This window comes from Aythya ferina, assembly GCF_964211825.1.
Source record: "Aythya ferina genome assembly, chromosome: 6".
NCBI lineage: Eukaryota > Metazoa > Chordata > Aves > Anseriformes > Anatidae > Aythya > Aythya ferina.
Genome location: NC_140303.1, coordinates 20924081 through 21051689, shown reverse-complemented (window position 1 = coordinate 21051689; position 127609 = coordinate 20924081). Strand labels below are relative to the sequence as shown.

General features: G+C 36.0%; 3 protein-coding genes and 1 long non-coding RNA gene across 15 annotated transcripts; 2 read left to right on the top strand and 2 right to left on the bottom strand.

Moving 5' to 3' along the window:
• Positions 1-7484: 7484 nt before the first annotated feature.
• Positions 7485-19612, bottom strand: LOC311439137. Its single transcript, XR_014694552.1, has 4 exons — positions 19566-19612; positions 12975-13032; positions 8077-8157; positions 7485-7768 (listed from the first exon to the last, which is right to left on the bottom strand). It is a non-coding gene; the product is annotated as an uncharacterized lncRNA (long non-coding RNA).
• Positions 19613-22012: 2400 nt separating this feature from the next.
• On the top strand, positions 22013-49886 carry DYNC1I2 (dynein cytoplasmic 1 intermediate chain 2). 8 transcript variants are annotated; one of them, XM_084524464.1, is made up of 17 exons: positions 22013-22301; positions 23737-23854; positions 25329-25443; positions 28820-28910; positions 33258-33317; positions 34574-34689; positions 41598-41687; positions 41934-42096; positions 42188-42287; positions 42815-42940; positions 43906-44052; positions 44377-44490; positions 44823-44956; positions 45993-46137; positions 46774-46914; positions 47911-48036; positions 49127-49886. In XM_084524464.1, the coding sequence occupies exons 2-17, from the start codon at positions 23747-23749 to the stop codon at positions 49238-49240; spliced, it is 1890 nt and encodes a 629-aa protein (XP_084380590.1). In that variant the 5' UTR covers positions 22013-22301; positions 23737-23746; the 3' UTR covers positions 49241-49886. The 8 variants fall into 8 exon arrangements, with proteins under 8 accessions (XP_084380590.1, XP_084380587.1, XP_084380588.1 ...); XM_084524461.1 differs by having other exon boundaries at positions 22014-22169; XM_084524465.1 differs by having other exon boundaries at positions 22017-22318.
• Positions 49887-53047: 3161 nt separating this feature from the next.
• SLC25A12 (solute carrier family 25 member 12) lies at positions 53048-103617 on the bottom strand. 4 transcript variants are annotated; one of them, XM_084524471.1, is made up of 19 exons: positions 103402-103616; positions 102928-102981; positions 97151-97293; positions 93096-94305; positions 92387-92502; positions 82830-82969; positions 80376-80522; positions 79008-79146; positions 77520-77613; positions 76773-76857; positions 71142-71226; positions 70505-70663; positions 67237-67289; positions 66964-67044; positions 59009-59149; positions 56854-56992; positions 54431-54589; positions 54145-54235; positions 53048-53669 (listed from the first exon to the last, which is right to left on the bottom strand). In XM_084524471.1, the coding sequence occupies exons 4-19, from the start codon at positions 93122-93124 to the stop codon at positions 53477-53479; spliced, it is 1851 nt and encodes a 616-aa protein (XP_084380597.1). In that variant the 5' UTR covers positions 93125-94305; positions 97151-97293; positions 102928-102981; positions 103402-103616; the 3' UTR covers positions 53048-53476. The 4 variants fall into 4 exon arrangements, with proteins under 4 accessions (XP_084380597.1, XP_084380596.1, XP_084380595.1 ...); XM_084524470.1 differs by having other exon boundaries at positions 93096-93198; XM_084524469.1 differs by lacking the exon at positions 93096-94305 and having other exon boundaries at positions 103402-103617.
• A 103-nt stretch (positions 103618-103720) lies between these two features.
• HAT1 (histone acetyltransferase 1) lies at positions 103721-123627 on the top strand. 2 transcript variants are annotated; one of them, XM_084524483.1, is made up of 11 exons: positions 103721-103885; positions 106217-106288; positions 108220-108295; positions 109983-110103; positions 115488-115667; positions 115893-116014; positions 116515-116619; positions 116968-117074; positions 118717-118868; positions 120182-120298; positions 123217-123627. In XM_084524483.1, exons 1-11 carry the CDS (start codon positions 103879-103881, stop codon positions 123382-123384), a joined length of 1227 nt encoding a protein of 408 aa, XP_084380609.1. In that variant the 5' UTR covers positions 103721-103878; the 3' UTR covers positions 123385-123627. The 2 variants fall into 2 exon arrangements, with proteins under 2 accessions (XP_084380609.1, XP_084380610.1); XM_084524484.1 differs by lacking the exon at positions 103721-103885 and adding an exon at positions 105173-105248.
• The last annotated feature ends 3982 nt before the right edge of the window (positions 123628-127609 follow it).

The window sequence follows — 127609 nt, the reverse complement described above, 5'->3', positions numbered from 1 at the left end:
GAAACAACTAGTATAAATTTCAATTAGCTCAGGTTTGACACTTGTGGCCATTGCAAACCACCAACCAATACATATCAGCTTGAGGCTTGAGTTTACAGTTGCATCCATGGCCATGTGTACTGACTACTTGGCTCCCACCCTGCCTCTGAAATGTGCAAACTGGTTCTTCAGGCACAGAAATTCAGGCCATGGTCAATGACAAAGCAATGAAGTTCTAGGTGGATTTACTTTACACTATATACTCTACTGTTTTAATCTTAAGCATTATTTAAATCTCTTAATTATATGACTCCTCTTCAAAAAGTCTAAGGCTAAGTCCCAGTAAAATCATTCATTCACTATGGATCTAATTCAACCACCTGTGTATTTGCTGAATAGTAGCAATGCCAAACAACTGCATTAAATAAAAAGGTTAAACTTCATAACTAAGGTTTCTGTTATACAGATAAATGTGGAATCTCATCCTACAACTAATCTGAGGAGTTATATGTGCTGTAGACTTCACTGTTCTTTTCTGCTATTAAAAAAAAAATTAAAAAAATAAAAAATAACCACTATGTACTGATCAAATTTTAAATTTTGGTCATCATTTTCATTCTGTTTCACTTTCTTCTATTTTACCTTTATTCTGGTGTAATATTAGATGCACCTTCTCCTAAAATATACTCATGTTCAGGGGAGTTGAAAAAATGCTATATTCTACTCCACAAATGGGTGAAATTCCTTCTATTAAGACAGGCATTTTGTAGTAAGATATGGCATTGTAGAAGTAAATTTTACAAGTAAAAGGCATTGATGCCTTTTAAAAGCTACATTATGCAAACATATCATTTCTCATTTCAGTTTGTTCTTGATTGGAGGAGAATGTATCACGTCTATTTAAATCAAAGGCTATGGCATAACATCAAAAGATTTTAAAAATTGGGCATTAAGCTGAGGCTGTAGGTACTATACATGTCTTCTCCACTGTCTTTAAGTCAGCAAAATTACTGACTCTGGACTCTCAAGTCTTTTACTAGACCAACTGGTATGTTATTTAAAGTCTATGAACTACAACAAACACAAAGGAAGTCCATCTTTTGCCCATCACAAATTAGGTCAAGCAATAGGTATAAATACAGCTGTAAGAAAATGGATAAAAAATATTAAAATGTTTGCAATTTAAATTTCAATATTCAACGGTATTTCATTCAAAATACAATTCCATCCAGCTGTACAAAAAGTCTGCAGGATATTATTAAATATACAGATTTGCAAACACTCTCGTAGCAGATGGTTTTTCTCATTATACGTGTACACAAGCACTAATCCACTAGGTGGCAAGCACTACCACAATGGCTGTTGGCAGATGCTAGTCTATCCCTGCTTTAGATGATACAATGAGTCATCTGCTTTAAAATAAAATTTCAAGTTTAGTAGACGTAAAATACACAGTCATATCATAACGTATATATTTATTTTTATATTCACTTATATGGGACAATTGAAATATGATATTTCTTCATCCCTCTGATACTGGAAAATATATGGTGCTCTACAGACTTCTTAAACTGCTGTTTGTAACTCCTGTGCCAGTAGAAGCTTAATTAAAAGAAGCAATAAAAAGAATGAGAGCATGAAAGTTTAGGGAGAAGCTCATAAACAAGATACAAAAGTAGCAAGAATTAGGGGGAAAAAAATGAAACTCTAACTTTTCTGCCACTTGATTTTGTAGTCTTATATTAAATTTGGCCCAGAAAAAAAATGAACATTAATGCCAATTTGGATATCAAATCATCAAAAAGTAATGTTCTCCCCTCTGATCTATGCTAACAGTTTCTGTTCTTAATTTACTCTATTTGTGGATACTGGCTTTGTAAGCATGTTTCTGATATATTCTACTGAATATCTCAAACCACTGAAAGCTATTTGGGACATGTGGCACTGGTGCTACTTCCTGATCTAATTGCTTACTTCTCCTCTCAGCCTGTCCATGCTGCAAGATGTTTTGACTCTTACTGTTAGACCAGTGGGAGTGCTGACATAGGCAGGGCACTGTGGTTATCCACAAAGCTAAGTATTCATGTTTAGGTCAACTTAGTGGCAAAATTCAGTGTAATTCTGATTCTCCGTAACGTGACTTGTCATTATTGGTATGACTAGGGAATTTTCAATTGTCACTCAGGTGCCAACCCAGAAAGAATACAGGAACCCCCCTATCAAGGGATCTGACTGCACTTGCGCATGCTTTGAGCTCTTCTTCACAGCAATGCTCAGGCCTACTTCCTACATTAAAAGGTGATAAACAATCTTTATATCTGAGTATGCATTCTGTATTTTATAACCTTGGTAAATTGTTCTCTCACTTTGAGGAGGACAAATCAAGTTTAGTACAAGTAAGATAGTTCGTAATAGCTTAAAGAACTAATTCATGCTAAAGTAAGCTCTTGTGGAATGTAGTAACTGGATACAAAGATGTTTTGTACATCAGTCCAGTACGTTCAAATTCAATTACAAACCACACTTCTGGATTCATTACATTGTCATTATGCTTATATGGTAGTTATTTGTATTATACTTAGTTTCCTTTTCCATACCTCTAAACATTAAAAGTACCCATAATAAAATTGATAGTAATATTTTTGAATATGTTGAACTGTCATAATAAAGAATTCAAAATATTTTTTGTGGCTTTAAAGTTTGTCTTTAGGAAAAATATGCAAAATCCATCCCAACAGCTACACCCAACAATTTTTTTGTTACTTTAAATCAGTAATTTAAGGCTTGACCCATTTTGAGAGAAGACAGCTTGTATGGCTTGTATGCAGAACACTAGGAAAAGCAGAAACATCAATTTGTTCTCTTTACAGATTTGTTTATTCTGAAAAAGGCTTTGAAATAAAACGCTTTGGAAGGCTGGCAAGTCTGCTGAACAATGTTATTCTCTGAAGGCATATTATCTTAAAAATCACAAGAAAATCGGAGTGTTTTAATGAGTAGAACTCTTATTTTTGAGAGAAAATAAATGGAAGAGTTTGAGAGGATATTTTTGTTGTTGGTGGTGGGTTTTTTATTGTTGGGTTGTTAGTTTTTTTTCCTCCTGGGGCTGCCTGTTGCTCTTATGTGGAAGTTTCCTGCTGATTTGACTTTTTATTCTGCTGTGAGACTGATGCCAAGATTTACATGATAGCTGTGGAGAAAGACTGGATTTAGCATAAGGAAGATAACTGCTTTTCCCCTAGGGAGAGACAAAAAGGGAAAGACAGAATAGGGCACACGGACAGTATTATCTGGAGCTACATTCTTGGTCAATTATTTTATTCAGCTTCTATTTTAGATTATGCTGCACCTAATAAAAGACAGGAAAGCTACTGGCCTCAAGCCAGGAAGACAGATGAGCAAATAAACTATTTGTGTTTTAATGTAAATGTCCAACTATAATGGAAACAATATACTCTTTTTAGATAGAGTTGATCATGGTGCATCTTGTAACAGATGAGTAATTAAGGAAAACTGTCATTATAATTTGCCAGGTGGAGACTTGCCTTATATGCAGGGTTCTCTGGCAGAGAGAAAAGAGCGGTTGTAGAAATGTGCACTATTGCGGCTATTTTAGCAATGCATTGCCTTTTGCACATCCTTTGGTTTTAGATGACATGCTCTGAATGTTAAAACAATAGGTAAGATTTTTCCTTATACGGCAGACTTGCGCAAAATCAAATCATTTATGTTTTCAGACTGTTTTCTTTTGTTAATCATACAGTACCTATGGAAAATGCAATGTTTTAAGATACTGACATATGCCTGTATCACAACACATGGAAATTCATGAACAAAGCAAGACTCCGTAGTAAGAGTGCAGTAAATACCAAGGGCAGAAGGCAGTTTGAGGAAGTTTAGCACTGACAGGGTGTAGGTTTTGAAATGTAATTATTAACAGATGTTATTAGTCAAGTTATTACTCATTTTCCAAATTAAATACAGTGAATAAATAAAATTAAATCACACAATTAGACAGTAAGTAAAAAAAAAAAAAAAGAGAGAGAGAGAGAGAGAAAAAATATATTATCCATTTAGTCTCAAAATCTAAATATTTAAAAATCCAGCAATTAGGAGAAGTAGAAGACAGTATACCGCGGTAAATATTCTAGAGTTCCTGAATAAGGCATATATAATGGAAAAATTAAGAATAGGTAAGAATTCCTATTGTTCCCTTTTTCTTCATTTAATTGCATGGACAACAGTTTATCCTGATATCAAAGTCAAATTGTCTAACTAGAACGACAGATTTTATGTTTTTGCCCGTTGTTGATTGCCAAGTTATGATTCTTTCATGAAATTTAATTATTACAGATAACCGACCCTTTAATAATGTTGCACCTGTTGTAATACTGGTTTTGCTGCTAGATAATAGCAACATACTTGAGATACTCAATTATCACCTGCAGAATTTTCATCAGGTATATTTTGAAGTAAAACATCATCTTAGGGCCATTGACAATAATTGCTTGATATTTTGGTTATGCTAAAGATTATCTTTGCTCTGTGTTTCTTGAACAGAAATTTTAGTAAAGCCTTGCATTTGGACTATAGACTATGTGGACTTTAGACAACCTTCCAGGAGTTTAGATGTTTAGCTGAGCAGTTGGTACTGCCCAAAAATTTCATGAACCCTCTGTTCCATTGAGACTCCCCAGAACACACAACTGTTTTGAAGAAAACCCTAGTAACAGGATACAAGCCTACAAAATTACCACAAGGATTATGACAGACTCATTAGTGATTTACCTTCTGGAACTTTTTTTTTTTTTTTTTCTCTCCAGTAAATGGATATTAGTTTTGGGGTTTTATCCTCTCCCCCTTTTAGAAAATAGTTTTTCCGTTTCAAAATCATTTATTTACTTTACTACCTCCTACTATGTCATGTTTATGTTTTGTTTTGTTTTGTTTTTTTAATTTCTCTTTGGTGGGCAGAGAACTACGGGGAACAACAGGTGCCCTTATTTCTCCCCTCTCTGTTCTCTGTGGTTGGCTAATAAGATTTCTAATGACAAAATTCAGGGCAAGAACTCTCACCAGGAATTCAGAGACTAAAGACTAAAATCCAGCTCCTGTGAACTATTCTAACCTCCTAGAACTCAAAGGTTGGCCTTTGAATAGCAATTCCTGTGTCAATTCACAAAATGTGCCTCAGATATACAGCAAAACCCCTGCCAGTTGAATAATTTAGGTGATAGAACATTTCTCCTATATTCTAGGAGATACATTGATCCAAATCGTAATGAATATTTTTTGTAAATTTTATAATTTATAATTTAAATTTATCTACTTTCAACTTTTAATCATTGGATTTTACATTTTTTTCCTGGTAACTAAAGGATTCTCTACTAGTCAGCTGTTTTTCTTCTCTATAGTTATTTATAATTATGACCAAGTCAGCTTATCATATTTTCTATGAAGCTGAACGGGGAATTTGCATATCAAAAAGGCAGATCATAAGGGAAAAAATATTCATTCTTCTGTCCAAAATGAAAAAAAAACACCTTGCCAAACCGAATACACAGAAGAGTCACTTTACACCCCTACACAGGACTATAACCAAGCTTAACCTATTAGTAGCATGGGCTTGTCACCGCTAGCTCAAACTGTCTCCATAAGCCCAGCATGCTCAGTGCAGAGGCAAAACAAGTTGTCATTTTCCTTGCAAAGTACAATATAAAAGTATCCTATTTATGATAAAGGTGGCTGTAGGACTTGTTTTCATCTGAAAAAAATAAAACTTTTTTTTTCCTGTTTTGTAAAGATTTGGAATAAAACTGACTTTGTAACAGGATAACAGGTCACTTTCTTTCCAGTACTTCCTTTGGCCATTTTCATTCATTCATGTGTTTCAGTGCAGGACTAGTATGAACCTGCCAGCATTTCTTTTCTACACTTGCAGCAAAAGTCAGGGAGGTGATGAAGATGAAAGCCAATTCATCAGAACATTAGATCCTATTTCAACCCAACCCAGAAACCTGTAAAAATGAGATTTTTTTTTAATTTTTTTTTTTTTTTTAAAGTAACTATGCAAGCCATGATTACATTTAGCAATACAGCCAGGGGAGGGGAGGAGAGGGAAGGACAGTATATGTAACTATATATATAGCACATTGGTGGAAACTAGCTAGAAATATAATGCTTTCCTATAAAATATTTAAAAAAAAAAAATGCCAAAACCCTTAAATGTATGTGCAAACTGGATTTCAAGTGGAAAACCGTAAGCCTCACTGGCATCTTACCAGCATTCCAGACTGCTACTGATTTATTAACTGAGTAACTGAGTCCTATTGAGCTATATTTTGCAAAATGAAGAGGACATTGCTCCTATACTTCATAATAAAGAATAAATAAACAAACGTATACTGAAAGGATATCTTCATGAAATTATTGTGTGCTGTTTCATTCAGGGGAAAGATACCTTGGAGGTAAACATGAGTTTATAACAGTATATAATGCCTTCTTCCTCTATCATTATCATCGATATCAGTCATCTATACAACTGGAAATTTAAAGAGATTAAATGGTGCTGTATCAATTAATTATGTAAATATCACTGGTTAACCAGATCAATCTATATTAGTTTTAGAGCATTTGGTTTTGCTTTGTATGACCAAAGTATCTTATCTCTGGCAGGACATGCCTTCTTTTAACAGAGATTCGTTCTTCCAACAGCTCATCAAATGCCCTGGACTGTCAATCTCTGTCTCATTTTTCTCTTCCCCTGCCAACAGGGGAAACATTACACTTTATTTTCCTTTTACACATCTCAGTACCTATCTAGTTGTTTGCTGTACTGTCTTTTGTTCTTTCTGGTGGAATTTTTTTTACACAACTAGCTTTCACAGCCTTATATAGCAAAATATTTCCTTTGGCTCATATAATTTTTTTTGGCAGTCAAGTTTTTCCACCTTTTTGTTGATCTAAGGATGCTGCAATAATATAGTTATTTGAAATGGAAAATTGGACTGCTTTGAATTGAATACATTTTCATACCTGAAGGTTTTTTAACCAATTAAGTCTGAAAAATCATTTAAAAATAAAGATTTTCTGCTTTTCCCCTTTTTTATTAACATTTGAAAAGCAAAATGTGACTCCACATTATGCTTGCCCTTTTTCTCTCTTATTTTGTACAGACATTTTGATTACTTCCTTAGAACAGCCATGTTTAAACACATACAATTACAATTCCTATCTGTATCTATGTATAAAAGGAGTAGCTAAGTGAAGAGTAGCTATAGGAACTCTGCCTATCTACTTTGAGTTTAGACATCTCTTAGAACAAAAAAAATAACACACAGCTGTGCAGGTGTGTATGGCTGGCACTAGCTGATTTGTGGGAGATAGGCATGCATTCTGTAGACCATTTTTTTCTGATTTTGTGTAAATAAAAATATTGCAATAGTCTATGCATCATACACATGTATATAAAATTGGAGGTTCTATCCCTGCAATCATTCGAGCCATCAGTTTGTCATGATCCAAAATCTATGGATGAACACTTTTTAAGGTTTTAAAGTTATCAGCAAACATAGAATGCGCTAAATCTATTATTTTTGCCAAGTGTCAAATCACCTTTTATTTTGGACTATTACACACATAATAATGGCCTAATAAATCACCGCCTACTGTATAAACAACTGTAGAAACACACATGCAGCTGGCTTTCACAACAGAAGAGTTCTGTTCCTCCTTCTGGAAGCATGAAGATTTCTCTTTAATGCGTATCTTCCCGGTTGATAGATACTACCTAAATAGTTTAGAAATGGCATAATTGTGCAACATAAAGGTTTTTATAAAAAGGACATGCCTTGACTACTGAGTGTGTATGTGCGAGTGTATGCAGATAAAGACAAATGAATATGGGCTACATAAGCTGTAGAATTCATACTTTGCTATAGTTGTTCTTCCACTGACTTCAGTGGACACAGGATTTCAAGCAATGTTTTGGCCAACTGTCTTTTTAGACTTCGAGATGAAATGACTACAGAAGGGTCTTAGTTCAAAATACTATGCTCCATGAACACGTTTACAATCATAAAAACTCCAGAAACTGACCTGAAGATGCTACTGTTCACCCTCTTCCGCAGGTCACTGAGATCCATGTCCACCCCAACATCCCATGTACATCTGCAGTTCCTGCTGGCATTGTAAGTAATTTTACACACCTGCAGCACTGTGTAAGCAATGGACTACCAAAAGCTTGAGCATTTACATTCAAAGTCAAACTGCAGCCACAGAACATAAGTGTTAGAGCTTTCATGATGTGCTGGGTTACAAACCAATTAAGGACTTTTTGTCTGATGGTACATTTGGTTGTTTTTGTGTTTGTTTTTTTGTTTGTTTTTTTGTTTGTTTTTGTCAAACACATTGAGAGAAGGGATATATTAAGATCATTGGTTCAAAACCAAAATTATTATTGAAGCTTGTTTTTTTTTTTGCTTAGTGTCAAAATTATAAGACAAATGACATCACTTGGATTTCAGCATGCATTTTACTCTGAAATGTTTTTTTTTAATACATTATTGTGCAGCTGCATTCTTCCTCTGAAATAAGGACATAGAGGGGTTTTATAACTACTGTCCATATTTCAAGGACATAAACCCAGTACATCTACTGTTTACATAAGAAAGATTTTCTCTTAACCCTTCACCTCAAGATTGACTTTGAAAGTGAAAGTTTTTTTGTTTTGTTTTGTTTTGTTTCCTTTACGTACCACCTATAATAAAGGTTGGTAGAGGTAACTATCAAGGCAGCTTTAAGTGCAATCATTTGTTTGCACTGATGGAACTGACTGTTCTTCTAAATGGAAGACAGTAATTAATTTCTGTTGTTTTAAAACTATAAAATTCAGTTAAGGACTTCAGTTAATTCTTTTAAGGACGTATCTGCTTAATGAGATATGGTAGGAGTTAAATACACAACCGTTACTCTGCACAACTGCCCCTTATGTGTTTTTAGCATGCATTTAAGCATGGCTTAGCTTCTGCCAGTTTTTGAGTACTCATCCTTGTATTCTACTTGTAAAGAAGTTTTTAAAAAACTATACAAAAGATACAGTTATTTGCCATCATTATAGTGTTGCTTACTTATCATGACAAAGTAAGTAGTTGCCTACGCTGTTAGGATCCAATTTTTCAACCTCTCTGGAGCACTTCCATTAAAACTGTCCAGTTCCATGACACTTCCCCAAAAGTTTGCAATGCTTTCAATCACTGATATCATGAAATCACTATCTATCATACTAGCCAATACTCTTTTTCTTTTTCTGTACTAACCTGTATACACCTTAGTCCAACCAGTTTTTTACCTGAATTTTACAAACCTTCAGTTTCTTTCTGCATCTTTTCACTTTCTATTTGTATAATCCATTGTATAGGACAGCCCTTGTTCCTGACTAGGGTCCCTATTTATGTGTGCAATACATACAAAATAATAAGAATAAGGCTTTTTAACTGAGTATTGTAAATAAGTTACCAAATACTGACTTCAACTGTCAATATTGACTTCAACTATGACTGAAGGTCTGAAGGGATCACGCCTACATTTCTACAGTACAAGTGTCTGCACATCACTCCAAAGATGAAATCATGAATACATCTGATCTGCTTGAAATAAACATACTTTCCGGATGAGATTTTTCATTAACATTGCACAAACCAATGTTGTTTATTACAGTGTTATCACACACACACAGCCATTTGTTACAGAATAAACAAAATGAAAAATCCCTTATGTTTCATTGGGTCAAAAAGCACTGGAAAGATATGCTGCAATTCATTACTGCATTACTGAAAATGTAGCTGTCATAAATATGAAGCTTCCTTTCTGGATATATAGTCAAATCACATATCATCTGATGTCAGAGGACATACCAATTTCGTTTTCATCACCTTGAACATGTTTTTATGTTTCCTAGCTGTTACTGCAAGTTTTATAACAATGTTTTTTCATTAAAGGCTGGCAAAAATACTTAACCATACCTTAACTGGACCCTTCTAAACAGTTCTGGTTGCTGGGATATTCTGCTAAGAAGTCAGATTCTTCAAAAATGTTAGGACAGGTTTGTATATGACAAGCCCTAATCCACTAGTATTACACATCTGGACACAGCATTGAAAATAATGAAGTTATGAAGGCTTGCAAAATTAACAGAATAGTCCTAATGCTGTACATACATGTTCTCTCTAGGTCCATCCAGTGAAAACTTCGTGAAAGTGGATGAAATTAACATATCCTATCATGCAGTAAGAATAAGCTAAGAATAAGCACATGGACAGAAGAACTTCTGGGACCTCTCTGACTAAAATCTTCCTCATTCATCAAGCTAATATGATTGGATGCAGGGTTACATGGTAAACTGTACTAAAAGATTGATCCAGTGCTTCACGTGAGCATACAAACATGCAGTCCAATTAAAGAAGGGAATACAGCTGAGAATGGGTGTGCATAGTGAGAACTAGTTTAGCTAGGACACTAGCCAGACACATTCCTGGAAATTATAATATACAACAGTGCGCCCACCGCTAATACAAAGTCAACAAGAAAATCCAATAAAAATTGTAGAGTCCTTTGTAGCATCATTACTATATACCACATTACCTCTTAAGTCCAGAGACTTAGAATCTCATAATTAAAGAATCATAGAATGGTTTGGGTTGGAAGGGATCTTAAAGATCATCCAATTCCAAACCCCCTGCCATGGGCAGGAACACCTACCACTAAACCAGGTTGCTCAAATGCAATCCTTTTCCAAGCAAAAATGCTATCCAAGTACAACACGGTTGTGCTGTTTGACTGCAGTTTCCAAAGGGACTGTTGACTTTGCATGTCTTCATTTATATCCATTTGAGATGTGCTAGGACTCTTTTTTTTTTTTTTCTTTGCATGGCTGAATATACATAATTTACTGTTGAAGTTATCATAGTTCTTGGAGTTCATTTTAGCTACAAAATCAAACTCCAAAGTAATTTCCCTTGGTAACCCAAACTCAGTGTCAGTTTGAGAGAAATAATGATTTCATGATTTTATCCGCACTTACTTATCTCCTGTCTCTATGACAACAGTTAAAATACATATATTTTGAATTATTAGGCTCAGGTCTTCAAGTACAAAAGCTTTTATTTTTATGGCAGATATTATACATACATTATTAACATCGTTTCTGACTCGCACAGTCTTGTTAAAAGTATCCAATTTTTCAATACCTTGTTCAGCAGTTCTTTCTGGGTTTTATACCATATTAACAAAGGTATATGAAAATCTTTTCTCTTTTCAACTCATTATCCATGAATAGTTTATTTGCTCTGTAGTGGACTAGAGTAGTGTTCTGGAAATTGTTCGAGACATACGCAATATATTTAGGATATTACTGCATCAATATATTCTAGCACCATCATTTTGGCAGGTCCTTCAGTACAAAATCAATTTTGATGTATACCTAATGTCTTTATTCTGAGGTTCAAAATATCCCTCCTCCACACCTTGCCAGTCTTCTGACACTTAGTTTCACAGGTCTGGTTATTTGCTTTGGATAGCCTCTTTCCACTTCAAACAAAACATGAAACAAAATACTTTTCCTTCAGTGCTTATCCTTTCTCTTTTTCTGATGCTGTTACTATTGCAAGCTTGTACATTTTATAGCATTTTAGAAACTTCTATTTTCCTTTTAAGTCGTTTCAGAATATGACATTATTTTTGATCTTACAACATTCAGATAATCAGATCTTCTTTCTTGTGTTCAAACACTAAACAACAGGATAGAGAACTTAGCCTACACATTTGAAAACCCAGAACACAGAGCTCTGATTAGCATTCTAAGATGAGACCTTTGACTAAACAGGAAATCCGAGGGACATATACTTTTGTGCACTACAGTACAGCACAGAGATCTTTGGCCTACCAATGACAGAACCTGCAGATTCCCTCTTAGCACTCTAGGGAGTCCTACTAATTTCAGATGCAATAGTCCATGGTTCAATTTCCTGCTGGAATGGATTCTTCACAAGTGGGAATAATCCTTCATTTGATGTTTACTCACTTGGATACATTTCTGTATTCCATACTGGCCATATCAGTCTTTGCAATTCTTATTTATTCTTGCCAGAATGCACTTCTGCATTAGCTGATTTTATTACTATTATAAGGTTGAAATGGCACCTTTATTGTACGACCTTGTTTTCATTAGCTTAAAATAACTTTCCGAAACAATTATCTCAAGGCTAGTGTTTCATGCTTGTTCTCAGAATAAAGGTCCAATTTTACCACTTTCAGTTTGAAGAGAATGTATTCAGTAGTTTCCACAAACTGCATATATTTGGCTAATACATACTCACATAGTTGTTTTTATTAAATAGTTACCAATTACAAGTTCCTTATTTCCATTCACATTTATTATTCTTCTCCTCCTAATAATTAAGCAATATATGATAACTCCTGAAATACCACTTCAGAAAACTGTTTTGAAATTCTTCATGGAGCTTCTTTCTTCTTTGTTTGTATTAAAGTCATAAGGTATTTAAAGCATCTTTGGACTTGACTCACTATCTGAGTTTCTTAAAATGTAAAAGTAATAACCTCAGTATCTGTGTTATATTAATTATTAATAATTTATATATGTATTACATGCATGCATTGATATACTCCATACATTATAGGATTTTAATTTATATAATCATTAATATATCTCATTTATGTAAATGTATCTTAACCACATAAAATAGATGTTGATGTTGTAATTTTAAATCTATACAGGCATAAAACCAGCTAAGATTTCAAAATACTATGCTGTTCTCTATGTAAACATAGCACAGAGTAGCATAATATATAACACAGCATTATATGATCTCAAGGTCAATATAACACCTAACAGCAATGCAGTTTAAGGAAACAGATTATTGACCCTGGAATACAGTAGGCCAATAGGGAAGAAATAGAAAAATGAACTTTATGCAAACCTTATGCTGCAACATTTGCCAGCTTCTGTTGTGAAGTTTTTGGCCGTCGCTGAATCTCCTGGGAAAAATGGAAAAGTCAAGATAAATTCAAATCAGAATGAGCCACAGTTTTTACTTTTTGTTTAGTCTTCCTTAATGATAATATTTTATGTTATTCACTATTACTGAACAGACAAATTCAGTATTGGTTATAAAACTTCTAAAAGCACCTCCAACATTTTCTTAAAAGACGCACAGAATTTTCAATTGTTACTGTACCATATAAAACCTCTATTTTAAATGTGTTTCAGTCCAATGCCCAATATAGCAATTTCTCATCTCTCAGCTTCCTAGTACTAGCCCTATTCTTCACAGTGCTGAGACAATTCACATACACACAGACCCACATGAACATTCTGAGTCCTGCATGTTTCAGCAAATAAAACAAGGGGATTTGACAGCCCTGGATATGACTTAATATTTTAGATAAATAAAAAAGCTAGTAAATTAAAGATATTTCCTTTCGTTTTACACAATATTGTGGAATTTATTTAAATAAATTGAACTCTACTATTTGATTGATTTCCAACAGTTATTTAGAGAGATTTTCAAAGGCATGAAAGGCTATTAGGAACTCATCTAATTGATTTTCAGAAAGAGTTGAGGACTTCATCCTGCTTTCTCTTCAGTCGGCAATGAAACATCCATCGATTTAAATAGGAACAGGTTCATATCTGCAGAGACTAGCTGCTATTTATGCCTTTCACATTATCCTTTCCACAGCCAGAGATCTCTTCCCATATTTCTTAAGAAATATGACACATACTTGATATGAAATGAAAATGTTAAGCACATATTCTCATGTCAAAACAAAAGAGGGGGGAAAAAATCTATTTTTATACATGCATGCAATATAATAATGCAATATATTTACCTTACATTAGAAAAAATAACAAGCCACATTCACAAAGGGAGGTAATGAAAGTTTTAACACCAAATAACAGTTACCACACTGCAATTGCCATTCAGCTTCATGGCGCCTCTCAAATTATTCATAAGTAAAATAAGCAAAATGTTAAGTACACACTTTACAGTTAGTTTCTAGATATATAGAAGTAAGTTTATTCAAACAAGTTTGAATCATGTTTCATAGAATTATTGCTTTACTGTTGCAAAAGCATGGAAAACATTATCAAATGTTTCATTCTATCAAATGATCAAATATATTATCAATAAAACACTGTGATTTTACTCTTTTATTTACCAAAGAAATGCAACTGAATATTTAAAATATATTGCTATCTAGGGAATAACTGGCTTTTAAGTGAGCTGTCACACTGATATATCAAAAAAGTGACAGTAGTGTCAGCATTACAAATTCACCTAGATGAAACAATAAATAATTAGGTGTAAAAATTCAGTCTTATGTTCAACACAGTAAAGGATCAATTTCATCTAAAGGCAACTGGAGTGAATACTGTATCATCTGATCCAGAGTACTGACCTTCTTGATTCAAATGCAAAATGCCTATTCCTGCTGCAGATGGAATTTACTAGGACAAAACGTTCAACAAAAAGATTACATTTTCAGTGGGGCAGAAAGTATTTGTCAGTGTCTCATTACATCTTGGATTTCAATTAGCTTTGAGATATAACAGCAATAATCCAGAATTGAGACTACCACCAGATCTTTGTCTCTTGCACGATTATATCTGGATTTTTTTTTTCATTTGCAATAAGATATTTTAAGATTTCCAAAAGAAAAGAAATAGAAGAAAATAACATTTCAACCATTTTAGTGTCAGATACATGATGCACTTAGTGATGTCTGTCTGATAACTTTGCACTAGGAGGTAAGGGTGACATCATTTACATTTTTTCCAGCATAAATGAAAAGTGCTGAATTCCTTGAACCGTAAGTGTCCCATCAATTCTTCTACCCTCACTGTCCCACCTCCTATTATTAACATTGCATATCCACTCTGATGCTTTTGATCCTTTTCTATGAAAAGTAATTTGCCTTCTCAATGGAAATAGGAACAAAATTTGCTTTAGTACATTTCATGAGTTCAAACACTGATCCATACTTATTTCTACACCCTATAAGGTGGAAGGTCACCTTTAACCATAAAATATAAGGATTTTCAGTCATTTAAAATGTTTACTTTAATTTTTTATTTTTTTTTTATATATATTTAAGAAAACTAGTATGTTTTTCTGAGTTGATCATGGAACCAGGAGTCGAAAGTGCATTTTTTTACTTGAATATCTCCGCGACCCTGATTTGGTGTTAACGCCTGTAAAACTGTGGATAACACGTGTCATCCTTACCTCATACCTGTGTCATGAGGGTACCTCAGTCACCTTGTGAAAGGTGGGAGGAAGAAAAGCTCAGAAATCATACAGATATTATTCAGTTGTTGATTTCTTTGTTAGTCAAGAAGTTATGATCATGGAGATACGATTTTTATAATACTCAAAATTACACATCATGCCTGTCATTCAAAAAGCTACCTTTCAAATATCAATTCACATAGCTTTAGCTGTAAGAAACATTGTTACTGAAATAATTATAGTTAATTTTACACTACTATTAAGAAACTGAAACTAAGAGAAACTGAAGACATGTCTGTAACAGGAATCAGTGGCAAAAGCAACTGGCTACAACATACTTCTTCCTTGATTTCAAGGAGGAAAAAGACATAACTTAAGACACTTGACCCCAAGATTCTGTAGGAAGGACAAGAGACGGAAAAATATTATATTTTAAGATCAATTTTCCTACATAGTAGGAACAAGATGCTTTCTCTGAGGAAGAAACTATGCAAAATGATTGACTTATCAGCAAACATAAAATGGTAAGTAAAAGATAAAATGATAAAATCTAATGGATTTGCATTTTTATTTAATCTTGAACTATAAATGGCTGTAAATATATCATAATGGTTGGACAGTAACTGTCTGCAGACATACACAATGGAGAGAGTCAGCATCTATAAGGGATTTTTCTCCTTACTTCTGAATTGCAGCCACTTATCAAGTACTAAATAATTATATATTTCTTCCAGTTATGACTATATTTAAATTACACAAAAAAATAAGCCTCCTGACCAGAGCATTGCTTAAATATCACATACTTCCACTGATTATAAAAACATCAGTAAATAGGCTTTGATCCTACATAAGAATCTGTAAATATATGTTGGAGCTTGCTAGTATTAATATGCAATGCTAACAAAAATAATGTTTAATTTTTGTCACAGGGCCATAAACAATTAGATTTTAGAGGTTATACTGTGCTTTGGATACGTAATGCAGAATAAAAGCTGCACTATCACGTAGGAATTTTTAAATACGTGAACATACTCCATTTCCTGTAAACTTAATGGACTTCCCACAGCTATAAACATATATGTTTATTTTATTAAAATTAAATGAATTTAAAATCTGATAAAAATATTTTTTTCTGCAAGCATAATATAGGTGATGAATTATTTTTGTGTGTCTGTTTTTTTTTATTGTGATTATTTTTTGCAGAGAAGCAGGGGTTGATTATAAACCGCTACAGCTGCGTAAGATCCCAAATTGCTGTTTCATGGAAGGTGTTTCATTCAAAGAATTACAGCAGGGTTTTTTTCCTCCTCTACTCATAGTACCATAGGAACACAGACTTGTAAAGGACATTCAGAGATCATCTAGTACAACCTGTTTTAGCAGAATCAGTGTAATTCAACATACAACCTCCATCCAATTTCCTGTTAAAAATCCTGACAGATAAGATTGCATTACCAAATTAACCAAAACAACAACAACCTGCTTCTCTGGCACAAACAGGCTCATATCTTGCAAAACTTTTTTTTTTTTTTTTTTTTTTTTGTGGCAGTAAGGACAGATTTGACTCCACAGGAAACTGAAAACAGTGCCATTGAGACCTGCAGTGATGACGCCTGTTGTTAAAAGCGTTTATTGGATATAAATTTGCCAGCAGAAGAGTATCCACTTGCACGCATACACACTAGCAAAACACTTCTATTCTGACACTGCATGTGGTTTGATTTTAGAACTTTTTTTCTAAGATTTTTTTCATAGGAATGCACACTGATTTTGCAGATTCTCGGAGTCCAATGTCAGCATCTTTGAAATGCAACAAAAATCAGAATCAAATGCAAATGCAGTTTAACTCCAACATTCTTCATTGACAGCTCACTGTTAGCATGCTATCTCCGTGAACAAGGAGGCTGAAGTTCCATAATACTCTGGTAAATAGCCAGCTAGATAGGGGCTACTTTTCATTTGGACCAAGCCTTTGCAGAGTTGTTTGGGACACAGAACACATCCTTGTTATCTGGTCCCTTCTCATTGTACTTGCCCTGCTGTTTGTGTTATGTTCCAGCAGGGTCCTTACAAAAAACCTGCACTAAACGGCTGCACTAACCATTGTAGGAGATTTACTATGTCATCTCACAGAGTCATCTAGGTTGGAAGATTCCTCCAAGATCACCAAGTCCCTTTCTGCTCATGTTACTTTTAGAATTAAGGTAGGGTAGTTTGGGATCTGCTAGTAATAAATAGATTGCCAACTATCCATTGACTTGCAATTTTACTGAAAGTAAAGATTCATTTAAGTTAAAAAGTAGGTGGTATTCTGAGAAATATATTAGAAAATGCTGCTTGCATCTTTATTTACATTGTTGTTAGCAGTAAAATAACTCCAGGTTACCAGAACACAATTCTGTGATGCTGCAAGTGAATGATTCAATTAATTCCTAAAAGAATGATGAAACGGTGAAAAGTTAATTGTAAATCATCTTTTTTCAACACTAGCCACAGAAGAATAAATATTACTATGTAATAGAAGTAGAAGCCTGGAAGCTAGGAATCCTAAATTCTATTTCATAGGATCTTATTACATAGTATTTTTAACTCTCCTACTTCATTTGTAAATAATGATGGTGTAGTTCATATAGGTAATTATTAACATTTCTAGAATGGGATATTTTCACATTACTGGATGAAAAGTATATTAATTTTTAGTTAATTTTAATATTTACTGTGCCTTTATTTATCTTTATTCTAGCCTAAAATATATTTTAGAAGGTTATATAAGATACCCCTTCTGCCTACATGAAGAAAAATTCCTGAAGAAAAGTTTTTAAAAGTGAGCATTTTCTTTCTCCTTATTTATCCTGTTATCTTTTTGGTTAATAACACCAATAATAATGTATACAAAAGTGATTCTGTTATCACCTTAACAAATATTAAAACATGTTTCCCCTTTGATGAATACACAAAATTTCCGTAAAGGTTAACAGGAGTGAGGTATACAAACTGAGGGTAGAATATAGCCTGGCATAAAACACATCTGAAAATAGCTCCTTTTGGCTGATCTCTTGGCAGTTTTCATACTCCCTCTTAAAACCATTAGAAGTAGTGTGGATTTTGGTGCATTACAGGATCCCTTAAGAAGCTCTCATTATCTCCTCTCTTCTTAACCACATAATAGAAGAAAATGAGAGCGCCGCACACAGACCACACTGAAGAAGGAGAACTTGCCTTGAAATTTTTCAACTGGTAAACCTATTTTCTATAATGCTTAGTAGTGAATCACTCTTAAGTGCTGGACCATTCACTAGTGTATGTGTTTTGTGCCAAAGGTTATCAGATTGCAAAAGCGTTCTCATCTCAGAAAGAACCCATCATTCACCATCACCTTATTTTGACACAACAGGAAAAAAATGTGTCCCTCTAGAAGGAAGAGGAAAGGGAGGAGAAGGGCAGAGAGAAACCTATATTAACAATGCTGCAAATTTTCTAAGGGAAAAGCACAGACTATTATAATGATACTAGAAAAGTTACATTTTAATGTTATGGGATGAGATCTTCCTGATTATTTCAACTCCAGTAAGTCCACATGATAGACTTTTATTTTTGTTGAAATACAAGGAAAACAAACAAACAAACAAAAATTAAAATTGAGTCTGGCTTACTCAATGGAAAAAGGTAGGCCAGCTGCCTTCTCCCAGTCGCTCTCACTTGGAGAGGACGCAGCAGCTGTGGCAGTTGCTTGAGGAAGGAACTATCCTCTCCACCATAGCTCTGAAGCTCATGCCCCACAGCAGATCAGTGCTGTTCTCCAGCAGCCCAACAAGGTGACAAAGCAAGCCAAGGGCCCGCTTGCCTTTTCTCTCTACCCTTTTGCTAATGCAGGCAGCACAGAAGTCTAACGTTCTCAAGAAGATAAGAGTAGAGGCTCTTCTGAACTGACTGATGTCTACTCACATTTAGCCTGGATTCCTGCCTGTCTGCAGCAGGGACTGAATTTATCTTTCTTATTTCTTTACACGTATCAAAGTAGCTTCTCAGTAGCACACTAATTCAGTTTAGGTGGGTACACAGAAACTGTTAAAGCAAGCATTCAGGTCTTAATCATACTACATTCATCCTAAACCCAATGCATAAAACCCCTAAAAGCTACCATTTTCCTAGTCCTACAGACAGAAAGGTACCACCTTGTGCTGTAACTTCACATTCTTAGAGATCATTGCGCAACTGGGGATCACCATGCCAAATGATGTGGTCACCAACAAGCTGAGGCTAAAAGGAAACACTCACCAATAAGCATCTACCAACAGTACACTTTCTGAGCTCTGTCCTTCCACCACATACCTCATGAGACTCACAGATGAAGACAATTTTATCAGATTATTTAATTTTAAACTGCTGTCACTTGTGAGATCAATGACTGCTAATAAACAAACAAACAAATAAATAAATAATGTGCTTTTGCAGAGTTAGCATTCTGCCAATGCTCGTGTTGTTATAAGTTGCCCCCTTAATTAATTTTCAGAGAGCATTGCATTAATAATAGAAAGGAATTTATTGAGTAAGCAACAGCAAGCAAAACAGCGCTGGGCGGCCGGGGAGTCTCGGCTCCACCAACGGTGCGCACGTCACCCCCGCCAGGGTCCCTTTTTATATCTTGGTAATTCTGGGATTACGCAGCACATCCTGGTATATTCTGCGACTGCGCGCACTGTTGCTAGGGGGTCGTCCCTGTCCCTCTGGTGGTCGTGAAGATGAAGGCCGTAGTCTTCCTCCGCATTGTGGTTCAACTTCTTTTTTTTTATTTGGTCATGTTGGCCCAGCGTGAGACAGGAATGCAGGATGTTGATACACTAGTTTAGCAACTTATCAGGAGATGGTTACATGAACTTTGCAGCAGTGTCTTTGAACAAAAGAGGCAACTGAGCTGCAGAAGGAGAGAAGGGGAGGGGGTTCTCTTTTTTGTTACATTAAGCAAAAGAATTTTCATAGTGTCTAGCCAAGTATTATACATCTTACTTCAGCAGGGAGCTTTTGCAACTCCTGCTCCTCAAACGGAACTCCTTGTTTTATAATACAAAAGACAATGAACAAACATTTATTGTGTATTACAGTGTCACTGCTGTATTGACCCAAATAGAGCTGTTTGAAAACTAGAACTATCATTTACGAAGAAAAAAGGGGATGTCAGAGCTGCAAAAAGTAGCTGCTGTACTTATCGTATTTTCTAAAATGAAAGACTAACATAAAGAAATAATAACATGACATTCAGCAGGTATATGTAGGTTCAGGATAAATAAATATGCTGCAATATTGAAAATCAATTATCAGAAATCAATTGGCTAAATTCATCACAAATGTGAAACATCTGATTCCCATGTTCATAATGTTAAGCATAAATTTGAAAAATATTATTAGAAAACTTCAAATATAAAATTACTATTACATGGCCAAACAAACAAAAATCATATCTAAAACATTAAAAAAAAATCCTGTTCTAAGGTGCAAGCATTATTGTAAGTGATATTAGAAAACCCAGTAAAAAGATTCAAAAGATGACAGCTGCTTGTGGAAGTTTATTACTATCATATTTCCATCTCTGTAGAAAGATGGAACCCCTTTTCTTGTGCATCATACAATTTTCTGTGACAGTTTCACTGATATGCACTTCGTTTCCCTGAATGGTAACACCCAAACTCTTGTGAAATGTATGGGGGTTATTTAACGATCAGAAGCTGTCCAGACAACAGCTTTTATAATTTTTTGTAAGGTGTAGTACGAATCTCAACTTGCATAGAAGACTGCAGAGGAGTGGATAACCAGCAGCGACTCCTGCAGCAGCCTCAGTGCTGAGGGTTATCCCAGCCAAGCACCAACTAACCTGCTGAGTTTGTGACACGTAACAGGATCGCAGCTGACAGAGCTGGAGCGCAAACAGTCTTTATCCAGTGCAAGTCAGCAGGAATTCCAAAGATACCCTCACCAGACATAAACATAAACCCAGTGATTGTAAATAAACCAGTGCGACCGGCAATGGGACCTGAGGGAATGGTGTCAGGCTGCGACAGGGGAGGTTCAGGCTGGCTGTCAGGAAGAGGTTCTTCACCGAGAGGGTGGTCGCGCACTGGAGCAGGCTCCCCAGGGCCGTGGTCACGGCACCGAGCCTGTCAGAGTTTTAGAAGCGTTTGGGCTGCTCTCAGCCATACGGTCTGAATTGCTGGGCAGAGCTGTGTGGTGCCAGGGGCTGGACTCCATGATCCTTGTGGGTCCCCTCCAGGGGATATTCTGTGGTGATATTCTGTGGCTCTGGGATTCTACTGGAACTGGCAGCAGCAGAGAACTGAACCATCTCTGCGGCTGGCTCGTTGCGATTGAGAATTTCCTGTCAGTGAATGCTGCGCACACACGCCCCGCCTGAGCCGCACGAGCTGTCCGCATTAATTTGGCTTTGGTACGGGGCTGTGCGTGGAAGATCAGCAGCCCGAGGCACCGAGCACTTCCCGAGATGTCAGCGGCCCACAGCACCGCCTCGGCAGCCAGGGAGAGGCACAAGCCCTCGATGTGCGCTGCCACAGCTCCGCTCCCGCCCACCGGGCCGGGCACGCGGCCACCACGCCGCTCCCCTCAGGGCCGCGAGGGCCCCACAGACTACAACTCCCATCGTGCCACGCGCGGCTCCGCCGCACTCCCGCCGTAGGGCGCCATGGGCGAGGCCCGCCCGTTGCATGCTGGGCGTCGTTGTTCTGAGCCACCTCCCCACAGAAGGGGCGCGGTGCCGAGGCTCGCGGTAGCGCCCTCCGCCTCCTCGCGTCGCTTCACGCCTGAGCCCCCCTCCCCTCAGGGCCGCTCCTCGGGCGGCGCCAAGGAGCGCGGTGCTGCTGCCGGAGCTCCGCCGTAAGTCTCCGCAGCGCCTTGGCGGCTGGTTTGACCCGCCGCGCCCGCCGTAGGCGCCCGCCTGTCAGCTGCCGGCGCCTTTGTGCGGCGGGGCGGAAGCGAGCGGGGCGCGGAGGCGGGCTCCGCCGTCAGGTGCGCGGGGTCCCGCGGTAACGGCTCCAACGGCTCTAACGGCCGCTGCTCTCACCCGGCCCGGCTGTCAGCGGGGACCCTCCGGCGCGGCGGCGGGGTGGGGCCCTGCCTGTGCCGGCTGCGGGCCGTGGGGCCGGGGCTCGGCCCTGCCGCCCTCGGGCGGGGCTGGCCGGGCGCTGCTGCCGCTGTGGGGCCTGCCCGTCCTGCGGGGCGCGGGGGGGTGGCTGGGGCGAGGGGCCGCGGTGCGGTGACAGCACGCCTTCCCCGGGCTGCGTTGAAGCCTGAAATGCCATTTTTTTTGTTGTTATTATTATCGTTTGTTGACACTGAAGTGTTTGCAGGCAATATGGAGGAAGAGCTACCGATGTGTACAGGGGGGTAAATGTGTCAGCCTTGCAGCGTTTTACAGCTTTTCCTGCCCTTAGATGGACTATGCAAACGCTTGCGCATATTTTTAATTTTAAATACGTAAATAGCCGTATTACTGATGCGTAATCTGATGTCAGTATTATCACGCTTGGTGCAAAGGCCCTTATAGATCCCTTGGCTGTGGTAGAACCACTTCTGCACTTTCTTTACTCACTCAGATTTGCCTTACAGTAAAACTAAGTGTTTGTTCACCCAGCCTGTTCACACAGGTTTTCGTGTCCATGTCCCAAATCTTTAAGTTCTGAAGTGTTGTTTTTTTTTTTTCTGCTTTTGTTTGTTATTGGATTTCCTGTCTGTTTTTAATTGGATGAGTTATGTAACAAAGCTTTTGTAGAATTGTTGTCTTTAAAAGATCCAACAATTTCTTAGCACCATGCAAAAGGTCTATGGATAAAACACAAAAAGATTGGTATTGCATGTTTGACAGGCGTTGTTTTTTTTTTTGCCGTCACGCTGATACCTACTTTGCCTTGCAGTTTATGGTAGACTTACTAAATCTTTTGTTAAATCTGTGTTTTAAGTTCTGCAACTGGATGTAGCAGGATATATCGCTTCCATACTGCTAAGTTGTCATGTGTCAACAGTCAGAGGATGAAAGAGAAAGTAAAAATATTCCAGGCGCATTGTCCATGCAGTTTTCTGTACGTACGTGCCATAGTTGGCTCTGTAGCTGTGCAGAATCCTATGGCAAGATCAGATAACCCTGTTTTCAGTGCCTGATGTATGATTCAGAGCAGCTCCTCCAAACAGCTTCAGTACTATCTTAGCAGTGGGTGCTGTCACCATATCATCGTCCTGTTTTAAATCAATTTTAGTAGTGAGAATGTACAGAGTGAAGGAAACATGGAAATAGGAATGTGTTTTGTTTTTTTTTTTTTAATTAGGATTGAAAGACTTCTCACTGTTCTATCTTTAGTATAGTTACTTTAATGATAGCTGTTTTCCTATAAATAAGCAATCTCAAGCGAACAAAAACAAGCAGTGGTATGATTTCTGTGTTGATCAGTGTTTCAGCCATGTCTGACAAAAGTGAACTGAAGGCGGAGTTGGAGCGCAAGAAGCAACGATTAGCTCAGATCAGAGAGGAAAAGAAAAGAAAGGAGGAAGAAAGAAAGAAGAAAGAAGTAAGAAATAACTTTCCCTTTGAACCTTGACTGTTTGCCTATGTAACTTGCCCCAAATATACATGTATGTAGCCTGTCCAAAAAGACTGCATGTATCACTCCACAGTTATTTAAGTAACGTCTGTTTAATGGTCCATGCAAATGTAGTGCTTTCATTTTGTGAGAGTAAACACCTACTTTTTCTTTTATTTTAGAACTATCCATGTGGTAAGGTACATTTAAAAAAAAAAAAAACAAAAAAACCAATCTCACATGTAGTTTTAGAAATACAAACTGTATGCTTGTGTGCATCATAAATAATGAATTAGGCAATTACTGTTAGAATTAACTGAAATATTGCACAAAAGCTCTATTAATGATTTGTGATGATATAACTTGAAGAATTCCTTTCTGAAATGCAGTTTCAAGGATGTCCGTATGAGTTGTTTGACTGTCAGTATTGTTATTGAACCGCGTGCTCTATTCTGCTCTGATTCATCTTTAACCTGAATTTTAAAGTCAGAGCAATGCTCAGGGAATGCATGCTACTTGTGTGTTAGACTTGATTTGTTAACAGTCTCCTGGATTTCTCTCTGTTAGTGTAAATGACAATCTGGTGTATTGCTACATTTCTCCAGAAAGCAGATCATAAACAAAACTTCTGTTGGAATGCTTTGGTGTGTTGTGTCCCTTTTCATGACATCCTCTCTTTTGGTTATGATCTTATACAAGTTCTAAATTAGCTTATGGCTGAAGTCTGGGCAGCTGCCAGCAAAATGATTCAGACAAACTGGAGAGGGAAATATCTCAAGTTATGTTCTGATGATGTTGCAATTACGTATTGTCTGTACATGAGATTCCCCATATGATTCCCAGCTTATCAGTTTTAATCTTCCTCTAAAGTTTGGAAATAGCTTTTTTAAAAGACGTAGAGTAGATCAGAAGTATGATGTGTAGTAACGTGAGAAGCAGTTAGTCTTTAATCATGTTGTAGGGTTATTGTAACTTGGTCTAGATTTTGCTGCATCTGCTAAAGGCTAGTATTTGTATAATTAATTTATTTTTACAGAAATACTTGACAGTGACTGAGTTTTGAACACCTTAAACTATGAATTTAAATTCTGTAATTGAGTAAGCAGTTAAATGAATTGTGGAAAAATATGGAGTGTTCAGAATCTTTCACAGTAGAGCTTCCATTATTTCTAAATTATATAAGGATAAGGGTGTGATATTAATACTTTCTTGTGTGTGAAATCTAGTAGATTACAAAACTACTTTTAAAGAAAACTACTTAAAGATAGTATTAAAGCTGCAAAACTTGTGATTCCCTCTGTTTTTGCTTTCGTAATTCCCAAGATGCTTTCTGTAGATAGAGTCAAGTAACTAACCCATGTGATTATAGGTTTCAGTAGCACAGAAAATGCAGTGAGAAATAAAGTGAAACCATTCCTAATACCTATTAAATGCCAGAATTTAGATATTGAATTATTTTTAGACTGATCAGAAGAAAGATGTTCTTCCTGTACAAGAAGAATCTGATCTTGAAAAGAAGAGAAGAGAAGCTGAAGCATTACTTCAGAGCATGGGGCTGACACCTGAATCTCCTGTTGGTAGGAATATTTATATTAGTTTATAAGAAGTGTTTTGTTGGTGGTGGTATTGTGATACATATATAACTAGCATGAAATTTCTATGGCCACTGTTTTTTGGGTATGCATGTCTTGTTTCTGGTACTACTTTGTTACAAATGTCTAGTGCTATGTTTATGTGCTTCAGTACACATTGCTAGTAATATTCATAAAATATATGCTTTCTACTAAGATTATTTGGAGTTTTTTAGTTATAAGTATCACAAATTTGTTGTTTTCTCTTTCAGTTCTCCCTGCACATTTTTTTCCCCTTTCTCATAATGCTAAATCTTAATCCTAATATTTTCATGTGGGGTTGGCTTGTTTTCTTTCTGTGCCTTTTATGTCCTAATTTTCCTTATCTCAAATACCTGACTGACTTTGATGGAGTAATAGCAAGGCTAAGTATAAAATTTAACTGTCAAGGATGATGATTCGTATCTGTGCTGCTCTTCAATGGATTAGTATATTGGTTGTTGCTTTTTGCCTTTACTTAGCCACTTCTCTCTGGTAAATGAAAGTGAAGAGGGTGGTACTTCAACTCCAATTTTCAACTCTCTCTGTGAAATCAAAGAGGGGTTAAAACTTAATTTTCAATTTGGCTCAATGATGATGAGGGTCTATTTCAACTGGGTTTGCAAATAAATGTAATAATAATTAGGTATAGTCTGTGTGTGAATACAACTTCATAATTGTTTTTGGACTGTCCTCAAACATTTGAAAATGAATGGGAAATAAACAACATTAACACTGCTCCCATTCCAACAGCCACAGCAGTAATGTTAATAGCTTGAGTTGTTCTCACAGTTCAGTTGTAGGTAGACTGCATTTGGGCTATGCTAGCACTAGCATATAAGTAATCAATTCTTAGCTACTAGGGATTTTCTTCAGCAAATACTTGAAAACCTCCTTGCACATGGCTTTGCTAAGGCAGCTAACATGAGACTCTTAAAGAAATAGGTGTGTTTTTTTTTGTTTGTTTGGTTGTTTTTTTAATCTGTAAGAGAGAACCTAAAAAACACAGGATGACCAGTCCTTAAAAAGTTTTTTGATGTGCTGGCGTCTGATAACAGGTCACAACCCTGCATGTGTTGTATTTAATCCTGTTGACCCCCTATTTAGTCACTGCCTTGTAAGTACACAGTTACACAGATAATTCATTTTGTTCCCTTTCAAGATAGATTGTTCTAATATGAGTGCTAGATCAAGCTAAAATGTTCTACTTGCTACCTCTCAGTAGCATGCCTGAGGCACAAGCTGAGTCTGCTGACTGAGTACTGGGAAAGCATGACAGTACAGTGCTGAAGCACCTGAACTGAAGCCAACACAGCTGACCAGCATGGTGTGCAGATGGCTTCAGCTCATGCTGTCAGTGTGGGTGGATTACTTGAGATTAGATTCCTTCCTAGGAAGTTGTATTAAGAATTTGTAAGGTAATTATTGTCCTGGTAACTGCCAAGGAGAGGTGGCTTCCTTACAGGAGAAGGGACCTTAGTGTAAGTATGTTTTTGATATCTATCATTCTCTCTCTATATATAATGCATATATTTATTTATGTATTATACATGTATATTTGTGTGTGTAATATATATACATATATATATATATATATATATGAATGAAAATAACAAATAACTTTCAAGAAGGCATCCTTTGTTGGGGTAGGTGGACTTTTACTTGGCATGTTCTTCACACTTATCGGAGAGATACTGCCTTACCAATGGGAAGACTTTCCTAAAAACAGCTTGCTCCACAAGAGGGCACTGTATCATTAAACTAAGCTACTGAATTTTTTGGCCATACTGCTAGAGCAGTATATATAGTTCTTGTTGTGTGTTTGTTTTTTTTTTTTTTTAAATGGTGACAAGATAAGTTTGTCATTTCACCTGTTTGTTTAAGAATGGGTGACATTAAAATGCTGTCATTTTCAGTAATGCACAGACACGTAACAATATGAAGGCCTATAGATGTTTCCTTTAGTATAAACTATTCAGTAGATGGTGATGCTGGGTTGGAGAACGTTTCAAAGCTTATCTGTGTGCATACACACCCATACATGTGTATAAAATATAGGTATGTGTATGTATTTGTGAAGTATAACTGTATGATTTTTAAACCTATATGAAAATCTCTCTTGTAGAGAGACTCAATTTATTGAATTGAGTAAATTTATTAAAAACGGTCAAAATATTGACTGTTTTGCATGTTCAGGATAGAATTTCTGTCAACCAGAATGATGTCTCTGTTTTGGGATAAGATGGAAACGTTCTTCAGAATTTCCAATATACTTGTGATTTCAGGAAATTCTCCTGAAATGCTGCAGATCTAAATTCAGAATTCTCCCTTGGCTGACCTCTGACAGGATAGATGCCAACTTGTATAACTAATTGGTCTTCAGTAGGTTAAAGTTTATTCTTTGGTGTTGCTAAGGAGTAAATCCATGCTATGAATGCTCTACATGTTACTGAAAAGTGAAGCATAAAAGAACCTTCAACGCGCATTCTGATTCTTAAACATAAATTTAAGCTTTGTTAAATAATGAGTTTCACTATTTCTAAAACAAACAAAAAAAATAACTATTTCTAGAAGGAAAAGTTAAAAAGTTTTGACATAGCTTTACATTCTTTAGATTGTATAAGATTCATTGTTATGTATCAGTTCCAAAAAAACATGGTGATTTTAATTACAATCTTCATCTAAATGCTGGAAATGAACTGACTTTAAGAAAAAGTTTCAATGTATCAGTACTAGCCTGCTTGTCAGGTAAAACAAAAAAACAGAAAACCACAAAAATCTCCCAAAAGCTAACACTAACAAACTTGAGTGTAATATGCAGAATTTGTGTTGATTTGTCTAGAACTAAAGCAAAAATACTAGTATGCTCCATGACAAAGCCACTTTTTTTGTCTGCATTTCTGTGATTATATGCTTCAAAATAAAATTACCAGTTAAATACCTTCAGTGTGTAATTTTTGAGAAAAGCTATGTTAATAAGTATCTTCCTTTTATGTTTTATCAACATGATTTAGTGGGAAATGTCCTGCAAAAATAGATGCTACCTTTTTTTAAAAATTCTGTTTTTAAAAATCTGTTTTCAAGTCATTTTTTTGTAATGTTTTTCCCTCCATATCGTCTTGTATGCTCCAGATGCGTAAATGCCAAACAATTGCATGAAAGACCAGCATGAAATGTTAACATTGTCTTTTCCCCTCTTTTTCTACTGTTCATTTCATCCATGTATTTTTTGTTTGCCATCACTTTTTTTTTAATGATTCATGTTAAATTAATTTTAAAACATCCTAAGCTGTGCAACCTCTGCGAGTAGTAACAGCGGATACCTGTCTGTTTCACTATTTAGTCCCTCCTCCTACCTCTCCGTCTTCCAAATCTGTGAGTACGCCAAGTGAGGCTGGAAGCCAGGACTCTGGTGATGGCGCTGTTGGATCTAGGTATGTCACCTTGTTATATTCCTTTGCTTAACACTTGCATTATGAATAATGAAACTTTAGAAGAAATCAAATTTAATTACTTGAATATCAATTTACACCAATATTGAATCTGTGAACAGTGACTACTTTACAGAAGTGCTTTACTTTTACATTTGAAATGCAACTATGCTTAACTGATTTTAGATTGCCAGCAGAAACTTTGAGGTTTTTGAGCTTGCAGGTTTAAAGTTTCATCTTTAAAGAGTCTGAAAGTCTTGTGATAATATTCTTGTGAACATGAATGTCTCTGAACAAAAGAACAACTAGAAAAAATCAAACTTCCCAGCTCTTTGAAGGAGAGTGTGTATGGATATTGGCTATTTTTCCCTCCATGTTGCTGGATCTAACAGAAAATGCTATCTACAAACCTTGCCTTATTTCTTTTTTTTTTTTCACTTAAAACTGTATTCCCAAGTTATTTCACCTTGCAGCTGTCCTCAGAACTTAACTGTACGACTCACAAGCTACAAGCATGTTAGAATAGCCACTTTTTTTTTTCAGTTTTGCTACTTGCTACATCCTTTTGAGCAATGTTTTGTTCATAACAGTTTGAGAAATGCCACTGTAAAGAGAGTCAATTAAATACTTCCATTAAACTAGGAACTAAGAATGGAGCTTTATGGGTGATAAGATAGGAATCTACTTCCGAAGGGTATTTCTGATGTTTTCCATGCGCTCTCTGAACAAGAGCAGCATTTGCCTATTAACACTGATAACGTTTTCCCTCCCCTGTACAATCATTGCTCATGTACTGTAGCTTCTGAATATACATTGTGGATGAAGTTTCATTAAAGCACAGCATCCTCAGTTCCTTTTGTTCATCCTTTGTGAATGAATCTTTGTTTTGGAGAAAGACTGAATACTTATACCACCTTTACACGTCTTTTTGAAAGACTGGAGTACACTGTACACTTGTGGGTTATGTGTACACAGTCTTAGCCTGAAAATAGTCAAGTTTTTAATGACCTGAAGAAAGGTGATAAGGTCTTTATTTCAAAGTAGCGACCACTAAATTGAAACAAGGAATACTAGAGGCAGCAGATATGAATCCATACTTCATTTTTTTTTTTTTAAACACTCAGGTGCAGTGAATAAGCACTCATAGCTTATTCACTATGCAGTTCAAGTCCACTTGTCATGTAACTAAAGAACCAATAGCATCGTTCCTTAACTGAGTAACAAGCAAATTTTAAATTATTTGAAATCTGTGATTACTGGTTGTTAAACTGTCATTTTATATTTAAATTCAGTGTATAGAAGGGAAAAAAAAAACAAACAAACACAAAAAGAGTTACTTGATGTGGGGGTAAAAAAGGCTTTTATTTTCATTCGTTTTAAATTTAAAGTTAGTATGAAACAGTATTTTCACCACATCTGTAATTGAACTCCATGTTGTGTACTGAATTTATTTCTGCCTCGTAGGTGTACTGTGTCCTCTGATTGTATGTTCCAGATATATAGCAACATAGTGTTGTTGTATGCGTGCTTTTTTTTTTTTTTTTTTATGAAGACTTGAGAAAACTTACATCCTAAGTCTCTATAGCTTCATCCATTTGTAAACTTTAAATTTGGGTCTGCACAATTTTCAAGACATGGAAGCATAGAAAGACTGTGGACTTCAAGGCATGGAGATAGGAAATTGATAGCTAAATTTAAGGCTATATATGTCATTGTAAGAGATCTGAGTTTGCTTACTTAGTCTCTGACCACCAGGTAACATTCTTCCCCTCCTTCAGTAAACAATGTCTATATTCTAAATTTGTACGGCATTCCTATTGTATGCATACACTTCAACCTAAAAGTTGGACTGTGTGATGTGCCCTAGCATTATAGCTGGCATTTCGTAGGTGGCTTTCATATCTATGTGTGGTATGCTAGCAAGGCAAGTTCTACTGTTCTTGATAGTCTTAAATTGAGAGTATTGTTTTCAACATATGTATTTCTGTTCACATCAGTGTGTTATTTCAGTTCTTTTTTGGTATATGGCCATTCTACAGTTCTCTGTTCATGCCACAACCATACTTTATGATGATTATCTCCTTTATGAGTTTAGTCATTTACTGTCTCTGATACAGAACATTGCCAGTAACTTCATTTATTTAGTAATTAGTAAAGCAGTGTTCAGACTGTGTTCCTCCTGTTACTTCCATCTGTCTTTACTTACTTCAGTAAAGAGTTTTGGTTCTGCATTTGTTACCATTTGTTCCTTCTCACCTCAGCATTCGTTCTCTTTCTAAGTTAAGAGTAAAAATTTAAGACTGGAAATTAGCATTGTTAGTTTACTTTTAAGTTTTGTGGTTTTTTTAAAGAATTAGTTTATAAGTGCAGAAAGTACTTCTTAGATGTATGTGTATTAGGAATTTACCTAGATTTAAACAAGTTCAAGCATGTGGATAAATAGAAGTGTAAGTTCACTGAAGCTTATATATAAATTCATTTAACTTAAGGCATAACAAATTTCTGGAAAACAAAAGGAACAGTATTTTGTATGCTTGTGATACTTACGTAATAGGTGAGTTTTATCTCAGAATGTTACTTCTTTAAAGAATCTCTCTGAGAAGAATTTAACTGTAAGTACTATAGTGTGTGTTGATTTTAACTATTTTAAAAGGCAGAGTATTGTTGTTTTAATATAAAAAATTAAAAAAAAAACGCCTTTGAAAACAGGAGGGCAACCTCAGTAATGACTAGGTCTTAAGTAAGTACAGAGGTTGGAGCCTTTTAAATTTATATTGCTTTCCCTAAGTTCCTCTTAAGTGGGACAGAAAATGTTGGCAAAGTGTTTGTGGTGATGGAGCATTTGAATCTATAGATAAGTTTTTCTTTGCTTAAGCAACATAAATGTTGAGGAGGTGGTGGTTTGGTTTTGCTTTGTTTTCTTTTTCATATGCATGGCAAGATTGAATCTCTGTATGAACAATATCCACCCTGAAATCTCAGGCACCAAATTAAACTTCAGGCTTAAATCTACTTAGCCGAACAAAATAGCAGAGACATAAAGAATAGGCACACTCAAAATAATGGTAAAATTGGGTATTTTTTGATGCACAGAAGATATGTCAAGGTTTTAGATATTCAGGTATTAAGCTATGGCTATGGGTGCATTATCAGCTACGCAGAATTATTTGCTAAATAATAACAGTGGATCTGTAATTTTTAATTAAAATTCAGTATTCTTATAACGTATGGTTTCTACAAGAACAAAGTAATGAATGGCACACTTGAAGCTGTGAGTTTTCATCATGTTGCCTGTAAATTTTGGTGATCATCTTTGTTTTGGAATTCTGTGCTTGCTTTATGAGAACATTGCCATGCCATGCATGAAATTTGAAAAAATAAAGAATTTATTATTTAAATATGATAAGTCAATAAAACAATTTTCCATTTGCTACAAAACAAGATTTAAAAAAATAATTTCTGAAAACTTCAGATGCATGTTCATCTATTAATCTCTCTTGTATGCTTGTTTTAAAACTTTGCCTAAGCCTGATAGCAGGCGGTAGACTAAATGGAAATTTGTGGAGAAGGTATGAAGGTTTAAGATGATAGGAGAGGGAAGATCTAGTTCCCACTTCATATTTCTTCAGATATGAAAGTGACTTGATGTGTTCTGTTCATTATTCCATATGACTTTGAAATGTGTTATTAATATAAAGTCCACTAGTTCTACGAGATTTAAGTATCCTAAATAGAGTTGGCTCTAAATCAGATGACACTTAGAAGCCCAAGGCAGTGCTTAACCCATAATTACTGCAGTGTCACATCTTGGAAACTCTAGCAGTTCTCTTTCCCAGTGGAAATGCATTTTTCCCCCTCTACCAAAAGGTTTATGTGTTGACTCATTTCCTTTACCAATATGACAATTTCCTCCACATATTTACTGCTCTGGGCAATATTGCATTACATTAACAAATCTGTCTTCATATGACATGAACAAATCTGAACAGATTTAAAAAGGAAAGTTTTTAGTGGTTCTTGTCACTATTTAAAATATTTTTATTAGCCTCTCACAAAGGCCGCATTTGTTTGCAGATCTTTAACTTTCAGTCTTTAAAAGATTTTAATTCTTTTCTAATAGCTCTGAATTCTGTGTTTGCTTTTTTAACTTTTGTATTTACCGCATATAGTATTTATTGCACTGAATATTTGCTGAATTTCCCTTAACTGATGTTATGTTGCCTCGTTTCTTGTGAACAATGAAATAACTTTAAGCTTACTTTAACTCTAGCATTTCATAGTGTGTATTTGCTTCACTAATCTCTGGCCTTTTTTGCTAATGCTGCATGATTGTTCAACCTGTGGTATCAGGACGCTGCATTGGGATACTGATCCATCAGTTCTTCAGCTCCACTCTGATTCCGATCTGGGGTATTGCATAGATTTCTTATATTCCCTTTTCATATACTTCTGGATAATAAGTATAAGAGCTATTCTTTTTCTTTAAGACATCAAGTTACTGTTAAGAGACTGTTCTGTGAGTTACAGAAGTTCAGTGTCCCAAGATACTGTGCAGTTGGCTGGTAATGAGAAGTTTTGATGTCATTTAATATAAATAATGTGCTTATTTCTAGTAACAGAGCTTACTTTATTAATGTTTTCTTTGAGTCTTTCTTTGGCAAGACAAACTTTAAAGTAATTTCTTTAAAATAAAAAACTTAGACATGTAAAAACAGACAGAATGACTCCCATCTTATAATATACATGAATGACAAATGTTTATATTGAGCTGTAGCTCATTATAATTACTTAATAAAACCCATATCAGTCTATATGAATTATGATTCCGTCCATTGAAAACTTCAAAAGGAGATTCTTTTTTTTTCTTTCATTTTAGGAGAGGGGTCATTAATAAGAAATTAACAGCAATTTAGCTATATGGAGTGTAGATCTTCACATAATTACTACAGTACATATGCTTTTGCAGGATGTTACAAAGACTGAATTAATATTGTGTAGTTTTTGGAAATATATTTTTGCATTGTAATTTGATACTGGGTGTATCTGTGTTTGTAGCATCTTTCATAAGCTAAAGTCAGAAAGCTCAGAGGTTTCCAGTATTACATACTGGAGTAATGTATTATGGATAAATCACTTATCAGCGTGTGAGTTTCAGACCAGACTTGCAGTTCTGAGTTCTAAATAGCAGCCTACAGATAGATTTAAAAAAAAATAAAAATAAAATTTAAAAAATGCAGCACAGTTAAGTGGACTAGGAAATACTTTTACATTCAGGGTAACTAAGCTGTTTCTTTTAAGTTTTAAAGTCCTAAAATAAATACAAATAGTCATGTGAGCAGATCAGTACAATGAAAATATGGGTATTTCATATATGTAGCAGTACCCTAGGCAACTGCAAAAACAAAGCTTTAAAATGACATCAAATAATCAGATATCTGTATATATTTGCACGTCTTTATTTTTGTCTTACATGTAGAAATAGCTATTGATTTTAAATAATAGTGAAAATAATAATCATAATTTTGTGACTTCTTCAGGATTAAATTTCCACCTGGCTTAAGTTTGACAAAGCTGTGACGTGATGACACGAGTATTATTCTAGTCAAAATGTGAAGTAATTCATAAAGCTAACTATTTTTTCTAATGTTTCTATTCATTTCATGTAGACGTGGACCTGTTAAACTTGGAATGGCCAAAATTACACAAGTTGACTTTCCTCCTCGAGAAATTGTTACATATACAAAGGAAACACAAACACCAGTTATGACGCAGCCAAAGGAAGGTGAATGATTAAGTTATTTCAACCTAAGTTATTTTCCTTTTATTTTATTGCAGTAATGATTACTGACTGTATTAGAGCTAACACTTGTGATCTTGAAACTTAATGTGGTAGAATGAAGATTGATTTGTGAGATAATTAATACAAGTTCTATTAAACACATACATGTCTTGCTTAGAGGGTTGTTGTCATTCTGCATCTTGTTTAATGGTAACATTGCTCTGCTAATAAAACATGGCGGTTTTGTACTCCTAGTAAACATGACACATAGACACCAAGTTGCTTAAGTAGCTGACAACTGGTCAAAAAGTGGGATGAAAGTGGGATGTATGTTGCATTTATGACACCTAAGAACCCACACACAACTTACTTGAAGGCTTTGTATCCTTATTTTTTTTTCTCCCCAATTTTCACTTTTTCCATTTTCTAATCCTTGAGGTTTTTTTCCTTCCCTCTGTCAGGTTCACCATGGTATCTGAAGACTTAGTTCGTAGTTTGTGTGCTCAAAGTGTTTTACTTGTGCTGCTTGCTGTCAGTGGAAATTGCCTGGCATTGTATGATCTTAGTTTCACCCTAAGTGGATAGGCTGTAGTTGACGTTTACTATAGGGGAGTTGGAAAGTTGGGTCACCTGTACTTCTGTGTTTATCCGAAAGCTGTCTTAGTAGAGATAGTATCTCACGATCCATTCTACCTTAAAAACAATACTGTTTTCTGTACACTCTTTAGTTTTGTATATATGTGCTTCACAGAAGTCACTTGAAGATGCTTGCTCATCATTGCATTGTAAAAGATCTATGTTCACAATTTAAGTTGACATCTCAGCTAGTTTAGATCCATTGTTCACTCCTTTTTATAAAATGAACTGAAGAGAACCTACTTTAATGACAGTATCTTGGTTTTGTGTTATATTGTGACCTGAACTGAGAAACATTCAAGCTAAAACTATTGTCTGTTGGGACAGATAGGAAGTTGGGGAAAACTAGCTTTAAACTGAAAGAGTTGCTAATTGCCATGGAAATATTTGTGGCAACACAATTAAAGCAACTGTTACACAGAGGAGACTTCATGCCCACAACTTAAAGTTGGCCTTAGAAGATGTCCATTTTAGGTTCAGCATAATGAAGTTAAATTCAAGTTATGAATACCTTTCACCCTAATGGTTCTGGCTTAAAAAGGTGGAAGTCAGACCTCTCAGAAGTTGACAGAAAGGACAGCATTCAGTTGTTCAAAAATCTAAGCAGGAAAATGCTTCTTCTAGTTAGAGAAGGGAGGTAGACTAAGTTTACATGATCGTGCTTCCCTGTAGTGCAGACATGTTGTGCTGTCGTAGGCAATATTAAACATGAAGTGGCTCTCCCCTCTATCTTCTCAATAGGCTTCTCAGCTGCAGCTGGTTCGAGCCAGTGATCATTCCTCTCTGCTTGGCATGAAAGCATGACCAGTTTGCATGTAGCCCTTGATGCTGGAGCTAGAATGTCACCTCAGTGCTAGTGGCAGCGTTGCCTCTCTATGCAAAGAATTGAAGTACTAACAGGCTGACGTATTGTGACCTCAGTGTTTGTCTTGGGAAGATTGATTCTTCCTATAGCATCGTAAAAGAATAAAGTCAATATATCTCCTAAAAATCAGTTTCAGTCTGTGATTAGAGATTTAGTTGCCTTTAGAGTAGGAAGTATTGTCTCACAGGAAGTTATTCACTGTATTCTGTACAGTACAGAATAATAAATTTCCCCAAATTGAAGTTGTTAAGCATGTTTCATAGTTCTTGTAAGAAGATATCCCAAGTAGACTTAGATGGTAAATCTGCAGTATTTGTTTTATGGTTTTCTCATAGCTACGGGTTGCACCCATTGTGCTTTTTCTTCTGGGTTCAATGTATACAAATAAGTCACTAAGGACATAGAGGAGAAACACAGTAAGAAATGATGTCGGGGTGGAGACTTCAGTGCTCTTGAGCTTCTTGCTTCGATGAAAACCTAAATGTGTCACTTCAGTCTTTCATTTTTTTCACATTTTGGATTTTTTTCTCCAAAATTTTCAACAGTCTCAATCCTCTAATCCTACTCTTTCTGTAACAGCTGTATTTGTTATGTAAAGGAACTGAAATGTAATCATGGAATGGTTCATTGTTCCTAGGAATATAGCAGAGATGCTCATTTTTTCTCATCTTCCTGGCACGTTCCTGTTTTTGCTGTGACACAGTAACAATGACCTTTTTTTTGGTTTAGGGACCAAGGAGATTAATTTTTCTAAGTGTTGTGCCATGCTTAGTGCTTATTTTGTAACTGATAAACCTAAATATCTATGCCTCTGTGCCATTACTACCACTTCAATAATCTTTGTCAACATGATAACATGAACATCCTGGTTTTAGGCAGCTTCATTCCCCAGCGTCTTCATTCTATTATCCCCATTTCTGCTGTCTAAATCAATTTCCCACTTCTCATGGTGCTGTGTACAGCACTGCTGCCCACTTCCCTCATTGTCCAATTTTGGTGGACATTGTTTTTAGTTAGTGCGGTCAACTGGTTATTAGGATTATTGTTTGGCCTCCATTTGGCGTGCTGTATCAGGCAGCAGACTTCTAGATCTACTCTTAGAAAATACACTTGAAATTGTGTTCCCTTCATATAGCTGTTTCTTTTTAGCAGGCAGTGATAAAAGCAGTTTCAGCAGCAGAGATGCAATTTATGTGTGAACTCTGGATTACTTCTTGTTCTGCAGGCTCTATGTTGGCCCCCATGTAATCACCAGTGCTGCGTTTTGTCTTACCTATAGTTCTAGCTACGCTGCTCTGTAATGTACTGTTTGATATCTTCCATTGTGATTTGCTGACATAATGTTGAAATTTGCATAGAAAGAAAATAGTCATCAGTACATCCAATAACAGCCAGATGTAATATTATAGGTCCTGAAAGTGATTAATCCAAAGAAAGATAGGCATGTAAGTGAATACAGCTCTGCCCAACTGTCTCAGTTAAGGCTTTTCTTGGGCTAACAGGCTATTTGTTATTTAGTGCCTTTGTACAACACAGCACATATGCAATCACAAGTAACTGCAGACAGTATTGCTGCATTAGCTCCCCTCTTTGAGGAGTTATTGTCTGGTAAGGTCTCCAAGACATAGAATGAGAATATTAAGCACTTTGTCCTTTTAATTTTGTCCTTTTGTCCTGACTTAAGCAGACTAATAGCAATTTAGGGTGTAAGATTGGCCTCTTGGATGCTTGTTAATGGTGAATGTAGCACTTTTACATTTTAATATTGTAACAAGAAATAATGGAGCCTTATATTCATGTATTACCCCATGCATGCCTTAAATGTACAGCGAAATACAGATGGGAAAACTTGATATGAAGACACGTTCTACTTAACAAAAGCCACCCATTTCACAGATGATTTCACTTTGATTAACCTACTCTGCAGCAACAGATTACTCAGACAACTGGAACTTTCACTCTGTAGTGTTATTGCTGGGTGCAGCCTAGTATATAGTACTGCTTTTCTTTCCATCTTGCCAAAATACATCATGATTCTGATGTTAATTCAAAATCAAAATTCTGTGGTTCATTAAACCTGTTTTTAACATCCATTGACAAGAAATTTGTCATTGTGAAGATGGCTGTTTATAAACCAAGATTCCCTGTTCCCCTGTCAGAAAAAAACATGGAGTTAATTGTTTAGCATCTTATGATGAATATTCATCAATATGTTGATGTGACAGAGTCCCATTTCTGGTCTTTAGAACCCTATGACTTCTCTAGGTCTTAACAACCGTGCTTTTTTTTAATTGAGGAATTGTATGTGGTATACTGACAACTGAAGTAGCATAAAGCATCAGTAGGTAGTTATTAATGAATAACAAGGATGAGGTTAGTCAGTGCCTTCAAAATTTCCACACTTACATAACTGACACCAAATACAGTACGCCAATGAAACAAGTGGATCTTTGACTTAGTTGTGCAGCTTTTTCAGGAATTATGTAGTCTTCCAGTGTTTGCTGGGTAATAATTACTGTTTTTACCAATTCTCTGCAAATACCTGTACCTGAACTATAATTTTATAAATTCAAGATATGTGAGAAGTAATTAAAACAAAAATATCTCATTTATTGTCCAACAGCTTCATGCTGCCTTTTGTAAATGTCTGTGAGAAAGCATCCTGGTATTGGATAATGAGATCAAGAACTTGCTGCTTCTCCCCCTTCCCCATCCCCCCAATCCCTTAATAATAAAGTTTGCATGTGACTTCTTTAAAGAGAAGGTTTTAGATTTGTGTAGTTACAGATAAATCACAGTGAGATGACATGTTCAATTTCAAGTCTGATACTTCGAGAATATTAAAATAAGTGTTGTATCCTGCATTTAAATGCAGTAATATCAGCTGGCTGTATGCAGTGAAAGTACTATGAAGGAATTTAGATCTCTGTATAATATATGCCATTTATGTTTCAAACATTAAAAGGCATGAGCAATCAACTATATGATCTTTTGAATAAAATATGTAGATTAGAAGGTCACTTAGCACTAAGGGGTTGACCATCTGCATTTGACAAGAATTTGACTCCTGTCACTGAAAATGGTACTTAGAATCAGTGTAGTATGGCTAGCAGGGGGGTTGGGTTGAAATTTCTAATTTGGGACTTTCAAAGCTAGACTAATGTATCCCGGGTGACCCCAAACCAAATATCTGAATTTAAGGTGTCATTTAAATCTGCATTATTGATTGGCAGGGATAGCGAGAGGGGGATTTTTGTCCAACTGACTATAATGTGAACATGTGGTCCTGTATTTGTTGTTCTCAAAATCATGTCTGTTAACTCATATTACATTTTTTTAAATAATTAACGTTCACACCTATAGTGATTTGACATTAAGAAATCTGTGCTTTAGAATTTCTAGAAGTTATACAGTTTTCAGATTACTAGTCCACTGTACATGTGAATCCATCTAAAAAGGAGCAGTGTCTTTCTGTTTCTCTGCGTGATTATTTTGCCCAAAAAAGCTTTCATTTTTTTTTAAGTAGCACAAAAGCTGTAATTGGCATGCTTTGTAAGGAAGTGTCAATGTGCAAGAGAGTGGAGATCACTAAGAATTCTTTTACGCGTTCTTTCCCCTTTGCACCACCGCCTCCTCAGCAGGGTCACTGAGATCACTAGCTTTTCTTGAAATGGCCATTTTCACTGGCAGGTGCATTATACCCTGTATTTTCAGATTGTTTTTCCATTCTGAATGTTTGGCAGGTTGATTGCTCTGGCTGCATTGACGGAGAAAGGGCTGACAAATGCGGTTGGGCTGGCTGAAAAGACAGTGATTACTGTTTTCCTTTGTGGCTGATTGAGGCCCTTGAAAGGAAAGATTTTAACCTTCACCATTTGGTTCAAAAGTATGAGCATATATTGAAATCATTCATGCCATTTATCCTAGTTCTGTAAACTTGTCAGAACGTAAAAATCGCTCAATTTCAAGTAATGTAGGATTGGCATACGTCATTATCATTTTGATTAAGTTGGAGTTTGTATTATTGTGTGCATTATACAGTGTCATTTAAAGCTTTCTTTCCTGCAGGTACAGTTATATTTTTATTGCCTATACTATGGAGTTAGAAAGATTTTCAGACCTCTTTAAACCTATCACTATGTGTGTGGTTTGGCAGCTGGTATGGCCTACAAGCTGTATTTTGTTTGCAGGGTAAAGGCTTGTCTGTAGACCTCCTGGAGTGCTGGTAATTGCACAGGCTTGCCATTGGGGAAAGACATGATTGGAGGCAGTCAGGCAGAAAAATGTTGTGCCATCCCATTGCCACCTCATAGCTGAGAGACAATCCTAGCAGTACCATCTGGTTGTTGCTATCTAGTCAGCTGGCCTGGCTGCTGGGACCATGGCTTGGCAGCTGGTTCCCATCCCCTGACCACGCTTTTTTTTCCCCCCCTCTTTTTGTGTCTATGTGCATGTGGATTTTTTGTTGTCGTTAGGTAGCTGAACACGGGTCAGAGAGATGGCTGCAACAAACAAGCCTAGTCCCTGCTGAAAACTGTCTCGTTACTTGTGATGAGGCATGTAGTAGACTCCTGCTGCCATTCCCTTATAGACAAATGACATAGCTGTTTAACCAATAAAAATAGCTTTTCAGAAGCCTGTATGAGCAAGTGGATGAAGAAAGGCCAGGAAATGCTTATTCAACAACACCAAATAATTTAAAGTCATTTTCTGGTTTACAGTATTCAAAGAATAAAGTGTACAAATGCAGAAAGTGCTGTAAACCTTGTCAGCATTCCCGAACATTAACATTTTATGTTACTCATTGCAATTAGGGAAAACACATTTTGCTCTAAAGTTCTCATTGCCAAACATGATACAGATAATGAGACTTGCATTTAGAATGACAGAAAAAATGTAATCTCCCTGCTATTATCTTTAGCAAAATTTGCCTCTCAGAATAGCAACCTGAAAGCTAATGTAAGCCATCTTCATGCCATATGAAGACCCATTAGGCTCTGATGGTTTCAGATCACAAGTAAGCATCTGTTCTGTAGACTATTTTAGACATTTGATTTTTCTTTATTCTGCAACATTAATGTGTCAGGATGTTACACGGAACATACATCTACCACATGGTTTTGTGTGGAATCATAAATGCTTATAGGAGAGTTTTCTACTTTGCGTAAGAAATTGTAAAGAATCCCTCTTTTTCAGTTTATACAAATACATAATTTACCGCAACTAAAATCCAGGTGTAGACAGCATTGCAATGATCTTTGGTTTGAGATAACGTTATTCTGGGAACTACACTTTATAAATACAACCATTTTAAGCTAAATTACACCATTTTATATATTTGAGATTCCTACAGAATGTTACTGTTCCTCTTTAAAAACAATGACAGTCTCACCGTACTTTTTCTTTTTAGATGAGGAAGATGAAGATGATGTGGTTGCACCAAAGCCATTAGTTGAACCTGAGGAAGAAAAAACGTTAAAAAAGGAGGAGGAGGAGGAAGGTACCTCATAGTTATTTGTGCTACAAAGAAAAACATTAATACATTTTAACTTTTCTTTCCATTAAGTTGAAAATAATTTGAGTTACATTTTAACACTTAGTTATTGTATGGATGTTTGGAAAAAATTTTTCCAGAATCATGATGAATACTGTCCCCCTTCCCCCCCCCCCCCCCAAAAAAAAAAAAAAAAAAAAAGAATTTTTGGAAGTATGCATTACAGAAACTTTGTGTATAACCCTTTTCCAGCTGCCCCTCATGAACTTACAGAGGAAGAAAAACAACAAATTTTGCATTCTGAAGAATTTTTAAGTTTCTTTGACCACTCTACAAGGATTGTTGAAAGAGCCCTTTCCGAGCAAATCAATATTTTCTTTGACTACAGTGGAAGAGACTTAGAAGACAAAGAAGGGTAACATGAACATTGAATGCTTTAGTGTGAATGTGCAATATTTTAACTCTAAAAATGGTCAGAGATTAATACCTTCTAATTGCCTTTGTAGAGAGATTCAAGCAGGAGCAAAACTATCCTTAAACAGGCAGTTTTTTGATGAACGTTGGTCAAAGCATCGTGTTGTCAGTTGTTTGGACTGGTCATCTCAGGTAAAAAATGCTTATATTAAGCAGTCATCTTTGTGAGTTCTTCTAGCTCTGTCCACTTGACCCTTCTCTAAGTATAATTAATATAGGCTGTATTTCTAAGTGTGTTCCTTAGAACAGTTCTTACATCCTCCGTAGCTTGCAAACATCAATGTTTTGTAAAAAGTAGCAAAATCTTTGTATTATAAAGAAAAAAATCTTCATAATTGCTTCTGTTTTATGAGCTATGTAGAGGTGTTAGGTGCATAAAACAAAGCTCACTTAAAAGTATTGGGTTTTACATTTAAAAGCAAGATATAATTTTAAAAACCCAAGAACTTAAAACAGTATTAACATACTAATTATAAGTTAAATCTGTAACAAATGCTGTTTTGACTGACGCTGTTTCTCACGGGGATGATGTAAATGATTTTCAGTCTTGTTGTTTTTCTTTTTACTGTGTTTTGGCATCACAAAACAAAGATTCTAGGATTGTCTGGACCATTAGTTAATCATCTTGCTATTTTGAATCTTTCTCACATATTTTTCAGTACCCAGAATTACTTGTAGCCTCTTACAACAACAATGAGGATGCACCTCATGAGCCTGATGGAGTGGCCCTTGTGTGGAATATGAAGTACAAGAAAACTACCCCAGAGTATGTCTTTCACTGCCAGGTATGATTCTGTCTCAGGAGGCTAAAGATTTTATGTTGATGAGCCTGGACAAGTACCTTCCTTGTGCTTGTCAGTGTAATGATTTCATTGGGCTGGCATTCACTTTAACCACATGTATTTGCAAACAGATGTTGATAGCTAGAGACCTTAGTTTAGAAACATTCTTCTGTTCCAGAATTTCTGACATCGTTCAGAGTTCAGTCTTGCTTAAGAACTCATTTTCTTATTTTATTTGAAAAACCAAAAACCTTCTTGTGTAATGGTTGAACCACAAAGAAGGTTTGTATGTAAGGAGACTGAGCAGAGTTGTGTACTGCTAGAGTGTAGTTTACTGAATAAAATGAAGATGGCCTGAGGAGGTGGAGCAACGATGAAAACAAGAAACATATGCTGCAAGTAAAAAAGGCAGATGGAAGTTTTTCCTAGTAGTTTTTACGAAAGATTAAAAAAAATAAAAATATGCAAGTCTGTTTCATTGTGCTAAGTCTGGAATAGCCACATAATTTTCAAAATGTCATAATTCTGAAAAATTACATAGTTGAATGAAAACGTAATCCCATGTTGTCAGATTACTGTCAAAACCCAGATTGCAGAAGTAGCTATATTGTATTGAGACCAATTTCGATGTTCTCAAAGAAAATGACCACAGAATGTGGTAAATATTATTAAAGTCTTGTGCACCGCTTGACCTTCCTTTTCTAACAAACTGTGCTAGGAGGAAATACAAATGCATACGTATGGGAAAAACAGAGGAGGAAGACTTCATTTTTGGAATGCAAGTTAAAACTAAAAGCTTATTGGGATTCACAAAGAGTTTTGAACCCCTATGTGATGGGACACTGAAATAGTGTATTAAATCTAGACATAGAACTTACTCTGATACTTGGTCACATTTTCTTTTGGTTTTAGATGTCATGTCAGCGAATGATAGTTATTTGTGTATTTTGGTTGTTTTTTCCTTTCAGTCAGCAGTGATGTCAGCTACATTTGCAAAATTTCATCCCAATTTGGTGGTTGGTGGCACATACTCAGGCCAAATAGTGCTATGGGATAATCGCAGCAATAAGAGAACCCCAGTGCAGAGAACTCCGCTTTCAGCTGCTGCTCACACGGTAGGGGGTGAAATATCTACAAGGACTGTTTCCTGTTGAGATGTATTTAACCTCTAGGAAACTGTCCAGTGCACTTGATTTATAATGCTTAAATGTTTATGTCCATGTTTTTCCAGTGCTATCACTGAAGAACAGGGCTATTCATAAAAATGAAAGTGTCAGAAAAACTGCTATTTGTTTTATAGGGAAGCATTCTCTGTACCATACTGTGATCAACTGTTTCTCTTTCACTAAATGAAACTGTATATTTTACAGTATATTAACTGTAACAGAATTGGTTGAGACTTGGGAATTCCTATTTCTGATGGTATTTTACATTCTTAGCACCCAGTGTACTGTGTAAATGTTGTTGGGACCCAGAATGCTCATAACTTGATCAGTATCTCAACCGATGGGAAGATATGCTCTTGGAGTTTAGACATGCTTTCCCAGCCACAGGTAAGATAACTTTTGATATGTATAGTATCTATTCTGGATAGTTATTTTGTAAAAAAAAACATTATGTCTCTAATAAAGTATTAAAAACATTTTCACAATACGGAAGTATTCTTAAGGTAGCTTAGTAGACATTTGATAAAAGACCTCTTCTGCCCCGTGGGATGTTGTTAAAATTGTTTTTGCCACTAACACAAGAAAAAATTTGCTCATTTCTGCCCAATTCTATATAAGCAAAACACAAAAAATACTTAACTATTGAGAAATCTAACCTTGTAAGTGATAATACTCAGTTTGTTATTTTTAAAAGTATTTTACTGATATTTTCACTACAGGATAGCATGGAGCTGGTTCATAAACAGTCCAAGGCTGTGGCTGTTACTTGCATGTCCTTCCCCATTGGAGATGTCAACAACTTTGTTGTTGGAAGTGAAGAAGGCTCAGTCTACACTGCATGCCGCCATGGCAGGTGAATAAAAGTTTTTAGTTATTCAAAGGACTTAAAAACAGTGAAAGGATGAATCCCTGTATGTTCTACACTGCTAATACATTCATAGCACGTGCTTAGTCCTCAGTCTTGATGGGGTTCAAAGTAGCTGTGTATGAATTCCAGTGCATGCTATTTTCCGAGTAGGAGCTTCATTAAAAACAGAAGGAGTTTGAATATTGAATTGGTACTATGCTCTCTTCATTGGCTGCGAGTTGTTTGTAGTGATGGGGGCAGCACAGGTCACTGAGGTTTTATTCATTTGAATTGTAGCAGAACATTCCAAACTTTATATCAGTTCTGCAGATAATTGTACAGTAACATCACGCACAAATCTTAAATTGGCTAGCTCTTCTCCTGCTGTTCAATCTATTTTGAAATTGTCTGACTGTATCTTATCAATTGCTTTCTTAAATATAATTGAGTGTCCAGGTTTCATCTGAAATACACATCACCCTTGCTGCACAGCTTTTTGGTTCCAGAATAGCTGAAATTGTATCACTTCTCTGTAACGTTCTTCCCAGCTCTCCTCTCTCCCTTCCTCCCTCCTTTTTCATTGCTTCTGATAGGACTATTAGGAATATGTTGTAAGTTTTTATGTCTGAATCCTAGTGTGTGTCCACAAGGTACATGCATCTTCTGTTTTAAGTAAGTGGGAGTTTTCCACTTGTTCCTGAGACTGGATTTTGTTCTTTCGTATGATTCAAAATTTTAGCTATTGCTTGGAGAACAGTGTAGTTAAATGAGTGGATTGGTACCTGCTGAATGAGTCTCTGCTCCCTGTGGTAAATTTTAGCATTTAAAGAGTGTAGAAAAGAGATACTGGAATTAAGGTCCATATTCGAGCCTGTTCAGATGAAGCCTTTGCAATTGGGTAACATCCATACAAAGTGGCAAAATCTTCTTGGTGCTAAATTTAAACTGTATTTCAGTGCTATCTTTGTCTGCAGATGGATGGTTTCCAGAGATATTAACCTTTTTTTTTTTTTTTTTGATATATATATATATTCTAAAACAGCAAAGCTGGAATCAGTGAGATGTTTGAAGGACATCAGGGACCAATCACAGGTATTCACTGCCATGCAGCAGTTGGACCTGTAGACTTCTCGCATCTCTTTGTCACTTCTTCTTTTGACTGGACGGTAAAGCTTTGGACAACTAAGGTAACTGAAATAGATAGTTCGGTGGTTCTCTTCATAATCCTTGACACAAGGTGGTGCTATAGTGTAAGCTACTTAAGAAACTTCAGTGAACTGAAGGCAAATTGTGTGAAGCCCTCAAGGTCCATAGCAGTAGTCTAGTTGATTCCTGGTGCTTGTTTTTTAGTTTCTTACAAAGAGAAGACAGCTGATAAACAAAACTAGTTAATGACATGAAGATGTCATTGCTTTCAGATTGTGTATCATTTGTGTACTTTTGATCCATTCTGCTTAACCTTTTGCCCTTTCATATCAATGATTACAATATAATCAAATGCAAATCATGTAAATTCAGTTTCTTCATATTATGTGTACTGCAAATGTTTTCTTACAATTTTGTGGAGGACTAGAGGACAGCACCAAAACTCATGTCAATTAAACTGCATGTAGAGGCTCAGAATTGGCATTCCTATTGCCAGAATTACTTTTTTTTGCTGTTATATTGTAGTATTTTTCTTTTTTAAGTAAGTTTAAAATGTGAATCATTTTTTAGTTATTTCTCATAATGTTGTTGAGAAGTTCTGTATTTTTACCTTACTTGTTAGCTTTTGAATTTGAAATGCTGACTTTAGGTATTGCATTACATCTGCTTTTTTTCAGAATAACAAACCTCTCTACTCATTTGAAGACAACTCAGACTATGTTTATGATGTTATGTGGTCTCCAACTCACCCTGCCTTGTTTGCCTGTGTGGATGGAATGGGCAGGCTTGACCTGTGGAATCTCAACAATGACACTGAGGTGAGGAAGAGTAAGGTTAACAGTCAAATATAGCAGGAAAGGTTTTTTGTACACTTTAGAAAAAAGTGTAAAGAGTTCACCATAGGATTTTTGTTGTTTGTTCTTAAATATTCTGTAATTCCAGTAGTTGCTGCTTAATAAATATTCTTTGATTACAGGCTAGTAACTTAAATGACTGCTCATAATTAATAGCAACAGTAATTAAATTGTTTTAACAGTAACATGAACATAAAACATGTTAGCTTAATACCAATCCATGTTGTGACAGTAAATTTTTAGACCTCCCCCAATACAGCCGTGGCAGCCTGCAGTTTAACAGTATGAACAAACCTGCTACCCATACACCACCATTGTTCTTATTGCCATATTGTTATTGCCATAGTAATACTGCAGTGAAATTGTAATTTGTTTCTAAACTTAAAGGATTGAACATTTAGGATTGCTGGTGTAAGCTAACTATTGCATAAACCTTTTCTGAGACTTAAACTTGTTGGCGGTAGTTGAGAGGAAAAATCGTACAGATACTCGGCTCTCTGAAATTTTACTGTCTTAAAGCTGCATGCAGAAGAAAGAGTAGTCCTGTAGAAGAAGCAGCACATGCCAGCCTATATTTTTTAACTGGAGTTGCCCATTTCTAGCATCTGGGCTGGATTTGACCTGCCAGCCCTCTATCTATAAGTCTTTCCTGAGTTCCCAGGGCTCCTCCTTGCTGTCTGATTAACGCATGTCTATCAGGGGGGTAAAAGGCATGTGCCTCCTGTGTCATGGCAGGAGTGCAGATGTGCCTTTTGATAGTGCCAAGAGGCAGAAGATGTGTTGTTTTGGTTATATCATTAGTGATAGCTTATGGCCGCTGAGAGTAAATTGAGACCTACAAACTGCCTAAATTGAGATATTGGGTACTTTGATAAATCACTGAGGGATAAGGTATGTTCTGTAATCTGTAACTTAAGAAATCCTTGTGCATTTTTAGCAATGTGTTTTAAATGGATACAGGTGCCAACTGCGAGCATTACTGTGGAGGGCAATCCTGCTCTGAACCGTGTGAGATGGACACACTCTGGGAGAGAGATTGCTGTAGGTGATTCAGAGGGACAAATAGTTATATACGATGTGGGAGAGGTATGTATACCATGTGTTGTGCAAAGTATGTTACAGCTTTTTTGTTGTTACTCAAGCTTTTTTGACTTGTGTTTTGCAATTTCCTTTTAAGTTCCCCCCTCCTCTGGTTTAGAGGAATAAGGCTTAATTTTTATTATCAAATTATTTTTCTTTTAGATGTCTATTTCAAGTATTCTAGCATGATTTAAAATCACAGAATGATTTAGGTTGGAAAAGACCTCTAAGATTATCTAGTTCAACCTTTAACCTAGTACTAATGTACTAGCACGAAACCATGCTACCAAGTTCTAAATACACAAGTTTCCTGCTTCCCTGGGCAGCCTATTCCAATGCTGCGTAACTCTTTCAGTAAGGAAGTTTCTCCTAATATCCAACCTAACTCCCCGGCGCAACTTCAGGCTATTTCCCCTTATCACTTGGTGCCCACCTCACTATAGTCTCCTTAGAAGTAATAGTACAGTGTGATAAGGTCTCCTCTGAGCTTCCTTTTCAACAACCCCAGTTCCCTCAGCTGCTCCTTGTAAGACTGGTTTTCTCAACCCTTCACCAGCTTCATTGCCTTTCTTAGCATGCCATCTGTCAGCTACGCAGTCAAAAAGTAAAAAACATTATAGTACGGCTGGCAAAATAAGATGAAGCCATTAACAGAAAGCTTTAAATTTTGCAGGAATCTTATGTTCTTCCTATCCATTTTTTGTGAATTCTGACCATGGCTTGAGAAGTATTGAACAAAAAAAAAAAAAATGAAATGAGGAAGTCTTGACTTGGTTCTGTAGGGAAGCTGTCGCTATTGAAGTATGTGTATTGCAGTAGTATGTGACTGATTGGATGCAGACATTGCATTACTGTTCTTTGGAGGTAGTCTCTCAGAAGCATATCATGCAAGCGTGTAATAGTATCACTGCATAAATACTGGACTTGCAAATTCTGCTGCTTTTATTAGTTAGAGCTTCTGATGTTTAGACTACTTTAAAAGTTACACTAAATAAAGGTAAGCTGTTCTATCAGAACCTCTTACAAATACTGCTGTTCATAATGAGCTCAGTTTGTATGTACTGGTAGGTTTAAATAATGTTATCTTTGTCAACAGCAAATTGCCGTTCCTCGCAGCGATGAGTGGACTCGATTTGGTCGAACGCTGGCAGAAATAAATGCCAACAGAGCTGATGCAGAAGAGGAAGCTGCAACCCGCATACCAGCATAGACCGTTAAAGATGGGCAGCAGTGGTAGACTTGTGAATTATTTGATGCAAATCTTAAAAGTGTAAGCACGTGTCAATTCAAGTAATAGTTTAAGGCAGGAACAGGTGGATTCAACTATGGACTTTGAAAATGTGTTAAGATCACTGAAATTCAGATCTTACGTTGTCACTTTTTATATATAAATTACAAGCACATTCTTGAATTTGTGTAACTTTTAATACAGTTAACTTTTGACTTTGCAAGGAACTTCTTTTGCTGAAACACTAACCTGGTGTAAATTTGCTGTTAGGCTAATTAAATTTCCACTTTGTAACGGTATATTTCTGAAAATTAGAAATTCTGTTTCTAAACTAAACTTTCTATATTACACAGACTAGCCTTCATGAGGTATTAAATTTGTGAAGGGTTCTTTAATTCAAACTGCCTATGGATATGCATGCATATATTCCAAGTAAATTTCATTGCTTATAGATAACCCTCAGACTATGGTAGCTAGTAATAGAAGTGAATAAAAATTTGTCTGTAGTTACAAATCTATTTGATAATTGGACCTGAATTAATGAAATACATATTTAATACTAAGTTCTTTTGTTCAAACTGGTGCATTAAAGGGTGAGACTGATTAATAAATAAATATTATATGAGCACTTGTCAGCTGCCCTGACCTCTAATCTGTCTCTCTTCAGTAGTTTCAGAGTAGAAAGCTACTGAGAGCTGGTGCTTTCATCTTACTACACACATCAGAGGAGTTTTGCACCCCCAACATCCACTCTACCACAGCAATCAGCAAAAAGGTGAAAAGAAAATTTTAACAACAGTAGCTTTTCCAAATTATGAAGCATTAAGATTCAAGCGTTAATTTCTGTAGCATCAGACTTGCTCCTGATTTTCCATATTCAGTTTAAGAAAGATTTTCTTACCGTTTTTTAACGTTTTCATTGAAACAAACTTCTCAGTGGCTTGGAAACAGGATGGTTACAATTTTTGTTAATGGTAATATTATTATATTGTTAATATTTTTTTAGTATACTTCTCTTAGGGCACTACGAAGGCTCCCATCAAGTTGTTTTGTTTTTTTTTTGGTCAGCTTTGGGTAAGTAGATGAGTTTTTTATATAACTTTAAGTAAATATTTGGACTTGTACCAACTAGGCATTAAAGTAGCACTGATCCCTTTGACAGCATAGGACTCTAGGTCAGAACTATCAAATTTATTTTCTCTTATTCTGCTGCAAACTGTCATTTTGCCAGAAGAGCTGGTTTATATGCTTAAAAGTGGAATACAGGTTTATATTCCAGCTTAATCAGAAGCATTCACACTGTTTATTCTTGGTATGGGGGCATGCTTTTCCTGTTTCACCTGGTTTGCCTCAATTATGAGGCTCAGAGACACTGGCAGTAGTGGCAGCAGTTCTGTCTTAAGGAGGTTCACTTTCTCCGTGGGTCTGAAAGTGAAATGTCTGCTTCTGTTGGTGTTGGCTTGTCAGAAGTCCACACTCTATTTTCAATGCGAAGTCATGCTGTTCAGTTTGACATTTGCCTTGTATGTTTTCCTCAACCTTATGACAGCAGCTGTTTGGTTGAGAAACACGTGAACTATATAAAGAACAGGCACATCATGTGATGATTTCTACCCGTTAGGCACAAGATTTCTTAACAAACTGAAGGTCCTTTCCCCGCCTCCCCATCGCTTCTCATTTAATAATACATTTCCTTCAGACTTCTATTTTCAGAAATCCAGTAGATAAGACTTTATTGTGATGGACTGTGGCATAAAAATACGTGTCAAATGGGCTTAGTTTTAAATAATTTTAACCTTTTTCTGACTTAACAATATTGTTCTGTATTCATTCCTGCTTGTGTTCTTCCCTCACAGAACAGTTAAGTACAAATAAAAGAAAGCTTTAAAAGCCTATTTGCAATGTCAAGAGATGAATAGTGATGCTAGTTACTGTAAATGATCATCCTGGGTGCCATGCAGTCCGGTCTTAGAGCTGTGAGAGTTCTCACGCTGGAAAGTCTTCCGAGGCTGATAAAGTCAGTCAACAAGCTGTGACTAAGATTAATACCAGTGGGTACCTGGCATGTTTGTATCTCAACAAAATACACAGATATGGGAGAGAGTGTTCCTGGGAAGCCTGTGTCTAGAAAACTGCACAGAACAGGTAATTTTTTTTAACAGGAAGAAGAGAGGAAAACTCTTAATATGGTTATATGCATTTTACAGCATAGTGATCAAGCTCCTGATTTAAGGGTATTGTTACCTCTAGCTTACTACGTGTTATTTGGTATGAATATATTTTATTCGGCATGCTGTATCTTGTCACCAGGTTAGAACTGAAGAAGTATGTTCCTAGTGTTCAGTTTTTAAGTAGCTTCCTCATAAGCTGGCTAAAATTCGTCATAGTGGTCTACTGTCAACTGAGCAAGAAGGTAACATGACCTTAAGTCAGTTTATACTGCAGGGGTACACTGTTCTCCAGGATCTTTAACCCTGAAAGAAACACGTAGAACTAAAGATTGAAGACTGACATACTTCAATAAGCAGGGCTAGAAACCCAGCTATCTCCTCTCTACTTGTATGGGTAGCATAAATTCTTTTCCTTTAGGACTGGAGATATTTACAGTTTCTACTGACATTTTGGATTTTAAAACTGTCAGAGGAAATGTTTGCCGGAAGTCTAAAAATAAACCAGAAGAAGTTGAAGCTTTTCCTTTCTCCTTTCCTTTTACTTAGCATTCTACTCAACTGGAATTCATTCTGTCTAGTTTTTGCAGTTTGTCCAGTTTTGCATAATTCAGGTTTTTTTTTTTTTTGCATTCATCTAACAAAATACAAAGAATTTATTATTAGTTACAAAGTCTCTCCAGTGTAAAAATGATCTTGGAATAGAAAAGATGCCTTCCATTTTTCTTAAGGAAACGTTAAATTCTGGATTTATTTATTTTCCCTATGTGAATCTCTATGCATTGTCTTCTATGAGACTTAGTTCTAGGTGGACTACACTTCCATTTTACTACAGTTATAGATGTTTCCTGGACAGAAGATGGATAAATTTTATTAATAGTTGTGCATTTATTTTTTTCACATGGTGGTTAAAATCAAATAGTAACTCCTGGAGAGGTGGGTTGATCTTTCCTTTTTTTTTTTCGTGCAACACTTCTTTTTCTCAAGTAAAAAATACAGCTGGTAAAATGTCACTTTGCTTAAGAAGGACCTCAGAATGAAGAAATCTTTAATATTAATTTGTCAGATACTTACGAAGTTGATTTCCTACATGACACAGGAAAGCTACATCATTCTCTCACTATGAATAGTGAGACTTGGCCACAGCTGTTCTTAAAAGTTCCATGTACTAACCCCTAGTAGTTTTACTTTTGAATGTGGTAGTACTAGAGCTTACTGTACTGGCTTAGTGTAATTTCATACTTAAATATGAGCACTCCAAATAATAAATTCTGTAAAGATTCAGGAGTCTTAATAACTGGCAAATGCATCTTAAGTATGCTACCACAGAGTTAAGATCTATAACAGAGTTAGCATTATGTATTTTGAGGGAATTCTTTGTAACAAAGTAGTGCTGCAAAATAAAATACTGCACGTGCTCATCTAATTACTGTGTTCTTTTATACTTAGAAGCCATCATTGTAATAATTCTGTTGTAACTAGGTCAGAGTAAAATGTATTTCTTCAGAGGCTATATTAACTTCATTACATAGTTGTATCTAAATACCTAACCCTAATCTGTGTGGAGGGGAAAAAAAAAATCGGTCTACTTTTCTACAAACAAAAAAATGAGCCAACTTAATATGTTTTTAAATGTTTTATTGTCACATGAATCTTAACAAAAAGCTTTCAAAACATTCTGTACATTTCAAACTATTTTGAACTGCACTACCCCTTATATAAATGTATGTGTATAGATGCCATGATGTCTCTGTACAAAGATGTACAATATGTACAGTAACATTAAATGCAAGCTGTGCAAGGCAAAGTCATCTTAACGATTCATGCCACCACTTAAAAATAAGGCATAGAACCACTGCTTCAATCAGTTTGTGTGCCAATGACTAGTTCATGAACAAATAAATGTATGTGTATATATTAATATTAGAAAGGAGTAATTTAATGCGCAAGCTTGGTTCAACTAGAACAACATGCAGCTGACTGGAAAAAATACAGTACTACTCCTGGGAATTTTTAGCACTGCATCACTTTGTTAGGCTGAAAGATGTCTTCAGGATTCAGCTGCTGGCTTTTTGATTGAGGCAGTGCTAGGAGACCGAAACTTTGGAAGATATAAACCAAATTTATTTTCTATACCAGCAAATGTAGCTGTAGCAAGTCTGTATCCACCTATGTGCTCAGGGTTAACAGGGGGAAGATCTGAAATTCGAGTTTTTGGTGTAGGTTCTGATCCAGAAGGTTTGCTGTTTGAAGACAGAAGAAAGAAAGCCTTTTTGTTATTTAAAGGTAAGCCTAAATAATTTTACAAAATACAGAGTAAGTACTTAAAGATTTTGCCTAAGCATGCAGGATTGTTAAAGATGACCTTAATTCACTTCTATAGTCAACTGAGGGTGGTTTCAGAGCACTACTTAATGGGCAACTGAGGCCAAAACTGAAGTTACATTTTTACTGATAGCTTTTGTAAATCCTTATAACTTCCTGTGACACAGGTAAGGACAAAGTGTCTTGTTACAGCGAAGAAACAAATTTTATGTAGTGTATTAAAATACATATGAAATTGTTCTTAATCTCTTAATCTGTTTTCTGTGTACTACAACTCTTAAGACTAGCTGCTCAAAGTCCCCAAGTTTAAGTGGTCCCATGCATGAAAAAAAGTAAGATTTTTGAACCTTGCAGATATTTTTGTGCAAGTTAAAAAGCAAACTAATGACTTACAGGCCTCCAAAATCGACATAAAACCATCTCTGCAGAAGCTCGTATGTGACCAAAGTAACACCGAACTGGGGCGACGATCTGAACACACGAGCTGTTAAATATTACAAATCATAGAATCAAACAAGGGAGTTTCTTGGGGGAAGCTAATTATCTTTTTAAATAAATGGTAAGTTACATTTCTCAAAATCAGACCTTGTAAATACTGTTCTAGAGTCCTTAATAACACACGTGCTAATTTAGAGAACTGGGGTCAGTTGTAATTCAAAACTCGGTGTGCACTTCTCACCTCCAGCACCCTTCCAAAAAGCCGAAGGGCCTTCTTCCCTTAGAATCTTTCCAAAACAGTCAATAACTCCACTGTATGTTGTCTGACCAGCGCGAGCTGCCACTTGCAGTCTTGTCTTGATGACATCAGCAGGGGTTACCAAAGAAGCAGCAGGCACACCTTTTAGAAGAAAACCACATTTAATTTGCACAAAGACTCTTGTAAAGATGAAACACTTCTAACTGAAAAATAAAACTGCAAACTTCACTTTTTTTTGCAAGAACAGGTGATTACTAAAATACAAGTTTTTTTACTTGGTGCTAATATAAACTTGTTCTTGGTATGATCCTTTGCATTTCTTCTAAATTTAAAGGCTATAGATAAGAGTAAAGAAAAAAAAATTAACAGCAATTCTCTCACCATCTCATTGGTAATTTGATATATTATTAAATAAAGCATTTTTAACCACCCCCCCACAAGCCCTACATGCAATCAGAGATCCATGACAAATCATTAGTTTTGCAATCTTGCTGTATTTGTGCAGTGTACAAAATACTCTGTGAATTATATAAGGATGATAGGGGAACTTGAATCTTACACATCTATTTGTTAGAAGTGTTAGTAAGGAAACTAGCTATTCTCCAGGAGTATTCTACATAATTATTTCTGTACTGCTGTTTGGGCTGTTCTGCAGGAGAATAGATGCTGCTTAATTCAATTAGGCAAGCAATAAAAAGACTGAGGACAATGAAGATTTTAGACAAGTCTGCTTAGTACCAGCAGTGTGATATTAGCCAACAGTGATGAAAGAACGTATCTCCACTTCAAAGGCACCACTCTCAGCTTTCTAGTTAAAGGAAAGGAAAAAGTTTTCAGAAGTGTACTCCACAGTATTTAACTGTGATATCTGTGAAACTTTACAGTATTCAGAATTATCTATCTCTTAAAAGAACATACTCTAACTGACTTAGAATTTCGAACTGATTTTTGCTTTTTGTTGAACTTTTCCTATCAGTTAATAATGAATTAAAAGTTTAACAAGTCCCTGATTTTCACAGGTGATCATGAATTCTCACAAGCTTTGCTGATCAGTTCAGAGAACAGGAGCAAGTTAGTTAAGCCTGCAAAGCACATGCTAAGAGCAGCCATATGCAGATCTTCCCTCACAGGCAGATATGTTCAGACTGTACTCTTCCCTGCTGTGCATGCAAAACATGAATAGATCAAGCAATCAGGAATTTGAAATTTGCAGTTCAGGAACGCAGATTCTTGTACAGGATATAAAAAACTGGCCTACAAGATTTAAACACCTCTATAATATGGTTCATCACTTAGTATCTGAATGACCCAGAAACACTAATCAAGCAAAGAGAAACTGTGAAGTTCGGAATCTAAAAATAAAAAGCGAGTCTGTATTTTAAGATATATGTTAATAATACTAACGTGTACTCAGAACTTTCCGCCTATCTTACAGCTCTGTGTTACTTGAGAGTAAACAGTGCTTTAACTGCTTTTACTGATTTCCTAGCTGGTCTCTCTCTCTCTCCACCCTGACACAAGCAACATAGACAACTGGCAAAGCAGGTATAGTCAAGCTCTGCATCAAGTCCAGTATAGGAAGCTGCTTACACCCAGACTGCCCATGATTGGTATGATTATATGTATACACACACACATATATATATAGCTATTCCTCATGACTGTAACCAGTAACAAAAGGTCTGTTTAGCCCAAGGGTGTTTCTAAACCATGCAGAAGTCAAAACCAAATGGTTCGTGATCAAGATGCTGCAGTTACCTGTTTTTCACCCTAGAAAACTTATACCTAACAGAGCAGAATCTGGCCATCTCTATATCCACGATATTAAATACCCATCACTACACTTCCTACATTCAGTTTTTATACCACTTGCCATTTAGTAAAAATAACTTTTTATCACGGCTGCTTACTCTGTTCATACTGAACGTTTTTGGGAAGTCTTTAAAGTATTTTAAATTTCCCATTGCAATATTTTCACCTCAGCTTCTTTACAAAGTAATGCCCTATTTTTGGCAATTGCCTTTGGACTAAGTTACTCAAGAATCCAAAACTAGATAAGTCATTTTTTTTCTTAGCTCTTATGATATCTCATTTTATGTTCATCAAAGATTCAAATTAGCCTTCAACTCAGAGAGCACTGTAACAAGTAAAACCCCATTGAGACAGACAGATCAAATTTGACTACAAGTTGCTGAGCTGCATTACGCTGTTTATCCACATTATGCAAATGTAATTAGTTCTCATCAAAATTACATTGCCTCCCACTAAGGATAACAGTGATCAAATTTAGATTAAATCAGATACAATAGTACCATACCCTTCCTTTATATGGGGCTACCGAATGAATATTAAATATTACTTACTAAAAGAAAAAAATTGCTTCTAGAAAACATTCACAGAATTACCTGCAATGGCTCCAGCTGCAAGGAGATTAAGCCCTCCCACATGGCCGTTTTCATCAGCAAGCATCAGTTTACTATGAGCATAAACAGGAAAGTAGATTGCAGAAAAGGGAATGTCTCTGAGGAAACACGCTTTGGCACCCTGTCACAGAGAAGAGAGATAATACAAGTAAATTTTGTAAATATGGTTAAAATTGATATCCAGCAAGCAGCCTGAGCCCAGGAAGTATCAGCTCTCTTGATCCACTGGTTAAATAACAGAAAATAAAACGTTTCAGGAAACAGAAGATGCAGAATTGAACTTAGAAAAAAAAAGTCTGAAGTATATCCTCATGCAAGTTTCTAGAATAAGGAAGCCTCAAGGTTCATATCTAAGTTCATTAAGCAATAAGCAACATCAATTTTGACATCAGTACCAAGGATAAATACCTTTTAGGTGCGATGAGTCCAAACGCAATAAAGAAAGTGACAAAGGTCTGTCCTGATGTCTTTCTGACAACAGCCCACAACCATGGAAGCAGCAAGACAAGCCCTTGCATGCCTTTTTTTTCCACCAACCCTGAAAGCATTACTGAAGTATCAGTTAGGTTTGTTAAGACCTCATACTAATCTCGACTGATCATCATCTAGTTGACTGAAGATGCTGTGCCAAAAGGCTAGCAAAAAGAGGTAAGCAGTTACAAAATGGAAGTTTTTCAATAAAGGGAAGATACAGGAAGACAAACCTTTAGGCCTGTGACAACACTGAGTAGGAGCTCCCAGCCAAAAGCTGATATGAAAGAGTTCCTTAAAAGAACTACATATGCTATAAAAACAGTGGAATGCTCCTAATCAAACATACTTAGTATTTTTCCTTTAGTAACTTCAATCATCAGTCTTTTACCAACTAAAATAACTCCTTCTGTACATGGCTTAAATGATCACTTAGGTATCTGAAGATCTTATATGCGTACCTTGCAAGCGCACGTGTTACAAAACCAGCAGTCTTTGCCTGAACTCCAAACTAGCATACAGGTAGAACAATGCTCCAAGACAGCAGCCTCCACACAGGGCACCCACCTGAGGCCAGTCACCCTTTGTGGTTAGATTAAGTGGAACAGACAGCTCATGTTACAAAGCTTGGTGGCTTAATTAGGAGACATTGGTAAAACAAAATTTATGCCTTCTCATGCAGATTTTTTATGCTCTAAAATGAGTTTGTGCAGTTATTCACAAGTGATAATGCAATTCTGAAGAACAGCACATTTTTTAGTGAGCTCAGTTATTTAATTACTCCAAATAGAAATAGCAATTTTGCCCCATGTACCGAAACACCTGTGATCTTTAGGAAATGAGATGGTCATGAATCAGCTTTATTGAACTCTAAACAAAAGCTTCAGATCTAGAAGTAAATTTTATGTTTTTATAGTATTATTACAGGTCTACGGACAAATCAGGTAAAACAATGCTTTGTAAGTGCACAGCTAACAGAACTGCTGAATTTACGTATTACCCCTTGCACTGACAGAAGATAAAGGAAGAACTCTTCCTTGTTTAAGAAAACTAATAGCTTCTGCTCCATTACACCTGATCTGTAATGATGGTAGTAAGTATACCTGCAGGGAAGGAATCTGTTGACTGGCATTCTGCTGAAGTACAGTACAGTGCAGGCTTTTTTAAGTGGAATTCGTTATTGACAAATCCCACCATTTAACTTCTTAAAAATCTGAATCCTACTAAACTCTACTACTGTTTCACTACCATCAAATTATTAAGACAAAGAGAATATCCTGCTGCAAAGATAACAATAGAGATAACAGATTCAAAATACATGTGAGAAAAACACACAGGGAAAGCTCAAGAAACTTTTCACAAAACCCCACCAAATGAAATTATCAGTGCCAGAAGCCAGCAGGTCTGCAATACAGGACTCCCCGTAGCTTGGTATAAAAGCCTAGAGGATAGAATGGGGGAGTACTTTTATGTATCCCACTGCCATTAATATAGAAGTGGGTTTTCTTCAGTTTTCCACTGTGGGGCTGCCCTGCAGGAAGAAATCGGTTTTAAATTCAAAAGGTTTCTTTGTTTTTAATGCAGTTTTTGTTTCAACACTGTAAAGGTTTAGCATAAAACAGGTTAACAGAGCTATAATGAAGTCACTCAAAGCAGAAACACGTACCTTATAAAGACCAAGAAGACCTAAATCTTTAATAACAGAGAGGGCACTGACTCTGGGTCCTGTAGTAATTTCTCCTGCTACCTGCAACCGAATCTTTACAATCTCCAGTGGATTAGTGAAGATGACCTGAGAAGCTCCTGCCTGCAAACCCAAAGAAAAAGAAAGTAAATTGCGTTACTAGAGCATGTGGCAACACGCTGGTTTCTTCAAGGTGCTGAGTGCCTTCACTTCTTGCTGCATTGGCTCATATTCTCATATAAAAATCTATGACAGTTAATAAAGCACTTGTCTGGAAGTTAAAGGCCCAAATCAGAAATCATGGTTTTGTACAAAATCCTGATTCATGTACGTTTATATGTTTATGTTCCACTAAGGTGATTAATGTGGTTTGTCTCTGCTATTCTCCTTTCTACAAGTCCTGAAACTGTGTAAAAGTCTATCAGATAAATACTAAATACTAGACTAAATACTAAATACTAGACTAAAATTGTCATTACACTCGTGCTACTAGAGCATCAAACACTTACAAAGAAGACCTTATGTTTATTCAATAATAATCCATCACCAATGTGTAGACATGCTATTAGCATTTAGTGGTGATGCTGTTTAAAAGGTAAATTTGCATTTAATGGTCTAATTTTAAACTATTAGAAAAGGTGTTTGGAGTTTTGTTTAGCAGACTAATTGTTCTAATTGGAAACAAAATATAAAATTTAAATAGGGAGAGTAACATTTCAAAATATGATACTGAATAAAAATGGGAGTCATGTCTTTCTCTGAGCATGATATTTTACACAGTGCTGACGGACTGCCTTACTTATTTGTTCCTAGCAATAGTGCTGCACAGCAGCTTCAGATTCTACACTTTAACTAACCAAAGAGCTCTGTTTCAGTTTCCATATGATAGGTACATGCGTACACCTATTTAAAATGACAGAGATTTCTCTTTGGCATGCTGTAGGTACCTACCATTCACCTCTGGAGAAGTGTGTGGTTCATCACAAAACAAATAAATGTTACTAACTTGCTTTTTTCCCTTTTTTCTAGGCCATCTCTGTTGATTTAAAAATTGAGACCATTTCCTTAAAATGTATGGTATACAGCCACTTGAATACAACCAACTTTAAGCAGCATTTCTTCCATATGAATGCCTGATCTTTTCCTCTAACCCATCAAACACTAACAAAGAAAAAAGATGCAGAACATCTGCAATTAATGCTTTTTTTTTTCCTCACTTCTAGATTGCCCAGGAAATAAACTCTCTTTGTGATGCTGTGTGTGTGTGTATGCAAAAAAATATCACTAGTCTGCACTAACACCTCCTGGCATTCTCTGCTAATTGATTCAGGACTAATGAACACTAATCCTTTCTGTTATGTCTCTGGCTATAGCACAATCTTCCTCCCTCCAGCAACAGGCACAATAAACTGAGACTAGCCCTGGAACATGCCTTAAAAGTTTATTTTAGACTTGAGAACAGGACTTCAACAGCTCTTACCAAGAACGATTAAGCACTCAGGTAGTGTCTACGGAATGTAGGAGCATGAAATCTCAAAATTTTCATTGACCAAGCATCAGACATTTCACTGAACCTCTGCTGAGTGTACTGGCATCCTGCAAACCCTGTTTATTACTTCACTCGCTATTGACATTTTAAAAAATCTTTGTTATGGACTTACTAACACACCTTGATCCAAACAGTGGCAGATCAACCCCTGCTTTTGAGTGATTACTGCAGTGGGGATTAATATCTCTGGCAGTTCTGCTCAAATAACCAATCTATGTTGTTAGTCTTGATTTTATTCTCTCACTTCTTCACCCCTCTGAAAAAAAAAATCAAAGCCTACATTTTTGTGGACGTTATTGCAACTGGGATCACTGGGATTCCCAGAACAGGCAAAATGATCCCCTCTTCTGTTTCTTGGACTTAATGCTCTGAGTTTTCTGGGTTCCCTGACAGCACTCATGTCCAAAGCTGTTCTTCAGACACTGTTTACTTCTCAACTTACCCTTTCCTATCATTTATACACACCTATGCATGCAAGATGAAATGACTGTCCTGCTTGGACAAGTTTCAATCTAAAAAAAAAAAATTTTTAAATCTTATCTGGCAAGTTCTGTTAAGCAATAACCCTATTTCTCCCACGTGCCTGGTGACAGGACAAGGGGGAACGGCCTTAAGTTGCGCCAGGGGAGTTTTAGGTTGGATCTTAGGAAGAACTTCTTTACTGAGAGGGTTGTGAGACATTGGAACAGGCTGCCCAGGGAAGTGGTGGAGTCACCATCCCTTGAAGTCTTTAAAAGATGTTCAGATGTAGAACTTAGGGATATGGTTTAGTGGGGACCGTTAGTGTTAGGTCAGAGGTTGGACTCGATGATCTTGAAGTCTCTTCCAACCTAGAAATTCTGTGATTCTGTGATCTTGCATTAACCAGAAAATAACAATTTCAGATGTTTACAATTTTCCCACATTAATATTTTTTAAAATCCTGGTAAATAAAACATTAAGCACAATGCTCTTACTACATTATATGATGCACTACAAAAAATAAAACAAATTCAAATAACTTAAAATCTAGACACTAAGCTAGAAATTCACTCCTTCCAGACAATAATCTGCTACCTGTCTATTTAATATACATTATTTCTTTACATATGTATGTGAAAATCCATTTTTATTTTTTAATGTGATATATTTTAATTTTTTATTTAATAGTTGTTTTATTTTTAATCTGCACATCCTGAAGAGCAGCCAAAATAACTCTTCCCATATGCCCATTTGTTGACAAACTTCTTAATAAGCAGCTTTCTTAAAAGAGCTGTAACTGTTAAGATACCCAATTAAACAATCCATATTACAAACAAATGCTCCGGTCCAAGTCTTGATTTTTGATACAGTTATGTCTGGAGCTCAGCAAACGTTTTGCACAGGAGTAATTTGATTCACATGAAGAGTTGCCCTGAATTCAGTGGAGCTGCTTGAATGAGTTAGGTCCTTAGCCATAGTACAAGGACAGGCAAGACAAGCATGAACTTTAACACAGAACATGTAACAAGAAAACTTGCTTTTTCATTGAGTGCTCTTTAACAAATGAGCAAGAGCTCTGTTTTATTTGGTTGGTTCGTTTTGTTTTGTTTTTAAGAAGATCTTTGCCTATCTGAAGATAAATGAAGTGGAGGGCATGTTCTGCCTGGGCTCTCCAGCAGCAGAGGAAGTGCTCCAGAAGAGGATGCAGAAGAGAAGGACACAAAGCATCTCAAAATAAAAATGAATTGGCAGTGTGCAGGGTCACAGTACAAATCTCTATGCTTCTGTGCAAATCACGGGCAATCATCATCATTCTTTTTCAAAATACCTTACTTCAGCTGTCAGCTATGTTTTTTAAATACACGTGCACATGAGTATATACTCACTGAGGTATATGCTGCAGTCCTTCAATTTCTTTTGGAGAAGGTGCACTAAACCTAGATTTCCCCCCCAGAAAACCTCCCTTCACACATAAATTACAACAGACACTTTAAAAAAGGTTGACAAATTTGTTTCTGAATGGAGGTTATTCATACACATCAAAAATACCAGTAATAAAAGCTTCTACTTAACCTTAATGTCATGTAAAATAACTCTACAAGGAGCAAATAAAGGAACTAAATCTGACAGCAAAGGTTATGAGAGAAAAGATGTAGTTTGAGATCCCACAGCAAACGCCTCATGACATGCCAAAGGCTGAAGGAAATACACAAATGACCCCGCAACATGAGACCTCTTGCCCTTTCCAATTCCACCCGAGAGGCATATGCTACAAAGGGGGAGAGGCCTATTTCGAGCCCTTCCTTCCTTCCTTTTTGAAACTACCACATCCTGGACCACAACTACGTCCCATACAAGCAGCTAAAATAAGATGTTACTTGAAGCAGTCTATTCTAAAAACATCAAAAGGACTTGCAGTTCTTTCTCAAGGCAAAGCTTTCATTGTTCACGTACCTGCAGCAAGCTTATGCCTCTTTTAATGAAAAAGAAATTTCTCCCTGACTTTAAATGCCTGCCACTGAGATCAAGATAAAGCAGTAAAGTTGAATTTTGCTTCTAACTTTATCTGTTTAAAGTATATCAAAAGGGGTAGATTATCCTCAAGATTTTAAAGAGTAGTAGTATGGCAGCTAAAATTCTGCATTTGTGCATGTTAAATAAAAAACTAATATTTTAAATTATGACATTCTATTTGCCTTGTAAATAAATCATGTACATGTCTGTCTGTATGCATGTATATACAAATAGACAATTTTTATTTATCTACAAATATACCAAATTAGTTAGACTACATGTTAGATTTAATGTTTAAATACATAACAGGTTCTAATCAATGGTACATTTTAGTAGACCTCTGTGTATATATATGCAAACACAGAGACACACACCTCCCACTCCTAATTGTCAACAGATGCACTGCCTACACCTTCAGGAAGGGTTCTTAGACCCTTTCCTTCTGGCACCCACCTTCTGCAGCACAAACCAGAAAAGTCTTTCAGATGAAAAGGGATCCATTCATCCATTCGAAATACCAGGCGCATTGATGGGAAGAATACATTTTTTCCTACGTAACTCATAGGAACTACAGTGTAACTTCACAGCATCTTTGTCTGCTGTAACAGTACTTATGTATCATTTATACAGCATTAGATGTTGACTTCAGCCTCCCTGCCCAGCTGAGGAGGAACAGCTACCCCACAGCACCCTGCCCTTCATGACGTACTCACATGCGTCATGTGTGTAAGTTCCTTTGGGCAGCACTGTCCATATCAGCTATGAGCTCTCTGCTTCCCCAGCTGCTGTCAGGATACGGGAAAGCATTGCCAAAGCCTCACTCAGTCTCCCTGCAACTCAAAGCTAATGGTAGCTGAAAATTTCAAATGCAGAAATGCAGGCTAATCACTGAATTACAATGAAATGTAATTTAATTAATTACAGTAACAGTAGGGAAAGAAATCATTTTCTCAGAACATGTCTAAGCATGGGTAGTGCTGTTGATGATTAACAAACCAGTAAACTCTCAGGAAGGTAGGAAGATAGGATATCAGTTTCCTCCATCAGTGACCAGAAACCCTTTCCTTGACAGGTATGACCTGACCGGTGTAACTGAGCCGCCCCACAAGCTGTTTTGCGTATTTCAAATACAGCCACAACTTGGGAGCAGCTGGGAATATTTGGGCTTTGACAGAGCGGACCCTACACTTCCCAATGACATTTACATTGCCCAGCGGCTAGCACGTAAGTTTCAAGAAACACAGAGCACTGGCTGACTGCGGGAGGTCCCTGCCCTGCAGTAAGGAAGGAAGACAACTGACAGGCAGCTGACCGTACAAACAGGCCAGTGCCTGGGTGGATGTCTCTGTTAACAGCTATGAGAACGGAGACTTGTGCTTTTACTGGGGACACAAGGTTTTTCCAAAATCTTACAGCAACTGAGACAGAAATAGCATCTTCTTAATGCAGTCTTCTTGGAGTTGCTGATTCTGGAGGAAGCACATTTCTGTGAGTCGTCCCTTTGCTGGCTGCTACGGCACTTCTTGCGAATGCTCCAGAGCTGAGGATATCCAGAGCTGTGTGCAGGTTGTCCTGAATCACTACTGTTTTAATGTCAAAGGTTTTACCTGTTTGTGAATCTTAGAGGGCTGTAACACCCTACACAGCCTTTGATACAGCACTGCCATCCAGAGAGGAGAATTTGCTAGGTCTGCTGCAGTATTTCCCAAACTGCCACCACTTCCTCACAAGAATTTTGTTGATTCCAGGTTGAGGACAGTGGTGTATACAATGTGTACTGCTTGAAAGGAGGCAGACTTTCAAAGGCGAGGAAGGCCTCTCTATAAAACTGCTAAAAATATGGCTAGCTCATCCACTACCAGTCCCACTATGTTTTTCATATGATGAACTGTATTATTGCTGTTAATCAAGAGAAGGCTCAATGCTAAGCACAGGTAAGTGAGGGGCAGAGATATTAGGAAGCACACCTCTCAGAACTACATACAGATATAATGCAGTTTCTTCTGATGCTATAATGTGGTGAAAAGCATGTTTTGAATTCAGTCTATTTATAATCTACTATTTGCAAAACATTTAAGTATTAAATAATTTATAAAATGCCACACAAATACAAATAAAAAGCTACCCAAATGCAGATACTGAAAGTGATTTTGGCACAGACAAAAGCCAAACAGTGCCACAGTAACCCATAATTTATACTAACAAATAGAGGAGGAACGGAATTAAGGAAAGATGGAGAAGAAAGGTAGTATTTCCCAAACAGAAAATCTTTTCTGCCCCTGCATACACAAAGCCCCTGTAACACGAGTTACATCCTTGAGTATAACTGCTGGTTATGTCTCATATAGTATTTTGTCAAACAAACAAGAAGCATACAATGAACAACACTAATTCCAAGCAAATCAACAAATAAGAGAGCTATCACAATGGATGAAAAGGACATGAGAGACAAACATATTAACTTGGTACTGCCTTAGTCAATTGTTCCTTTCAAACCTTTTGAATAAACTCTGTAGGCTTACTAATAAAAAATTTGGTACCTAGGAAAAACTGAATTAGCTAAAAAGGAATTAAGCATCAGTGCAGACAGAAAAGTCAAAAACTGGTAAGATTACCAGCTGATTCAGAGAAGGCAGCAAAGAAATTAAAAGCATCCCTGAAGTTGCTAAACTGTGACCAACACCTCTCCTACAAAGGCTAACTTAATCTAAAATTCTCCCAAATGGAGTGAAAAATGTTTCTCCTTTTTGAGGATAATATCAGCTAATAGAATCAGCTAGAAGAAAGGGTTGTGTTTGGACAGATTATAGATCTGCTTAGATTCACAAAAGCATATGAATTTCCAAAAGCTTATCTGAAACTAAAATTTCTCCCTGATTTTTGTATGTTCACTACAGTACGACAATAAGAAGTTATTTTCAAAAAGGAGTACCTATCAGGAAGAGAAAACGCCTTTAACGTAGTTTGTACTTAATATTACACATTTCAGTACAAAAGAACGTAAAAATAATATAATTATCAGTTGTTCAATTTAAACTGTGAATTTAACTGCAACACAGAGAAAAACACTAATGAATTATATTCACTTCTGTTACAAATGATTTGTATGTGCTTTCTGTGTTATTGAGCTTTCCAAAAAGAAAGGTTAGTCTTTTGCTAGCTATACATCACAGCTGCTTTCTCACATTTCTCAGAAAATAAACTTTGTACACTGACAGGTGAAGACTCAAGCATGTACCAGGCTGCCAAATTCAATCAGGCAGAACTATTAGCAGCCTCCCTTCAGGGCTGCTTCTTTGAATTAAAAGTTTGCAGAGGTCAACAACCTTTCTGCCCCAGGTTTTGTTGTAAGCTGAGGAGGTTTTATACCAGTCTGTCAGCCTACTCAACTGGAAGTTATTAGTGTTCTCTGCTACAAAAGAAAACTAACTCAAGCCTTAAACATTTTATAGGGTTAACAACTGTTGGGGAATCCCACAAACAAAATTATCCAATGTGCAAAAAACAAACAAAAAAAAAATCTATCATCAATATCAATTCCAACCACTTAGATCTTGCTTAGAGATCTGCTGAAATAGAGTTCTCCATCTCAATGAAATCACAATTTGTTTTTGAACCATTTAGATGAGGGATGTAGTTAGGGTCTGGAGTAATGTAGGTACATTTTATATAAAGTAATTTAAACTGAATTTTCATTCAGACCTGTTATCTGAAAGATAAGACTATATTGTTCAGTTTTCACTGAACACATTTTCATGAAGTAACTTAAAGTACTTCCTCAGTTCTTGTGAATGGGAAAAAAAAGTTCTGTTCAAATCACCAAAGCACATGCATTAACTGCCACTCCAACTGTACTGCACATGACTGAGAATCAATTTTTCCTAGGAACAAATAGTACAGGATGGATACTTACACAGCCTCCAGCAAGGATCTCTGCGGGGAGTGGAATGGAACCATCTTTCTTCGTGAATTTGTCTCTGACAAAGTCATTAACCTAATGAAGATACAATAAATTACACACAGTTTAAAGTTATTCCTCCTCATTATTAACCTCTATCAAGTACATGTGTAACCATATTTATTAGAGTGCTTTTAAGTGGGCATCTTTCACATATTTTAGGAAATAAATCCTGTGCATGTTAACAAACGAAAAGATGCCAGAAAATAAAATAAAAAAGATACGTACAGTTAGCTTAATAGCCTTTTCTGGAGCAACACCTATCAGCTGTGGTAACAAGCCTATAGAAACAAAGACATCATAAGGCAACATTATCTTCCTAATAAAGAAACTAGTATTTTACAAGAGCTCTACAGAAATGCCTTCCTGCACATGGGATACCCTTTTAAGTATATGGCAGTTACCCTTTGAGGTAGATGTCATTTATGCATGCGAGGATGCTAGAGCACTGCATATTCATACCTATATGATTTTATGCTAAGATTTTTTTTTGAAATTTGTAATGAAAAGGGTGAGCAGAGCCACTTTCTACAACCAAGTCGAGCCTGATGCTGTTGCTGTAGAGGTAAATAGGTAAAGGACTGAACAAACACCTTATACATGTCTACTCACATAAGAGTTAATCTAAGTTTTAGTTAGAGTTTTTTAGCCCCTTGATGTAATTTTCACATAAAGCTCTGAATTACTTTTCAAAACAGGAGGTTAATTATGATATATATACACATTATCAACTATTGTCTATTTGGCTCACTAAACCTGAGATTTCTGAAGGCTTCTGTCAACAAAGAAAATGAAGGATTTTCATTAGTTCAGTCCAAAATGGAATTCTTTAAACTCACTTACTATTAAATATTTTTTTTTTATCTTGCCAAGGGGAAGCATTAGTTGGCAGATACCAATTTTGAAAGGCTCTTGCTCCTGGAAAATAGCTGCTATCAAAATGAACTGCCTTTTGACAAAAGCACATACACCTTTCTAGGAACTAATAGGTTTAAGAAAAAAATCAGTAGATGGCAGTCTTAACTTCCTAACATACAATATTATAGCAGCATCTGTTATTTTAAAATCCATTTTCTCCATACTCATCTTGGCATATGTATAAGATTATAAAACTTAAAGAGCTTATCTTTATTAAAAGTGTTCATTTCTTAGTGTTATTCCGTGCTTTGGGAATATCAATTTGTCAGAAATGTCTGCCAATTAACAAACAAAAAATCCCAGGCTAATTATATCGAATATCAAACAACATCAACAAAACTATAATGATGCAGCTTTCCACTATCCATTAAGTGAAAAGAGTAACAGCTAAAAATTCATGAAAAGTATTCAAAATTCCCAGAAGTTCTTAGCCTGTAGATTTTTTTTTAGTACTTCCTTAAAAGGAAGCTCAGAGCTGAAGCTGAAAGAGCAGCAGTTAATATATGCACTGTAGTGTTTTCTTCCAACACAGTACTTTCCGTGCGATTTACAGACTTACTATGCTGAGGAAAGGTAGTTATTAAACACAAAGAAAGGTTGACAATAACAAAAAGAAATGCTGCCCTCCCAGCCTGAATCTCTGATCTACCATGAAAAGAAAATCCAGTTCTGCAGTGCCTACACTTTAAAAAAAAAAAAAAAAAAAAAAAAAAAAACTACCAGACAAAACACCACAAGACAACTTCCCCTCCAGCCTGCCTCCTCCCTTTACATGCAGCTGAACATCCCAGACACATGCACTCTGTATTCTACCATAGACTAGCAAGGGAGCTTAGAAAATATTTTGTAATTAGTTCTGAAGTTGGATGCCAGGATTCAAGTGTCATGATTTTCTTGACCAAAAATTTAAAGTTCGTATTTAAAAATACAAACTTTGCAATATCGATTCAAATCTATCTTTTAAACTGCAGTAAATAAGTATATTGTGCCATTATATGGGAATACTATTAGGATAATTCAGTGTAGGAATATAAGAACACAGTTACAGAGAGTCAACTCTATAAACATTTCTGCTGCTTCAGCTTAGTACTCTCCGATACTGAATCAAAGACCTTAGAAACACGCTGACCATTACACGTAATATTTTCAATAGAACCACACAAACCTTTTATGCTAAACAATCTTAAAGACAGTTATTAAACATATTATTAAAAAATTAAACAAGCTGACATTCCATAAAACAAGCACATTTTTCCTCAATTGAGAGGCATTGTTTTTAACTTATCAATGAAAAGCATTTGCCAAAGGTTAGAAAAACAAAATAAAAATAACATGTAAGCAGCTTTAGGAGCTGCTATGCAAAACCATGTCGGGGTGCAGGAGGGAGAAAGGAATCAGTACTACAGAAAAGCACTGTAGAAATCAAAGTGCGAAATAGAGTCATAAATGCAACTTCAAGGAGTATTTAATGAAAAATTTGGCAACAAAAACGGAAAGAAATTTACTAGTAAATCATAATTTACAGAGATCGCAGCTATTTCATTAACATATTCACTGACCTATTCCTCCCTCTACTTGCTTGCATTGCAAAATCCTGTAAGATCACCAAAAACTCCTCAGCGTTCATAGACATGCAAAGACTTCTCAGATACTGTCCTTAAAGGACACTAGCACTGACCAGTGTCTTCATGGACAGAGCACATTGCAATGCAGAAAAAAAGTCTGTGACCATCACAGAAGTTACTTTTCTCCAATTAATAAATAAACTAAAGATGTACAGATCCTTACGAAAATTGTGCTTTCTGTATAAAATGGCAATTAATAAGAGAATTCAACTAAATAACAATATAAGACTGACTAGTATGTGCCTTCACGTAAGTCACCTTATTGGTGCAATAAAAATTACTTCAAAACCTTCTCCTAAACTAAAACAAGATAACTAAGATACCTTTTCTAACTGATCTGATAAGTAGTTGCTTTGAATTCTTAATCTGTACTTTAGAAGAGCGTTTTTTTTAATATAAGTTATTTACTTTTTAAAGTAAATTAGAACAATATGATACATAAACTGCAACATGAATTGCAGGCTGCAATTTCTAGCTCACAGTAGTCCCGCTACCTGCAAAGGTATGAGGCATAAGTAGACTGACATCCGATTTAACAAGTACCTTTCAAAATGACTGTATTTCTTCTCTTTTAATAAAAAAATATTTGCCATAAAATTGATCTTTATTCCTCACAGGCTAATCTACTCCGGATGTTCGCCTCCAGCGAAAAGCCACAATCCTCAGTTTGTGAGATAATCATGTCCACAACACTCACACCACAGAGATTAGGACTTTAAACAATCTAAGCACCAAGGAGCAAATCAGTAACAACAAGAAAGGCACGTTTTTTCCCAGCAATTATGATGAACAGTGCTCAAGGGAAGTTACATATTCAGCTCTATGAAACAGAAGCAAAATTGCATATGGTATCAAGTTTCCTAGTTTTCCCGTAAGACTAGTTCCTGAAGTATTAAAAAAAAAAAAAAAAAGTAGAAAATCCCTAACTTGATACATGTATTTTATTCACTTACCTCTGTAAAGACCAAAAAAGCCTTCAAAACGCAAAACCTTTTTAAAGCAGTCAAAGCTGTTTTTATACATCAACTCTCCTACAACTGAACCGGTGGAACGCTGATTCTGCATACGAGTCTTCACCAGGTCTATGGGGTATACTGCCGTAGCACCAACAGCTATGAGAAAGTATTTGAAGTATTATTTCTGCAACATCATTGTTGGTTTGTATATAATTATGATTATTTTCTACATTTATTTAAACACAAAGAACATATAAGGTGGTAAGGTCTCTGGTATCTTGGAAGTAAGAAAGGCCAATACTGAAAATCCAGAAAACAGTCTCAATGAGAATAGATTTATTATATATGGATTTATTATATATTGTATAAAACCATGTGTCCAGAACAAAGACAACTAAATCAGGAAAAGAAGCAATGAGAACTATCAGTAAAGAAATTTGTTACTGAAGGGTTTCAGCTGTTTGTGGAGGAATACTAGAACAGAAGCAATAAAGGAATGGCATAACCAGAAGTAGTTCCGCCCTCCAATTCTTCATGTATATAACCAAGAAATGCACTTGAGATGATCCCATGTAGTCTGGCATGACAGACTACTAACCCAGGTTTGAAAATAGGAACCAGACAAATTACTCACCTCCAGCAATTGAGCCCAAAGTGAACCTGTAAGCTGACTCAGCTACCTGGAGCCAGATAGGCCTGCCTAACTCTCCATAAGATTGCTATGTAAAGAAAAGAAAAGAAAAAATTATGCTTCAAAACCTGCATGGGAAAATAAAGATGCCTATGAATTGGCTTTTGTGAAGTTAAGGAAAGAATGTGATAAAAATTCGTAGCTTTATGTTAAGGAGACAAAAAGTCATTCTCATCTAACTTCCATGATCCCTAATGAGTAAAGCATATTTTCCAAACACCCCTTTCATAACATGTTCTTCCTTACACATTCCTGGTAAAATAACAACAACAACAACAAACTGTGGTCAAGAAAAAGTAGATAGATATAGAAATCAAGTTTGCTACTTTTTATTCTGTTGCTTTTGAACTTGCAAGGCCTGGAAACCCCCTTTGTCTCAAATAAAACTCAGTATCTCAAAAAGAATGCAGTATCTCACAGGCGCCATCCATCATCATGGTAAAATATTTTAAGATCACATATACATTGCCACATAACATAAACATGACATTTAATACCTTCAAAACAAGCAAAAAAAAAAAAAAGTCAATTATTCCCCAAAGCATTGTCCGCAAGACTTTTTCAAACAGTTGATGACTTACAGACATAATGATGACCTCACTCACTTCAATCACATACACTATTATAAATATGTTAGGGTTTAAAATAAATACAAATATCTACAGAAAATATTTATAGAGATTCACAATCATATTATTAGATGTTTATTAGATATAATAGCTGATAAACAAGATGTAACTTGCACAGTAAAGTACACAAAATGAGCCAAGTTTTCTTCTGAGCATACATAAGGGCATTAGAGAAGAATTTATACTATGTAGTACAACTTCTCTCAGTTATATAACTAGCCAAAATACTAAAAGTTAAAACCCATATTAAAGCAAACAAAATAAAGCCCACCTCCCAAACACAACCACCTTTTTGTCCTTAATAGCAACCTGTATCATTTGCAGATGCATTTCAGACAGCACAGCTGGGATTGATATGGACCTCAGAAGCTACAGAGAGCTTTGCCCCGATGCATGTTTTGAATTCTCCACAAAGATTATTTCACACAGATATTTCACAGCTAATTCACCAAGGCTTCTTAACTCATTTATGTTCAGCTTACTGAGGCTCTGAAAAGTGGAACATCCACAGAAAGACAGCACGTACTGCAGTGTCAGCAACCCTGTTTGTGCTGGTATTACACTGGATGTGCGAAAATGTGCCTTTATTGTATAATGTTACACTGTGTGTACACAATGTAGGACAAAGGCCTGTAAGATTAAGATGCATTCCTTACTAGTAAAAAATATATAGTTTTTCCACAGAAGAAAAAGATACAGCTTTTACCATTTTCTTCGACAAGACATTTTCCTCCCCAACAATATAGATCAACAGAGAAAACAGAAAAAATCTGGATAGCACCAAAATTATAAATTGTACATGTGGAACAGTTTATTAAAAAAATAAAAAGCATGAATCAAATGAAATGCAAATAAAAACAACAGATCTGAAAAATTTACTATCCAAAACACTAAATTTTCCTGATTTAAAAAAAAAAATCACAACAAAATAGTCACAAAAATAAATTCCAAAATACAGGGGTATCTTTTGATTCATGTAATTGAAAGATTCGTGCAATAATAATACCCCTAAAAGACTTAGAAATGAAACAGAACTGGTTCTTCATTCCACAAAAATCTTCTGGTACATTAGCACACCTGCTTCCTTTTAGCTGTTTTAAGGTTATTCTTTTTCTACGAAGCTCCAGAGTTCTCATCAAAATCCAGTCACTACATTCAGACATAAATCTTAATGAATACATCACTGGATGTTAAAAATCAAATTCTTTGTGAAGGAAATGTCACTTTTATATTATTAGATAAGCGTTCACAAAGTTTGCAGTTTACTTGTGTGTTCAGATGGATATGCAAATGAATGTAATTAATGCTATAGCTTTCAAATCATGAATATTTATAAACAGAAAATTACTGTAGCTGTCATCCCCATAGGATATTCAGCTGCCAGGCTTTAAGAAAATCTTACACAATGAAAAAAACTGACAATAAAGTAAACATGGTTGAAAGCAAACTAATTTCCATTTCCACCAAATCTACAAAGATGGAGTGAGTTCATGTAAAAATCTAATTTTCCTTTTAGAAGGGATCTTAAAACCATATAGAAGTGATTAGAGACTTGTTTTCGTTTTCTAGTGACAGCTGAACCTCACTGGAATGATATTCTCTCTTTCACAAATGGGTATCTTTCATTGTATCAATACAGTTAAATTAAATACCCTGGTTTCGGCTGGGATAGAGTTAACTTCCTTCCTGGTAGCTGGTATGGTGCTGTGTTTTGGATTTTGTATGAGAACAATGTTGATAACACACCAATGTTTTAGTTGTTGCAGAGCAGTGCTCACACAGAGCCAAGGACTTTTCAGCTTCTTGTGGTGCCCTGCTTGAGCCCTGGCTGGACACATTTTCTGTCCTATTAAATTGTCTTTATCTCAACACACAAGTTTTACCTTTTTTTTTTTTTTTTTTTTCTCCCTGATTCTCTCCCCTATCCCACTATGGGGAAGAGGAGTGAGCGAATGGCTGCATGGTGCTTAGTTGCCTGCCAAGTTAAACCACAACATCAGGTAATAAAAGATTAACTTAGGATAAGGCCCAGTAAAACACCGCTCCTTATAAAATGAAGAAAATGAAAGAACTTTCCTTTTGCTGTGCGCTGTTAACACAGAACATAGAGCAGGATGAAAGCATAATGTATTACTCCAAGAGCATAAGAAGAATATGTTCTAGTGAGGAGTGACACTTTTTTCAGCGAGCTTATTTCATAACACTGTCGAGCTACACAGGTAATTCTGATGTGTAAAATACAACGAGACAAGTATTTTATTTCCTAATAATCTACTCAGGAAGGTGAATGCCACAAAAGCACCGATTAAAACTAAAGCTGCCAGTTAAGAATGCAGTTATGAAACTTCATCAAAAATACTTCTCCTTAGTCTGGACAAACATTGTATACACATCTCTGCATCAATTAATTCCATCATTCTTGTCTTTAGGAATCCATAGGAAGACCGTTACCACTAAGTAGGGTTGGGACACATACATGTATTTCATTTCCTCAGATATGTCTAATTCCTTAAGGACAACAGAACGGTAACATTAAGAACAGATCAGACACCGTGTTTCAGATGAGTTTGTTTGAAAGACAACTGGATGACCAAGCTGTCACAAGAGTAAACAGAATAAATCCCAAGTCCCACATACTACCTATATTTTATGTAGAAGAATGTTTTCACCATAGCAGTTGAACTAATTCAAGATTTTCCTGTCATTGAGATGTATCCTAGATTTTCTAGTGGATAGAAAGGTTCCTACTTAGAGGAACCTCGTTGTAGTATGTACACAAAGTGAGCTGAAAAAGGACAGGCTTTGTATATACAAGCTTTTATTTTCAGATGGAGTCCTGGGACCCTCATCCGCTGGCAAATACAGGACTCTCACATGGTGAACAAGGCATAGGTGGTTTTGTCACCGCACTGTGCTGCCTGCTTTAACTCAGAACACCTTACTGCAGTACTATCTGTACAGGGTAGAGGATCTGAATTTCACCTTTTGGGAGATGGTGTAGCTTAGATTTGCCAGGTCACTACTGGCAGCTGTCTGCCCTCCTGCCCCAACAACCCAGATGACTGAGCTACTTGGGAATCAGTTGCTGAATCACTGCAATTTAGGGGCAGTATTATAATGCACGTCATCACCAGCTTCAGTTCACCATACAGGCTGAGCTGCTGGATGTGGCAGTACAGCAGTTGATTCATTAGAAGCTCAACTGTCTGTGTATCAATCAAGGAAGCTGTGAGCAGAATTCAGCCTCCACCAGGCTTCGCCTACTTGGGAATCAGAGCCCTTGGGTGTCTTCATGGGCACCACAAACTTCTAACACTGACTGAGAGAACTGGAGTTGTTGAGACACTGTAGGAAAAACCTTCACAATGAAAAACTATATTTCTCTCCTGAGTACACAAATATGTGTTTAGTCAGAATTATGACATTCACTCATACAAGATGTTAAGAATTAGATATCCTACCCTTCTTCATATATTACAGAGAGAAAAAGGATATGGAGACATCCTTGGAGCAAAATGCCCTGGTTCAGATGAACACTGGACATTATTGTATTCTCTTGTAAAGCTTACTTGGGAATGTACAGCTCTATGTGGAATTGTACTTCCTTATGAAGTTCTAACAGTAAAAATAAACAAATGATAGTGCATCAGAAACTTCTAAGATCATATCCTACCTTTTTTGTTGTTTTGCATAATAAATACCAATGTGTAAACCATCTTTGTATTGAATAATTATGTAACCATGTAACTCACCATGTACGTATGTCTTCCTTTCTGAATCTGCTGTGTACCTCTTTCAAGGATTTTCTTGACTGCATAATTAGCTTTATATTATTAACACTTGAGTTAATTCCCCCTCTGAGTAACCCTACTGAGAACAATCACCTACAAAATGCTTCGGAAGAAGGAATCCCCTAGCATATACCCAAAATAAAAAAGAACAGAACGGAGTATTTCTATGCACAGCATAAGAGACTTCCCATCAAGTTGCTAGTTTTGGTATCAGTAGTACTTGGATTCAACCTTAGAAGAAGGTTAAGGTAAAATTTAAATCACAGCTTAACTAGCATTAGACATACCTGCTTGCAAAAGACAACTTCTCAATTACATATTGAACCAAAAACATACAGAAGATACAGCCTCCAAATCTAGACATCCTTATCATGTAAACTTGCTAACAATACTCCTGATAGTGGGCAGTATGGTACCCAGTAACTATAATGGAAAGTCTAAACAATAAGCTAAAGACCTGCACAATGTTTGGTCCTAATTCTTTAGTTTTTACAGTTGTACAAATAACCATAGAAGTGTGAAACAATTTATATTAAAAATCCTAACGGACAGTCTAGGACTCTTATGCTGTACTATACATGCGTGTATTAAAATAGAGCGATAACTGTAAAGGTCTGGTAAAACAGCGGGTTAACTTTCTACTACTGTTATTTTCCATCTTCTAATTCTACCCTTTTCATCAATCTCAATAAAGCTGAATTCCCCTTCCACTGTCTAGCTCAGAGAGCCAGGAAGTAGAGTAAAATTCAATGATCTGTTTAAATAAATGGTTAAGCCAATTGTTTCATCACATTTTTCAAAAAAAGATGACATTTATAAGCTTTGCATTTAATACTCATATATTTTACTATTTTTAATTAATTGTATAATTACAATGTTAGATTGTGAAGTGAAGTGAATCCAAGTTTCTATACATTCTTTTATCTGAATAGGCCACCATTCAATATGACACCTAGTATCTTGTTTAGAAACACACTCAATATTGTGTCCTAATTCTATCCCTATAGCAATACACATAGCACATTCCACATCTTTGGTATCTGTTTAAGTACATTGTTTTTGGTATTGTTTTTTTAAACTTTTCATATGCATGTACATAAACATGCACTTATTTTCAGCAATTTTATTTGTATATATATGTCACTTCTACCTACCTGCTTCTGTAGTTCTGCCAAGTTGTAAGGTAACGCACCTTCAGCCAGCGGTGCTATTCTCTCAATATCTGCCAAAGTTAAGCGCCTTAACACAAGACAGAGGAAAGTAAATTACTGTTAGATAAAATAACAAACATATTCAATACAGTATTCCTGGCCACACCTCACAGAATACATCCTGAGTTTAAAAAAAAAAAACACTTGTCATATTTGAACACATATCTAAGAATTCTGCTACACTGCCATAAAGAATTCTTGGGAGTTTGAAGGGCATTCTCTTCTTAGAGCTGTTAAGTGGACATAAAGGGACCTCGGATTATTCAGGAGTCCTTGATTACTAGTAATAAAGGGTAATAAAGGATATAATTCACAAATTAAACAATTTTGCCAATCACAATTAAACAATAGGTAGGTATTCCTATCCAAGAGTCCACATGCGAACACCTTCCTGAAACATCAATAAAGTTAAAAATACCAGTGTATTATAGCCTTTGGGGATTACAGTAATTTGTTTTGCTATTTTAAATGTATACCTATAATATGAAAATTAATAACTATGCTTGATGTACACAATTCAATTAGAAAATCCATGCATACACCAAACTCATTTTACATTAAATAAATTATTGTAAAGAAATACAACAAAACACTCAATTTTTTTAAATTAAGATGAAAATGAGTAGGGTTTTTTTGCATAGAGAACAGCAATATGATTATTAAATGGTAAAATTAATTATTATAAGTTACCCAGTAACACTGTATAAATCTGTAAGTTGGTAGAGAATATCTATTTCCAGTGGTGTAACTTGTCCAAATCGGATTGCAGAGTGGGTAAATTCCTCTGGATTTAAAAGGGAAAGACAAAGCAATTGTGTTATTTGTCAAATTTCTTCTTTATACACAACTTTCACAAATAACTTCATTATCATTTAAAAAAAAAAAAAAAAAAAAAAAAAAGAGAGAGAGAAAGGGAGAGACCTATCACCAAGGAGCAAAATCCATAATGCAAATGGAAAAAATATTTTCAGGAGGATATCTATCTTGAATCAGGCCTCTAGAGACATAGAGGAAATCTGACTGCACAACTCTGATTCATGGCAAGAATTCATCATCAAAGTCAACAAAAATCCTCATTCTAGTAAGGTTAATAACACCACACACACTATTTGTGATTCTTTTTTCTGAAGTTCTGCAAAACAGAACAGAATAGTGATATTCACAGCTTTAAGGGCAACTGACTCATTTATTGCCATCACATCCATGTTTCTTTTAACTGCTAGCTCTCAATGACACCAAATTTAGATGTTTATCTAGCCAAATTACATGACATGTTCATGACATAATTGCTAAGCTACAATAAACAAGTTTTAGCACTGGAAACACAGTAGCAATTTTCAAAAACACAAATCCAGCCAAGATATATTTATGCATCTGAATCAAAAATAAATAAATAAATAAGCTAGGTAATTTGTTAGCAAAATTTGGAGTATGAGGACAGGGATTTTATGCTTTTCTTTAGGGATGAAAGGTATGCAGACCATATGAACTTAAGCCAAGCAAAGAAGGAACTTGGCATGCTTTTTATCACACTCAGATTTGGTTGGTCCCATCCATACATGTAATAAAATCAATGACAAAATCTGTCATAAAATCACTACAAAATCAATCCACTCATGCCTGCATCAAGACTGACACATGGCCACCTTTTGTATGTACAGGTATTAACTATGTCCTAAATATAGACATAAACTTCATGTAAAACCACTCAGGTCCATAAACACTAAGGAATTATTTACTATAACCATTTTTCTAAAAAAGATTTAATCACAGATAAAGTAACTAGAGCTAAACAATATGGAGATTACTGATAATGGATTTTCAATCTTAATCCATTCTATCTTATTTCCTAGGTACCTCATCTCTAAGAAACCATGCATATCTTTCATGGGGTGGTAAAATCCTCAATAATATATTGTCTCGCAGATATCCATTCAAACTAGTAAGGCCAACAAGGTTTCTGCCAGAGTCCCAGTTCTTCTCCCTTAATGATCTGGTTGAAAATCCTTCCTAACCTGGCAGGATGAAAATCACCCTTTAAACACCTATACAATAGTGCTAACCTTGTGCTAAGTGCTAAGTCTACGCAGTCCCTGACTTGCCTTACCATATATGCACTACTGGATTACAGATCGGAGACAACTAAGAAATTAATAAAGTGCAGGAAATATACTTTACCTTTTGTGACTTCAACATCTTTTCTTATACCTGCTATATTGCTGTATATCTTCCTAACGAGATCCATGTTATTCAAAAGGGCATTAAATGCATTGAAGTAGGAGAAGCTGACCTGATGTGAAACAGTTCCACCAGCTACCTTTAAAAGTTAAATGAATGTGGTTAAGTACCTTAAGGCTTTTAACAACATCTTATTACAAATTACAGAAACATCCATTTGGGCAAATAAGGACAGTATTAAAGATATCTTTCTATTCCTGTAATTCCATGTATTGGCAGGGTGCACCGGGCATGAACCTATGGACAAAAGTAATTTTAAGCTATTTTTAATAGAAATATGAGGGGAAAATTATTAGACAGGATGCTTTTTTTTTTCTTTGTACAAACTGAATATTATGAAATGATCAGGAAATACTCATATAGAATTATAGAATGGTTTGGGTTAGAAAGGGACTAGATGGCCTTCAAAGGTCAACTCCCCTAGCACGATCAGGGATATCTTCTACTAAATCAGGTTGCTCAAAGCCCTGTCCAATCTGACTTTGAACAATTTCAGTGATGTGACATCCACAGCTTCCCTGGGCAACCTGTTTCATGGTTTGACCACCCTCATCGTTTAAAAAATTCAGTTTAAAAACATTTCTTTTCGTCCTGTTAATACAGGCCCTGGTAAAAAGTTTTTCACTGTATTCCTTATAAGCACTCTTTATATATTGAAAGGTCACAAAGAGGTCTCCTCAGACTTCCCTTCTATAGGCAAGAAACTCTCCCAGCATCTTTACACAGAAGTGTTCCAGTCCTTTGATCATTTTTGTGGCCCTTCTCTGAACTTGTTCTATAAGGTCCACATCTTCCTTGTACTATTATTCAATGCATCTGATACACACTCTAAATGGGTAACTGACTATTTTTCTAATAGAGATATGCATGTAACCACTGCTTTAGATAAAGGCAGTGACTGGCTTCTCGTATCAGGTACAGCAACAACCATTTATTTCAAAGCCTACAGTTAGTACATAATATAAATCCTACAGAGAGATGGTATGTCATATCAGTCAGGCTTTTGCCCCAAATTAATATTCTTTCCGTGCAAAGTATAGTTCGCCCTGCTTTAGGGGAAAGCATAGTAGACTAACTCAAACTGCTTCCAATAGCACTTTAAGCGTGTGAACTACACTGCCAAACTTTTCCGATACTGCATCCAAGGAGTACTTCCATGCTCTGCCCGCTCTGTTATGAAGGGAATAATCTCTAGCACTGAGGAAGCAATAAGCAAGTAGGAAGAGACAAAGTGGGAGAGAATCAGTAACATTTTAAGACATTTCAGCTATTAAACCCTGAACTCAAGGCACTTTTCTTCAGACTTACTGAAACTAAATTTTCTTCCACAAATGGAGTTAGCATATGTGAGCGAAGGGTAACCATGATTTCATTGAAGTCCAGCCCAGTAATCATACCACTTTTATTTTTGTCCTTCATTGCAAAGGCTTGTCTTGCATGTTCTGACTGCAGCTCCTAGAATCAGTATTTAGAAATAGCATATTAGCAAATTCTGTAACTCACTGTTCACACAACTGTTGCTTGTTTTGTATTCTTACAGCATGCCTGAATATATTTGTGCATATATACCACAAAAAGACTGCAGTTTAAACTTACAATCCAGCCCAAATAAAATAAGAAGTCTGCACAATGATTCATTCCATGCACAGATTCTTTCCTCTGTCATAGAAAAGCCCCTATTCAACTGTAAAGAAATTTGCACTTAACACTAAATGATTTGAGAAGTAACTTTCACATACCCATGTCCTGGCTGCTACATATTCCTTTATTAAATACGTACCTGGTAGAGAAACTTCTAATACTGATCTTAAAGACTCAAAGGGAACTGATCTCTTTCATGTCCAATATTAAATATGATTGGGGTATTACAAATTAAATAACCAAAAAGTATTTGAAAATGAACAGGAGGACAGTGAAGATATATAATATAGTTTCAGATTGCCCAACAGATACCTCCCATATTGTCAGAAATGGTCACTCATTTCAGGCAATTTAACACTCCTATACAATCTGTAAAAAAATCTTCATATAAAGCACAATGCAGTAACCTAACCTTAATATAATAATGATGGTTGTAAATTCTATGTCCAGAAAAACTTGTTTCCGTCTATTCAAGCAAACAATAAAGCACATTCAGCTGTCATTTAGACCTTTAGAAGCAGCTAAAATAATAACCATGTTGTGACAGCCAGTAAGAGGGCAAACTACTGAGCCTATATCACCTTTACAGTAATTTCTCAAGTCTTGTAACCTCAAGATTAAGGTTTTCTCAATCAGATCACAGCAGGCTTTCTGCACCCTAAACCCCAAGCCCCATAAGACAAGACTATGAAGAGGAATCTAAAGGGAGGGACAGGAATATCAAACTCATGTACATCTTTTAAATACTGCAGTCCATACTATGTGTATGTACTAAGAGTTTTTTTTTTGTTTGTTTTGTTTTTTTTTTTACTATACGGTGAGAGCAAGGTTATTGTATCTTACAAGACATCTTTTTGGTAAAACAAACATAAAATCAGATATTTATCATTTTGATCTGGGTTCAACAGCAAAAAGATGCTTCTTACTAGAAATCTGTTTGGTTTTGGTTTTGTTGTTGTTTGTGCACTTGTGTCCCGTTTGTGTCTGGGATCACTTAAAATATGTAGCATCAAAGGCAGGACACAGTTTATTCCTTGAAAGTAACACCAACTTACGCTACGCCCTTAGAAGACTATGCCTAACTCCAGCATCTCAATTTACAATATAGATTTCAGATTCTATCAAGTCACAATTCTCTAGAATCAACTCTAGATCTACTTTAATTCTGGACAATAATTGCAGTGTAAACCAGAGCACATCTATCACTCCCTACTTTTAAGACAGTATGTTGAAGTTATTTTGTAAAGGGTCAGCTCTGGAAGTACATCATCTATTTTTCCTCAGGTCTACCAGAGAGAAAACTAGAAGTAACATCATCAGGCGATCACTGCATCTTAACTTACAGAATTCAGTGTGATTACCTACAATTTTGTGAACTTCCTTCTCTTGAATTATAACGTACGTTTCTCCTACTTTACTCTTCCACCTTCCTCTATAATTGATGTCTTCCTTTACTTCCTTCTAGTATAATGATTAATTCATAATGTGTTTTTCCTGTAACTTTTCGGCTTAGAACAAAGTCCAGTTCTAAGAGTGAGATCTTTTAGTGCCTTATCCATAGATGGTGCTTCAGCAACATCTCAGAAAATGAGATTTGCCTCCTGCAAAGTTGACTGCATTTAAGACTAAACTCCCAATATACGTGTAGTAGCATGCAGGATAGTGAGAGGGAAAAAAAAGGGTAAGTATTAGGATGATATTTACAGAACTAAAAGAAATGTTCAACAACTTAATAACTTTACCTGGAAGACTACATGGTTAACAGAACAATTATAACAAGAATGTAATCTTTCTCTGGTTGAAGTTAGTTTTGCTATTATATTCCTATGACAGAAAAAGTAGACTGCTCAATCCAGTTTAACAATCAATGAAACGGTCAATTTCCTAAAAAGTATATTTAATTCCATGTATTTATAGGATGATATTCAAGTTAAAGTACAATGAGTAAATACTGCTTACAGAACTGGTATAGAGAAATAATAGTTCATTGTAACTGTTAGGATTAGTATCAGATAATGACAATCATTACCAGAATAAGCTAAAAATTTATAATGGTATAAATGTATTATTAGAGATGAAAATGAATTTCAACTGTGCTTTAAAAGAAGGTTAATAACTGACCTGCAAGAACTGAGTGAACTCTGAATAGTTAAGATGCTTCTTCCTGTTATGTCCAAAATGCAGTCGAATGAATTCACAGTCCCAGTTGAAGGGGATTTGAAGATGTATAGTACTTTGTTCAAATATTTCTTTGACATTTGCTTTGTGGGAGGGAAAAAACAAGAAGTAAGCTTTGGGGTATAGTAAATCTACAAACATTCTAGGAAGGATACAAACAAATTAAGTTTTAAGCAGCTGTTTAAGAAATGCTTTAGTTTGTTAAGAATCGCTAACAGAGCCTTTACAGACTTTTGAAAGAACACATTTGCTACGCAATGTGATACTTTCTGTATTACTCCATAAAACCTTGGAGTGTTTTATTTAGTTTTAATTAAGAAGCAATTTCCCTTGTACATGACAAATAAGAGCTATTTTGCATTCTGATACAAAAATCAATAGTGGTTCTCCATCTCTGCCAGGAGTCAAATTAAGCCCTTTATCAAGAGCACGAATACCTGCATTACAATCTCATGCAATATTTGTCATAGTAAGTATGGTTTGATTGAAACTTGATTATTACAATCACACTGTCTGAATATGTCTATTGAAGATAGGTATAAGAAATGCCATCTAAAACATATCATTAACTCAGCAGAAAGCACCTTATTAAAAGCTTTTGATAAGGCCTTAGCACAAAAATCGAATCCTATAAAACATAATTTGTAGTCTCAGTTATTAAAATGTTGTAAGGTAAGTGAAGACAGAGATGTCCTCTTTTAAATGAAGAAAAAAATCCTGTCATTTCAGAATATGGAATTCTCCATATGCATACTGTACAACTGCAATACCAGCGCCTACCGTATCTGAATTCAATCAAAAGCCTCATCTGAGAAAAAAGGCTTGCTTTATCATATATAGCATTACCACTCTGCAATACAAGCCTGTTTTTTGTGCAGATTATCTGACCAAATAAATAGTGTAACTGGACATCTATGAATGCATTGTGAACCCTTTTTGAAATCTACCTCAAAAGTACCTGAACTGACTTTAGCATTCATCAGCTAATCTTGAACCTGCTAACAACCAAAATAAAATATGGCATACAGCTCAAATTTAAAACAAAATAAATATTAATTTAGCTGAAAACACACCTCTTTTGTAATATGTTTAGATAATTTGCTCAACACTGGAGTGGCATGAGTATCAGCTGCATTAAAGGCATGCCACGGAACTATTAAACAGTTCTTTTAAAAGACGACAGAATGTAATCAGAAGAACTTTGTTATTATTTGCCATTAAGAACTATTTATTTCAAATGCATGTGTTTATTTCAAGTGAATCTCTATGCTAAGAGACTACTCAATTCATCCTTTCAGTTCTATAGCTATTCTAGCAGTGGGTAAATCACTATATGGTTTTATATTTTCAGTGAAGAAAGTAAGGGAAATATTCAGAACAAGTATGTTTCAGAACAGGAACACACACAGTAGGATCTTTGGCTAGATCACTTGCTCCACAGATAGTTTGAGATTGCATATTTAAAGAGTTATGCATATTTAAAGACTATGACTAATGAGTGACTTAACTGTATTTTAGCCCTTACAGGTTGAACACAGACAACAAAGAACTGCTACTTAAACCATAGTTTCCAATGCAAGGTAGGCTAAATGAGGTGTTCAGGTAAGCAGGAACCTTAAAAACCTTGACTACTTGCAACTGTTCATTCATATCTACTCACTAATACACAAAGTGAGAGCTAGGAAAATGAGACGGAACGTCAAATACATGGCACTAAACTGCTTTATTTTGCCACACTTCCTCTGAAAGTTTTGTCTGTAATAGGTTTATTCACCACTGCTAGAGATCAAGGAGCCAGGAGAGGTAAATTTAAATTCCCCACCTCCTACTGATTCACTGTGGATTCTGACCAAACTACCTCGAGTCTGCATGTACTACAAACAAATCAATGCAGCCCTCTGTTGAACTTGCAAAATGGCACTGAACTGTGAATGGAACAGAAGACCGGCCTGCTTAATTGCATCTATTGGCTTGGCTACTAGGTACAACCAGGGCATCAGCTAGTGATTAAACATCTGTAACACTGACTGCTTTTAAAATCCTGAATTCTTCTAACGCAAACTTAGGAAAAAACTCACTGAAGCAGCCAAAAAATTTAAATTGTATTTCAATTGTTTCCAACAATTATTTCACAATGGCAGAGGAAGGTTTAAAAAAAGTTTCACCTTTTTCTTATATGAAATTATTCATACATGTTCATATAGACAAATCTTCCAATAAGTCTTAAGGAGACTGAAGCCACTGGAATTTTCCTTACTCTCACTCAAGCATTTAAATGTGTATGACTTAAACCACTGAGGATTATTTTCCCACAGTATTGATTTTCCTTCCTAAAGAAACTTATAACTAGTCATCAAAACATGATAGGTTGATATTTTTCAGCACATAAAAATAATACTGGTAAATGAAATAATAAATTTACATTCAATAGTTGAGTGTATTGGTACTTGAAGAATCCTGATACTGGCTAGCTAGCTTTAAAAAATAGTATCCAAATTAGACTGTTGCTTCTCTGAAAATTCAGACTCCTTATTCATTTTTCTTCAATCAGCAGTATCTGATAATCACCAACATATACTGCATTTGTTACAGTCTGTGTTTTAAGATGTACTATTGTATCTAAAGCTTAATGCCATGTTGGCTTTGTTTATGAAACATTTGGGGTGCAGGACCAAAACTGTGTATGAGTTGTAAATAAAAACAGTTGTAAATAACTGACATAGTTAAGACCACTGAAACTCTACTTTTCCAAAGTGGTCTGGGATTCTCAAACATCTCCAGTAAGCACTAAAATTTACTACTTCTCTACTCAAGATTAGCAATGCTTTCTCCAATATATCAAGAATAGCTTCTTTAATCCAATTTTGTTGGCTTTTCTCTTATTTCAAAGGAAATAACCACCACTACTACAAACAACTCCATGATGAGAAAAGATGCAAATGGACAATCAGATTTCAGAAATGCACAGTGTGGTCATGATCTGCACTTTGACCACTTTGAATTGTGACCACGTCTGACTTTCAATTTATTTTTTTTCACAGCATAAGCAAAGCAATGATAACAAAGAAAACTTAAGTGTTACAGTAAAGGTATTTCTTTTTTATTTTATTTTTTATTCTCTCTCAGTCAAAACCCAGTAATGCTTCTGAATTAAAATAAACTACAGGAATTTCCAACAGAGCTATACTGCAGGGGGCAAACAGCAAATTATTTTTAAACCCTTTCATTTTAGTATGACATTTTACAGAATGCATTCATTGTCCCTGTCAATACACGTTGCTCATTTACTAATGTCTTCTCTTACTCTTTGCTCACCTTTCTGCAGTGGAATTCTTCCTACTGAGCTGATAACTTTCTTTCTGAGCTTATAGCAAAGCATTTTCTTCTCAGATAGGCATACAAGTCAGCATCCTGATGACACACTCAACTTACCATCAGCCCCAGGAACAATAAACCTACTACTCTAGTGCACTAGTACATTACCTCCAAGGCGACATGCATTCTCTCAAGATTGCTTCAGAATTTCCCCACCCAATCATTTTAAACAAATTACAGATGCCTGGAGCAGCTATCTGCAAGCAGCATACACACGACTGGCTCAACCTCCATCAACACCATTACCTAGCAGGCTCAGAAAAATGATACAAGAAAAACAAGGGTTTTTTTTTGGAAAATACTGAATTTCAGAGAAAGGGGAAGACAACTTCAAGTTATAAACACCAAGATATTTTGTTGATGAGGATGAGATGTAACAGAACACCAACACAACTGAACAGAGCATTACACATCTAAATCCACAGAGGATACTGCTAGAGTTTGTATCTTTGAACAAACATTTTTGGCCCCCCTCATGGTGGAGATGAGCTCACGAAACCATGTGGGCTTTGATGCGATATCTATCATTTATTTTTACTAAAAGCTCCCCAAAATGCAGAGTGAAAACCTCACAAATTTCCAGTGCAATCAGACTGTAAAGAGAGTTTGCCATTCCCTCTCACAAGTGACGCAACATCAATCATGCGTCTTAGTGACAAAAAAAAAAAAATGAAATGCAATAGTTTGAAGTACTAGCATAAGTATACCAGAGGTTTGTTGTTTAAGAGGGTGTTTTAATGTGTCTACTCAGTCATTTAAGGCCTCATTCGTATATATTTCAGCCTCAATGCACATAAGGCATTTAATGTTTTCTATGCTTTTTTTTTTTTTTTAACTATTTCTGCTAAAAGAAAATTTCATGTATTTTCACTTTCAGCACAAAATGAAAAATCACAATGTCTGTTGCAACAGAAGTATACTAACAGTGATCCAAATATAAATACAATAATTACTTTGAGGTGAGAGCAAAAAGACAAGTAGCAGGAAAAGTGAGAAAGCTAAACTAGAAATAATTGCCTTGTATTTCTCTTATTTTAAAAGATTTAATCAGTGATTCTGATTAAGATCAAGATTAGCGACATAATAGGCATAATAATGAACTGTCAATATATATAACTTTAATGTGGAGTTCTCCTTTCCTGTTCCCTCCTGCTGAACTATGATTTTGAACTTAATACTATAGAGAACATTTGAGATCTCTTTATGTTCTTAAGCTATTATAATAAATAAGAATGGGCTCCCATCTTACGCTGCTCACAAATATTTAAATCTGTGGCTTAAACCAGAACCTTACACCAGAAAAGAAGTAAAAACAATAACCAAACAACATGACAACAAAAGAAAGTTATAGTCATTTTCTATATTATCTGCATGCATTAGGCAACAGACACCTTGAAAACAGGCAACTAACATATGGCAAACAGAAAGCCAAGAAAAATGGTAGGTTTAGTTTACTGCACACTTGGTATGAACATAGTGTTTTTCTTACATCCTCAGATCCACAGTTGTGCAATTATGAGATTTTTCTGTTTTCTTTTAATGCTTACAAATAATATTTCATAAATCATAACTCTTATCTCCAAATCCTTGCATTTTCAATCCTATTACTCTTTTAGAAATGGCGGAGGAGTGAGTACTAGCAATGATCTGCATTTCCTGAAAAATAATACTCAAAAGCAAAGAATTATAACAACATATATTCAACTCCTTTCTCTTATTCTTGTCACTCGCCTTCTTCAAGTATTTTCAAAGTCTACCATGTTTAAGGGAAATCTGAACATTCTTTCCCACATTAAAACATATTACAAAATAATTATTTTGTTTAAGAAAATAGACGGGACAAGATCACAGTACACTCCATTTCTGGAACTATTTCGTTAGATTGATATTTATTATTTCAATTCACCAATATCATTGTAACGTTTAATATAGTTGCATTAATAGGTATCCAATCCCTTTACAACCCAGAATGTCTTGAAAGAAGAGGCCACTATACTCTGCATAATATTTTTAGTGAGATGTCGAGCTGAAGGATGTTTTGAAAACCTTATGTTTAGTTTCGTATATGTTTTCCCATAATCTCAAAAATAATTCAAGAACTCAGAAGAATCACAAAGGCAGTAAAATTGTTTCAAAATCTCATTGTTTTAGATCTGTATTTCTATACACATTAGCACGGGTATTTGACTAAAAGAAATCTCTGAAATGCTAGTTTACAAAAGAATAGCTTTCTTTGTGGTAACTCTGCAAGGAAGAACAGCTGGAAAAGCCTTGCAATTGTACATTCCAATTAAAATTGATACAGTCCAGATGTATGTTTTGTTGAAGGGAAGAATTATAAAGAATCCTTTTACTTCCAGTTAGACAACCTATTTTTTGAGAGAAGTTTCAGTGATGGTCACAGACTTCACCTTTTAACCACAGTAAGGACCACCTGTTTTAGAATAGAGCACACCAAGTAGCTTGAGCAGATTTTATATATAAGTTTGCTTTAACCTGAATTCAGGTCAAAAGTCCTTTGCAGAATACCAATAAAAATAAATTTCCTTTGTGCAACAGCATTAAATTCATGGTCTGTCTTTAAATATTCACTCATGTTAAGTAGCTTGGTCAGTTACATCCTGTGATCAAAAGAGCAGAATGGTTCTTATCTTTTCTGGCTACAGATAGCAACCCAGAACAAGAAAGATAAAGCATGGAAAAAAAAAAATAGCCTTTCCTTATCTGCCTTGGCTGTTACCATTTAAATATTTCATGGTTAAAGCAATATTGTAAGGGATCATCAGCAACACATTTCTCAGAAAATAGTAACCTAGCAATCTTTTATGAAGACATACAAACATTTAAGTATGAAAGATTTTTTTCTATTTCTTCATGATTAAAAAGGTAATTTAAATTACACTACTGCTTGCATTAATGGGTTAGTCATATTACTGCTTTTTATTCAGCAAGCTGACAAGTAGTCCAGTGCAGCTGACACATGTAAAGAATACAAACATGTTGTGCAACCAATTTGCTCAAACAAAGTAGGTCCAATTCATTTTTCTTGCAATAGAGCTGCTATACACATATTGCAGCATACTCTCTGCATATCTATAGCAGTCATTCATACGGGATTTCAGGATGTCCAGAACTCCTGGAAAAATATCCCAAAGCAATAAGAAAGTAGATGACATTAAAGTGACAAAGTCAGCATACAGAAGGCTTCCTGCTTCAACAGTTTGAATTAACACATATTGCATAGACAAAGATATTGATTAGTGCAGCATAGCCAACGCTTCTACCAAATAGTTTCTAAAGGATCAAAAATTGCTTGCCCTTTTCTGTTTGTCAATTCAAAAGAAAGAGTTTGTTCTGTAATGCAATTTAATTAATAGTTTCCTAACTGAAAAGTTGGAAGCTAAACTTTCGCAGAGTCAAGTGTCATATGGAAGGTAAAGAGAACTGCAAGAAGCTTAAGTGTTCATGTATGGTCTATGTCAGTAAATAAATCCTAAAAAGCAGATGATGTGAAAACACCTGGAAAAACTTGCTTTCAAGCACGGTGATGGGTCTAAAGAATCAGCAAATTCTCTCCATATAAGTGAAATATTTGACTATATCAGGATAATTTTTGAAAATGCCATACAGTCATACCCAGATGATCTGAGGATATGGCTAACTTGGGTGCAGGTGTAGTTCTTAATATGGTGCGGATGTACTTCTTAATATCAAATTCAGAGCCAGCACAGCTTTCCTCTACTTTTATGGTTTAAGCCCAGCTTGAATACATACCAACATTATCTCACATCCAGCAAGAGCAGTGTTGGTTCAAGTTACTGGCCTAACAGACACAATTTGATCCTGTGTTCCACTCTCCAGCACCTCCATCCCTTGCTCCAAAAACACAGTGCAGGAAAATCTCAATAAATTACTTTCAATTCTAGCAAGACTTACTGGCTTGAGGTAGCTTTGGAATCAGTACAATCACATTCACAGTGTTGCATCTAAGCTAGAAAAGCTTGACACGTTTGCTTCCATAATCAGTATGTCCATATGGTTTATCTGCTGACTGGATAAATTACCCGCTAATAAAAGAGAGCTGACTTGTTTAATAGCAATTCTCACACTAATTGGTTAAGCTTATTCCATTATTCTATATTCTATATATATATTCTATATATTTCTAATAATTTACTACAACTTTCAGCTGTTAGTATGTAGAGCTTTTAGTTTACAGAAATGTATATATTGTACATCTTATGTTTCACAATATAACACCATTTACTTTTTCTACTTCAGTCAAAGAAGAAAATTCTCTCTACTAACTGAAGAGACCTTGTCTTTCCTTTCTTCTCAATAGCTATTTGGAAGGATTCTTTGAAGAAAAAGCAGCAGAGAAAGTGTCATGTTGCACCATGAACACCTTCCTCTAAAGACCTTGGAAAATCCTAGTTTTATATATTCTCTTGTCTTTACATGAAACTGAACTCTGTGCCTTTCTGTTCATGTGGTATGAAAATGAAAGAATACAGGTCTCATTTACAAGACAGCCTTCACAGGCAACAAGACTGACTTGAAAACTGACTGCAGTTACCAAATTCTGAAAATATCATATATCATCATTCACATTTTTCCCCACATACATTTATTTGCATAAAAACCAAGTAAAAGTAAGTAGCCCATTTTACAAACTACATAAAAATGAAAAAAAAAAAAAATCAAAGCAGCAGTAGCATTGGTTACAGCTTACAATTACATATAGTCATAACTGCAATAAAATGTATTTTTCAAAAACATGAGACCAATAGTAAGTTTTAAATTCCCTAAAGTTTGCTATCTAATTTTTATCAGCTTTTTGAAAAAAATGAGAAAGATATTGAAAAAATATTTGTTTTGCTGTTTCTCTTGCTTGTGTTGTGTTTTCAGCGTAATGATGTGCTCATACAAATAATGATTCTCAGTCTGATTGAGGAATCTGTATATAACCTAAATTGCTTTTTGTTGTTTTACAGAACCAGCTATTTCAAGTGTGTTCATATGAGCTACAAAATGCATACCCCCTTTTGTGAAATTAAACATACCATGATTAATAAGGTTACACTGCTTGCGATAGTTTGTCTACATTCTAATGACTACATTTACTGACTTCACCTTTACTTAAGTTCTAAGAGATTTTCTTTTCAAGATGTTGTGTCTAAGTTGTTGAGTATTTGACCATTCAGTTAATCACATAACTTAATAGATGTCATAATTCAAGCAGTTTGTTTCATACAAAGACCCATGCATTATTTTTTTTTTTCCAAAGCTGCAACCGTTTTCATAAAAAACAAAGTAGTACAAGCAGTAAGTGGTTACAAATCCAAGCATAGTTTGTATTTTCTTTATTAAGAAGTTTATTCTTTTGTATAGAAATAACATTTATTTCTCATTCCATTTTATTAAAATTCTTAGCAATGATTTATCTAATTTTAATAAAAGTACAAATTTTTTAAAATATAATCTAGTACTCCCTAAACTGCAATGTTAATAACAGTTATTTTGCATCATCAGAAAGCAATATGGTTAGCCTAAAGAAACTTGCCCAATTGCTAATATGTGTTAGAAGAAAAAAAAAAAAAAAAAAAAAAACACTCAAAAGGCCATAGTTTCTTCCTAATTTTTTTTTGAAAATACATGATCTAGCTAGAAGTTAGACTCATCATATTGAAGTAAGACTTGTTCCTCAATAGTAAAAGCTCTAGGAACTCAAAAGATCAGACCTCCTTCATTTCTATTTTGAACTCTTACTATATGAAATGACAATTCTCCAAAGATATCAAGAGATCCAAATCAAGTTTTAAAAATCCCTCAACAATGAAGGAGCTCAAAGTCCGTGACAGGAAAATTTTACTTAGGATGATGCTGAACAAAGTAGCATTGTATTAACTACTTTAAAGAACATGAAAAATCTTGATTCAAAAAGACAGAGCAAAATGTTTCGTTTATTTCTTATCACTTGGAAGAAAAAAAAAATACTCATGCAAACTCTTTTAGAAAGTCAGTATAGTACTACACAGTATGCATTTCTAGTTGTGATGAGCTGTTCTTATAATCTATACTATTATTATTGCTTTCTTAAACTGTTTTTCTTTAGATATTCTTACCAAATGTTACTTCTCCATTGCCAGTCTTGTCAAATAACTGAAAAGCAACAATGAATATTGCATCTGGAGTACACAAAACAGATTCAAATGCCAAAAATTCTTGATAGGAAATCAACCTACAAAGGAAAATATAGAAGTTATAAAAATGTCAAAAGATTGTTCAGAATATCTCTGGTATTTTGTGTTTGATGCTCTAGAAAGTGTTACAACCCAATTATTATAGAAAAGGACTGAATTATTCCTATCCATCAACAACAAAATATAACTAATTCTCAGTGAGTATCTATTATTTATTAACTTGCAATTATATATTTAGGTAGACAGAACTTAAAAACTGAGACAAATTCTATCAGCATGAAATTTACAGACCTGTCATTACATTACTAATTTTACTACTTCTCAGTATTTCTACTGAGAAAGAAAAGGAAGTTTAATGTAAATACAACACCATACAATAAACATATTCTTAAAACAGTGCATAACGTTCATTTAAAAAGTCAAAAAAAAAAAGTTATACTTTAGTATGCATATAGAAAAAAATATTACACTTCAAATATAACATGAACTGCAAAGTCGTGTACAAGAAAGAAAAGACGAGAAAGAAAGAAACTATAAGAACATTTGGACAGTTGGACATGACCAAGGAAGCTAAGGATTGAAGCGTAACAATTGATCACAAGACTACGAGTTGTGCATGTAAGACATTCACCATACAGAAAAATGCAACTCAGGATGCATCAGGGGTGCTTTTCTGTGCGAGATGAGGAAGCAGCAGTATCACCAGATAGGGCTCTCACGACATCTCTGGAACGCTGCATACAAATCAAAGTCCTTGTGTTCAACACATATAAACTCAGACTTGAATGGATGCACAAGTAGCTTATTATGAAAATCATAAAGAATTTCTCTAGAGGAACTCAGCTTATTCTGACAAGCAGGAAAAAAACAACAACAAAAAAAACATCTACAAGGGCTTTATATAAGGGCACTATATTCTTCTATATATAGAAATGCTCTATATAAGAAAAGCTACAGAAAGATGAGCCTCAAGCTGGAAGATGAAGGATAACTGGCACAAGAACAAAATTGCATTGCGTTATCTGTAAAGATATTCAGAGTGGGCATATACAGTGGCCCTTCCAAAATGCTGCAAACAAAATCCCTAGGTTTTAACAGCAAATATGGTTTCTTAAAACTACTGTGTGATTTCACCCTTGTAAAAACAGGGGACTTAGACTGACAACTTAGAATATTCCATCCAGTTCCAAGTGTACACAATTGATCTGAATTTATAAATGTACTCTTTAGAACATATCTTAGTATGAGTACTAAATGTACTCTTCATAGAAGATCATTAGCTCATAGTGATTACTTCACACATATGCCACTTATTGTTGAAGATATACATATAAATTCTGTTCCTCTAAAAAAAAAAAAATCAAACCACACTTCATTAGTTTATCTAGTCTTTCTCTGACAAAGTATATGCAGAATCAAGATACTTTAAACAAGATCACATATTTTAACATTCTTGCATAAATGTATCACACAGAAAAATACAGAAAACAGTGATTTTGAAAGGAATTAAGATATAACAACTATAGAATTATGATACTAATTTGTCACACTTTAGCCATCAAATCAAAGATGAGAAAATGGTTCTTCAGATGTGAAGTCAACTTCATCCGAATTATTATTTTGATAGATAAGGGCTTAGTATCAAAGAAACAGAATATCCCTTAAAATAATTGTAAATACTATAATTTCCAAACATATCTCACAAAGGCGTACACCTGGCATTAATTCCTAACCAGGAAGCTTTATAACAGACAGAATCAAGTGATGATCTCTGTAGAATGCATTCGTAGAAGCCTGAACCTGAAAGAAGCCATTCTTCAGAGGTCTCCCTTTAACAGGGCCTACAGCAAAAGGAGATAGACACATTCAATTTCCTTTCCATACGTTCAACTTGCAATGCCTAAGAGCAAGGATCCTTTAACCCTCCATTATCAGGGTGGAGGTAACAGGAGGTGGATTACATGAAACAATGAAGTTTCCCATCCAATCACTATTCAAGTATCGTTCAGTGAAGCTGCTGTATTGTAGAGTCCATAACAACATCAAATCACTTACCTCTCATTTTACTGGTAACATTTTTTAAAAAATCTAACTTATTTCTTCTGTACTGTTATTCTTCAAAGTAAGCCACATGGTTAAATTCTACTCTTTGTTTCATATACAACTTTTTGCTCTTTACACATACAATATAGCTTTTAGATATAATGTATAACCCTATTGTGACTGTCCATTATGTGAACCATCAGCTCTCTCTTCAGGAATTCACTTAGGAACACACTCGCAAATTTAAAGAACAATATACTGATAAGCAGAATAGCCAGAAATAAGCAATTAAAATGAAGAATCTAGAATGAATACTGTCAAATTTTGCAAGTTTGGAGGGAGAAGAAAATCTTTGATTTTACAACTTGAATACCAGCTAACATCAGATTAGACTTATGTAACGAAGAAGCTGGTTCTGGCACACTCTATGTATGAGAAAGGACATGTACCCTAAATCTTAATTTTAAAAGTAGTGCCAGTAGTCTGATGGCATCGGAATGCTTAAGTGCAGCATCAATGAAATCCTACAGTATTAAATAGATGCCAGAGTAAGCAGTCATTTAAGGCCAAACACTAATTTAGACCTCATCGTATTAATTTATCAGAACATGCATTTGTAGCAGTGTGGAAGAAATGCTTCGAAAATGAAGAATCTCTTGTTATAAGAACTGCCGTAGGGAATTCTACTAATGCAAACTAGTCTTACACTGTAGTAATTGGAGAAGGCAACAGTTGGAACAGTTAAGTAAGTATTAAATTACAAGCAGAAGTAAAAGATAAAAAATAAAAATAAATCTAAATATATTTGCATAAAGACAGTTCCAAAGTGTGCTTTTTTTTTTTTCTTAAAGCAACAAAGTTAAGCCTAAATGAAGTCAACAGATATTAACAAAGAAAAGTTACAAAGAACATTTTGAGTACTTATTTGAAGGGCAAGCAAGACTAATGGATTATGACAACAGATACAGGAATTGAATTTCATAACAGAACCAAAGCTTCTCAGTGACTTGCTCTGTGACCTTGGCCTGTCATTTAATTTACAAAGGCCTGTACGGAATAGGACTGGTGATACTTCCTTGGACTTTGTAAAGCAAATTTAAGTCCTCGGAAAGATGTAATTAATGGAAATCAGTAGAAGATTACAATATTTATTCATGCTACATATTAAACTCTCTGTAGAGATGATATAAGAGTCTGGATTTTGGTATATTACGGCTCACTATAAAAGGAATATTACAAATGCAGAAGTAAAGCAATTATGATGATACAGGTATAACAATCTTCAAATGAATTACTGATTAGAAAACGGGTATTCAGACATAAACATTTTGTATTGCAGACTATACAATAATACTTCTCTTTATTTCAATGTTTCCATACAAAATTAGATAAAGTACACTTACCCATATTTGTTTACCTCACTTCCAACATTACTCAGATTAAAAAACAAAACAAAAATACTTATATTCACAGAGTAAACAACAAAAAAGCGATGCCTCATTGTCGAGTTCTGTTGTAGCAATAAAACAGATTGACTTCTTACTGTAAAAAAGGTCCTTTTATAAAAAAAAATTCTGAAGAAACGAACACCCTAAAAGATAACCAACAGCTTTCAGAGAAACAAGACACTCAACATGTTGGTTTAGTAGTCATCAGTTAGACTTATTTCAATCTGTAACAACACAAAAAAGTACAGCATGTATTGCGAGCAGTGAGACAGGTTATTTGGATTTATCAAAACGTATGTATATACCAAATGCATTATCGAAATGCTGCAGATTTATTTTTTAAAAGGCATCATGTAATATTATGTCAAATGGGAGATCCTGTATTTGTCATTTAGTATAAAATGTAGGCAGCATATACAATTTTATTTGTAAAGCACAGACACTGCAAGTTGCTCAGAATACTGTGCAAACTAATAAAATAGTCTAAAACAAGATATAGGAAAACAAAAACATTGAAGTGATGTCAATGGTCAGATTCAGACTCACAAAACCAAGTAAGTTAAGGGACTTTCCATTTAAAGTAAGTTACATCTATCTGTTTACATATCCTATTTTAACAGCAACTTTCTATCTCTTCTCTACAACACACCCACTCCTCTCTGCATGCTTGACCTCTACTGTGGTCTATCTTAACCTCTTCACTTTAACATGCCCATGTTTCCTACCCAAATTCAAGGCCAAAGCTAGAGGCCGAATTCAAGGCCAAAGCTAGAGGCCTACATACAAGAAAGAAGGCTCTTCTGAAGAGCAAGTTAGAGGATAGTACCTCAGTGGAATGGACATTTATGAAATGTGTCACAGATGTGAGTACACAGAAAATAACTTTATCTGGCAATCATACTGTATTAAGCTTATCTGTAGTTTAACTAACTCCCTCTGCATTTGTACTAATTGTCAAAATGCCTTCAAAACAAAGATTCTTTTTAAAAATGCCTTGAACTCTGCACTGTTAAACATTGTATTTTTCCCCAAGTTCCACAAATGTATAGTCTATTGTACTTGAGAAAAAGCTTATTGTCCAATTAAGCTTGAAGTATAATACAATCAATAATGCATTTTAGAAGATGAAATTACCAAAGAAACTCACTCATTTACCAATAAATTACAGGCTTCTAATGGAAAGCAAAATTCTCACCCATCTTTAGTTTGATCTGCCACTCCAGCCAACAGCTGCACTGTTTTAGGATTGTAACGTGGATCTGTATAAAGTCCTAGGTATTTCTGCACAAAGTCTTCTGGGGTCATGTAATGCTCTCCATCTTTCTCAACACTGGCATACTAGAATAGAAACAAAAAACAAAACCACACAAACAAAAGTGAATCGATTTAGACATTAATTATTAGTGATTACCAAACTATTATCTTTACCAAGTATCGCTCAAAACAGCACACAACTGTATGCAACTGCTCTGAAACTGAAGTGTACGGTTCAACTAATAGCATACCACCAACCAGTAGCATACCACCACCAACCAGAACAACATCTATCCCTGTGGAATAGATGTGTACACAAACGAACCAATATCTTCTAATAAAAAGATGGTTAAACACTTTCAGAAACTGTCAGGTAATTGCATAAATTTGCAGAAATTACAACCATGCTATAGCTTTTCATTTGCAGCTACACTGCGAAAACACAGCACAAATTCTTCCTTTGAATTTCAAGTGGTAGATACCTTCTAATTAATTGTTCCTAATCTCTCATAATAACATTTTGAAAAACGCGTATTAGTTTTTTCTTTTTGTGAGAAGTAACTTCTCAGATTTGTTTTTCCTGAAACTAATGGGTTTCACATTTCTCTTTTAAGTAAAAATTCACACACACACTCTCTCACTCACATATACTCCCAACAAGGTCAACTGAAATGTTTTGGGTTTGAGATTTGATTTTATTAACACATTTTCAAATAAAAAAAGCACATGCAAATTTTACAATTATGTAAGTAATAAATATTAACAAAACTAATTAAGAATAAAATTATCAAGTACATCTTTCTTATTTGTACACCAAGACAACTGCCATATGTTTGTACAAGTATTCTGTTACTTTTCTTTGTCAGATCATTAATCTCTGACTGTTATTAACTTTTAATTTAAAGTGTACTTTTCAATCTAACATTAATTCCGTACCCTTAACTGTCCAGGTAGGCTGGATAATACCAATTTAGGACTTAGAATGTGAGGATGAAGGAGTAGAAAGCATCACAAGTTCATTTTACAAATCAAGTCTACTTCTGAGTTACCAGAACTAGATGGTTATCGGTCATTCCTGTCGATAACCAATACTATCAGCCCTCTTTTTATGTGCCTTGATACAGAAGCACAAGACTTACTTTCTTGCTATCTACACTGGATGAATTACTTCCTTGCTATCCATAGCCATCACTGAACATTAAGTAGCATATAATATTTGAAGTCATCATCATGTAGGAAAATTAATAAAGGGGAATTGTATTATGAAAGTTCCTACCCCTCAGGCCTTGTTTCAAGATGGCAGCACTGTTGCAGAATTTTTTTCTCATTTATGATATGACAGTAATCTTAGAAATAAAACCTAAATTTTCAGATTGGAAGATTAAATTATGTTTGCATCCTGTAACAGAGGATAAAAGCTCACAAAAGATTTCTAGTTCACTAACCTACTGTGATCCAGTCCACTTTGATGTCTGAGTTTTTCTCTGCATTTTTGTTCAGAAAACCTGTAAGAAACTTACTAAATAGCTTTAAATCCATCTCTTCTGTTCACTTTCTCCACTTGTAGATACAAAGATTTTGATGCAAATCTTCACATATACATACATGTATAACTGTCTTCCTTCTGAGATATGGAAGTCGCAAAATTCCACATCTGTTTCATGAGAATGTTGATGTGCAATTAAAGTAGGGACTTTTAATTCATTTTTGAAAAGGCAATTCACCTTCCTAGATTCTAGTCATTGAAAGTCATCAACGTAAGTGTTCTCTGCAGAAAAAGAAAAGGCAATGCCCCCCACATCTCCAAGAACTATCTATGCAACATCTATGTTTGGAAATCCAAACTTCAATTAGTAACCTTACATGTAATTTTTCAGCTGTTCCACTATACACTGCAGTTGACAGCTTTTTTTGTGAAAGAGGAACAAAACAGGTCCTCACACAGCCAGGGCTCCACAGGAATTAGAATGCTAACACCACCACCTACACAACAAACCTGTTAAGATGTAACACTCCACTATGATAAAGGAGAACATTTACAGGTCTCGTGGTTTTTTCAGCTGTTATGAAACCCAGTTTCACCATAAAAGAGCTTGCATCAGCATTATTGTCTCCTTAAGCATCTCCCTCAGCATCCCACCTCTCTTCCACAACACCAGCTCCTCACATCACATCTCCCTCTACCACCTTATAGTTGTGATGACAGCTGTTTGCAAGACTGACTGTACACCAGACTACTGAACTTATCCATAATTAATGGAGGATTTCCACAAAAACAGGAACACAAAGCAATGGATGGGAATCCTTCAATTCAGCAGTGCTGCTGACATGAGATACGATGAAACTGTGGCTTTGCTGAATCAACTCATAAAGGTTCTCTTCTCAGCCATCTATAGATGTGACTTAAAAAAATGCACTGTGAAGCACAGCTCTGTTGCAATGCATGTAATCTAAATGAGGTTTTATATACAAAGGACCATCAAACATGACGAGCATTGAGCATATCCTTAAGAACAACAGAATTCAACTCCATGACAATGGAAGGCCTATGAAAGAATCAAAAATCTAAATGTCTTTTTTTTTTTTTTTTTTTTTTTTTAATTCAGACACCACACCAACTTACCTGAGTTTATTACAAATAGTGAATTCTTTTACAATAAAAACTGCATAAAGGAAGTTTTGTTAAAAAAAAATTTTGAGACTAAAATAATTAAAGGACAGATACATTCAGCTCCATATGAGAAGGTCATGAGCTTGGCCATGAGCCAATAAATTAATGTCTGACAAAGTAGCTAGGCTATTCCCTTTTGGCATGTATTTACAGCTTCTGTCCTTAAGTGATCTTTTCACCATACAACCTAAGTATCTTTTGCAACAAGACAACCAATTGTTAATTATGCTTTACTTTGCAGATAAAATATAACAATCAAATATGTATTTCCCTGTCTTGAATTATGGTACGATATATTTTAAAACTTAGAATACATGTATAGCCTCTCCCAGAAAGGCACTTCATGAATTTGCATATGACTTTTTTAAGCTTCATCACAAAATATGAGCACACAAAAAATCTATGCTATTTGTACAATGTCGTGTTAGGTAGCACCGTGCTTTTAGAAGTGATGCACTGTTTGAAAAATTGCTTAGTTTTCAGTTTAAAGTGGGGCTTTCTATCACAATGATTTTATCTGGGCAGATAAGAATTTCCAAAACAAGAGACCTATGGATACTCTCAACATTTTACATTATCTATTTATTTTAAAGTCTCAGATATGAGCAGGAGACCCTAGACATTTTTAAAGGGGGTAGGGGGAAGTTTCACATACAAATATTTGAAAGTCTTTGGGCTTCTTTCTCCACCTTGCTAAATAGGCTTCATTTGCATTTAGCAGATGGGGAATAATTCAGTTATCTTTCCCCAGGGTTTACTGTATCTTGCCTAAGAAAAAATAATGAAGTCTCACTAAGAAAACTGATAATTGTTGTTCTATGCATGTATTTAATCCTTCTGTGGATTTCTGTTTTATTCTTTTAAGGTTGTCACTGAAGTCAGAGGCTAACAAACATCTGAGAGGTAACTTATTTGATGGTGTACACATGCAAGGTTTTAATGCCTGCATTCCACAGTTAAAGGATTACCTGGAAATAATAGCACAATATCTACTTTATGCAAGTGTAGTATTAAAGTGAATTAATTAAACCATTAATTTTTAATGGTTTAAAATAAATTTAAAATTTAGCAAGCTTTAGAAATTCTAAAAGAAAGGCAAATGTTTTATCGGTTAAGATACAACTTAGACTGGCAGAGGAGTCAGTGTTATCCCATTAGAGAATACGTACGAATAGAAGGAAACTTAAGCACACTCTCTATGAATAAGGTGGCTGACAAGGAGGCCTAGAGTTCACATCTTCCCTTGCATCCATTTCCAAGTGAAGCCAAATTTAGGAAGGAATGCACGCCCTTTAACTGAAGCTCACACAACAGGCCTGCACCCTCAGCAAAAGCACAACATATCTGACCCGTGATGTGTGCAACACTATTTCATAACAAGACTCTACATATAACTTAGTCTTAGAAAGACTGTGTTCTCTTTAGATTTTTGTTTTTAATATTTGCAAATAAGTTTGCTTACTACCTATCAAAGAAAGAACATAATTTCACCTTCAATCAGAATCAAATAACCCTCCCCAAATATATAAACTCTTCCTATTTGAAGCAGTGCCTGTGTTATGTCTGTGTTGACAAATCTCATGTACCCAAGGGGATACATGAGAGCTTTCGTATTTTTGATTTCTGAGGGCATGAAATATTCTGTAACTTTCAAAGAAACACGTACATTAAGTTGTATGAAGAAAAACAAAAAACTCTTTTAAGCCTGTAGTTTGTTTGCTTTTTAGGTAAATAAAGGATATATTGTACAACTTAATCTCTAAATTGTCTGTAGGCCAATGTCCTTCCTCTCCACTTTCCCCTGTATCACCAAAATCAAGGACTTCAAACAATTTACTTATTGCAGAAGCAAGTACTTCTAGTGACTAGAAGTCAAGAATCATGCAAAGTTCCCATTTACAAACTGAATATTTTCACATCAGGCTTGGGTTTTTTTTGGAAGCATGTAGAAGTGTCTTGCAAGAGTTGGAAAAGAGTTGTGTGATATTCTAAAACCACACAATTTTGCACTACAAGTGAAAATTCGTATTTTCATGATTCCTGTTTGATTAATATACTCTATTGTATCCCTTACGTACCAAAGCTGAATGTCACGTCAACAATAAATGAATTTGTGATAATATAATTTTCACTAGAAATTTACAGCTGGGCTTCCATGATTTGATTCTAAAGTTCTGAATTTTAACACTCAGGTGACATTATCAGAGTAATCTGTTATACAAAATCAAAAATCCCCCCCCAAATAATAGTTGAGGTATCATGTCTCTCTCTTGGGCAAAAATCTTTCTTCATCTAATTCTAACATGTTAGATAACAAGGTAGGTCCAAAAGCTGCACATCAGAGATGTCATAATAGAGCACATCATTTACAGTATTAGCCCTAATATTTACATTCTTCCCTTCCTCATAGAGTTAAGATTCTTGAATATACTGTGTAATACTCATCAGGAAAGAAAAAAGATATTATAGTGATTTTGGAAATGTCCATGGACTAATTGTGGACCTAAAACATAGGACCTTCAAACCTCATCATCAAAGTTTTAAGACTGGATTTTTCTTTCAGATCATGCTTCACTGTAACTAAGCGGAATGGACAGTTTCACATTATTATTTAAGCATGGTAATTTTAATGCCCTGCAAGAGATAATATTATGAAATACATTAATCTTAAAAAAAATAAGTTTAAATTCTAAAAATATCACCAGAAATCTATCCATTTATAAGAGGATCGCATGAAAGCTATAAGATATTCTTTTAGAATCATGCAAAGGTGTATTTAAAAATAACAGCTCTGGATGAAATTATTTGTTATAGAAAGTTAAAAAATGCTTCAGAGAATTATTTAAGATCAGACTTTGGGGTGGTTGACCACCACTTGTGCCAGGAGCAGTTTCACCTCAACGCATGAGGACCCCTCACTGCACACTGCACCAGAAACGCGCTTCTGAGCGCTCGTGACCCAGCCACACACACGACGCTGTGGCACACAGCTGGGAAGGCCCAAACACAGCTCTGCCCATCGCACAGCGTCTGACAGGCCCGTTTACCTGCAAAAAAATACTTCGCAGCTCGGCAGGATCTGCTCTCTTGGTGGAGGGCACCTGCAAACAAAAGCAAGTTAATGCTTCACCAGCTGAGCTACCGACACAGCCGCGAAAACCCCTGCAATTGACACCGATAAGGGCTGCGCTATCAGCTCCCTTATCCAGGCGATAAGGACACCCTCCGAGGTGAACCCCCCGCGGTCTCCGCCGCGCGCTCCCGCATCCCCAGTGCCGCTGCCGAAGCCCGGCGGCTCCCCGGTGCCACGACCGCCCCGGAGGGTGCCCGGCCGCCACCCCGCGGCTCCCCCCAGGAGGCGGAGGCTGCCCGGGCTGCGCTCGCCCCTTCCCCCGGCCCCCGCGGGGCTGCCCCGTCATGGCGGCGGCCGCCCCCTCCCCTCCCCTCCCCGCCCGGCGCCCCCCGGCCGCCCCGCGCCCCCTCAGGAGCCGAGCGGCGGGGGGGCAGAGTCAGAGAGTCACCTTGACCGCCATGCTGCGCCCGGCCGCCTGCAGCAGCGACAGCAGCGAGAGAAGGAGGGGCGAGAGCAGGGGGGGCCGCCGCGCCCCGCCCCAGCGCAGCGCTGTGCTGTGCTACCGGGCGCCCCACCCCGCCCCGCCGCGCCCTATTCTCAGCGCCTTCAGGGCGCCGCGGACGCTGACGGGGCAGGCGCGAGCCCAGCAGCACTGAGCGTGCGCCCGCCCGGCCCGTGCAGCCCGCGCCGGGCCGGCAGGGGGCGGGGCTATGCAAATGAGACGCGGCGCGCACGCCCTTCCCAAAGGCTGCCGCCGCGGGGGGGGCGTGGCCCGCGGGGTGTGGCCAGCGGGCATGCGCGCGAGCCCCGCGCCTCTGCCTGCACCAGCTGTGCTTGCGGCCGGAAGCGGAAGAAGGAGCGGGGGCGCGTGTTCTCACTTCCGGCGGGTGGGCGCGCGGGCTGGTTCGTCCTGTCCCGCTCCGAAATGGCGGGTGAGGCGCGGCGGGGGGCAGCGGGGGGGGCAGCGGCTGGCCGTTAGGGATGGCCGGTACGGGCCGGCCGTTAGGGAGGGTGGGCGGGCGGCTCGTCGCGGAGCCGCCGTTGCGCTGTAAGCCGCCCGCGGAGAGCTCGGGGCTGCAAGGGAGCGCCGTGATGGCGCTGGCGGCAGCAGGGGACGCGGCGCTCTGCGCGCTGCCGGGGGCTGCGGCTGCCCTCGCCTCGCCTCGCCTCGCCGTCCTCGGCCCCGCTGGGACAGGGGGCGGCTGGGGCGTTGCTGGGTGTAGCTGCCCCAGCCCAAGAGCAGCTGTTTGGGGGATAATGAAAAGGCGCAGAAGTGAGGTAGAGAATAGGAGCCAGAAGGTGTGCTGAGGTACAGAAGGGTAGCTGAGAGAGGTGCGTCGTGGGTGTGCTGGAGGTTTTGGGGTGTCATCTTCCCCTGTAGCACCTATAGCTGCTGGGTAAACAACTGGCCGCGTGACATAACGCGTGGGGCTTGGGGGTGGTATGTTCTACACCCGTGTATGCAAACACTTCTGAAAAAAACTGAGAAGCTGAAAGGAGCGTATTGTAACTTTGTTCTTCCTGGCTGGCAGTCTGTCACCAGCTTTGTTTTTCAGTGTGTTTACTGCTCTTCAAATACAGTGTCTGCCTGTCATTTGGAAAACACTTCTTAGTGCAGAAAAGAAAACAGGTTTGCTAGTCTTAAGGCAAAAAACAACAGAGCCTTTAAAAAGTAGGAACAATAAAAAACTAACATGTACGAGAGGGGTGTTGTGTTCTGAAATGAAGTCTTAATATTACAAACTTTACTTTTCCAAAGCAGCCGATGTGTGCTTTTCAGCTTTAGGTCTGTTCTTTTATTTTGAGACCACCTGTCTCTAATTACGTTGTTGGGTGAAAAAATATTCCTTGCATGTGACTTCCTTATTTTGAAATCCTTGTTGAGTCCTCAGCCTGTAAGAAGGAAATTCATTTTTCTGGTTTTATACAGATAACAAGACAGGTCTGTAATGTAACATCTAGAGGCACGTCTGCACATCACTACATGATAGTACTTGTTTGTTCAAATTCTGTTTTTTTGGGGGGAAAAGAGCTTACCAAAAATGTTCTTTCCATAATCACTTTTTAAGTGATCTTTTACTGGATGAAATGCAGGAATCTTTGTTAGTGCCATTTGAAGCTTTCAGTAAATGGATTTGCATCAAAATCCTGTGTTAGCAAAGACTCTTTAGCCGGCTGAGAGCTCTGATGTTTAGGGGGGAAAATACTCTTTTAAGATCTCAGGCACAGAACTTGGCTCCTCTTTATCCATTTGCAGAAGAATGTTTCCTTAAGTCCCAATAAGAAAACTGGCAGGTAGGGTGTGAATGGTGAATGTTTCTTGCTTCTGTTTCAGTGGTTGAGCCAACAGTCTCTGCAGTGTTTCTTGTTTACGTATTTGACATTTGTGTGTTCCAATATGGTTCTACTGCTTGGGGTAGAGGTTGATGGGGATGTGAAACTTGTAACAGTCAAGCATACTCTGCACTTACTCACTGTGTTTTGTGTAGTTTTTGATTAGTTAAATCTCTGTAAACCAAAGCATGCTTATAGGAGGTGACATGAATTTTTTTGAAAGGTGTGATTATTATGAGAACAGATTTGTTTTGCCTCTTAAAGGAAGCGGCAATGTTTACAGGAAATAAGGTGTTCTCCCATAAAAGTACACTTTAAGTCCTCTGGCAGGGCATTACATTTGACTACAACTCACATAGATAGATGACAAGAGGCGCTATCTCTTACAGAGCTGCAATGATGAGCTTAGCAATGCATGTCCAATAGAGCTTTACTCTGGTATGAGGCTTCAGCGCACACCTGCTCTCCAGAGCTGTAATAAGAAATTAGAATTGGGGTGAACTAGGTGTCTTGAAGTACTGATGTGTGCATGCATGTGTTCTTGAAAAGAAACATTTGTCAGACTGAATTCTTAAGCTTTTTACCTGTTGCTTTGTAATGTGTTCTATTAGTGGTGACTTTTAAATACTTCATATTCAACATATTTATGTTATATTGTCCCCTTCATTCTCAGAAACTAAAGAGAAAGATACTTCTGGTCTGTTTTCTAGTTCTTGTTTGTAGTTCCAGAAAAGTGTTTTAGAAACCTTGACATTCCTTTTACATTTGGAGTGCGTACTGTTTGGGGATTTTTCTACTTGTTCAGTATCTTTGGTGTTTTTGTATTGTGGTTCTTTCCGTGCTTGAGAACCTTTCTCTAAACATATTTGTTGAATAATAGTGATGCAGATTGTGCACGTCTAAACCATTTTTAAAATCTTTTTCTTCAGGACTTACTGCTATGGAGAAGAAGCTGGCTGAATACAAATGTAACACAAATGAAGCGATTCAGCTAAAACTAGGTAATGTCCGTTTTTAAGTCCTGTGCATTTGAATTAAGAAACTTTCTTATAATGAAATCCACACAGTTTTTATATATGTACCTGTTAATGTAAATATACAAACACAAGAATAGGAACACGGTCTAATACTAGCCTAATTTTGCTGAGTCTAGTGCAGTTAAGTACAGCTATAGAAACTCAGGCCTGTCCCTGCATCATAATGTTATCTGCAATTTCTTAACGTATTACTAGAGTGCGTTGGAGTTTTCCTACCTTATTTTTCTTTAAGTATTCAGTATGTTCTTTCAGTTTCTTCTTCTCCAATCCATATGCTATGATGTAGTCCTCAGTGTCTGTTGTTTTAATGGTGACCTTAGCAGCAGAGCTCATCTTGTTAAGAGTTACAAATTTCTAATTAAGTATTTTTATTTTACATCTTTCCCTTTCCTATTTTTTTGGAGGAAATTGTAAACAAAGGAAAGAAAGCTAAAAAGTGCTGTGGTGTTGTGTTTTTTGTTGCCCCCTCATCTAGATTACACAAGCCATTTTTAATGAAGTGGACTGCTCGTAGCTTTATATAGCTAACTTACTATACTAGGACATCCATAATACAAGCAGAATTACTGAAATCTTGATAGACTCACTTATATCTGAAACTGTCTTACTTGTAGCAGTAATTTCTTAAAAAGAGAATAGGTCATTTTGTTTCATTGAACAGAATAAATAGCATCACTTATTAAGAAAATAAAAATATTGAACCTGTTAAGCACTCGTTAGAGCTACCACTAACAGTCTGTTCCATAAAGTTTAATATTATTTTTAATGCATAATAAGTTTAGCCTTGTGAGCCACAATGTCATTCTAACCCACGTACTTAATTCTTTAGGCCACTATAATTTTAAAACGTTTCTCTTGCACTTAAACAGTATTTGAAATAATCATTTTGGGACTGTATATAATGTTTTACATTTCCTCTTCTGTCTTTCTAAAACCCAAGGAAAGGATGAGAAATAACAAGAACTATCTGAGTGAATTTGGTCTAGAAATCTGAGGAGCTACTTATGAGTTTTCAGCCTGCTAGAGGCTTTTTAATTGTTACTCATAGCCTTATCTCTCCTAATATATTCAGTTGCCTTTTTTGTGTTGGTGAGTGTAGATGTCCCATATGCAAACTATATTAAGAGAAAAGATGAGACTTTACAAGCTAATACCGTTTGGGAAGAGGAAAAAAAATCATGCGTTTCCCATGTGCATATAAAAGCACACTGTCATCTTTTAGGTCTTCATTTGATCCATGGTGATATTTCAGAATTGCTCTATTTTTGCTTTTTATTTTGTTTGTTTTGCTACTTTACCTCAACTGTTTAGCTCTCTGGAAAAAAGTCATGGGGAGATGATCACTAGTTATTTTTGTAATTTTGATGCAAATACCACTATTGTATTAGTGCAATTGTTTTGAATGTATCCGTGTTGATTCTTAAATATTTTAACATCAACGTTAATGCACGTGAACATTTTCTTCCATTCACCACTCTCTGAAGACCTCCTTACAATGTTCTGAACTACATATGAGAGAAGAACAGCAAAATGAGAAGGCAGCTTTGATTACATGATTGGTCTTGTTTAGTGTAGGAATATCCATCTGGGCAGTGTACTCAGTGTTCAAGAGGGGGTAAAAGGCAGTAACAGTCAGGATATATATGTGTATGAAACTGTATGTATATATGTATGAATATGCATATATCTGCATTAATTTCTCCATTTTATTGTGCTTACTGATTTGAGGAAATAATGTGCATCTAATTTTCACAAGATGTATTTTTTTCATGTGTATGTCAGCCTAACAGGCTCATAAATAAAGCTGTTTATAGTGAAAGAATACATAAACATCTAGCACGGCATCTCTGTATGAACAAACTGATGACTTGGTCATGCACATTTTTTCTTCTCAGTTCGCTTTCCTGAGGATTTGGAAGATGACAACACAACATTTAATCCAGAGTATAGCCATCAAGTATTTGGAGATGAGTAAGTTGAAGTATTCAGAGTAAAATTAGTAGGTCTGTAAGGGGGAGGTTGGTTCCTAATTGCTAGAGAACAGGAAATACTACTATACCAAACTATTTAAAATGACACACAGTACTTCAGTTTTATGACTGTATAGTTAAATAATGGCCTTTGTGTTTAGCATGTGGAGTTAGGGCCTTGTAGTCATTTTATGTGCTACTTTTAAGATACTAGCAGGGGACAAAATGCCTGACTGTGCAGACAGAATTTCTTGTTTCAGTGGCTATTGCATTCAGGTAATCTGTAGAATTTGCAAGAATTAATAATTCTTCGTTAAAACTTTCACAGTAATGAGTGCCAAAAAGGTATCTGTCAACAGTATACCAATTTATTTTTTACTACAATGTTGCAATTTTTAGTGAAAAAGACCCAAGTATTAACTTAAACTCACATTCTTGGCTGTAATAGATCATTGATAACTGTTGAACTCAGGTGTTTGTTTTCCATAATATGTATACGTCTAAGCAGTTAAATATTCAGGAGATACAGAAACTGTTTTAAAATGGCATTTAATTTTTTTTCAAGTATTCTAACTTAAGTAGGGAAGCTAGCCACTATGTCCCTAGTGCTAGAATGTCATTTAATATCAGAAGAGCAATAGTGAACAGTCTGGCTGTAGCTTTAAAAAAAAAAAAGTTAAAGCTTTTAAAAAAAAAAGTTAAAGGAAAATATATGCACATATCTGTTGTCTACTTGAAACAATTTGTTTTAACTTTCAGTTCCTTTAAAGAGCGTTCTAAGTACTACGTGCTACCTATAGTAATTGTAGTAAAATTAGTTGCACTATTGCACATCTACTGCAGCGATCACTGTAAATAATTGTGCTTTTAGTAATGGGAGAACTCTCCGACCTGTCAGTATAGCTAACATACAAATTATTGTTCTGGCAATTCAAACTTTAAATTAGAAATGTACTATCATAAAGGAAAAAGCTCGGTTAAAATAACCAAGGAAAGATGCTAATGTTTCTCTGTGAACATAACAATTTTCTGCATTCCTTTTTTTTTTTTTGCCTGAAAATAATTCTCTAGATTTAAAACAATGTAGTATTTATATTCAGACAGCTCACATTGTTTTAAAGTGTATTAAAAAAAAGCATCTCTAGTTCATACCTTTTTGTATTTACTTGATTCTAATTAAGTCAGATCAGTATATAGCAACTTTCCACCGGAAACACTTATTGTTATGATTCATTATCTATTTGTGTTTTATACAGTAACTTGCAGTAGTGTTCCAAAATGTTAGACTGCTACACTGCAAGCTTAAGTTTTAGTAAATGATATTAGTTGGTATTAATAAATAAATGCTAATGACGTTAACATTTAGAAACACAGATACAATATTAGTTATCTCAGGTATTCTTTTGTGAGCTATCACAGTAAATGTATAGGCACTGTCTTACTGAGTCCAAGGACATGTTCTATTTCCGCACTAGAGGAGCAAAATAACTAATAAAAGTAGTGTAAGGCATTCTCTCTCTAGAGAGAGACACATGCAGTTTGATTCCCATTTTCCTATAAGGAGTCTTTAGAATACCTTGCTGGGAAAGAGGATGTGAATTTAAAGTGATAAGTGAAAGTGCTGTATTGTGATTATTCTGCTATGAAATTAATTTAGATCTCCTGAATGTGTTTTTTTCCTTCCTCAGTGAAGTTGCCTTTGGCTACAAGGGACTGAAGATCCTCTTGTACTATATTGCTGGTAACCTATCAACACTCTTCCGCATCGAATATACATCTAAAGTTAATGAGAAGTTTGACTGTGTGGAGGTAAAGACAGAGACAAACCTGTATTTATTGGGAAGGTTTAATGGGATATGGACAAAATTCAAGGTTTAGTAATTACCCACCCAAACATGAGTTACATTAAAAACAAAGCTTCCTATTATACTAACCTAAAAAAAAAAAAAACCTAATGTTTGCTGTACGTTTTCTTATTGCTCTTCCTTTGACTTCAGTACTGCCATCAAAAATGTGCCAAACATTAGTCAAACATGAGGTACTAATGCCAAGGCTAATTCCACAAAAAAAAAGGCAAGTCAATTTTTATGTTAGACGCCTCCAGGAGGACTAGTGGTTTTCTTCATATTCAAGAGAATCCAGTAAGAAGAACTGATTTTTTTCAGAGTGGATTTTAATGCATCAAGAAAACTTCATATCATCTGAGTTTTGCTTAGTTATAGGGAAGAAAAAATTCTCTTTTGAGAAGAGCTACTGATGAGGTTATAGGTGAATCTTCATAATATTCTGTGGTGTGGTTATACATTTGCACTGACTTCAAATTACTCTGCCTGAGAAAAACTGTTCTCTTTTCTAAGAGTAAGCATCTTTCTGATTTGAAGCTGTATTTAAATTATTTTATAAAATGTATTTTAAATTTTCAAATTCATCAGAACTTATTTCAATGCTTTCAAGGGAAAGCCTGTTTTTCTAAAGAAAAAGATAGTGGAATGCAAGTTCTATAGATATGTCCTTCCTTGCTCTGCACTTGTGTTAAATATACGAAGTTCAGCAGGCTAAGTCCCTGGAAATATACTTTTGTATTTTGAAATATTTCTGAGGCTAGGGCAATATATCTTAGAAGTGAAAGGTCATATCCTTCAATCTTCATAAGTTTTTAGAAATAAATAAAAAAAGGAAAGCCTGTTGGCTAAGTAATAGCCATATTAAAATCAAACAGACCACCTCTCTGTCCAGCCTTTCACTAATATAATTTCACAATCGTGTCACAGTGGGAATCCCAACCACAATACCTCTTTTACTCACACGCTGTTTTCTGTACAAGTAACAAAGCTGCTTTACTTTTCTAGAAGTACAAGCAAAGTAAAAAAGGTACATGTATCTCATGCCTTAGGCTAACACTGCAGCTTTTCTGATCACTCAGAATCCTGGCTTTTTTCAAGCCCAGCATTGCCTCTACTGAATTATTCTTCCAGTTGTTTAAGGGACTGAGGTGGGGACAAAAAGACTATCTGTTTGAGCTAGACTTCCATATACTCTTTTCCTAGAATGCTTACAGACTTTGACTGAAGCATTTTCGCTGTGCTTCCTTTGGTATTAACACATTGTGTCCTAATAAGCTGCTCATATGGCTATATCTAAACCTTAGTAAGGAAAAAAGACGTGGTGGTCAACAGTCTCGTTCTGCCATTTATTTAGCATTAGTAACACTACATTAATCTCTGAAAACATGTTCATATTTGAAAATAAGGAGGTTGTTAATTTACATGCATATTACCGTGTATTTAAGTAAACTAGTTGCTTAGCTCATTTGGGATACTAATATTAAGATATGAACCATATACTATGCATGATTGCTAATCTTTCTGCTGCAAATAGCCTTCTGGAAAGGACAGCAGTCTGTGCCTTGAACAAACTGGTTAAAAGTGAGCTTTAATGCGGTGTCAAGTTATTTACATGTTATCCACACACAAGCCCTTTCAACAGCAGGTGACTTTATTCTCTGATAGGAAGTTTGTTACTGTTATTGCTTCAGCAGCTGCTGCTATCTCTGCCTGCTAGGGACTGACTGAAATATTTGCCTGAATACAGTTTGCTGTTTCTCCAACATCTTTAAACATTAGGTAAAAGATCCTGAAATGCCAGTAGCCAGAACTTCAAGTATATTTATGCATCTTAATATTGTTTCCCTGAAGATGGACCTATATATCCCATGTTAGTGAGGAAGGCTCAGCAAAGTATAATCATATTTTGAATAGAAGTATGTTCTTGGTTAGCGCTTCATTTAATGATAATGAACAAAATTTATTCCTTGGGTGGAGTTGATTCTTTTAAATACTTGAACAGAGGCTGCTTTCTTCTAGGGTAAATATGAATAGCATTGACTTCTGAATTGCTAGTAGCTTTCAGATTTGTAGCTGTTGAAGGAACCTCCTTTTCTTTTGGATTTCATGATGGAGTGAAGGAAAGTATTTCACTAACTTGTAAAACAGTCTTACTATCAATATATTATCTAGCTTTGCAGCTAGTCTAATATATTTGCTTTAACACAAGTTAATGAGTGCAATTTTAATATTAGACATACTTTTAGTTAATACAACAGATCACTCTATTGCTCCCTGCTAGAATTAATATTTATAACTGATAGAAAAATTTGGCTTTCAAATACATTTCTGTAATTATTTTAAGTGAAGACACTTTGAAATAACATCAAAGTGATACACAAACGTTATAATTGTCTATTAGTACAATTGTAATTTCTTTTTTAAGAAGTATTCAGAGTTGAATATAATGTACGCTTAACTACATTGCCCACTTAAGTAGTCCTACTACAAATCAAGTCTAGTTACAAAGTCCATACTGTATTCCCCATCATCTCACAGGGTTTGCATATGAAGGCAATACATTATAGGTAGCACTTGCATGAACCGTAAGCTCAACAAGTCTTGTAAGTCAGCAAGGGTTTTTGCACTCTGAAATGATTTGTCTGTGCTTAACATTGCTACAGTAGCCAACAGGATTGTTTTTCCTTACAGAAATTGTTCTGTGTAAATCCTTGCAAATTGGTAAGATAAAAGTGCCTTGCTTCGATAAAAGAAGCCTCTCACCAATGTCAAATAAATACACAAGGGAAAGGCAGTAAACAAACCTCAGTAACTACTTGATAAAACTTCTGAGAAGTTTTTTTTAAAGTGCCTATTATGTAATGGGTACGTCTCTAAACAGCTACAGGTATTAATAAATCAAATTTTTTGTATGCTATTGGTATTTCCAGACTCCAATAACTCAGGACTCACTAACTGAAAATTGGAACACTTAAACTTACATGTATGTCACCACTCAAACTGAGGATTCTGGGATTTCCTTCTGTAAGAAATGGAGATGATATTAACCCTAAAAGTAACAGATGATATAGTTTCTTTCATTTCTTAGATAGTCAGGCTTTGTTTCAAGTGGAGAGAACCTTAGGGAGGCAATAGGTAAAAATATATTGTGGTCATGTAGATTTAAGATGCGTTATCTTATGTGCTTTCAGCAGGTGAAGGTTTGTCTTCTGTCAATGATAGATGAATCTTATGAAAGTAAGGGGAGCAGTTTTTTTTAAATGTGACATATCAAACTTCTTACTGCATGTTTGTCCCTTTTTATGTATCGTCCACATGGTCTGTTATTGATCTAACGCTTGGAATTCCTGTTTTAATTCTAGAGGGTTTTTACATGTTTTTTGCAGATGTGCAAAATGAAAGCCAGTAGAGATTCTTAGTTGAGGATTCCTACAAGTTTATCACCAGTGTATACTTAAGATCTGTGTAAATAATGCACTTACACAGTTTGACAAGAAATGAGTGTTTCTGAAATATTGTGCTCATACAAATACTCATTCTTGTTAATGCCTATAATTCCATGATTCTGCAAAACACGGTTAATTCTGTGTTATGCATTTACATTAGCAAATGTAAAGAAAATATGTTAAACCAGTATTACTTTAGGATGAACAGAAAAGGTCTTTTGTTTTGAGAATGAAATAGATGTAAAGACTGTAGATGTTTTAACTGGGTTGTTACACCGAGTACTGTAGCGCTATATCTTAATTGCTTAATAGAGCTCTCTACAAATATAAATATAAATGTTGGTAGTACCAAACCATTAAGAATAAAACTTGTTTGTGCTGAACCACATCCATCTTTCTCTACACTAAAAATGTAACTGAATGATAAAGTGCTATTCATTTGCAGGTGCATTGCTTCTACTTAAGGGAGGATGGTTGAAAGGACAGGAATTAGTAGCATGTTGTATTAGCCTTTTGTAGTGTATTTTGTTCTAAGCATCTTAATTTCCCTGTTTTGAATGCTAAGTAGCAAGGGTCTTGGTTTTGAACTAATACCCATCATGCATGTAAACGGTGTGAAAGAGCTGCTTAGTAAGTTAACACAAAGTGTTCTTGTGTAAGTCCTTGTGGAAATAGATACAATACAAACATTACAGCTGAACTCACGGCAAACTCCATTAAGTAAAAACCTGGATTCATTGTCCAGAGCAAAGTTTGAATTGAATGTAAGCTCATTTTGTTGAATGTAATGTCAGGCTTTTAGGGGTTGTATTGAGGAGTACGGTTTTGTTAAGTTGAGACCAATTCATTAAGTTTTATTGCCTGGTGAGAAGCAGTAATACGTTATTGTGAAACTTCATCAAATATTCATGGTTAAAAAGAAGTAGTAAATGTATTCAATCAAGTGGTCTTTTTGGGATCTGAAAAGGATTATGAAGTCTGCTCAGCTGATAGTCTCTAACTTTCAGTTTGGTTAACTGAAAAGCGTAATTTTAATCTGTGAATTTAGTTTTGGTGTTAGAATATTTCTTTCCTCCCCGGTGTTAGATTTTACAGGTTGGATATGCTGTCAGGATCCCTAAATGATATTTTATTATTTTATCAACTTTGTTTTCAAAGTGTTCTTTGACTAGGATGCAGGATGTTTGTCTTCTGAGTTTGTAATGTAGTTTGCAGCTGACTATAGACAGGCATTTCAAGCAGCGAGACATAAGAATGCAAGTGTATGCTAGCTGTCACTTTCTTGTTTGGGGGCTACTGGTTTTAGTCTTTGTTCCTTTTTTCTCCACTCAGTTCAGCACCACCTAATACCTCTTAAGCTGCTTGTTTGGGAGCCCCAGCTCCATAAGGCTATGTGCCGTGGACTTAGAGACTTGTGGGATGAAAAGTCTTGGCTTCTGATTTTACTGCTCTTTCAGAAATAAATGTGTTGCATCCAACAAAGTAGGAAAAACAAGAGAAGTGTTCTTTCCATGTGACTGAATTTATAGCCTCCTTCCTTGTCTTGCCATTTGTGGTATTCCTTCACACAATGCTTTTATTAGAATAGCTATCAATGCTCTTAGATTTTTCTTGGATAAATGTAACAGTCCCTAAACTGTCCATAAAAATGTTCAGAAACTTATGATGTAACTACTAGTTTTTGGATACTGATGGGGGCTGGACTGTGACCTTCCTGTATCTCTTCAGTCCTTTGTCCGCTGGGAGGTCACTGTTGAACAACAGGAACGCTTCCTTGCCTTTTTTTTCTTTGAAATTGCTGATAGGCCATAGCACCTCTTTTTATATTCATCTCTATTAGCACAGTGATAACTTGGTCTTTTTTTAATCTTCCTCTGATCCTGACCCCTTTTGTATTCCCCAGGCAGATGATGTTGAAAGTAAAATTAGAGAAATCATTCCTCCTGGTTTTTGTACAAACACAGATGACTTTGTCTCTCTGCTGGAAAAGGAGGTCAACTTCAAGCCCTTTGGAATGCTGCTACACACGTATTCTGTTCATAACGAGGAAGCTGGTGAAGACATAACTTATCAGATATATAAGGTATGAAAAATAAGTGAAACATCTCAGGCTGACAGCTTAGTTTATTTTGAAGTGAGGAACTTTGTGTAATGTTTCAACTGTAGTATATAAATGCTATCATTTGACCAGTTTATTAATTACGATCATGTTCTTTTTGTACTGGAGAACTTAATTAGGTTTTGCAGATTTTCTTTCCTCTTACATCTGTGATAGGCTTCACCTGACTTCTCCTGGCTTTTTCCCTAGGCTGACATGACATGTCCAGGCTTTCGAGAATATCATGAAAGGCTTCAGACGTTCTTGATGTGGTTTATTGAAACTGCTAGCTTTATTGATGTAGATGATGAAAGATGGAACTACTTTCTAGTGTAAGTACAGTTCTAAAGCAACAGTGGACCTTATTACCTCCACAAAGCCTGCATTTTAATTGTGGCTGGCCAATTATTGGAGCAGTATAATGATATTTTTCCCAGGAAAGAAAAACCATTGTTTATCAGGCTTGAGTTTTGCTCCATTATGCTTTGGGAAACCTTGAGAATAGAGCTGAATTAAATGCTGTTGTCCGTTAGAGCCCTGAATGTAGGCTTAAACAGTAAAATGAGCTTTGCCTGTGTTTTCTTTTACTTGCCACCTATTCATCTTTATAATAGGCAAGTGCACTGAAGTGCTGCAAAGAGGTCTGATTTATCCAAGTTGCTGCACACCAATTAAGTGAATTGTACATTCAGAACATAGCAGGTGTACCCATTGGGCCCTCACAGAGTAGCTTGCTGACACTGAAAATTCAGTTGGAGAATGGAAAAGAAAATGGACACTGCATGGGAGCGCGACTGTAATTGACCTGCTTGGCTTTCTGTTTTATCTGCAGATTTGAGAAGTATAATAAGGATGGAGCTACGCTCTTTGCGACCGTAGGCTACATGACAGTCTATAATTACTATGTGTACCCAGACAAAACCCGGCCACGTGTAAGGTAATTGGCGGCGTAACTCGTGCCTTGCCTTTTATTTCAGAAGAGGGAACTGCTGAAGTTCCCAATACTTGTTTATAATGGTGTTGATTTGTTTAAAAAAATCCCCATTATTAGCTGGCTATGCACTGATTTATTTCATTGTTCCCTTCTTGAAGCAGAGGGAATCTCAAACAAGTTCTTGAATATTTAGCAATTCTAAGACTCCATAAGAATTATGGTTTAAAATTAAGATTGCTACATGTACTTCAATGAAAAATGAAATACCACTTAGTTTTTAAGTCTTTATAATATAATGTTTGCAAATGCATGCATTTGAACTGAAATATCAATGCATTCCTTTGTCTATAGCCAGATGCTGATCTTGCCACCATTCCAAGGAGAAGGCCATGGTGCTCAGCTTCTTGAAACAGTTCATAGATACTATATGTCTTCTCCTACAGTACTTGATATAACAGGTCTGTGTTAAATTTTTAACTAAGTTCACCTGTTCAATAACACAACTTGTAGCATTCACAGATTGCTAGCCCACAAACCAACTTTCATGTTCACTTGTCAGAATTAAATGGCCTTTTGAAGATTTAGCTTTAGCTCAGTTCAGGATTAATGGTACCCTGTTTTATAGAAGAACTGTATATAATGTAGCTCCCTAAATCCTTTACTTAGAGAACAGCACACCAGGAAAATTCAATCCCTAGCATGCACGGATTACCAGCTAATTAGCCATTTTATTGTGAGATACGCAGCTGAATTTGCCAGGAGATCAAGCTTTGTCAAATTTCTTGTTCAATTTACTCCTATTAGCCAAAACTCAAAACTGACAAAAATCTAAAATAGCATATTAATATTTGTGCAGGTAAAAGTTTAACAGACTAAAAATTTGTACAGGACTTGTGCTTCAGAAGCATGTATTGGTAGCTGAATGCATCCATCATGTCAGAGGTGTGTGCATCATACATAAAAATAAAATTTTTATGGAAGATAAATATAATGGGTATATACACCTGAAAAAATATAGCATGAAAATTGGCTACAAATATGATATCTGTCTTGTGGTTTCAAGACCAGTGTAGGAAGAAACACAGTTCAAACTCGAATCGGCTATTCAACTGTAGGTGCATCTAAGAACTCATTTTAGGTCTTAGTTTAAAAAATAGTCCTCCACCTCCCCAAAAAAATAATTAAAACGCAACAGAATATTTGCTTTCTTCATGTATCACTGCAGGATAATCCTAACACAAAGTAATCCACCTGGTAATTTGAATCCAGTTAATAGGAACCTAGGGTAGCACAACTTCCTCTGTGCAACACAAAGTCTTGTTCATAGAGTGGTATTTTTATTATCTCTTTTCCTGCTAATACTATAAAGCTGTACGTAGCTTTTATAACTGAGGATAAACAAATTCTTAACACTGAATAAATCATTTGACATGTTTCATGGCTCAGTGCCTTAAATGCAGAGTTGTAGCAAACAGTATAAATTTGTTCTAAAATAACTTTTAATTGTAGGCTTTGTCCTGCTTTTTTCCATAAAGAAATACTCTCTTTGGCACTCAAATTATGGAATATTTTACAAAATTATTTATTGTCATTTTTATGAGAAAGTCTGGCTCCACAACTGTGATATGTGGCCAGAATACTTAGTAAAATTAAGTAAAGCCTTTTCCTCTTTTCAGAAAGGTTAAAATTTAAATTTCCTGGAGGAAATAATGCTTTAAAATATTTCAGAGTTTCACTTTTGCAATGAATATTTTGTCCTGGTTATAACATGTCATCCTAGCTGACAAGTGAAATATATATTGCTAGAAATTATCTATATAATTTCTATTTCTGTATAGAAATGATCTCAACTTTTAACTAATTTGGGTGAAAAGGAATGGAATAAATTAATTTCAGTACAGCTTCTCCAATTTCTTTTGCAGAATAAATGTCATACACCTATAACTTTGATAGCAGTTCTTACAATTAAGCACGGTTGTTTATATAGTGATGAATACTGTATCTGGTTTTGTCTTTCACAGTCCTTGTAATTACATACCGGAGGTGTAGCAACAAATAATGTCTATATTAATGATGTGCTCTTATGTGCATTCTTTCTAGCTGAAGATCCATCTGAAAACTACATAAAGCTAAGGGACTTTGTTCTTGTAAAACTCTGTCAAGACTTGCTTTGCTTTTCACCAGGAAACTTAATGCAAGGCTTCAGTCAAGAAATGGTGATGGAAGCTCAACAGAAGTTGAAAATAAATAAGGTATTAAATAAGAACTGTTGTAGTTGGACTTATTCTTATGAAGCTAGTAGAAGGGCAATTTAAACATAGATGTGGAGACTTGGAATTTGTATAGTAGAAGGGCAATTTAAACATAGATGTGGAGAATTTGAATTTGCATATTCCAGCATATTTTAACAGATTTCTAGGATCTATCTCAAAGAGAGGTACATAGCTCATGGTTTGAAATGCCTTTTTTTTTTTTTCCTACTGACGTTGTTGATGTAATAGAATTAGAAAGCTGACAATTTTTCAGGTATCAGCTTCCATTTTTTTGCAAGTATATCTATACAAAGAGCCATTGTTTTGGGAATGCGGAACACTAAAGTAGCAAGCAACTCCTAAGGCAGCTCTAAACATTTAGAGAACTAAACAGTTAAATTTAACAATTAAATTCACTGGTAATCTTCACAGTGAGTGATTGCTGAGTATACTAGTGAAGAGGCAGAGTTACTATACTCAAATATTTGAGTATAGTTTTGTGAAAACATTGAATGAGTGTTACAGCATGCAACGGGGACAAGCTGTATTCACATTCAGAAAAATCGTATGTCTTGGGTAAGGGAAGTACATCTGCAGCCTTCTGTGTATGAGATCTTAAACCTTAGAGAATAAATAATTTTTTATTTTTTTAATGGTATCTCTACACATGTAGAAAACTGTCTTATTCTGTTGCTCAGCAAAGGAATGCTTGATCTTGAATTCAGTTTTAATATTGCAGCAGTTAGTAGTAATATAGTAGCAACACGAATCTTGTTTCCTTCCCAAATGTGACCTTAGCTGATCAGTGTTCCAGAATCACTTCTATTTTCTATTAGAAACAATTAGTCTTCCATTCTCTTCCTAGTAAACAGGAAACTTAAATATTGTTTCTTTCTCATGTTTAGAACTTCCAGGTAGCTTTGTGAAGAGTAGTAGGTATGTCAAGATTATTAAGATCAGTACAGGAGGTACTGTGTAGTAATAAATTGCTTAATGGCAATCTAGTTCTCAGTTCTTTGAAGCCATTTTGGACTATGGCCTCTGTACTTTTTGCTGCTCATTTGCTGCAGGTCAGTGAAGCATCTCGGTGGCTGGTACAGATCAGACACTGGCTGCGTGGAAGAAACAGGGAAATAACTAATATTTATTCATCTAACCCACTGGTGAGGAGGATCAGGCTGATAGGCTTCATCAGTGCCTCTGACTGGTGTCCAATAAGCTGAGGAGTTACTCAAAGTGGATAAATACTGTCATATTAGAGTTCTGTTAACTGACCTTTTTATTTGGACATCTCTATTCTTTCTGTTCATTAGCAACACACAAGACGAGTTTATGAAATTCTACGGTTGCGTGCAACAGATATGGGTGATGCAGAACAGTCCAGAAGCTATCGGTTGGACGTTAAAAGAAGACTGATTGGCCCCTATAAGGTGCATATGACTTAAGTATCATAATTTCAAGGCTAATTATACTTGATTTTACTTTAATTTCCATAAATGTGGCTGATGCTAATTATGTTGCCAATCAACTACTATTAGTTATGCAGTGATCAACTGACATGTACACAGATGCAGAGAACATTTGTTCATGACTCTGCTGAAGGTCTTGTTTGTCTCCTGTTTCTTGCTCAATTCCAGCATTAAGTTGTTGTTGAGCTTATGGTATCTAGCTCTAAAGGTGACATTACGTTCAGATAGACTTAAAGGTGAAAAAAAAAGTGAATTTCTTGAAAAGGTTAAGAACATCTTAAACCACGAAGTTGGAGGTAAATGTCATAGCACATTTACACAGAAGATGAGATATAGTTTAGATGCTTGTTTTACTTGTTAACAAGGTCTAACAAAGCACCTAGTTATAAGTAAAATGTCCATGTCAACATAAGACTCCATGCAGATAAATATAAAGTAATCTCAGAAGTTAAGTTCAAGCAACTATTGAGCTTAGTGTGAAGTAACTTTCATAGCTCCTACTAAATATGCTTCTAAGGACCTTCAATATAGGTGGCCTGTGTTGCATTAACTAACCATCTGAGACACATATATGTATATATTGTCATTGCTAATCACATCAGTATCTGTATTAAGAGATAAAAGACCACAGATGAACCTAGGTTTATTGCTGTGACTAGCTTGTTAGCTTCTCTGCAGTTACATACTCACTGAGCAAACCAAAACCTGGTTGGAAAAGTTTGGCGAAGTATCAGAATTATCTTGATTAGCTTGCAAGCCTTCCTAAAGCAGCACTTGCCCTGTTATATCAAAATAGCAGAACTCTGATTGTACTCATGTTGGACTTAGGGAGGCTGTTAGCAGAAATGAGAACCCAGCACTGCATTAAACACTTCGCTGATCTGGAGATAACGCCATGTCATGCTGAGTGACAGGATCTTAATCAAAACACTTTCTATTCTTTCATGAGTGTCTTGTCTCATTTGCTAAATTTCACTCAGTGTCCACTACAAAGAAGGCCATGATTTTCCATCTAACAGGACTGGTTCCAATTCATTCATTCAGCACTGAAGTCCTGTGGGGAAAATCCAAAATTCCATAGGCATCTTCAGTTCTATTGCTTCTAACAATCATTTCAACTTGAATCTTTGCATGTAATAAATACATGAAGAACAAAAAGTTATACAGATTTTTGTATTGCAAGATACGTAGTATTGGTCCTCTAAAATTTTAGAATATTCTTTTTTAATTTAAGAGTATTCCATTTAATTTTTCACCAGTAGTTCTTTTCAAAAGAATGTAATCAAGGAAGGGGTGTTGGCTGACTCTTAGGTTAGTACACTGACTTTAAACTTTTTTGGAAGCACTGTTTAATCATGTTCTTGTTTTAAAAAAAAAAAAAATTAAAAAGCCTTTCCAGAACTGCAACTAAACTGTCAATATGTGGTAATTTGGAGGAGGAAAGTAGCTTTTTGTAAATAATTGGCAATATTACAGCATTCTTAATGCTACTTTTTTATATAAAGCCCTTGATAACTTCATTTGGATGGTGCTGTCCAAATGTAGAATAAGTTTCCACTACCTTAATTTAGTAGTAGTGGTACTTGTATTTTACAGCTTCTTCCTGGTAATCGAGAGAGTGAACAGCTTGTGAAATTTGGTGTTATCAAATATTCTACACAGAAAAGGCTACAGCCTAAATATTTTATGCTTCGACAAATGTTTTTTAAGCTTTGATTAGTCAAGTAGTAGGGAGCTAGTTTCTGTAGAACAGGGGACTTTTTCTTCTGCTCTGTAAAGCCATTGCTGTATGTGACAGTGTAAAATCTATTTAGTGAAGAGTATCTTTATTCAAAAACAAAATGTGCTTACCTGGGGTTAGAGTTCTCTATTTGTCCTACAAAGCCAATGCAGAGCATTCAATAAATAGCAAGTAGAAGTTCTGCTTTTTCTTATACATTATTAGCAGAATTGTTCTTGCTATACTCCATGTACCAACTACTGGGATATGAAACTTCTAGATGTCTCAAATTTAAATTAGATTATAATATACCTAGATATTTCTGTTAATTAAGCAGACTTGCAGTTAGTTCTAGAATAGAGAGGTTTTAGTTTTTCTACTGACAAACTTGTTGCTCAGAAGGGTTCTCATGTCTAATTTTACTTGGGTGACTCTCACATTTTGAGTATCTTACTCATTGTTAGCCATAATTGCTTTCAAATATAACTAGATGTTGACTGGATAGAGCAAATATAAATCTAAAACTCAAGCAATTATGTTGCTTTTGTCATCCTTTCTACAAGGAAATGTTTCTTGAATGTTGGCCAAAGATGTACTTGGAGGCCTCATCAGGACTCCCGTACAGAACCTTCTCCTTTTCTGAACTGAAGTTTATCTATCTATGGGATCTGTGGGAGAATACCAAAGTTTCTCAGATCTTACCCACTTATAATTTACCATGGTCTCAGCTCCCACTTCCTGACCCTCAGCATCAGTCATCAAAATCGAACAAATTTTCCTTTGAGAGAGAAGTGTGAAGTTAAATAGAGTATAGAGGGGCTTTGATCTTGAAACTGATGGGAAAACCAAAATTGTTTGAGGGAATTTTCTTTTAACAAACTTGATGATTCCGTGAGCATGGATACCAGGCATACATAATGCATATATTTTTTTAATTGCTTGATTAATGACAACACAGAACTGAATATTGTGGTCATGTTTTCTACAATCTAGTTTTTCATGCCATAAATTCTAGTAATGGAACATTAGACCTAATCAGTAGGCATGTTCTTTATTATTAGGGACATCTTAACTAAATAATGAAATGGAATAGTTACAATGAAATACTGTATTTTTAATTGCTGGTTATGTTCAAACTACTGTTTGTTACTTTGTTCAGAAAAAGCAGAGAGAACTTGCCAAGATGAGAAGGTGCCTAAGACCAGAGGAGCTGACAAATCAGTTGAACCAAATAGACCTAAACATGCAACATGAACAGTTAGAAGAGAGTTTCCAACAACTTGTTTCAGATTATCGAAGAGTTCTGGAACGACTTGCACAAGCATGAGGATCCTACCTGTACAGGAAACTTGCAAATTTCTATACAGTGTTGTGAAGCACATCTTTAATTGCCACTTAACTGAAAAAAAAAAAAAACAAACTCATGTGACGTTTTAATCACATTAAAGGTGATTTGTGTTTCTGTGCATTTTGAATATTTTCTATTTTTGTGTTGTAGATTTTAAAATGTACTTTAGGTTTGGGAGCACTTATTGCTGAAATAAACAATGTAGATTCTCAGATACAGTAACACTTCAATTGTTTGAATTTTCTTTTACCCTTCTGTTTTGCCTCAAGGGTTAACAGATATCTGAATAGCAAGATATGCGATACTTACATTGTAATTGTCTTATTTCTCCTAACTTTATCTTCCTCAGGCTGTTTTGCTTGGGTCTTACAATCCATGTAGGCCTGCGCACTCTTTAGTTGAATGGTACATGAACAGGTAACAAGGCTGGTTCTTTGGTCTGTCCAGCATACTTCCTGAGTACAAGCTACTTACCAAGATATCTTGTCTGTATGATGTAGTTCACCTACAGCAGTATCAGAAACTAGTATAATCATTAATGATGATAATGAAAGGTCTCTCCTGAGTTTAGTAGTAATCCCTGAATGTAGAAGGGGAAGAGTGATGCTGTTTGAGTTTTTTCATTTTGTTTTTCATTGAGCATGTTCAGGTGTTGATGTTAAGCCAAAAGGGAAAGTTGAGTGTAAGAACTGTGTTTTAATTCAGTTTTCTGAACTTGTGTCTCTCAGTAAGTCTACTGAAGATGTTATAATAACATCGCCTTACCTTTCGTGTTACAGAAGCTCATATAAGTCATTCATGAGGTAGATGGAAGAAGTTTAAGACTTATGAAACTGTAGGACTAACAAGGAAAAAAACACTTGATGGCTGTTTGCCCCTTTATATTGTTTGAATGTTGCTTCCCTCTTTATAAATTGTTATCCCTATGGGGGGGAGAATAGAAAGGCAGAAGAGTCTTGTAGGTCTGCTTCTGCTTTTTAGCACCTGTTGTGGGGAAGGTTTGTCTGTTGTAACCCACAGGGTATATGGATATCCTAAAAAGGCTGAACAATGTAATGAAATCATAGAGATGGTGAACACTAGTATTCCATTGATGGTGGAAGATAGATACAAAAGAAGCTACTGAGAAAGACGCACAAAATCATTTTTCTTAGACATGCTGTGAAACCTCTTGGGGTAAACTCATCTTTTCATAACCTATTGGATTTTTTTGTTGTTGTTGTTGATACTGTTGAAAGTTAGTGAGATAGTGAGTCCAGGTCTTTTTTTGTGGTAAAAGTGCTGTCTTAGCCTGAGCATGGTTTCTTTATGGTCTGGGAATATTCTGAACTGTTTGGGAACTATCTTATAACTCTTGGCACCAAGACAATGAATAAGCAGCTACTTTGGTATATGGAAACTTTGAATCTTGCTATCCTGCAGCAGATTACCGCTTCTGCAGTGCTGCTGCCAGGAAAGACTGCATGATACTCCATAATCCATTACAGTTAGTTAAGCCAATTATCTGAAAAAACATTCATCGCCAAATTAAACTAGCCCTGATGATGACTGCCTGAAGTGATCAAAGAAGTGTCTGGACTGTCCTTTCCCTTGGCAGACAGATAGAGGTAATCTCTTACGTAACAGCTAAAGAACAGTAGTGGTTCCTCTGACACTTCTGCTTGGGTAGCATGTGTCAGTTTAGTTCTGTATGCTTTCTGGGTGAGTCTGCTTGAACTAACATTCAAACAGGGAGACCAAGCACTAAAGTTCCAAACATAGTTCTAGGTTTCCTCTGCAAGAATGGAGGATGTCATAACTCACTAAGAATGGGAAAGGAATACTTCTCAAAAACTTCATAGTTCTGGTGACGAAACTTTATTCTAATTGTAATGCCTGATAATATAACAGTGCTCCCCTTTATCACAAGTCAAAAGCTACATCATAACTCTGGTGGCCAACTAAATAGGTTTCACTCTGAGACAATGTTGCCTTGCAAAACAACATTGCCTTTCTGCCAGCCCCACATACACAAGGCCTTATGAGGGACTAGCCAAAGCAAAAGGCATTCAATTCTATTCCCCTGTGCGTGTCTCAGGTAGTGACAGAGATGTTGGGTGAGTCCTTTAAAGTTTTATGCAATTGCTTTGTCCTTTCCTAAAGCCAGAAATAAACTCTGCTCAAAGTTTGCAGGGCTTACTGTACCCAGCTGCCTGCAATGGCTACACCATTTGCCATGCTCCATAAGGCACCAGTACATATGCATTTTGCAACCTAGCTCTTCCTGAGTCCATCTGTGTTTTTAACCTGTCTTCCTTTAGGTTCTGTTTGGGAATTCAGAGAACTAAATTTCCCTGGTTAATTTTGTATTCCTATGTCATTATACAGGTAGACAACTTGCCTCTCTTCCATAACTTTCTCTTAGTAGTCATCAAGGGATCACAGATTCCAGGAGTTATTCATAACTCTGCTTCTCTTAGCTCCCACAAAATTACTGTCCAGCCAAATTCATTCCTATTGACAGAAGGAACAGATGTACTGCAAATAAACATACATAAACATAATGCATGTGAAGAGCAGAAATACAGAATAACATTGAGCAACTCCAGCTTTATCCTAAGAGTTAAATGAAGATGTGAAAAACTGTTTGTTTGACAACCTTGGTCAAACTGTTCCCTCTAATGTATTTTGAAAAATAAATGTTACAAACTTCATATACCATGAAACTTCTAGTTCAACAGCTAATAACTTGAAATACAACAAAATACCTATAGTTTCAGAACTGAGGAAGTTCTTCTGAAGTTATAGGTTTTGAAGGACAGTTTAACTACCACAGTAGTGGGAATAAAGGTCTATATAACTGAGGCAGTATCTTGGGCAGTAAATGTCCGTGCCTCCTCTGAGCAAACACACAAAGCTGCTATGTGGCAGTTCAGGCAATTCAAAACTGACCTATTGTCTCTCTCTGCAATGTTGGCAGGAGGGTAAGCAGCCCATAATGTCTATACGAAGGATTTACGTCTGCTTATATAGGTCATTTTTTCAATTCCTTTTTGTCTCTCACTGAGACTTTGTTGCTCTTTATGCTTCTCCTTTATCATACTGTATGACTGTCAGACACCAGAAGGCTTGCAAATCTGATGTTGTGTATTTTGCCATTTTACTTTTTCTCACAGTGTCAGTTCTGACCTGATTTCATCAGTTTCAAACTGTTAGAACTAGAAATACATGTTATATTTGTAAGCCTATCACCTAGAAACTTGGAATCTCAGCTTTGAAATTGAAAATAACATTATTTTCTAATGCTACTGCTTTGTGAGATGTTGCTTGCTAAGATAATTTGAACTTGACAAAAAGACAGCATGGTAAAATATTAAAATCTGATAAGCAAATATCTATTGCAGACATTTGTTTTCTAAAAAAAAAAAAAAAAAAAATCAACTAAAAGTCATGGAGCATTTTTCCCCATGCCATCGATATTTGCAGTAATTTTACTCTGCTTGTTCTTCCTCCAAGGATCAGAAAGATTTCAATCAAACCATGAGTTCTTTCTATTAAAATGTTCCATATACAAATGGCTATTAGCCACACAGTTGGAAGTTTTTGGAATGGTGAGGCTAGAAATGTAGCGCAACTAGTAAAAATAGAAGGCTATTGCCCAAAGCGATACAAATAGATGCAAGCCCCCACCCCACTCATGCAGGGTATACTAGCTGCCATCATAGTGGCTTGTATCTCTGGAGGGAAAATTGTAGGAATGGGCTGGTCCCACTCAAATCTTCCTACAGTGTAAAAAGAAAAATAATACAAATACCAGCACTCAGAACTACTCATTCAAATAATTGTTTACCCCACTCTTTGTTAGTTGTGCCATAACAGGCATTGCTAGAAATGAGACTACAGACGCTGTAGGAGCCTCCTTTTAGACCTATAATGGTACAAGTAAGTGTGAAAAGGATCATTGATCTAACAATTCCCAGATTTCCATGTTCAAGATAGTTTCACTTCTCCAGTGTAGAGAAGCAAATAGAATAAAGGGGAAAAAAATCCTTCCGTTCTTCAAAGCTCATTGCAGATACAAGACTCCCACTCAAATTGAAGGAATCTCAGGTAATGACATAATGAAGGCATGGCCTTGGGAGTAGTGTTTCAGAATTCCCTCTTTGCCATTGCAAAAAATCTATACAACAAGAGCAGAACTGCGCTTTGTTTTTTCCTAAAGTAG

Excerpts from the sequence above, each read along its gene's own strand:
- HAT1 (XM_084524483.1), top strand. Across the intron at positions 106,289-108,219 it reads AGCGATTCAGCTAAAACTAG|TTCGCTTTCCTGAGGATTTG; the intron begins GTAATGTCCGTT and ends TTTTCTTCTCAG. Across the intron at positions 116,620-116,967 it reads AAAACCCGGCCACGTGTAAG|CCAGATGCTGATCTTGCCAC; the intron begins GTAATTGGCGGC and ends CTTTGTCTATAG.
- SLC25A12 (XM_084524469.1), bottom strand. Across the intron at positions 97,294-102,927 it reads TGCGAAGTATTTTTTTGCAG|TATGCCAGTGTTGAGAAAGA; the intron begins GTAAACGGGCCT and ends TTTCTATTCTAG. Across the intron at positions 53,670-54,144 it reads TATGTCGATTTTGGAGGCCT|CAAACCTTCTGGATCAGAAC; the intron begins GTAAGTCATTAG and ends GTCTTCAAACAG.
- DYNC1I2 (XM_084524463.1), top strand. Across the intron at positions 46,138-46,773 it reads TAAAGCTTTGGACAACTAAG|AATAACAAACCTCTCTACTC; the intron begins GTAACTGAAATA and ends GCTTTTTTTCAG. Across the intron at positions 48,037-49,126 it reads TTATATACGATGTGGGAGAG|CAAATTGCCGTTCCTCGCAG; the intron begins GTATGTATACCA and ends CTTTGTCAACAG.